The 143,564-nt window shown below is 34.1% G+C and overlaps 12 protein-coding genes and 1 pseudogene across 13 annotated transcripts; 7 read left to right on the top strand and 6 right to left on the bottom strand.

Annotated features, from left to right (window-relative positions):
- The first annotated feature begins 2,673 nt into the window (after positions 1 to 2,673).
- LOC146907583 (protein LATERAL BRANCHING OXIDOREDUCTASE 1-like) lies at positions 2,674 to 5,677 on the top strand (annotated as a pseudogene). Its single transcript, XR_015019919.1, has 4 exons — positions 2,674 to 2,975; positions 3,468 to 3,715; positions 3,815 to 4,139; positions 5,139 to 5,677. The product of XR_015019919.1 is annotated as a protein LATERAL BRANCHING OXIDOREDUCTASE 1-like (transcript).
- A 14,683-nt stretch (positions 5,678 to 20,360) lies between these two features.
- On the bottom strand, positions 20,361 to 22,715 carry LOC146907582 (uncharacterized). Its single transcript, XM_085727635.1, has 2 exons — positions 20,932 to 22,715; positions 20,361 to 20,849 (listed from the first exon to the last, which is right to left on the bottom strand). The coding sequence occupies exons 1-2, from the start codon at positions 22,394 to 22,396 to the stop codon at positions 20,698 to 20,700; spliced, it is 1,617 nt and encodes a 538-aa protein (XP_085583761.1). The 5' UTR covers positions 22,397 to 22,715; the 3' UTR covers positions 20,361 to 20,697.
- A 1,280-nt stretch (positions 22,716 to 23,995) lies between these two features.
- On the bottom strand, positions 23,996 to 24,637 carry LOC146907581 (uncharacterized). Its single transcript, XM_085729128.1, has one exon. The coding sequence runs from the start codon at positions 24,635 to 24,637 to the stop codon at positions 23,996 to 23,998; it is 642 nt and encodes a 213-aa protein (XP_085585254.1).
- An 859-nt stretch (positions 24,638 to 25,496) lies between these two features.
- LOC146907580 (protein LATERAL BRANCHING OXIDOREDUCTASE 1-like) lies at positions 25,497 to 30,430 on the top strand. The gene is made up of 4 exons (XM_085727899.1): positions 25,497 to 25,772; positions 28,785 to 29,032; positions 29,370 to 29,694; positions 29,975 to 30,430. The coding sequence occupies exons 1-4, from the start codon at positions 25,518 to 25,520 to the stop codon at positions 30,236 to 30,238; spliced, it is 1,092 nt and encodes a 363-aa protein (XP_085584025.1). The 5' UTR covers positions 25,497 to 25,517; the 3' UTR covers positions 30,239 to 30,430.
- A 17,206-nt stretch (positions 30,431 to 47,636) lies between these two features.
- On the top strand, positions 47,637 to 50,617 carry LOC146907579 (protein LATERAL BRANCHING OXIDOREDUCTASE 1-like). The gene is made up of 4 exons (XM_085727900.1): positions 47,637 to 48,014; positions 48,104 to 48,351; positions 48,636 to 48,960; positions 50,139 to 50,617. Exons 1-4 carry the CDS (start codon positions 47,760 to 47,762, stop codon positions 50,400 to 50,402), a joined length of 1,092 nt encoding a protein of 363 aa, XP_085584026.1. The 5' UTR covers positions 47,637 to 47,759; the 3' UTR covers positions 50,403 to 50,617.
- Positions 50,618 to 53,594: 2,977 nt separating this feature from the next.
- LOC146907578 (protein LATERAL BRANCHING OXIDOREDUCTASE 1-like) lies at positions 53,595 to 55,721 on the top strand. Its single transcript, XM_085729126.1, has 5 exons — positions 53,595 to 53,804; positions 54,115 to 54,146; positions 54,290 to 54,561; positions 54,650 to 54,974; positions 55,135 to 55,721. The coding sequence occupies exons 1-5, from the start codon at positions 53,600 to 53,602 to the stop codon at positions 55,402 to 55,404; spliced, it is 1,104 nt and encodes a 367-aa protein (XP_085585252.1). The 5' UTR covers positions 53,595 to 53,599; the 3' UTR covers positions 55,405 to 55,721.
- Positions 55,722 to 56,144: 423 nt separating this feature from the next.
- LOC146907577 (protein LATERAL BRANCHING OXIDOREDUCTASE 1-like) lies at positions 56,145 to 62,631 on the top strand. Its single transcript, XM_085727897.1, has 5 exons — positions 56,145 to 56,275; positions 58,977 to 59,300; positions 60,372 to 60,619; positions 60,917 to 61,241; positions 62,107 to 62,631. The coding sequence occupies exons 2-5, from the start codon at positions 59,031 to 59,033 to the stop codon at positions 62,368 to 62,370; spliced, it is 1,107 nt and encodes a 368-aa protein (XP_085584023.1). The 5' UTR covers positions 56,145 to 56,275; positions 58,977 to 59,030; the 3' UTR covers positions 62,371 to 62,631.
- Positions 62,632 to 72,139: 9,508 nt separating this feature from the next.
- Positions 72,140 to 73,995, bottom strand: LOC146907576 (uncharacterized). The gene has a single exon (XM_085725886.1). The coding sequence runs from the start codon at positions 73,239 to 73,241 to the stop codon at positions 72,267 to 72,269; it is 975 nt and encodes a 324-aa protein (XP_085582012.1). The 5' UTR covers positions 73,242 to 73,995; the 3' UTR covers positions 72,140 to 72,266.
- A 768-nt stretch (positions 73,996 to 74,763) lies between these two features.
- LOC146907575 (replication protein A 70 kDa DNA-binding subunit B-like) lies at positions 74,764 to 79,249 on the bottom strand. The gene is made up of 11 exons (XM_085725885.1): positions 78,731 to 79,249; positions 76,928 to 77,192; positions 76,729 to 76,825; positions 76,505 to 76,632; positions 76,328 to 76,412; positions 76,070 to 76,199; positions 75,817 to 75,971; positions 75,587 to 75,707; positions 75,332 to 75,505; positions 75,146 to 75,217; positions 74,764 to 75,059 (listed from the first exon to the last, which is right to left on the bottom strand). Exons 1-11 carry the CDS (start codon positions 78,878 to 78,880, stop codon positions 74,871 to 74,873), a joined length of 1,566 nt encoding a protein of 521 aa, XP_085582011.1. The 5' UTR covers positions 78,881 to 79,249; the 3' UTR covers positions 74,764 to 74,870.
- A 735-nt stretch (positions 79,250 to 79,984) lies between these two features.
- LOC146907574 (uncharacterized) lies at positions 79,985 to 82,147 on the bottom strand. Its single transcript, XM_085726438.1, has 3 exons — positions 82,022 to 82,147; positions 80,476 to 80,910; positions 79,985 to 80,389 (listed from the first exon to the last, which is right to left on the bottom strand). Exons 2-3 carry the CDS (start codon positions 80,887 to 80,889, stop codon positions 80,135 to 80,137), a joined length of 669 nt encoding a protein of 222 aa, XP_085582564.1. The 5' UTR covers positions 80,890 to 80,910; positions 82,022 to 82,147; the 3' UTR covers positions 79,985 to 80,134.
- A 10,153-nt stretch (positions 82,148 to 92,300) lies between these two features.
- Positions 92,301 to 92,786, top strand: LOC146907573 (uncharacterized). The gene has a single exon (XM_085729125.1). It carries the CDS (start codon positions 92,301 to 92,303, stop codon positions 92,784 to 92,786), a length of 486 nt encoding a protein of 161 aa, XP_085585251.1.
- A 2,610-nt stretch (positions 92,787 to 95,396) lies between these two features.
- LOC146907572 (zinc finger BED domain-containing protein RICESLEEPER 2-like) lies at positions 95,397 to 99,857 on the top strand. Its single transcript, XM_085727896.1, has 8 exons — positions 95,397 to 95,863; positions 95,973 to 96,005; positions 96,122 to 96,334; positions 96,447 to 96,472; positions 96,569 to 98,674; positions 98,769 to 99,208; positions 99,305 to 99,386; positions 99,469 to 99,857. Exons 3-6 carry the CDS (start codon positions 96,279 to 96,281, stop codon positions 98,876 to 98,878), a joined length of 2,298 nt encoding a protein of 765 aa, XP_085584022.1. The 5' UTR covers positions 95,397 to 95,863; positions 95,973 to 96,005; positions 96,122 to 96,278; the 3' UTR covers positions 98,879 to 99,208; positions 99,305 to 99,386; positions 99,469 to 99,857.
- Positions 99,858 to 113,673: 13,816 nt separating this feature from the next.
- On the bottom strand, positions 113,674 to 118,565 carry LOC146907571 (auxin response factor 9-like). Its single transcript, XM_085727895.1, has 13 exons — positions 118,113 to 118,565; positions 117,835 to 117,930; positions 117,314 to 117,370; positions 117,057 to 117,209; positions 116,872 to 116,956; positions 116,445 to 116,535; positions 116,153 to 116,317; positions 115,943 to 116,062; positions 115,580 to 115,652; positions 115,328 to 115,478; positions 114,518 to 115,119; positions 114,152 to 114,339; positions 113,674 to 113,926 (listed from the first exon to the last, which is right to left on the bottom strand). Exons 1-13 carry the CDS (start codon positions 118,239 to 118,241, stop codon positions 113,794 to 113,796), a joined length of 2,043 nt encoding a protein of 680 aa, XP_085584021.1. The 5' UTR covers positions 118,242 to 118,565; the 3' UTR covers positions 113,674 to 113,793.
- Positions 118,566 to 143,564: the final 24,999 nt, after the last annotated feature.

Genomic DNA, 143,564 nt, shown 5'->3' with positions numbered 1-143,564 from the left:
TTTATTATATGCAAAACTTTTGGTTTGAGTTGTGGTATCATTGCTTTTAGATAGTTTTATTCCAGAAGCTCAATAGATGCAGTAGGATTTCAATGTTTTGTTATCAAATTTTCTGTCCTCTCCCATGAGAAAGTGATCAAATTGAAGATTCCACAATAGATATGCACTTTTTTTCAATGTAAAATTAGGAAAGAAGGAAAGGAATATCTTCATCATACCAGAGTGAAATATCCAACAATCAATTATGACTCATGAAATTCTAAGAAGTCCCTTCTTAGTGGTTTTGCTATCCCATACACACTCTTATAAAGGGGAAAACAGAGTGTTAAAGTAAAGATTTATTTAACAAAATAAAAAAAGAAGTAAAGATTTATTTAGAAGAGAAAATTCATTACCTTTCTATTTTTGAAGAAGCTAAATTAATACACAATCTTATTTTTGAAGAAAATTCTAAGAAGTCCCCGTGAGCATAGCTCAGTTTGCAGGGACATGCATTGTTATATATAGGGGTCGGGGTTCGAACCCCAGACATCCAACTTATTCATCTTGAAAAAGGTGAATTCTAGCCATTAGACAACTTGACAAAAAAATTAAATTAATCCATCGAAATTAGCATTGAAGAGAATTAAATATCAAATCTTAAGAGGAGCACACTCCAAACTCTTGTGCACTTGAATAATGTATAAACTCTTTGAAAACTTTTTCTTTCAACTTCTAAACCCTATGTATGTAAGGTAAATATCAATAGTGTGTAAGGTTTTTGGTATTTGTGATAGAATTTTCAAAATATATAATTGAAAAGTTACAATGTTTAAATATTGTTCACGTATGTAAACATGAATTACAATAGATGAACTATTAACTGGAGCTGCCTATGAGAAGCTCTAAGAAAACTCTAATATGCCTAAGGTGAAAATACAATGTTAAGGTGACCAATCAGAGGAGTTAAGGTTTTGGATCTTCCAAGATTTTCGATTTAGATTGAGATTGATTAAAGAGTTTGAATGTTTAAGTTTTATATTTTCTGTTTGGGTTTTTTCTAGATTTTTTATAAGGTTGATGATGAAGATGAGATCCAATGGACTTCATGTCCAACAATCACTTTTTTTATAAAAAAGATTTGATGGTTAAAATTAAAAGAATTAATAAAATCTATGGTGGACCAACATGGTTTGTATTCAACTTTAGACATTTGAAGTTAAAAATTAAAATTAACTGTTACGGATCAAACTCTTCCATTCTTTTCATTGAGAGGGTGTGGTATTGGGTCAATTTTTGGTCTGAAATCACCTTTTCATCTTTTTCTCGCTATTTCAATCTAAATAAGTGATTTTTAAATAAATCTAGTTTTTTTCTTTCATGATTTCATTATCGGAGTGCAACGTTGCGTTGTTCGTCATATTGCACGATGTTCTTTAATTTTCCATCTTGATGTGGTTTTAATTTGGTTCTTATTAAAAGATCAGTTATTTAATCAATACTTTGAACATCAATGTTGATTGTTGCATATCTGTACGTTCCTGTCACTTTAATTTTATCATATAGTATTTGTAGACAATAATTATTTTATCATATATTAACTTGGATGTTGTAGGTTTGTTCACAATTTCATTTTTTACGTGTTTAACAATCTTAATTGATGTAATCTATCAATTTAAATGAATAAATATCGTTTTTTTTAAAAAAAAAACCTATACTCCGATATTTTTAAGGGTACCAAACCTTTGAAAGAGGTCATAAATATTTTCTTGAATAAACCAAAACAAGTTGCAATCAAACTATTTTCCTTTGTTTTCATCGGACATCAACTGACTTGTACAACTTGCAGCATATTCTGAACCACCAAAGCATTCACAATAATTTTCACAAGTTTAATTTAATTTAGTATCAATACAAAAGCACCGAAAGAGACAACTAATTTAAATTATTCTTTTGTATAAACTAAAACATGTGGCAATCAAGCTATTTTACTTTTCCTTACATAAGATAAAGTTACAAAAGCACAATACATAATCCAACACAATTTAGACAAAAGGACTCTAAACTAATCTACATTCATGTGGAAATAATTGAATTGGCTAGCTAGAAGGACGCATTTTTTTTTTCTTTGGAAGCTTAAACTTTGATGAGACCTAGGCTTCTCTTGAAAAATTGTGGGTAATTTATGAAATACAATCAAATTTTTTAAGTTGTGTACCAACAAACTATTTGTAACTCCACTTACAAATTTGATTATGTGGCTATCTTTGATTAGTTGACGGATAAATTACCCACACGCTTTTTTAAAGGTAACGTAGAAAAAACCATTCACGTATAAGTTTGACTTTTACATTACCATAGCACGTGAAAAAGGCGTCAAGTCTACGAGATTAATTTGTATAAACTACAAAAATATGTTTGCAAATTGCAATATTTTGCTTTCTTTACATGAGCTGACTTTGTTCATATCCCAGCTTACCTAAGCAATTGAAGTTTATTTAATTTGGAAATTCCAATATACGTTCGATAGATCCAAAACAATATACTAAAGTGATTTGATCGTTGACTAGGTAGAAGGATATTTTATATTTAGACAATCTTAAGATTCCATCAACTAACAAAAAACAACTTTATATATATGTAGTGACTTTTTGTCAAAAAAAAAAATGTAGTGACCCTTTAAAAGTTCTCAAATCTCAAAGCTAACAATCTACACTACCAAACAAATGAAAAATGAGTGTTGACATAGATAATATTGAGATGGAAGAAGCACCCACTTATGCTCCATCTTTGCCAATGTTCAAGAAATGGTGAAGATGAATCCTTTGGAAGTTCCTACAAAATATGTGAGGAATGAAGAAGAAATGGAGAAAGTAAACTACATGCCTCAACTTTCTTTAGAGATTCCTGTCATTGATTTTACACAGCTTTCAAATGGGAGCATGGAAGAGTTGCTGAAACTTGAGATTGCATGCAAGGAGTGGGGTTTCTTTCAGGTAATTCCTCAACCATAATTTTCGCGTTAGTGGAATGTTCGAGGTTCAAACCCCAACCCCTAAACATATTATACATTATCCCTTATCAATTGAGTTAAGATTGCAAATATACATGTTGTCAAAATTCCGACATAAATTCTAAAATCTAGTCATTTACGTATAAGTATTTTGTGGACCTTTTTTTCTATCAATTAATCAGTCTAGTGGCTAGAGCTCTCACATTTTAAATGTGGAGAAGTGGGGTGTCCGGGGATGCATTTTGCAGACTTTAAACTGAGTCATTTATGACTATATGCAATTTATAACATATATTTAATATTATTTTTGTTTTGGTAAAATCTATCGATTCTAATTGCAATTTTACAATTTCTTGTATCGATTCTAAGTAAAATCCTTCAATTTTGATTGCATTTGACGATTTTCGATTTTGTTATTTCCTTTCAACCTGAAGCAAAATCCCGATTTTAACAACCTTGTATATACCTAATGTAGATAGTGAATCATGGTGTGCAAAAAGAACTCATACAGAGAATGAAGGATGCAGTGGATGAGTTTTTCAAACTTCCAATAGAAGAGAAGGAAACATATGCAATGCTCTCAAACGACATACAAGGCTATGGGCAGGCTTATGTAGTTTCTGACGAGCAAACACTTGATTGGGGAGACGCACTAATTTTATTCATTTATCCCTATCGGTACAGGAACCTCCGATTTTGGCCAAAAACACCTCATGGATTCAAGTATGCGTTTTGAAATAAAAATAAATATGTACATATATAAAGTCTTTACACAATATATGCACATTTTGTGATTTTGATGAAATTCATTTTCTAATGCAGTGAAATAATAGAGGCATATTCAAGTGAAGTGAAACGAGTTGGTGAGGAACTTCTAAGTTCTTTGTCTATTATTATGGGGTTGGAGAAGCATGCTCTTGTTGAACTGCATAAAGAATTATTTCAAGCATTATGTGTGAACTATTACCCTCCTTGCAACACACCTGAGCAAGTATTAGGTATGAGTCCACATTCTGACACAGGCACCATTACCTTACTCATGCAAGATGATGATGTGTCTGGGTTAGAAATTCGAAACAAAGGAAATTGGGTACCAGTTAATCCAATATTAGATGCTCTAGTTGTCAATATCGGAGATGTTATAGAGGTATATTTTTTATTTTTTTTATCTTATCCCTCAATGTATCACCCTCATCTTGAAAAAAGTGAAAATTGGAATAATTTATCGAGGGTTAAATATGTTTTTGGTCCCTATAAATATGTCAACTTTTCGTTTTAGTCCCTCTAAAATTTTCCTTCAACTTTTAGTCCTTATAAAATTTTCAATCACTACTTTTGGTCCCTATTTTTAATTTAATTTTTGTATTTTTTTTAATGAAATTGTGCAGAAATGTGTAAAATTCTAAAAAAAATTCCTAAAAAAATTAGAATTTTTTAACAAAACACAAATTAAATATGGATTTTTAACCGTAAAAAATATAAAAATTCATATTAAATTCATGTTTTGTTAAAAAATTCTAAATTTTTTTTGGAGTGATTCTTATAATATTTTGAATTTTTCTAGAAACTTTAATAAAAAAATATGAATTCCACATATGAGATTACTTTAAAAGAGGAATCAAAAGTGAAGATTGAAAATTTGATAGGGATTGAAAGTTGAAGGAAAATTTTATGGGGACTAAAATGAAAAGTTGAAATATTTATAGGGATCAAAAACATATTTAACCCATTTATCAAAGAAGATGATTCAATTGACACACAATTTGAAATACTTTTATCAAATTTTCAATGATTAAAATCAAACATACTAATCTTCAGTGGGAAAGTGGGAAAATTGTAAGTTACTTTGATCAAATTACAATTTTCCCCATACTAATCTTTATAATACCTATGGTGTCCTTTTTCTAAGTTTGGGCCTAAATAGTAGTTGAGCTTGATTAAGTTCCTTTATACATTATCTAGTTTATCATACAAATCACTTAGGTTTAATGCTGAATTAATTCCAATTTCTTTATACAAAAGTTAATTAATTAATTATAAAAAAAATTATTGGTACATTATTCAGTAGTTGAGCATAATTAATTCCTGTTTTTTGTAAAAAAAGTTACTTAATTAATTATATATCTACAATGTTCAATATGAACAGATATTGAGTAACGGAAAATTCAAAAGTGTAGAACACAGAGCAGTGACAAATAAGAACATGAGAAGGACTTCTCATGCATCATTTTTGTTGCCTCAAGATGATGTCGAAGTTCAGCCATTTCAGCATATGATAGATGCTCAACACCCCAAGATGTACCAGAAAGTCAAGTTTGGAGATTATTTGAGGCATTCCTTGAAGAGAAAAATGGAGGGAAAAACACACACTGATGTGGCAAGGATAAAAGAACAAGTATTAGAGAAATAAAAAATCAAAGAAAATGCCCAGTTTGAGAAAATGAGGAAAGTGATGGCGATTATGTGGTTTTCTCCTTTTAATAATGCATATTTTTTGTTTCTTATGTTTGGTATGTCTTGATTTTTCCCCCCTAAAATCTCTACTTGTATTATTTATATTTATACCAGTCTTAGATTGTTGAATAAAGCATAAAAATATTATCCTACAACTTTTCCATATTGTATTGGAGCTATAGGTTATAAGGTTATACTATAAAATGGTTTCACAACCCATTTTTTCCATCACCCTAATGGCACGTCACAATGCATGGAATACAACATAAACCATACAAGATATGAGGGTGAAAATGACACAAACAATGGTGATCCTAGTGATGGATTTAAAGTGGTTGACGACAACACTAGTAGATGCGAACTGTTTGTCACTAGCAACACCATCAGGCCAGGCCGCGACTTGGGCATTTTTCACTGGCCATGGAGGATATTATAATGCTCTCAATGTTGAGGTTTAGCGTCTCATTGGAAAAATTACTTCTAGTAGTTCCAAACCGTAAGATCGATACAAGACGACAAAGGAAATATTATTTTCTTACTGACAATGCTATGGAACCTGCAACAATATATCTAAGTTACATGTTTGAGAAATCTGAATACTCTTTAACTATTGTCTACTTAAAATATTTGATGGAAGTAGGTATTGGAAAACCTTTATGTTTCTTCCTTCAACAAAACAAGTATGGGATGTTGTAGAAGACACCTACTACTCGGATATCCAAAATTCTTCTCTAATTTATGTCAAAAATCGAAATTGTGGAATTCAAAGTAGAATGACAAGGATGCATGTAAGTAGCAACTACATTGAATTGATGAACCTTTGCCAAGAGTTTAATGTGTTTTGAGGATAATTTCACATTTTCTAATACAACCCTATAGACCATCAAAACTAAGTTATGTTATTCACAGCGATGTTTGAGTCCATAACCGACCAAGTACACTTCACTCACAATATTTTTTTTATTAAATTAATAGGTGACACCATATGACTCTATAAATGGTTTTTACCGCATGTCATTTGGGAGAGTTTTGGTTTATCCCACTGTCGAAAAAATTCCAACCTTGACATTTCAAGATTCTTTTGTTTTGGACCTTTATAGCATCTAATTGAAAAAAACTAGATTATGTGGCATATTGAGTGTGTAATTAAATATTTTTCCTTCCACAAATATAATAACGACTAATTAAAAAATAAACTCACTCTGAAACAAACCCATACATAAACTCTCTTTCTCTCAACAAACAAAGCATCGTTAAAACTCTTTGATTCCACCACCTCCCATTTCAACCGCACAACCTCCTCATATTCTTCATACTCCTCCCCGTATTTCTCCAAAGGCTCTACAATCAAATCCTTATCTTCCATCCTCAACAACCCTCTATCTTCTACCACAATCTCCCCTCCCGAATTCACCCCTACCTCTTCCACCAAATCCACTTCCTTCCTCTTCCTCCATTAACTAACCTCCCATTCTCACCTACCACCGCTTCGATGAAATATCTAAATCATGCAAACACCAAGATCTCAATCTCCAACATAGGCACCGATGGTGCTGAAGAACTCTCGCCATCGTTCTTTTGTAGATAACAATGTGTGATTATATGTTTGTTGTCATTGTGCCCTCTCTCTTGTGTTATATTTTGATGGGCGGCTGAGAGTAATAATATGTACTGGGTTTTGAAATGGGTATCGTTCTCCACAGGGAGTGTGTTCAACTCAATAATTAGCAAAACTTATTTTAAACGGAAAAGTAAAGAAAAGATTATTAGAATTGCAAGGTTTTAATTGCCCCACCGAATGCGAGATTAGGTTTTGAGATTCAGATGACTAATGGCGATTAGGGTTGCCTAGAATCCCCCCTTTGTCTTTGAATGGAATTTATCTTTTAAGAAATCAAACAATTTATTTCGTGAATTACTGATTTAATGTGTCATGACGATACTACTCTTTCTATCATTCATAGGTTAACTGGTATTGCACCAATCAGATTCGTGTACTACGCTAACAAAGGACAAGTATACCGAGACAACACAAACTTAACCTAAAAAAGTATTAAGTCATTAAAAAGACCAATGAACTTGGAGATTTCGAGTTTTTTTTTTGTTGACAAATTGGAGATTTCGGGTTGTCAGTGCATACTTTTACCCTACAGATCGTTACCCTACAGATCGTTTTACAAAGTTACTCTCGTAGTTATCCAATTGCAAAAAGCACTAAGAACAGGCAGCAACTTAATTTAAATCTCAACACCACAAAAAAATAAACTAAATGAAAACTTTATTAATAAATTCCAACAAATAAGAATAGGTTCATTATGGAACCTTAATCAAGAAGTTTAGTTGCTCATGGCAATAGACATCATAACAAAACAAAAGAAAAACATACCCTAACAAGAATAAAAGGAGGAGAAATTCCGCCATGAATCTCTGAACCGTCAATGTTTCTTAATGAATAAAACAGTGTGCAAGGGTCTCTATTTATAACATGAGGTTGCTTAGGGTTTAAGTCGATAAAACAGGGGTTTTTTTCGACCGATCCAGCTTGAAAAACAGCAAAAAGAGGGTTTTGACCCACTGCCAGGCGCAGGGCACCTGGGGCAGAAGCAAAATGCTTCCCCTGGCCACTCCCAGGCGGAGAGCGCCTGAGGCATGCCCTCAAGTGCGATTTCTTGCGTTTTATTTCCGTTTTCGATCATTCTTTGGCCTGAAAACTCCTAGGAACTTGAAATCTACTTTCTTCACTTTGTATTGTCTTCAACAACCTTTTAAGAACCCTTAATCTTCATTTCTTCATCCTTGATCCTTCACATGATGTCTTGATTTGATGATTTACACGATTCCTCACTACAAAACACTCAAAACACCTATGAAGTTGCATGATCTTGGATAAAACTAAATTACAACGACTAGATTGAAAACAATACAATATGTTCCTAAAATCATCAACAACTAATCTAACTCTCATCTTATTTATCTTCAAATGCAAAGAAAAAAAAACTAAAAACATAGCAATAATGTCATATGATGCTCTGTCATCGAAAGCAAATGTCTTTGTGAGAAAGAACCATAAATAAGGTAACGAGTTCAGAATTCATAGTTGCTATGAATCTGAGATGGGAGAGAATCAATCTCCTAAAATAAAGAATGACAAGTCTATTTCTATTTATGAGATTCGTGTTATGTATTATGACAAGTCAATTTCATCACATATTCAAATTTTCCTATATATTTTTCTTCTTTCATATCTCGATTGTGTAGTGTAGAGATTCCAAAGAATGTATATGATACTTTTAAAATTTGCAAACTAGAGGAAAACTAGAGAAGAACAAAACTTAGAGTGTTATGACACTGTTGAATGGCAAGAAGATTGTGGGATATAAGTGGGTGTTTAGTTTACTATGAAGAGGGATATAAGTGGGTGTTTACCATGAAGAATAATTTAGATGAGTCTGTTAAAAGGTATGAGTCTCTCTTGGTGGTAAGTGTTTCACTTATGGCATAGGCTATTCGAAGACATTTTTCTCCTGTTTAAAATTGAACCATGTCATAATACATTTATCGCTTGATGTCAACCTATATTGGCCTATGTTGATTCCCTATGCTTCAAGTGATTGACGTTAAGGGAGGAATTTTGTCCCTCAGTTGTAGGTTCCGTAACATTTTCAGTAGTTGTGTCTGGGATTAAAATACATTAAGGAATGCATAAAAGTAAAAGCATAAAGACAAATGGATAAAATGCAATAAAAAAAAAACTCGTTTGATTGATTATATGTGTTAGTTCAATGTATGAACAAAGTATTTACAGTGTAATTATTATGCGTACGAGCTAAACGACATGATCTACAATGCTTAATCCTCCATTTGACTAGTTTCTCAAGAAGTGCATGATAAATCCCATCCTAGTGGGATTGTGGCGCCCCATGTTCAACTTCAATCTCCTCTCCTTGACATGATCTGTTGACAAGGTCCTTGATGCATAGCTCCACTAGAGAGCGTGTAATTCTCCCTCACTCCTCAAAATGGTTAGTGGTGCTAAGATAAAGCGTACATAATCTCATTTGGGTCGTTAAATATTCGTGCGGTGATCAACATATAATCCTTTGATATTCACCATGCATGTGAGGAGTGATTGCAGTGGGTAGTGTGTGTGCTGATGGCGCAACATACATCACATGGACAGTCATAGTAACGTATATCCTGTCGTGTCTATATGTAGGAGGCAGGGACGGATCCACATTGGAGCAATGTGGGACTATAGCTCCACATGCTTTTCCCTATTTTTTAATTTTTTATTTTGAAAGATAAAACACAGTTACACAGCAGACTCACTCATTCACTTTCATTCACTCACTCCCTCACAACAGCGCCTCTTCTCTTCTCACCCTCTCTCTCAAATTTCAATCTCTCTCAACTAAGCAGCTCTCCATTCTCCTCCTTCTCAACTCTCACCTCTCACTCACTTAGGTAAGCCATTGATTCTCCAATTTCTCCTTCATTCTCCAATTGCTTGTTTTAGGGTTTCAAAATTGGGAATTTGAAAATGTAATTGATGTTTTTGTTATGATTCTAAAAATGGGATTTATCATGTTTGAACTGATATACATTTACATTTAGTTATAAAAGGTCATGAATTTTTTGTTATTATTGATTTTTTTTATCTTTAATTTTTATCACAGTTCCTTCATTCATGATTATTATTATTATTGTTTGTTTGTTATGGATTTTATCTCCAATTCCTTCATTCTCAGATTCTATTGTGTTCTCTGTACTGGTTTCTTCCTGTAATTATGTACAGTTTGTTTAATCAGTTGGTGTATTAATTGAATAAAGTTTGGTTGTTAGAAACTAAAATGTTTTGCTTCCTTAATCACTTGATATATGCTTTGCTGCATAATTCTTCATTACTAGTTAAAACTCAATTTGTGAGAATTTTCTCTAGCACAATATCAGTCACAAAATAAGATAATTGATCTGTTGTGTGAATATATTGGTGTGCATTGTTTGGTCTGCCTGTAGTGTCTCACAAGGTTTTGTTGTGGTCTATTTGGCAGATGAATGTGGAATACCATTTCCCTGAAAATTCTAGTTTACCCCCCTCTTCAAAAGCATGATGCTTTTTCTGACCCTCTTGTACATAGTTACATGCTACTGGCCTTTACTTGAGGCCATTGTCCTTGAAAAATAGCACTGACCCTCTTCCTCCTGTAAATACTTCAACAATGTCAATAATTTAATGGGTTAACTATTGTCAATTGCTTCAAAAAAATAGTTTGTATTATTATTTATTTAAAATTTTAGCTCCACATGTAGGATCCGTCCCTGGTAGGAGGGTAGAATTTAAAAGTGAGGATAAAACTGTCATTAAATAATTATAAAGTTGCTTAACTAAAGAATCCATCTCATACCTCCTATCATGGAGGGGAACCAAAATAAAGAATTGTAATGGAATGTAAAATAATTTTTTTTTGAAGAAATGGAATGTGGCTTTTTTACACTGTTACACTTGTTTTGAATATTAAGTACCAAAGTACCATTGTTTTCAAATTAAGTACCAAAATGCCACTCTTTTTTGTGACTTTGACAATCCTTCCACTAAATGCATGACATGTGTACTTGGTAAGTGGGAGAATAATTCCGTTTTGTCTTTTGTGTAGCTATTTCATTCGGTTTTCAAATAGTTTTTTTATTTCTTCTTTCTTCATTCATCTAATTCCATTTTCTTTATACGTTGTTTTTTTTAAATTTTATTAATTGTTTTGTTATAATAAAAAATGTAATTAAAGTTCCTATTTTATGTAATCATTAATTGAAGTTTTTTAATTGATTAATTAATTAAACTAAATTTTAATTAAATAATTAGTTATTTAATTAGTGATATTAAAGAAAAATGTAAAATAAAATTTGACACATAAAATATATTATAGATTACAATAATTTGACCTTCCAATACACTACTTATCAAAAGAAGAAATTGGTATATAACAACAAATCAATTTCTTTGAGGAACATTAGTATTGTTAGGACATTTTTTCTTGCTGTGTCCCTCATTTCGGCAGATACTACATCTCTTTGGGTGTCTACTACTCTCCCTTTGATCCATTTCAGTATGAATTCGAGCCGACTGTGGACGACCTTTCGGATCCCTCCGCATGATTGGATTGTGGCACAATTCAATTCCATCATACTCTGGCCAGTAGGATTGATGAGGAACTAGTTGAAACTCCACTTGGTAAACGTTGTAAACATATTGTAATGTGTAACAGGGAGACACATACATCATGAAGTCATGGTGAATTTTCGAACAAGCAGCTATAACATGTGATAGAAGATTGGCAAGTGCACCAATAACTATCGAAGTAGTAAAAATATCGTTCCCACGAGGACTGTTTTTAACTTCAATTATTCAATTTCGTTATAAAAGTAGGATGTATAAAAGTTTATTTTGTTTTGCCACTAGGAAGTAGATTTGGTTTGATTTTAAGAAATCAAATAAAAAAGTAAAGATTTGATTAAGAAAATAGGAGAGAGATGAGATCAGGTCTTCGAATCCTCTATGTTTCCCCTAATTGGTTACTGCACCTATTATTACTATTGATTCTCTAGTTTCACGATAGTTAACAAATTAGCCCTAATCAATCCCTTGAGTTAGGACCCTCTTTTTAAACTACAGCCCCTAATTCCTTAGGTGGTCTAATAATCATCAAAGGTTTAAGCACGTTAACCTAATATCACTAACAAACGATTATCCATTCCTAGACTAACCATGTTTATTAGAACAATTCAATTTAGGTCTAAGTCGAAAGCTATGGTCAGTAGTCATTCGATCTCACAAAATCATGTTTATATTTGATCAGGATATAAAAAGCAGTAAGAACAATTGAATTGAATGAAAACTAGAATATCATTAATAAGTAATAGAGTTTCACAGCAACATATGATCAATTAGGGTTACATAGGTTCATCTCCGACCTAATCTCTAAGAGATTTAGCTACTCATAATTGAGTTTACAAATAGCATAATCAATGAAAGAATTAAAACATACATAAACTGGGTTAGAGATGATGAAATCCTCTCCGCTGCAGCCTTCTGGGTGTTAAAATCGCACTTTCGTTCTCCAAAATCGTAACCCTTGTTCTTCAGCTTGAGTGCAGTATTTATAGAAGTCATGGGCCTGACCCATCAAAATCGCGCCGCGCCTTGTATTATGGCGTGCCGCGATTTCCTCTTTACAGGAAGTGTGTATTTTTGCTTCAAAAATCGCAGCACGGCTTGAAATTGGCGTGGCGCGATTTCCTTCGAACAGACTTCAAATTTTAAGCTTTTTGCACTCCAGAACAGTATAAATTGCATGAGAACTCTATCAAAATGTCACAATAAGTCCCTAATATTACGTAATGACAGGATGTCATCACAACCCCAAACTTAAACCATTCCTTGTCCTCAAGGAATTTGCTTGCAACAGTGACAAACGACAGTAAAATAACAGTTACCTGACAAAACGATAGTACCCAAAAGTTCATTCTCCTTCTAGCTAAAGATGAGCTAGTTTGACTTGTTCGCATCCACCAATTCACAACTCCTCGCATCAAATTGAAATAGGGTTCTACCAGTCGACATGCAGGTCTACATATTACCATACGCTTGAAAAGTTTCTAAACATCAATCAAAGTCAATATCATTACACACTTTTGAGGTCTTTAGGGTTATAACGGGGCTTAGGTGAAAGGTGGGATATATTTGGATAAGTAGGCTACACAAAATTTGAGTTAGGCATTCCTACGGAAATTAAAGCACAAAATTCAATCCTTCAATCATTCACCTTGTGGAATAACAATCAATGCAAAGGTACTAGAGAATATTTTTAACATTTAGGGACAATCGAGTTTGAAGTTACTCGGATTTTCAATGTTTTGTCCCTTTTTCATCATTCAATTTCTTTTTTTTTTTGATACACCATTTTTGTGTGTATTTTGCATGACAATTTCATATTTCTTTCATTTTTGTTCTCTTATTCTCTAGTACCCCTACCCCAAACTTAGTTGGTTGCAAATTCCAATAGCAACCCCAAACTTAATCTTTAGCAGCATTCTACAATGCCTTAACTCAGAAATTCATTAAGGGACAAGTCCTAAAAGTCTCTAGGCTTGTAATGTAGTTTGTCACCGAACAAAAAGTTCTAATCCTACCGGCTCACAATTGGTTAAGAAAGGATAAATTCAATTAATATCAGGGTAGGCTTCAAAAAGGCTCACAGGACCAAGCACTTTTGCCTCAGTGTGTAATTGACAAAGACCAATCAATAATAGAGAAACAATGCAAGTTCTAGAAATGTAGTTGCATGGAAAACTAATCTAAATATAAGTAAATTGAAAAACAAATTTGGCAATGAACCTTATGGCTGAGATTTTTGGAATACCGTTTCATCAAACAACTGTTACTAAACTGGAATAGGTCACATGAAACAAAACAAATTCATTAATAATAAACAAGTGCAGGAGCAATTACAATAGGGAAATAGTTCAATGGACTTCGACATTAAAAAGAAAATAAAAAAAAAATACATCAAAAGAAAAATAACTGAAAATAAAATACAAAGCAGAAAATGCTGATCCATCAGTAGATCAGCCCATGTCCTGATCATCATCCGAGTGTCCAGCCCCCGGTGTCCTCAATCCTTCAAAGATGCCATCCCCTTGATCTTGCTCGGTGGTATTGAAATCATCAGTGATTTCCCTCCTCATGCGCAGCCCATACTCTTCTTGATGTGTAAAATATTTCTCCATGCGCTCACGGGAGCCTCCAAACCTCTCATAAGACCCACTAATCGGACCCATATGCAATTGAGCCTCCGCAGCAAACGCAGCTGAGAACCTAGGACGGTTCACCCACAGCTGGTCCGAAGTCTCATTCATCCAATTAGCTTTCACATGCATGAATTCCTCAAGCTTTGGATGAAGAGGAGCATAACCCCCTTGGCTACTACTCCCTCCTTGCTCCATTTGTTGTTGCCTTGCTGCCTCCCTCTCTCTCTCCTTCATATAGCCTTCATATTTCTTGACAAACCCATCCATGACCGAGTCGGTGATCGGCTTCATATTGCTTGTGTTGAGATCACTATCATAAGCCGGCACCAACTGTTGCTCACACAACCAATTAATTAAGCTTCCATGTCCCAATTGTGTGGTGTTCCCGGTTGCTAGATCATGAAGACTATTGGCCAAGAGGCGGCCAATATCTATAGGGTGCCCCTTGATGATGGCATAGGCAGCAAGCACCCTCTTGAGAGGAATTTCAGAAGTGCAAGATGCACTCTCAAGAGTCTGGACCACATATGATACCCACGCCTTGGGTACCGGCAGCATCTCCGCATAAGTAAGCATCCGGGACTTTTTCCAAGTCGACCCAGGCCTACACATGGTGGTGATGATCTCATCAAAGGTATCCTCCGTAATGGCAAATCTCTCCCTCCTCAATTTTTCTACCCAACACTCCTCCGGTGCTTGAACATTCAGCCATGCGTTGAGAGCATCCGGGCTGAAATCAATGTACTTTCCTCGAACAAAAGATTGAAAGGGTGTATCGGACACCCTTGCATTTGCAAAGAATTCGACGATCACCGTCTTGTTGTTTGCCTCGTCGATCATCTCATTCAATCTCGTCCACCCCCTCCTTCTTAATTCAGACTCAAAGAAAGGATATTTCACTAGTTTTGTGAAATCAAACTTCCTCTCCCCTATAACTTCGAAACTCTTCATAGATTGATGGAACTCTTGGGCTTGGTCATTGATGAAATGGATGGCGTTTTCGGGTGGTTCGGATGCGGCACGAGGGCGTTTGGATTTGCTTGTGGATGGTTTTGGGTTGGTAGTTTTCTTTGAGCGGGTGTTTCTTTGGTTTGAGGCCATTTGTGGGTTAGGAAGATGGTGAAAGGGAAGTTTTGTGAAGTTTGAGAAGGTTTGGAATGATTGTGGTTTGATGGTGGTTTGGATTGGTGAATTTGTGATAGTAATGTGGTATGATGATGGTTTAGGAAGTGGAAAAGGAGATGAGGATGAGGATAATTCGTGAATGGGGGTTAGGGAAGTTTTGGTAGAGAAAGGTAGGAAGAATGGAATGAAAATGATGATGAACAGTGAAGGTTTTATAGTGCTGTTTGGTCAAAATCGCGGCACGCCAAAAAGCAAGGCGCGACGCGATTTTGTGTTGCAACGGCTAGTAACGGCTAGTTTTTAACGGTTGGGAAGTTTGGTGGGTTTGTAACGGCTAGTTTTTGCAACGGTCATGAATCTTTCAAGCAAAATCGCGCTGCGGCCAATTACATGGCGCGACGCGATTTCTTTGAAACAGGGAAAGTGTTCTCCTGTTCTTAAAAATCGCGGCACGCCAAAAAGCACAGAGCGGCGCGATTTTTATGAAACAGGTAGTGTGTTTTGCTTCCTCAGGCCAAAAAAAATTGTTTTCTTGAAAAAAAATGCCTGAGTTCCTTTCAGTTCTGAAAATTTTTGAGGAGAGAATCATGCAAGACATCAGTACCTTGCATGATTTTCTTGGCAAGAGGTATATTTTGAACAAATTTTTAAACTTTCCTGCCTTGTGTTAAAAGAAAAGAAAAATATTTTTGTGTTTTTATTTTTGAAAGCAATAAAATCATACCTGAAAAATAAATAGTGGGTTGGCTCCCACTCAGCGCTTCTTTACCGTCACTAGCTTGACTGATAACTATCCCTAAGGATCATTTGATGTGGCTCCCTCTTCATTGTTTGGGAGTCCTCCTTTACGGTACCGTTTCAGCTTTTGTTCCTTACCCTTGAAAGTTCCTTGTGCACCAGACTTCCTTAGGTCCACAGCTTCATCAACAGGCTTGTTTCTTGCCAACCCTTCGTCACAGTACCTCCTAATTCTTTCTAAAGTATCAGAGAGAGTTGAAAGCATACACCATTGAAAAGCAGCCGGCCCATTACGCATCCCACAGGGAATCCTCTTATAAGCCAATTTACCACCTGGACCAGTGGTAGTAGTTTTTATTTCATTTTTACCAGTTGTCAATCCCCCATACTTGTTGTCACGGATGTCTCCTGATGATTGTTGTTGCATCTGTTCTTTGCTTACTTCCAGTTGCTTAACACCCTCTATCATTCCAACATCTTCAATCACTTCTTGTCTATCTATAGATTCCACACTTTCCACCTCCTTAGATTGAATAGGTTGAGATTCAAGGGTTTTATCTTCGACTGTTTCTTCCACAACGTCAATCCGGTAACACTTGGGATTCTCATCTTGGTGCTTCATTGCCTCAAAGATATTGAAGACTACCTGCTCCTTATGAAACCTCAACATTAGCTCTCCACGTTCAACATCAATCAAAGCACGACCAGTTGCAAGAAAAGGTCTTCCTAGAATGAGTGGCATGTCTTCATCTTCAGCCATGTCTAGGACCACAAAATCTGCTGGAAATACCAAGTCATTAACCTTGACTAGCACATCTTCAAGTATACCGAAAGGATAAGAGATTGACCGATCAGCTAAAGTAATGGTCATTCTTGTTGGTTTTGGTTCCCCACACTTAAGCTTCTTCATCATTGAAAGAGGCATCAGATTTATACTTGCTCCCAAGTCACATAAAGCTCTTCCAATGTCTACCGGTCCAATGGAACAAGGGATAGTGAAAGCACCAGGATCCTTCAACTTAGGTGGCAGCTTCTTTTGAAGAATAGCACTACAATTTTCAGAAAGTGCTATGTTCTCATCATCCTTAGGCTTCCTTCGTTTAGTCAACAAGTCTTTCATGAACTTAGCATATAACGGCATTTGATCAAGAGCTTCGCCGAAAGGAATATTCACCTGAAGTTGTGAGAAAAGTTGCATGAACTTCTTGAATTGGCCTTCATCCTTTTCTTTCTTCTTTGAAAGGTGAGGGTATGGAAGCTTCACATATGATGGAATAACCTGTGGTTTGTCTCCATCTTTCAAAATTTGACTCTTCGACTTCCTCAAGATTGAATCTTCATCAATTAACTTCTCACTTTTTTCTCCCTCTATTTTTTTCTTCCTTTCGTTTTCAACTACTCCATGATCATTTTCTTTTTCAACTCCACCCTCATCATTTTTTTCAACTACATCATCCTCCTCTACCTCAACTACATCATCAACCTTCTTTGGAGCTTTTGGAACTAAAGGTGTCAAAACCTTTTTGCTCCTCAATTCAATAGCATTACAAGACTCATTCTTAGGGTTATCTTTAGTGTTACCTGAGAATCCGCCTTTACTTTGTTCAGCCAATTGCTTAGCTAATTGCCCCAGTTGAGTTTCAAGCAGCTTCCTAGAAGCTTCATTGTTCTTTCTTTCAGCTTCTTGACTCTTCTTCATCTCTTCAAAGTTGCCTTGAGTCATCTTCATGAAGTTCATCATAGTTTCCTCAAGAGCTGATGGCTTCCTTTGTTGTTGTTGAGGAGGAGTGAGCATCTGAGAGTTCAAAGCATTGTTATTTGAGTAGCTTAGATTGGGATGCTTGTTGATGCCTGAATTGTAGTATTGATTCTGCCTTTGATAACCTCCCATGAAGTTAGCTTCTTCATTTGACCCTTCTGGAACACATTCACCGTTGGGATGTTCTTCACCACATAAGTCACACTTGATTGCAGCTACTTGTTGTTGTTTATGGGCCAGAGTGAAGCCTTGAAACTCCTTAGTTAGAGCTTCGATTTGTTTGTTCATAGCTGCTTGGTTCGCAAGGATAGCAGTTTGTTCACTCACCCCAAACACTCCTCTTTCTTTCTTCTTAGCTTCAGCACGATACTCATTTCCAGCCATGTTTTCTATCAAAGCTTGGACTTCATGATCAGTTTTGCTCTTGAGACTACCTCCCGCGGAAGCATCTAAGAACATTCGAGTGTTTGGTGTTACCCCCTCAGTGAAGATTTGGAGGTATTGCTTCTCGGTGAATTCATGATTTGGGCATCTCTTAAGAAGTAAGTTAAATCGCTCCCAAGCATCATACAATGATTCACCTTCTCCTTGCTTGAAGTTAGAGATCTCCATCTTCTTGTCCCAATACTTAGACATAGGGAAGTATTTCTCCAAGAACTTCAGCTCTAACTCTTCCCATGTTTGGACAGTCCCGTTTGGAATTGTTAGCAACCAATCTTTTGCTCTTCCCGTCAAGGTGAAAGGAAATAGCCTTAGCTTCTTTTGTGCTTCAGTCACGGTGGCTGGTTGCACACAAAACTCGCAGGTTTCAGCAAAACGGCTCAAGTGTTCATGAGGACTCATAGCTTCAGTCCCATCGAATTGCTTGTCACTCAAACCGTTGAGGACAGTTGTCTTGATGTCGAAAGCTACAGGGTTAGCTGGTTGAAAAGTGTGGGTCAGTTGACCGCGATGAGTGGCTAACCCGTAGTCTCCTAGCTTAGGTCTCGGTGGTACAACTCCTTCTCCTTCCATAGTTGCAGATTTAGGAGAAGAGATTGTTTCAGATTCACTTGAGAGTTGCTCCGGTACTTGTTCTCGAACACCAGGTGGAACGGATTGAGCTAACCTTTGCGCTCGGACAGCTTTCCGAAGTGCTCTAGCAGTCCTTTCAATTTCTGGATCGTACTCTAAGTCGTCCGAGCTCTGTTTACCTCGCATAAACAGGAAAATACCTTAGTAGCACTGCACAACGCAAAGTAATCAAGTGAATATGAAAACAGAAAAATAAAAAAATTAAAAACAGAAAAATTAAATTGCAAAAACCCTAAATTATAACGTAATTGCCTTGTTGAAATAATTCAACAGTCCCCGGCAACGGCGCCAAAAACTTGATAGAAGATTGGCAAGTGCACCAATAACTATCGAAGTAGTAAAAATATCGTTCCCACGAGGACTGTTTTTAACTTCAATTATTCAATTTCGTTATAAAAGTAGGATGTATAAAAGTTTATTTTGTTTTGCCACTAGGCAGTAGATTTGGTTTGATTTTAAGAAATCAAATAAAAAAGTAAAGATTTGATTAAGAAAATAGGAGAGAGATGAGATCAGGTCTTCGAATCCTCTATGTTTCCCCTAATTGGTTACTGCACCTATTATTACTAATGATTCTCTAGTTTCACGATAGTTAACAAATTAGCCCTAATCAATCCCTTGAGTTAGGACCCTCTTTTTAAACTACAGCCCCTAATTCCTTAGGTGGTCTAATAATCATCAAAGGTTTAAGCACGTTAACCTAATATCACTAACAAACGATTATCCATTCCTAGACTAACCATGTATATTAGAACAATTCAATTTAGGTCTAAGTCGAAAGCTATGGTCAGTAGTCATTCGATCTCACAAAATCATGTTTATATTTGATCAGGATATAAAAAGCAGTAAGAACAATTGAATTGAATGAAAACTAGAATATCATTAATAAGTAATAGAGTTTCACAGCAACATATGATCAATTAGGGTTACATAGGTTCATCTCCGACCTAATCTCTAAGAGATTTAGCTACTCATAATTGAGTTTACAAATAGCATAATCAATGAAAGAATTAAAACATACATAAACTGGGTTAGAGATGATGAAATCCTCTCCGCTGCAGCCTTCTGGGTGTTAAAATCGCACTTTCGTTCTCCAAAATCGTAACCCTTGTTCTTCAGCTTGAGTGCAGTATTTATAGAAGTCATGGGCCTGACCCATCAAAATCGCGCCGCGCCTTGTATTATGGCGTGCCGCGATTTCCTCTTTACAGGAAGTGTGTATTTTTGCTTCAAAAATCGCAGCACGGCTTGAAATTGGCATGGCGCGATTTCCTTCGAACAGACTTCAAATTTTAAGCTTTTTGCACTCCAGAACAGTATAAATTGCATGAGAACTCTATCAAAATGTCACAATAAGTCCCTAATATTACGTAATGACAGGATGTCATCAACATGTGAGCAAGGATAATGTAATGCCTGAAATTCACCACAATCACACCATTTTTTGTCAAGGTCTACCATGAATGTGCCTGTTGGTCGGCCGCTTGGTGGACGAACTAACTCTAGAACACTAAAAATACTTTGTCCCCGATTGTGAATGTAGACTTGATGAGTGTTTGATATTGCTCGTTCTTTGGCAAGATTATCCATGACTTTATCCGAGTAAATTTTACCAGATGTCATCATTGCTCGGGCCTCACTCCCTCTCTTTACGAAAAGTTCAGTAGACCTGTAATAGGTTGCCTGAACAATTGGACTGATTGGAAGATTGCGCACCCCTCTTAGTACATTGTTCACACACTCAGAAATGTTAGTTGTCATGTGCCCCCCAACGTCTCCCTTCATCATGTGCTTGTAGCCATTGTTTCTTTGGAATATCGTCGACCCATTTCACAGCATCATCAGACCAATCCCTGATTTGATTCCTGTAGTGTGTGATGCTTGGTTGAGTCATTGAGTATCCTAAAGGCACAAAAATTAACGTTGTTTAGGACTTCATAAAATAAATTATATATGCTCGACAATATATAAGAAAAATACTAACCCATATTGGTTACTTTTTTTTTCATCTCCGTGTTCTTGAAAGTCCTCATGAAGTTTTGCGCTATGTGTCGAATGCAGAAGACATGATGCCAATTGCTGTTTAGACGCCTAACAACACTTTTGATTGACTCGTGTCTATCTGAAATTAAGCACAGATCGGGTTGGGGTGTGACCCACAATCGCAAGCGTTGGAGGAAGAAAAACCATGCATCAGATGTCTCACCCTCAACAATGGCGTATGCTAATGGAATGGTATTGTTCCTCCCATCCTGAGCCATTGCAATTAGTAATGTCCCACGATACTTACCATACAACCATGTTCCATCAACTGAAACAACTGGTTTACAGTAAGTAAATCCTTCGATGCATGGTTTGAAACTCCAAAAGAGACGTTTGAAAGTAGCCTTCCCAGGAACAACATATCCATCCTTAATAAAAGGCACCGTTTCAATATCAGTAATAGTTCCTGGAAGATACGTTTGGAAAGCAAGGAGCCACCTTGGAAGTTCCGTGTATGAATCCTCCCAATTCCCGTAAATCATCTCTATAGCCTTTTGTTTTGCAATCCATGCTTTCCTGTAAGTAGTAGTATATGTGTACTTTGATCGTATGTGTGCAATGAGCACTGGAACTGAGATTGTAGAATCCTGCTTTACCATTTGTAAGATGCTTTGGCAAATGAAAGCTGAGGAGAGTTGCTGGTGATCTTGTGAAACCATTGATGATGCACAAGTATGTGGACCATGCAGTTTTGTGATCTTCCAGATATGTGATTTCTTGCTAAGTATAACTCTACATCTCCACATACAATTTTTGATGGGACAATGGAGAATCCATCTAGTGGTATCAGAGTGTTCAACCACAAAGTCTGGGGCCTTATTCATATGGTATTCTTTTACGCACCGTATTGCCATTTCTTTCGTAGGGAATTGCATTCCCTCTTGTAAGTTACCAGGTTCTGGAATAAGGTAAGATTGGTTTCGAGACATAGAGTGGACAAATTCATCTTCAACATGTTCTGTATCGTTGGAGGTCACATTACGAAAGTGTAAGGGTGGGTCAAAGAAACGAATGTCTCTGTCCTGATCGTCATTGACGGCATGCTGGGTAAGAATGTCATCTTCATTCTCATTAAAATCACCAACTTCTTCGTCATGGACACCGGCCACAACACTTACACGAACACCGTCATTTTGGTTGTCTAGAGGGAATGATGAGTTGAGGTCAATGTTGTGGGTGGATTCAGATGGTCGATGTGCTGATGAAGAGGGCATGGAGTTATGACTGGTTTGTGTTTCAATAAAAGGATATGAACTGGGTATGGAGTGAGGGTATGACGAAGGTGTTGGCTCAATATATGGTGGTTCTACATGGGTTTCATCACATGAGGCATCCATCAAACCTGCGTAAACCTCCATTGTTGAAATACCAAGACGCTTACATGTGATGAACATGTCAAACATCATCTAAACATCGCCATCTCCTACAAGATTTAATGACTCATACCAGACAAGTCCTTGTGCAAGAGTTGTAGGGTATCGATAAACAAGATCCACCACCCTCTTGGAGTTGTCTGGTTGAATCTTTTTGTGGATACATTGGATAAGTCCATCCAGTTTGATGTTTTTCTTCACTTTAAACAAGGATGAATTATTGCATGAAAATACAACACCTTCTGTGTCTGTTCTTTGAACATGGGCGTCGTAATATACTTGGACAAAATACTCTGTTGGAGGCATGATTATGGGTTGGATTTCGTAAGATAGTTTCTAGTGTAGATGATGATGATGATGAGTTTAGATGTGTGGTGAATGAGGGAGGATGACATTTATTTATATTGGATTTAATTAAGATAACGCTGACGTCAGCGTAATCAGTAGATGCAATCTGATTGGCTGACTAAAATTTGGATAAGATAATGTTGACGTAAGCGCTTTCGTCAGCGTAATCCGTAATCTGGGTTTGATTGGTTGACTGAAATTTGGATAAGATAATGTTGATGTATGCGATGACGTCAGCGTAATCCGTAATCTGAACTTGATTGGCTGACTGAGATTTAGATAAAATAATGTCAACATCATCATCCGCGTCAGAGGAATTCAAAATATGATTGGTTGATTGATATTTAGATGAGATAACGCTGACAAAGACTTAATAATTTGAGCTTAATTGAAATATAATTAATTAAAGGGTTAATTAAGTTTTTAGTCCCTATAAAATAAAATCACACTTTTTAGTCCCTCTGACATTTTCCTTAAGCATTTTAGGGACCAAAAATCTTGATGGAAATTTTTGATAGGGACTAAAATGCTGATGGAAAATTTTTATAGGGACTAAAAATGCTGACGGAAAATTTTATAAGGACTAAAAAGTGTGATTTTATTTTGTAGGGACTAAAAATAAAATTCTGAATATTTATAGAGACCATTTACTTAATTAACCCTTAATTAAATAATTAATGTTTAATTAAATTTGAATTAACAATTTAATTAATATTTAGTTTAATTAATCAATCATTTATTTATACTTAAATTAAATGAAGAAAAAAGAAAGAAATTAGACGTAATAAACAAAAAAGCAACGAAGGAAGAAAAACTAAAAAACTAAATGTAAACAAAAACAAAAAGAAATTTTACACAAAAAGACAAAACCAACTAATTTTCCTCACTATTTACCTTCTTTCAAGCCAATCACGTGTCCCACCACTTCTCAATTACAAAAAGAGTGGTACTATGGTACTTAATTAGAAAATAGTGGTATTTTAGTACTTATTTTTCAAAACAGGTGTAACAGTGAAAAAAGCCCATGGAATGTGATATTATGAATACCATTATGTTCCATTCCATCCTATTTTAATGCATTCAAACAATTAATAGAACACTATGTCATTCCATTCCATCTTATTCCATCAATCCAAATATAGTCAAAAGGAAGCTCAAAACATCAACTAAATATTTAGATTGAAAATTTTCAAGAGGTACAAGCTAAATGGAATGGAAATAAGTGGAGTGAAATAAATTATAAAATTTTTAGTCTATTTTTACTTTTTTTGAGCAAAGGCAAGATCAATTCATTTCATTAATAATAAGCGGATACAAGTAATCAGGAACATCATGAAAAAGGTAGGGGCTAGGATGAGATAAGGAAGCTCTAGCTATGTTATGAGCTACCCTATTTGCTTGCCTCCTGACATAGAACACAGAATAATTACTGTGGGATGCTAATAAGGTCTTACATCTAGAGATGATATCTCCAAACTCATTAAGAGGAGTAGAGGTGGAAATAATAGCATCAACAACTAGCTTACAATCAGACTCAAATATGACAGACGCCATGCCTTGATTGTCAGCGAAGGTTAAGGCTTCAAGAAGGCTTAGAGCCTCGGCTTCTGAGGGGGAAGAAGAATATAAAGAATACTTAGATAGACCATAACGCAATGCCCCTGAAGAATCGCGAAAACAGATGCCAAGCCCTGTGATGGTATTGTTGTTGAAGAGGGCACAATCCACATTGCATTTTAACATGGAAGGAGGAGGTTTAACCCAGAGCACATCCTGAGGTATAATCTGGTTGGGCTGCCTTGCTCTTTGTAAACACTTCCATTCGTGAAGTGAATTATGCGCTCGTTGAACGATCAAAGATGAGGGAGTGTCAATGCCTTCCCATAATTTAGAGTTACGACTTTTCCACAAACTCCATAGAATCATAGATGTCAATGCCTTCCCATAATTTAGTCTATTTTTACTTTTGCTGAAAAAAAAATCTATACTGTCCATAAATTCTAACTTAATTGATAAAAATGTTGAAATTATTAGACCAAACATCATTATCACTTGTATGTGTGAGTTTTCAATAAATAATTAAGGTAATATATATGACGTAAATCCGACTTTGAATACACACTTTAGATAGAAAGAACTAACTTGGCAAATCCAAGGTTTTCTAGTATGTTCATCACAAAAGATTTTTAGATCCCAATTCCAATAGACCAAATGTTAAATAGCCGCCAAAAAGCATAAGCTCGAAAACACAATATGTGATTGAAATTCCAACCAGCACACGAATTGATTATTCCTAAACGACATGAAGGGTATAACGAACATACCCTATCTTGTTGTATTAACATATTTAAGTTTTTTAATGGATTAACGGATTTAAGTTAAGAGACCTGAATGACACATCTTAAACTTAAAGGAACGGAATATACCTTAAAATTACGTTCGCCGACCAAAAAATATACTTTTAAGCTTATTATTTTATTTGTACTGTATATGAATGGACTAATTCGTATAAATATGTTCGCAAATTGTAATAATTTGACTAGGCAGATGTATATTTATTTCTAAAGACTACGTATGCTAAAGTGATTTTTCTATTTGGATTGCTAGGCAGATGTATATTTATTTCTAGATAATCTCAAGATTCCCTCTTAACTAAAACCAAAATAAAACTACAAAAAAACAACTTTTAAAAAATACAACTAAAGTTATTTTTCTATTTGGATTGACTAGGTAGGGGCGTATGTAAAACCCTATAAAAGTTCTCAAATCTCAAAGCTAACAATCTACACCACCAAGCAAATTAAAGATGAGTGTCAACATAGATGAAGCACCCATTTTTGCTCCATCTTTACCAGTTCCAAATGTTCAAGAAATGGTGAAGACGAATCCTTTGCAAGTTCCAACAAAATATGTGAGGAATGAAGAAGAAATGGAGAAAGTAAACTACATGCCTCAACTTTCTTCTGAGATTCCTATCATTGATTTTGCACAGCTTTCAAATGGGAACGTGGAAGAGTTGCTGAAACTTGAGAGTGCATGCAAGGAGTGGGGTTTCTTTCAGGTAATTCATCAACTATAGAATTGTGAGTTACACAGAAATGTACAAACAAAAGCATATAATATTTGCCTCTTTAATATGTCTATTTTTATATATAATGTTACTAAAATATCTTTTTGTGCATGGAGGTGTCTAAGTCTATATTTCATCTTTTAAAACAAGTAAATAGTATATTTAGAAGAAAAAACAATGAATATAATTAGGGACAAATATAATACAAAGAAAGAATATATTATATCAGTGATGGATCCAGAAATTTTAATAACTGGGGTCAAAGTTATGTCATGAAAATTTATACTCCCTCCATCCCTTAATGTAACCACTCATTTGATTTTATTTTTGTCCCTAAATGTAACCCCCTTTTCAAATTACTAGATGCATTTATTACTTTTTTTCCTAAACATACCCCTAATTAATACTACTAACTTGTCTTCAAATATGAATAGTCAAATTTAATACACATACAAACAAAGAACAATTTGGTAATATTAATACACAAAACAGACACATTAATTACACTGACAACTTTTCTTAAGAAATATGAAAAATGCAAAGGGGGGTTACATTAAGGGACGGAGGGAGTATAAAACTGTATAAACGCGTAAGCGTGCAAAAATTATATAAGTTATGTTTATAATTGTTCTAAAATGTTAATTTTTTAAAAAAAAATTCCATTTATATCAGAGTATAAAAAATATAACCATAATTAATTGTTTTTTCAACCACCAACGTTAGTCATAGAGCTTTTTTCAACAAATATAAGAATAATTTAAAATATAATTGTAGTTTTATGGTCTTGCTAACGATATGCTCTAAGACAATTGGTTAAAGATTTTATCTTAAAAATAAGCGTTATTTTTATCGATATAATAATTACAACTTTTTATAAAAAAAATTACTTCTTTTGATTTCTTAATTAGTGCTCTTAGAACACTCATAACTCATTAGGATTCTTCTTAGTATTGTAATTTTTTTGTAGTGTTATGAATGGAATATATGAAGACAATATAATAATATATAAGTGGGGTCAAGCTGCATAAATATCTAATTTTGAGTTAAAAATACAATAAACAAGTAGGGTCAGACCCCATTGCCCCCACGTTGAATTCGTCCCTGAATTATACACAAAAAATTGATGATAATAATACTATAATAGTAATAAATACTAATAAAAAAATAGTAATAATAATAAAGATTTTAAGTCGCAGTTGCTATGTGATTTTTAATTTTAATATTGTAAGAATAACAGAAAAAACTAGGGATCCAGCTTTGTTGGAAATTAAGAAAGTTCAATATAGAAGGGAACATGGATAACAAAGGTGGTTAAAGTGGTGTAGAGTTTGAGTTTATTTGTTCAAATTTTTGGACAATAGGCTTCCACACTTAAGAACATCAACTAGTCAACTAATATGCCACACTCTAAACGGCTATATGAGCAATAATCCAACTAGTATCAGTCCTCGTGAGCTTAACTCAGTTCGTAGATACAATGCATAATATATGCAAGGTCTAAGGTTCAATCTCTCGCCACCATAGTTTTTAAAACCGGCTCAGACCGGCCGGTCGAACCGGTCCGACCAGGAACCGAAGGGGTGTCTGGTTCGAGCTGTCTTGCGGATCGGGCATGTTGTTGAACCGGTGCGAACCGGTATGGCTCGGCTAAAACCGGTAAAAACCGGCGACTCGGCGGTTTTTATAAACCAGACCGGGTTAATACTTGATTCATTCTTCAAACAAAAATCAGAAGAACATAGACAGATTCAGAACAAAGAAATAAGAAAGGAAGGTAGGATGTGAAGTGAAATTGCAGATTAATCAAGCAATCACATGAATTTTACAACGTTTTGTGTTTGTAATCTTGTATCTAGTTGGTTTCAATTTGCATTTTTGTCTCACGATTGCTAAGAAGATGGAGAACTGAGAAAAAAGAGTCAATGTTGTGAATGAATGATGTTTGGTATGCGGCTGTAAGAGTAGTGAAATTAGGGTTAGTTGCCTTACCCATTTCTTAAAAGATGGGCTTCGGGTTGTCTAAGCCCATTTATTCAAGCCCCATGTTCTTTTCTTTTTATTCTTTAATCTTTTTTCCTTCTTTTTTTTAACGTTTTTTCTTTGACTAAATTGAGTATTAGTTTTTTTTATTAAATTAATGAATCTTAAATAAAGTAAGCTTAGGAAATAATGTTAACTTATATTTTTAGACTTTTTTTATATATTTTTTTAGTGATCGAATCATCATATTTTATCCGGTTATATGTTTATACATGTGTTGTAAGGACCGAGTTATACTCCGAGTCATCCGATTTAAATCGATTCAGTCATGCAGTTCAACCAGTGACCCAATGGTTTGACCAATGAACCAGTGACTCAATGACCTTACCGAGTCGATGGCCGAGCCGAGTTTTAAAACTATGCTCGCCACCACAAAAAAATCCAACTAGTATCAAAAATAGGTCCATTAAAGAAAAGTAATGAATTGGGCGTGAGACTCAACAACCACCTAAAAATAAAAATATCTAGAAGGTACAAGTAGGCAAACGTCTCGGGTCCATTGAAGAGAAACTCAAAAAGAAAAAGATTAGAAAAAATTTACCCTACACCCCTACACTTTTGCTTTCACCCCTACAAATCAATAAAAATGGTATTACCCGTTTTTTAATTGAAATTTTTGCACCTTTATTTTTCACTCACATTTTCACCCCTACACTTTTACGTTCACCCCTACTATGTACTATCCAAGTCACAAACGAGCCAAAAAAAAAAAAAAAAAGAGAAAGAAAGAATCTCGTTTGGACCTGAAGGAGAGGTTGAAAATTAATAAGTTCCAAATCGGAGGGAACAATGATAACTAAAGTGTTTATAAACAGTGAAGAATTTGAGTCCATTAGTTTAAACTTCATACTTATGTGGTTTATAAGATTTCACAATGAAACTTCATACTTAAGAACACTAACTAGTCAGCTACTATATGTCACAATCAAGTGGTTTATAAGATTTCAATATATATCTTTGCAGATGGTGAATCATGGTGTGCAAAAAGACCTTATACAGAGAATGAGGGATGCATCAAATGAGTTTTTTGAACTTCCAATGGAAGAGAAGGAAAAGTATGCAATGCTCCCAAACGACATACAAGGATATGGGCAAAATTATGTTGTTTCTGAGGAGCAAACACTTGATTGGTCAGACGTACTAGTTTTGATCATTTATCCCAACCGGTATAGGAAGCTTCAATTTTGGCCAAAAACCTCTCGTGGATTCAAGTACGCACTTTTTACCTTTTGAATCTAGAATTAAATATGATTTTGGTCTCTATGGTACAAATATAAAGTTTCCTCTATACTCCATTCGATTGCATTTATAAGCAGATTTTTCTTTTTCAGATTCATTAAATAATTTATGTATCTGAATATAGTCAAGATACATTATTTATTTAATGAATGAATCTGAAAAAGTGACCGGGGGGGAGTTGTAAGACCTAAAAACTAACATAAACCACTATTGCTTATCAAAAATAAAAATAAATATATACATGTATTTATGTTTTTAAACAATATATGCACATTTTGTGATTTTGATGAAACTCATTTGCTAATGTAGAGAGATAATAGAGGCATATACAAGTGAAGTGAGACGAGTTGGTGAGGAACTTCTAAGTTTTATGTCTATTATCATGGGGTTGGAGAAGCATGCTCTTGCTGAACTGCATAAAGAATTAATTCAAGGTTTACGTGTGAACTATTACCCTCCTTGCAACAATCCTGAGCAAGTATTGGGTTTGAGTCCACACTCTGACACAACCACCCTTACCTTACTTATTCAAGATGATGACGTGCTTGGATTAGAAATCAGAAACAAAGGAAATTGGGTACCGGTTAAACCGATATCAGATGCTCTTGTTATCAATGTTGGAGATGTTATAGAGGTAATTTTTTTTGTCTTAACCCCTTAGGTTTTCGGCAAAAAAGGGTCAGGGTAATCTAGGGTTCGAATGAAAGGTAAGTAAACTCTAACAAAATTGTTAGAAACTACATCAAACTTGGATACTTCCAAACGGATTCATTCTTAAATGAAACTAGCTAGTTTGAATGTAGTTTTTAAATGAAAAGTCAAACTTACTTTGTCAACCTATGTAGCACCAACACAAAGTGACTTAATTAATTCTTTTAAAATGACTTAATTTATTCCTTTTTGAATGTGAGCAGATATTGAGTAATGGAAAATACAAAAGTGTAGAACACAGAGTAATGACAAATCAGAACAAAAGAAGGATTTCTTATGCATCATTTTTGTTCCCTCGAGATGACGTTGAAATTGAGCCCTTTGATCATATGATAGATGCTCAAAACCCTAAGATGTACCAGAAAGTGAAGTATGGAGATTATTTGAGGCATTCCTTAAAGAGAAAAATGGAGCGAAAAACACACACCGATGTGGCGAAGATAAAGGAACATGTAATCGAGAAATAACAAATCAAAGAAAATGATGAAAAAGATGAAGATTCCGTGATTGTCAGCTTGTTAATAATGCATATTTTCTGTTCTTTTAAGGAATTTTCTGTTTTATTTTACTGTATGTTTTGCTTCTGTTCCCCTAAAATCTCTGTGTGTACTCTCTGTATTTAAATCAGATGAATAAAGCATGACAACATTACCTTAAAACTTTTCTACAAGGTATTACAAGATCTAGGTTTTAAGGTTCTAACATAAAGTGGTCTAAATATAACCAGTTTCGCGAACCGATCTGTTTCACAACCTGTTGTTCACCGCACAAGACCTGCAAGCTGAAGACAGGCATCGACAATGTGATCCTAGTGATGGATTTGAAGTGGTCGATAACAACACCATCGATATGAACTGATTGTTACCAACAAACAATACCATCAGACCAGGTCACGATTGCGGAAATATTATGGCCATGAGGAATCTTATAATTCTCTCAAGGTTGAGGTTCAATGTCTAAGAACATCAAATTGCAGAGTAATTAAAACAAGAGAAAGAAAAAAAATTGGAAATTGTAGTCATGCATCAAGTTGCTATTGTAAATTTGTAACTAAAAAATATGGAACACTAATTATAGTACACCTATCTAGAGGCAAGCGGACAACAACTGTGCCGCTAAGCTTTTATGGAAATCATCTTAGAACACAGAGATATGCCTATGTGGTAAAAAAAATGGAAGAGTGCATTACATATTTGTTGAACAACCCAAAAAAATTGATAAACAAGCCCATAAAATTGTGTCAAAATCATACGACTACCACAATATTGCATTCGTCTCTCAACATTAACATTGTTTTCAATATCCCATCTTCTCCATGATCACATTTGAAGGTGAGAAAAACACAAGAAGGGGGGTTGAATTGTGTTTTGAAAAATTCTTCGTTTCTCCTAAAAACTGAACACACTGATCAGAAGCTAAGTGAGACAGCTTCTGAAGTGATAATCAGAATCTAAATGCAGCGGAATAAAACAGAGAGAGAGAAGAAGAACGACACAAAGCAATTATACTGGTTCCTTCCACAATCCGGAAGTAGTCCAGTCCCCCTTGCACTTCCAAGGAGATTTCACTATGAGTAATATCTGATTACAAATGCTCAAGCACACAAGCAAGAGACTTCCTTTGCTCAAGCACACAAGCTAGAGACTTCCTTTGCTCAAGAACACAATCAAGAGACTTCCTGCTCAAGCACAACTGCAAGAGACTTCCTAACTAAACAAAATTACACAGAAAATTGTTTAAGGTTGAACACTTGATATACAATCAGAGGTGCTCTCAATACAAATCAGATACAGACTCAATGGACTTAAGAATTTCTAAGATATGACTTTTAGACACAGAAATTCTAAGTGAATGCAGAACAATTTCAGCAGAGGTTTGGCACTTGTAAAAATGTTATGAGTCTTTCGTTTAGCGTTCTTGCATTACCAAATCTTTAGGTCTTCACTCCTTTATATAGAGGTGTGAAAGAGACGTTGTGAAATTGCCAGCACACCAAAGAGTCGTTGTTGAAGCTTGATCTTTCACCAATGATCTTTTGCCTGATTTGGTTGTTGTCCTATGAAGAACCAATTTGAAATCCATTCCTTATCCAAAGGAACATATATGCAGGCGAGACCGTATTCTGGAGCTGTTTTCTTGTCTTGAAGCGTGGACACAAAACAGAGTAGTGGAGAACGTGGCTGTACAATTCGTACAATAGTACAATGTCAACGCTCTCGTCCAAATTGCAAGCACATGTCTTCAAACACCTTTGAAATGACTGTTGCAATGTTCCACTGATTTCCTGCTGTGTTTTCGAAACCAATAGACAGCTTTTGCAATGTAGATTCTTCAATCTTTGAATGTTTTGTAAATCCAGTTGATCTTCAGCTTCTGGTGAAATGACTTCTGATGAGGCAGCTTCTGATGATGCAGCTTCTGATGAAGCAGCTTCTGCAGCTTCTGATGGTGCAGCTTCTTCAGCTTCTGATGATGTGGCTTCTGGACCTCTTGTCTTCAGAAGCACTATTCTTCAGGAGCAGCTTTACTTCAGGAGCGGTATTTCGTCAGGAGCAGCTTGACTTCAAGAGCGCTTTGCCTTCAGAATCATCTAAGCTTCATTTCCTTTTGCTCTTTATTTGCTCATTCAGAACCAATGATGATGTAACTTTATAATTATGGTCCTGTACACTTGAACAAATATTAGCTAGTCCAATTTACAATTTTTAATACCTTGTTATCATCAAAACTCTTTAAGGTTCATTGTTAAACACATTTTGTTCCAACAATCTCCCCCTTTTTGATGATGACAAACAATAGTATTTAAAAATTGATCAATTGTTGTTAATCTAATTAACAAGTTGACTTTGGGGTTCTGAGGTTTGTAAGCTCAGAGTCTGAGGTTTGTAAGCTCAAACTCCCCCTGAGTCTGATAGTCTTTAAGGTGAGGTTTGTAAGCTCCCCCTAAATTCTATCCAGGTTAATTAAATTCATTTTTCGCACAATAAAAATATTAGAGCTTTAAAAAAAAAATGAATCATTGAAAGAATTAACTTATAGATAAGAAGAATGGTTCAATTAATTTTACTTGAATTTTGATACTTCTTCGTTCGTTCATAGCTCATACCAATAAGGTAAAAAAAATGATAGAAGTTTTTCAAAAATTTCAAATGCCATTAATGTTAATGGGGCTCAGAGCCTTTAAATACTTGTCACATATACTCCCCCTTTTGTCATTATCAAAAAAAAATTAGATAAAAAATAAGCATAAAAGACAAAAAGATTTTGAGAAAAACTCAAACATGAGAGAGTATACTAAGAAATTAACTAAATAAATCAGACCAAAGTATATGAACATGAATATCCAATTATCAGAAGCAGCTAAGCAGTCAGAATCATTTAAGCATTCAGAAGCATTGAAAAATAAAACAAGATGGTTTCAGAAGCAAGGACTAAAAAATTAAAACACACAACAAACAAAAGATAACACTAAGGTGTGCAACTAATGATTGGTTTGTTGTTGTTTCTTCATCTTCTCCATTTCTTCAGTTTTTGTCGTCAACAATTCTTCAAGGTATTGTTGCCTCTGGAGAAGAGCCTGTTCCCTTTCCTTAACCTCTTGCTGCTGCTGTGCCATCTGTTTCTTCAGAAGCTTACACAACCTTGCTTCTCTGGTCAAGTAGTCCTTTTCTGAGAAGAAAGGCTGGTTTGCCAGGAGCAGTGTAGAACTTCTTACTCTGAGATTCTGCTTCAGATGCTCCATTAATTTCCTGACAGAAGCTTCCTTGCTTCTGATGCACTTAGCCTTTACATTTTCAATAAGCTCAGCTGCCCGGTTCTGAAGAGATGCCCAGGAGTCTTCATATGCGTTGGTGAGATCAATTGACCTTCTTTGATCCACCAGATTATGCATTTGACTAAGGATTGTGAGAAGCTCAGCATTAATATATCCAGATTCCAGGATGTTTGTGGGTGGTTGTTCAAGGGTTTCAAGATCAGAATCACTGATTTCCAGGTCTTGAACAGGGTTAGGAACTGGAATGGTAAAGTGTGTTTGTGTGTTTGAAGATGAGGGCTGGTCAGAAGCAATGTGTGCGGTAGAGGTTAGGTCTTGGACATTGACTTGAGAGTTGTCAATATCCATGGGAGTTGGTTGGGGTTCAATGTGCTCTGGTTGGGTTTCAGTTTCAGTTGGTGGTTGTTGTGGTGAAGTTGATGTTTGAGTGTTGAGTTGGGGGTCAATGGTAGCTATTGGTGATTGTGGGGGTGTTGTGGGTTTATGTGGTTCAGGTGTTTGTTGATGGGGGTTTTCTGAAACAACATTTTCAGAAGCAGCTGCTTCTGGAGTTGTTTCAGAGGCTTTTTCTGAGGTAGATTTGTCTATAGGTAACTCACCTGAGTAGTGGAGAGCAAGACTGTCTAAGACAGAAGTGTCTTCTTCTTGCTCAGTTGCTTGTGGTGAATGGGGTGAAATGGGGGTAGAGGTGACTGGAATCTGACATACCTTGACTGAAGAGCCAGCTACAGAAGTGGTAGCACTAGGTGCTTTCAGAACCGCTTCTGAAGCTTTAACAGCCACTTCCTTGACTTCTTCAGACTTCTTCTTGAAGAATTCATCACAATTCTCCAGTCCTGAAGCCTTGAGCCTTTGATCCCTTTTCAGATTGTGTTGAGCTTCTTTCCTTTTTATCTCAGCAAGCATCTGAACAGCTTGCTCATCAGCTTCTTTCTCCATATCAGAAGTCACTACAACCATTGGAGTGAAGGTTAGTTCAGATGCCTTCTCCTTATGCTCATTTCTCTTTACCCCATCAAGAGCTTTGTTCAGATGCTCTTCTGTGATGATGGACTTTGATTTGTCCTTACTTCTTTTCTCGGGAATAGAAGCAGCCCTAATTCTCTTCTTCTCCTGTAACTCTGCTAACTTAAAAGCAGCAAATTCCTTAGCCATTCTGGCCTTGGCAGGAGTCAGCTCAACCATAGAGCTTTTTATATCAACAGGTGCCTTTTTCTTCTTCAGCTTGGGCTCAGCTTCCTCTTTTTCTACTTCATCCAAAGCTTCATCCAGTTTTTCCTTGTGATAAACTGTTTCAGCTTTCCCCCTCTTTCTTTTAACATCCTTCTTTTGCTTGCCCTTATCAGTAGTTGCTTCTGATGCAGTGGCACTCTTTACCTTCTTCACTATAGCAGGAACAGCTTCCTCCTGAGTGCTTGCATCTTCTTCCAGGACATACTTAGCAACTGATTGAACTAGGAAATCAGAGTCACTTTCCTTAAAGATGGGAGGAAAGTCCCTGATTATCTCAGTTTCAGCAGTTGTCATCTCTAACCACTTCTCATCTTTAGGGGTTGTCTTGAATATGTGCATAGAATGCAATGTCTTGCTACTGATAGTCTTCTCTGCAGTAGATACTTCGAAGCAATTATCAGAAGCACTCCTTGTATTTCTCAAGAAATCCAGCACTCTTCCTTGATGAAAGATCTCAGACAATAATCTTCCATAAGGAACTTGCTTCCTTCCTCTGATAGTGCTTTCATTTATTGCCCAGCAGAGATGATCCATTACATATCTTGGGAAGTTTATCTTTTCCAGAATAGCCATGAAGTAAATTGCTAGCTTCTGTTGGTTGTTAGGTTGATCAGACCCTCCTGCTCTTTGAAAGAAGCAGTCGTTACTGAATTTCACCAACATCCTGTTGTGAATCTCCATTTCAGAAGGCTTGGCATCTTTCTTCCCACCCAGAAGAGTGTTGTAGTAACCTTGTAGCAGAACATCATCCTTCTTGACTATTTCTTGGAACCTACCCTCTGCTTCCATTCTACAAGCTTTAGCTATAACGTCCTCAGTGATGGTTATAGGAATGCCCATCACTTCTGACCTTATTTCTAAGCTATCAAATGATGTAGGATTCATATCCATGGTCATTTTCCCTTTCTTTGACCCAGCTTGTTTGCTTACGACTTTTGCAGGCTTTTCATTGTACACTTCAGCTCTTAACCAAAAGTCCTTGACCAAGTTCACATACGTTGGCCCATTTAGCATCTTGAAATACTCAGACAGCTTCTGAGTTTCTATCAATCCTTCCATTTCCACTTCGTACTTCTTGAGTGAAGCAAAGTCCACCGGTGACTCTACTTGAACTATTAAGGATTCCCATGGAATATCCATAGTCTTTTCTTTGTAGACTGACCCAGATTCTGGTGCGCTTTGCATGTTTGATGTAGATTCTGAAACTTTTGAGCTTGATGATGCCATTTTGATGATTGACGAAGATTTGAAGAAGATGAAGATTTTAGGGTTCTAAGGTTGAGAGAATGCGCTTACTTCGCAAGAAGTTTGAGAGCAAATGTGTTTGTTGTGAGTGAGTAGTGTGTGAATTGACAAAGTGTTAAAAGTAAAACGATTGCAATTCAAAAGAGACAAACAAACATAACATTAATGACAAAATTGGGGGCGCGTGAAAAGTACTTTCAAAGCTAAAATCATCATTGCCCTTTTAGTTATACACCAACACATACAGGCCACGTAAGAAGTTCATAGAGTAACTACCAAGTTAGTGGGCCAGAAGTTACTTTTTAAAAGGTAACTTCCAACGTTTCCACTAATTCAACTATTCAGAAGCAACAAATCCAGCTTCTGGACTTCAGATGCTGACGTCATCATCAGAAGCGAGTTTTCCTCAGAACCTCAATAAAGGGCTTCTGATGGACTACTGCTTCTTGTTTTATCTTGGTTTTCGGGTGTCAAACATTGATTACGTTTGAACCTTTTAACCGGTGATATCTTATTTTTTCTTGGGAAGGGAAAAAGTAAGCAAAACCCTTGAGAATCGAGGTCCGGGAGTTGTTTTCGCTACGGGAAGGTGTTAGGCACCCATAACGACTATAGTATCCTATAGGAACCGTCTTTAATTTCTACGCGCGCGCTTTATTTTTAAATGCTATTTTGAAAGTGTTTATTTAAACCTAAGAGTTTCTAAGTGAAGAATTGGAGGGAGAAGAATGTTTTTGGATTTTTTATTTTAATTGAATTGAAGGAATTTTGTTCCTTGCCTACGTACCCGTTTAAGGGATCAAATCCACCGTAGTTCTCTTCCAAAAAAGTGTTTTTGTTTTTGTTGGTTGATTTTAAGTTTGAAAATTGGAATTTTGAAGAATGGAGATTGAGAGGCCTCAAGGGCATGAGATTTATGAAATTGTGAGGTTGGATTAGTGATTTGCAAAAGAAAGTCAAAGTATGATTAAAGTTCATTGAAATTTGATTAAGAAAAAGAAAAGGAAAATACAATGGGATTTTGATCCCAAGGTTTATTATGAAAAAAAGGTTTGAGTGAAGTTGGTTCATATTTTTTTGGAAAATTGACTTTTTCTAAGTAATAAGCCTAAACATTCATCTAAACATACAATCCTAAACATACATCTAAACATGCATATTCTAACTATATATCTAAAGTGAAGTGTGTGCATGTGTCGGTGCTTGTGTCGGTGTACATTATTAGAGTCCATTGTCCTTATTACATCATTGGCCTAGATACATTCTATGGTCTTGCAAGAATTAAAAATGGCATAAAAGTAAAGTACAAGATTTCCTAGATGTTACATTCTAAGTATTAATATGGGAATTAAAGTGCAAGAAATGAAACTATAATGGAAGAATGAAGTAAGCTTGTGGAGATGCATGAAACATGAAACAAAATGGTTAGTGGCACAAGGAATAATAAGGATTGAAATGGATGCAAGTAAAATAGCATAGGAAAGTAATGAAACTTGACAAAAAAAGTAGAAATCCTAGCACACAAAAGTGGTAAAATATGCCTAAACTTTGTCATAAAATTCCCACAATCATAAGGCCTATAATTTTCATGCCATGACAATCTTCAAAGAGTTTTATTTCAGCTATGACATGAAAATTATAAGACAATATTACACCAAGAATTATGACACATTTTAAGCATATTTTACACTTTATTTCCACAAACAATTATTTACATGCCTTGTAAAACAAGAAATTAACAAATCAAACTCCAAAACAGTAAAGAATAGCACCAAATCAGAGGCATACACATTGCAAATTCTCATATCAAGGGTCAATATACCATAGCAAGATTTTGGGATCAAGAACATGCAAGAATTTCACAAGAAATTAACAAAAAGTAACATAAAATCACAAGAAAACTCCACATATATTTTTATCAATTTTAACATGCAACAATTATCACAAAAATACCACAAAACTATCAAGAAATATGTGTGAAAATTTTTGGAATTTTTAGAGAATTTTTAGACACAAACACATATAAAATTTCACAATTTTTAACAAAAAAATGGTAAACTTTTAACAAGAAAATACTACATATTTTTTAATCAAGATTTAACACATAAAAACACCAAAAAAATGTCAAGAAAATGATCAAGGATACATGAATTTTTTTTAGGAATTTTATCAAAGATTTTGGACAGACAGGGGTGTAATTAGCAATTTTTAGCAAGAAATGCTGGGAAAGGGGGGGTGCACGTAGCATACTGGAAAAAGAAGGCAAAAAAACGTTGGGCTCGGGTTGAGCTGGAGCGGGTTAATGGATCATAGTATAAAAGGACATGGCTGCACAACAAAAACACTACCACAACCTTTCTCTCCAAACCGAAAATTGCTCACTCCCCTTCTAAAAACCTATTCTGGAAAAAACATAAAAGAAGATGAAGATTCATCTTCAACCTCTCTCCGGCGCGGTGGCCGGCCACCCTAAGGTGGCGGCGCCGCCGCCGGAAAAACTCCAGACACCTCCGTTTTTAAAGATGATTACATGAATCCAAAGCTCTTCTTCCCCTCTATACAAATCCAATGCTAAAACTTCGAAAACACACCAAATAAAGCCTAGATCTTATACTCTTATTTCGAAGTTTTTAGAACAAGAATGGACAAGCAAACACAACGACGATTTACCTTTCGTTAGATCGGAGAATCACCAAAGAAGGATGACGAAAAGCTTCAGATCGTTTCCCTCCCTCTGGTTCGAATTGCTCCTGAGCTTCGATTCCGCTTCTCCTTCCTTTCGCTGCTTGATTCGAAACTTGAAGGATTGCTGCGAATTCAAAGGATAGGGACGGTTTTGGTGTCTTGCTTCAGATTCTAGTTCTTTCTTCAGTCCACACTGAGTTCCGATGAAGCTTGTTGAAGCTTTGAAATAGTTTGGCGTCGCCGTATGAAGAAAACGAATTCGAAGCTCGTTGTAGTTCAGTTACCGATCGGAGTATATGTGCGTGTCTCGTTCTTTGAATTTTTGTACTATGAGCCGCAGCTTAACCTTGCTTGTTGGAAGCAGATTCGATCAAAAAAAAAAAAACCAGCAACATGAGAGTGAACTCGTATGAAATTGTGTTGGAATTGTTTGAATGGATGAATGTTGGTGATGAATACTAGTGGTTATGGAAGTTGAGTAGTGAAAATGGTGGTGGTTTGTGGTGGTTTAGGTTGGTTAGGGTGGTAGTTATGGAGGTTGTTGAAGCTTTTGGCTATGGTGGAAGTTAGTTAGAGGAGAGAGAAAATTTGTTAGAAGAGAGGGAAAATAGAGAGAAAATAATTATGAACTTTTTTGTGTATTTTGTGAAAATGATTGAAAAAAAAATTGGTGAAAGAAAAAAAATGATTAGTTGAATGAACCTTGACCAACTTTGACCTATTTATAGGTGATGTGGGAATGCTTGGACCAATGATGTGATGCCACGTGGCACTTGGACTCTAACAAACTTTTGTGGACTAATAGCATTTGGACACGTGGCAATTGGACTCTAACAAACTAAAAAAGGAATTAAAATGCAAATAATAAAAGTGCGAGGACTAAAATGAAAATTAAAACTAAAATTGAATTGAAAAAGTAAATTGAAAATTAACGTAAAGCGAGACGATTAAAAACAACAAAGCAGATTAAAACGAATCAGAAATATTATGTGAAATGACCAAAACGCCCCTAGGGACTAAAATGACTCGAAACAACTCAAATGCAATTTTAAAATGATTTTTAACAAGGGATTAAAGCAAGAGTTCATACAAGCGAATTAAAAGACTCAGAGACAATTTTTAGAATTTAAACAGGGTTCTAACACATGAAAAGACTGAAATGCCCCTAGGGGCAAAACTGACTCAAAATGACTTCAAACGCAATTTTTAAAATGGATTTTGACATGGAATTGCAATGAAGACTTATTCAAACTATTTGAAAGGACTCAAACAAATTTTTAAAAGATTGAAAGAAATTTTGACATAGGAAATGACTAAAATGCCCCCTAGGGGCTAAACTGACTAAAAAATGACTCAACTGATATTTTTGAAATGAATTTTGACATGAGATTGAAACAAGGACCTATACAAACCAATTTAAAAGACTCAAACAATTTTCAAGGATTAAAATGAGTTGAATGCAGGAAATGACTAAAATACCCTTTTATGTAAATTTTGCAAGTAATATTGAAATAAAATGCAGAGAAAGATGTAACTGATCAAAGACATATCAAATGACTTGAAATGCAAGAAAAGAAGAATTAAGCTAGTATTTTTAGGTCCAAAATTAGGGTATGACACTTCTGAACTAACTTCAGAACCTAAAATCCTATTCAGGAGCAAGCAAACATCTAATCAGACACGTAATGCATGTTCAAATTTTTCTTTATAAAATCAAATCTTTCAACAGTTAAAGGCTTAGTAAATATATCAGCCCATTGATTTTCAGTATCAATGAATTGTATATCTAGAATTCCTTTTTGAACATAATCTCTGATAAAATGGTGTTTGATTTCAATGTGCTTAGCTCTTGAATGCAAAATTGGATTTTTAGACAAACAAATAGCAGCAGTATTATCACAATAAATGGGAATACTGTTAGCAGTTATCTGATAATCTTCCAACTGATGTTTCATCCAAAGTAGTTGTGTACAACAACTTGCAGCTGAAATGTATTCTGCTTCTGCTGTAGACATAGCAATAGTTGTTTGTCTTTTGCTGGCCCAGGATATAAGATTATCACCCAGAAATTGACAATTGCCACTGGTTGACTTTCTTTCAATCCTATCACCAGCGTAATCAGCATCACAGAATCCAATTAGCTTATAATCTAAGGATTTCCTATAAAGGAGTCCAAGATTAGTTGTTCCTTTCAAATACCTGAAGATTCTCTTGACAGCAGTCATATGAGATTCTCTAGGATCTGATTGGAATCTTGCACACAAGCATACACTGAATAAAATATCTGGCCTAGATGCAGTGAGGTATAACAAAGAACCAATCATACCTCTATACAGCTTCTGATCTACTTTAGCTCCTTCATCTTCTTTGCTTAAGGTGCACGTAGGGTGCATTGGAGTGTTCATCACTTTACAATCTTCAAGTTTGAACTTCTTCAGAAGCTCCTTTGTGTACTTTGATTGATGAACATAGACTCCATCTTTGCATTGATTGATTTGAATGCCAAGGAAGAACTTCAGCTCTCCCATCATGCTCATTTCAAATTCATCCTGCATTAACTTAGAAAATTCCTTGCAAAGAGATGCATTAGTAGAACCAAATATTATATCATCAACATATATTTGCACAACAAGAATATCTTTCCCAAGGGTCCTTCTGAAGAGTGTAGTATCAACCTGTCCTCTTTTAAAATCATTCTTGATTAAGAAATTACTTAGTCTATCATACCAAGCTCTGGGAGCTTGTTTCAAGCCATATAGTGATTTCTTCAGTTTAAAAACATGGTCAGGATATTTAATATCCTCAAATCCAGGAGGTTGCTTGACATACACTTCTTCTTCTATGACACCATTTAGAAATGCACTCTTGACATCCATTTGATATAATATTATGCCATGATTAACTGCATAGGAAAGAAGTAACCTGATTGCTTCCAATCTTGCAACTGGAGCAAACGTTTCAGTGTAATCAATGCCTTCTTGTTGACTATACCCTTGTGCAACAAGCCTGGCTTTGTTTCTTGTTACTTCACCTTGCTCATTCAGCTTGTTTCTGAATACCCATTTTGTTCCAATAATGTTCTTGTGCTGAGGTTTGGGTACAAGATCCCACACATCATTTCTTTGAAATTGATTAAACTCTTCTTGCATAGCTAGGATCCATCCATCATCTGAAAGTGCTTCATCAACTGTTGTAGATTCAATCATTGAGATTAGTCCAATCATTGACTCTTCTTGTCTGAAATGTGATCTTGTTCTTCTTGGACTATCTTTGTTTCCAATGATTAGCTCCTCAGGATGTGAAGACTTGTGTTTGAATTTGTTTCTGGGAGGATCTTCTTGATGTGAGCCATCTTGTGCTTCATCAGAAGCAGTTTCATCTTGCGCTTCTGATGTGGGTTCAGCTTCTGGACTATCTTCAGACTCAGCTATCTGATTAGGTTCTGGAGTAGCTTCAGGAACCTGTATCTCTGCAAAACTTTCACCTTGCTTTGAAGTTTTATCTTCAAGCTCCTTGTCATCAAATTTAACGTGCATAGATTCTTCAACACAGAGTGTTTCTGAATTATACACTCTGTATGCCTTTGACCTTTCAGAGTAACCTAAAAAAATTCCTCTTTGGGCCTTGGCATCAAATTTCTTTAGGTAGAGCTTGTTGTTCAGAATGTAACATGTACATCCAAATTGATGAAAGTAAGAGATATTGGGTTTTCTTCCTTTAAAGAGTTCATATGCTGTTTTCTCCAAAATAGGTCTAATATAGATCCTGTTTTGAACATAGCATGCTGTATTCACTGCTTCTGCCCAAAAATGTTTTGGTAAATTGTTTTCATGAATCATGGTTCTGGCCATTTCTTGTAAAGTTCTATTCTTTCTCTCTACAACCCCATTTTGTTGTGGTGTTCTAGGAGAAGAGAATTCATGGAAAATTCCATGTTTTTCACAAAAAGCTTCAAATGGCTCATTTTCAAATTCTCCACCATGATCACTTCTGACTTTCAAAATTTTTGATTCTTTTTCAGATTGAATTTGAGTGCAGAAGCTACTGAATACATCACACGCAACATCTTTACTCTTTATGAATTTCACCCAAGTCCATCTGCTGTAATCATCAACAATGACTAATCCATATTTACTTCCATATAAGGATGCAGTACTCACTGGTCCAAATAAATCAATATGGAGTAATTCTAAAGGTCTTGAGGTTGAAACAATGTCTTTGGTTTTAAAAGATGATTTCACAATTTTCCCTCTCTGACATGCACCACAGAGTGCATTTGAATGATAGTCAATGTCTGGTAGCCCTTTCACAAGTTGTAACTTACTAAGCTTAGAGATTAACCTCCAGTTAGCATGTCCCAACCTTCTGTGCCACATCCATTTCTTATCATTCACTGATAGTAGGCACACCACCTTCTGATCAGCCAGTTCAGAAAAATTGATTTTATAGACATTGTCAACTCTCTTTCCCTTGAACACAATGGATTTGTCTTCCTTGTTGATTACTGTACAGTTGGGTTTTTTAAAAAGCACATCATAACCATTATCACAAAATTGACTAATGCTCAAAAGGTTATGTTCAAGACCATCTACCAACCATACATTATTAATTGAGGTAGAGGAATTACCAATAGTTCCTGTACCTATGATCTTGCCTGACTGGTTGCCTCCAAATTTCACATTTCCTCCCTCTTTCATTGTTAGGCTGAGGAACATAGACTTGTCTCTTGTCATGTGTCTTGAGCAACCGCTGTCTAGGTACCATGATCTTTGCTTTGGCACTGCTCTTAGACATACCTGCATCATTGACATTTTTAGATTTAGGTACCCATTGTTCTATGGGTCCTGGAAGGTTAGTACTTAAGGCTTTACTCTTCACTTCTTGTACCTTGTGTTGTGAGTTGGGTTGCTTCTGATTAACCATCACCTTAGGTTTTGGTATTTCAGAAGCAGTAACTGTCTTCTTCTGAAACTTAGACTTCAGAGCCCCAGATTTTGGTTTTACCAGACTCTGAGGAATAGGTTCTGATCTTTTCAGGATCCTAACCTTTGAAGTCTTGGAATCAGATTTGATCATAACCTTTGACTTAGAGTTCTTTGGCTTTGAAGTAATCTTAGCCTTAGAACTAGAAGCTTTAGGTTCTGATTGAACAACAGTTTCCAACTCAGCCCCTTCTGGTACAAAGAAGGTTTTCAGTCCTTCCTTGATGCATTCACAACAAGATTTTAGATTGGTTTTCTCAAGTTTCACTTCTGGAAAACCAATTCCTCTGCCATTGTTCTTGTAAATGCTATAAATCATAGAAGCTACTCCGCTTCTGTCAATGCCAGATATAATAAAATCTTCAAGAGCAATTTCATGGTTACTTAAAGGTTTTTCATTACACTTTTCTTGTAGCTTCTGACATAAGAACCTGAGCTGATCTTCATATGTTTTACACATGAAGTCAAAGCCCCTAAGTCCTTGTTCAGAAGCTTTCAGATCCAATAGAGTTGAATTTTGCTGTTGTACCAAATCAGCATATTTTTCTTTTAAATCCTTCAACTCATTGGTTCTTACTTCAAAATGTGTAAGAAGTTCTTTAAGTGACTCAACAAGTTCATTTCTGGGAATTTTGGAATATACCTCGTTTTCATCTTCTGAATCTGATCCAGCTTCTGAAGTTGCTGTTGCTACCAACCCAACAGCTACCTTTGCATCTTCATCAGCTTCCTCTTTATCAGATCCAGATTCACTACTCAAATCATCCCAGGTTGCCATTAAACTCTGCTTAATCTGCTTCTTGAATTTGCTTGGTTTGAATGTAGACCTCTTTGACTTGTTCTTTGACTTTTCTCTTTGAAGATCAGGGCATTCAGCAATGAAGTGTCCAGGCTTCTTACAGTTGAAGCATCCCTTCTGATCTTCTTTCTTTGAGCTTCTGGAGTTACCTCTTCTGGAGAGAAACTTTCTGTTCTTCTTGGCCAGATATTGAAGTCTGTTTGAGAGCATGGCCATTTCAGCAGCATCTGGTTCAGAATCTGAACTTGACTGTTCTTCCTCTTCAGATTCAACCACTTTGAGAGCTTTTGATGACTTGCCTTTGGATGGAAGAGCTATTGATTTACTCTTCTTAGTAGACTCATGTTCATTAAGACTTAACTCATGAACTTTGAGAGAACTAACAAGATCTTCGACACTTAAAGTGTTTAAATCTTTAGCTTCCTCAATGGCAGTCACTTTTGGTCTCCATCTGGCAGGTAAGCTTCTGAGTATCTTGCTTACATGATCAGAAGCAACATAGCTCTTCTTTAGAATCTGTAGCCCAGAAACTAAGGTTTGAAACCTTGAGTACATCTCCTCAATAGTTTCATCATCCTTCATCTTGAATAACTCATACTGATGTACGAGCAGGAGAGCCTTTGCTTCTTTGACCTTCTTGCTCCCTTCATAATTTGAACAGAGAGAAGCAAACATAGCTTTAGCAGTGGATTTGTCACTCATCTTCATGTATTCTGCTTTGGGTATGGCAGTGATAAGGGCTCCTCTGATAATATGATGCTTCTTGTAAAGTTTCCTCAGTTCTGGAGTATGTTTCTTTCTATCCACAACAGCTCCTTCTTCATCAAGGACTAAATCACCAACACCATCTTCCAGAATATCCCATAATTCTTCATCTAGGCTCATGATGTAACTGTAAAAGTTGGTCTTCCACCAAGAGAACTCTTCAGCATCTCCATTGAATTTTGGAACTTTTCCAACACTGGTTTTCTTACTATCACTATAATCATGTGAGACATTTTTATAGCTAGTATCACCAGAACCAGTAGGAGGAGGAGTAGACATGTTTTTTCTCAGATCTTTGACTGTTGCACGGTTAAGTGTTACACAACAGACCAAGGCTCTAGATACCAATTGAAGGTGAGAAAAACACAAGAAGGGGGGTTGAATTGTGTTTTGAAAAATTCTTCGTTTCTCCTAAAAACTGAACACACTGATCAGAAGCTAAGTGAGACAGCTTCTGAAGTGATAATCAGAATCTAAATGCAGCGGAATAAAACAGAGAGAGAGAAGAAGAACGACACAAAGCAATTATACTGGTTCCTTCCACAATCCGGAAGTAGTCCAGTCCCCCTTGCACTTCCAAGGAGATTTCACTATGAGTAATATCTGATTACAAATGCTCAAGCACACAAGCAAGAGACTTCCTTTGCTCAAGCACACAAGCTAGAGACTTCCTTTGCTCAAGAACACAATCAAGAGACTTCCTGCTCAAGCACAACTGCAAGAGACTTCCTAACTAAACAAAATTACACAGAAAATTGTTTAAGGTTGAACACTTGATATACAATCAGAGGTGCTCTCAATACAAATTAGATACAGACTCAATGGACTTAAGAATTTCTAAGATATGACTTTTAGACACAGAAATTCTAAGTGAATGCAGAACAATTTCAGCAGAGGTTTGGCACTTGTAAAAATGTTATGAGTCTTTCGTTTAGCGTTCTTGCATTACCAAATCTTTAGGTCTTCACTCCTTTATATAGAGGTGTGAAAGAGACGTTGTGAAATTGCCAGCACACCAAAGAGTCGTTGTTGAAGCTTGATCTTTCACCAATGATCTTTTGCCTGATTTGGTTGTTGTCCTATGAAGAACCAATTTGAAATCCATTCCTTATCCAAAGGAACATATATGCAGGCGAGACCGTATTCTGGAGCTGTTTTCTTGTCTTGAAGCGTGGACACAAAACAGAGTAGTGGAGAACGTGGCTGTACAATTCGTACAATAGTACAATGTCAACGCTCTCGTCCAAATTGCAAGCACATGCCTTCAAACACCTTTGAAATGACCGTTGCAATGTTCCACTGATTTTCTGCTGTGTTTTCGAAACCAATAGACAGCTTTTGCAATGTAGATTCCTCAATCTTTGAATGTTTTGCAAATCCAGTTGATCTTCAGCTTCTGGTGAAATGACTTCTGATGAGGCAGCTTCTGATGATGCAGCTTCTGATGAAGCAGCTTCTGCAGCTTCTGATGGTGCAGCTTCTTCAGCTTCTGATGATGTGGCTTCTGGACCTCTTGTCTTCAGAAGCACTATTCTTCAGGAGCAGCTTTACTTCAGGAGCGGTATTTCGTCAGGAGCAGCTTGACTTCAAGAGCGCTTTGCCTTCAGAATCATCTAAGCTTCATTTCCTTTTGCTCTTTATTTGCTCATTCAGAACCAATGATGATGTAACTTTATAATTATGGTCCTGTACACTTGAACAAATATTAGCTAGTCCAATTTACAATTTTTAATACCTTGTTATCATCAAAACTCTTTAAGGTTCATTGTTAAACACATTTTGTTCCAACAACATTATCTCCAACGTGAACTTCTTCGTCTAGCTTCGTTCTTCTCTGTCTTCTTCAGCAAAAGAAGCACTTTGGTTTTGGTTGCTTTATTTTTCACCTTCTATTTTAATGCGTAAACTAAAATATTTACATACATAGATAGCTAAGGTGACACTGCAAATATCAGTTGACTACAGTTTAGACAAAAATAACTAACTTGTATTAACACATTTAAGTTAAGAGATTAAAATGACTCATTTCAAAGTTGAAGAACCAAATTAAACCGTAAAAGTACGATAAGTGACAAAAATATTTACCCCTACTATTTTATTTGTATCGTATACTAAGTATCAATTTTGCAAGTTGCAACACGACAGCAGTACCATCATAGCATGTGAAATGACAACAAGACTATGAGATTGATTTATAAAACCCACAAAATATGTTTGCAAATTGCAATATTTTGCTTTCTTTACATGAGCTGACTTTGTTCATATGCCAGCTTAACTATGCAATTGAAGTCTATTTAATTTGGAAATTCCAATCCAAGGCATGTGTTCTATATATAAAAGTATACACTATAGTGATTTTTCTATTTGGATCGACTAGGCAAAGGTATATTTATTTCTAGAAAAAATCTCAAGATTCCCTCTACTAACAAACAAAAAAAACTTTACACAACCCTTTAAAAGTTCTCAAATCTCAAAGCTAACAATCTACACCAAGAAAATTAAAGATGAGTGTCAACATAGAGGAAGCACCAACTTTTGCTCCATCTTTACCAGTACCAAATGTTCAAGAAATGGTGAAGACGAATCCTTTGCAAGTTCCTAAAAGATACGTGAGGAATGAAGAAGAAATGGAGAAAGTAAATTATACGCCTCACCTTTCATCGGAGATTCCTGTCATTGATTTAACACTGCTTTCAAATGGGAACACGGAGGAGTTATTGAAACTTGAGATAGCATGCAGGGAGTGGGGTTTCTTTCAGGTAACTCTTGAAATTACAGAACCGTGAGTTAATAAGATTTTGTTTGGTTAACCATCAAGTGCTGCTTCAAATTAGAAATACCTTTGCAGATAGTGAATCATGGTGTGCAAAAAGAAATTCTGCAGAATATGAAGGATGCAGCAGATGAGTTTTTCAAACTTCCAATAGAAGAGAAGGAAAAGTATGCAATGCTCTCAAACGATGTGCATGGCTATGGTCATGCTTATGTAGTTTCCGAGGAGCAGACGCTTGATTGGACAGACACATTGTTTTTACTCATTTATCCCACACGGTTCAGGAAGCTTCAATTCTGGCCAAAAACACCGCATGGATTCAAGTATGCATTTTTAACTATTTTAATCTAAAATTAAATATGATTTTGATTCTTTAAATTTTATGTATAAATCTTGCTATGAAGCACCGACACAAACACAAATACCAAATAAAACACAAAGACTGACATGTCACCGTTGATAATAGTTTAATAAAATGAATTAATTGAAGGCAATTTCAAGCATTGCATGTGTCAATGTCTGCGTCAGACACCGGACACCTTCAATTTGAAGTGCCAGAGTTAAAGAGTTATATTGTGATTTAAACGGAATTAATATGGTAATCCAGGGAGATAGTAGATGCATATTCAAGTGAAGTGAAAAGGGTTGGTGAGGAACTTCTAAGTTCTTTGTCTGTTATTATGGGGTTGGAGAAGCATGCTCTTGTTGGACTGCATAAAGAAGTACTTGAAGGTTTACGTGTGAACTATTACCCTCCTTGCAACACACCTGAGAATGTATTAGGTTTGAGTCCTCACTCTGACTCAAGCACCATTACCTTACTTATGCAAGATGATGATGTGCCTGGGTTAGAAATTCGACACAAAGGAAATTGGGTACCAGTTACTCCAATATCAGATGCTCTAGTTGTCAATGTTGGAGATGTTATAGAGGTAATCGAACAATTTCTTCCTTTTGTAAAAAGATATTTAAATTAGTAGAGAAAACAACATATATCGGTGACAGTTTTCGGTGGAAGGTCCAAATTGAAGGCGTGTAAGGTGTCTAAGACATTTTGTGTTTGACACCGACACATACAGTTACATTCAATCACTTTCATTTCCTTAAATTATTACTAATGTCTAAGGGAGGTGAAGTGTTTTTGATTAGGATTTTAAAGGATAATTTTTGTTTAAAAAAGTCTTAAAGATTTTAAAAGACTTTGCAAGATTTTAATGACTTTGATGATTTTAAAAGACACTCGAGATTTACAATTTGGATTTCAATGGACTTAACTCATAAGATTTTAAAGAATTTGAAATGATTTTGTGAATTTCAAAAGATTTCAACAGATTTTATGAATTTTAAAGACGCATTGAAAAAAAAAATGATCATAACACTCTCTTTTACACTATTCTCAATAGAAACTCTTTTATTTATTTTACTTTATTTTTTTATGAAAGAGATAGAGAGAGGAAGAGAGAGAGAGAGAGAGAGAGAGAGAGAGAGAGAGAGAGAGAGAGAGAGAGAGAGAGAGAGAGAGAGAGAGAGAGAGAGAGAGAGAGAGAGAGATGAGAGAAAAGAGAGAGTGAGAGAGAGAAGGGAAGAGAGAGAGTGAGAGAGAAGGGAGGAGAGAGAGGGAGAGAGGAGAGAGATAGTAAAATCTTAAGAGGAAAAAAAATCCTAATAAATCTCATGTTTTTATATATGAAAGACTGTTTCATGATAAAATTTCACTAGAAAATCCCACAAAATCCAACAAAATCCAATTTATTAAACAATCCTTTAAAATTTGAATGATTTTGAATACCACAACACTTTTTTTAAGGGATGAAGAATCTTGATTGAATACCACAAGACTTTTTTTAAGTTGCAAAGAGTCTTGATTGAATACTACAAGACTTTTTCATGATAAAAATGTCTTTTAAAATCTCTTAGAATCCTAATCCAACACACCCCCTTGGTGTTACTATTTGTGTCGTGTCCAAAATCCGTGTTTCTATTTGTGCTTGATAGGTGTCATCTCCAATTGGCATAATTGAACTATTTGTATAGTGACATAATCAACACTAAATAGTCACTTAATTATATATCGACATTTTCAGTTTATTCATTTTTTCAATGTAAGCAGATATGGAGTAATGGAAGATACAAGAGTGTAGAACACAGAGCAATGACAAATAAAAACAAGAGAAGGATATCTCATGCAACATTTGTGTTCCCTCGAGATGATGTTGAAGTTGAGCCCTTTGATCATATGATAGATGCTCAAAACCCTAAGATGTACCAAAAAGTCTTGTATGGAGACTATATGAGGCAATCATTGAAGAGAAAAATGGAGGGAAAAACACACACTGATGTGGCAAGGATAAAGGAATGTGTACTAGAGAAATAACACATCAAAGAAAAGATCCAGTTTGAGAATATAAGGAAATTAAATAAGTCTACCTTTTCATGTTTATAATTGTGCTTGTATAATGCTTAAAAATATATCATTTACATCAAAATAGCATGGTGTCTTTATTTAGAACATATCAAATGGAAAAATTTTAAGAAATCAACTTTGAGTTGTTTGGCTACTAATAAGAGGCTCTACTATGTTACATCATATCAAAATAATTCATGTATAGTTAGTTTCAATTTTGTATTTTTAAACAACTCTAAAAAATGCACTTTCAAACGTTTGTTCAAATGATTGGAGATGATTGCAAATAAAAAAATTTAAATTCATATACAGCCGGAGAAGTGAAAACACGATGGAGGACGGCAGCTACACTGTAATGGGAGTGAGAGGTAATAATAATAGCATGTACCTTTCATCTGAGGTCTTTCTATAGTATAGGTTTCATAGAAAATGAGTGAAAATTCCGTTTAGGTCGTTGAGAGATCTACACATTGATCGTCTGATCACCGTTTGATCTTCACCACATGGTGGTGATTGAATGCATAAGGTAATGTTTATGTGTGCTGATGGTATACCGTACATCGTGTGAACCCTCATGGTAAAGTCTATTCTGGATGGATATCTAAACCAAATTAACCATTGATTGCAGAGTTGTATTTTAATAATGCTAGTTCCATGCTAGCTCTCTAAACAAAACAAATAATCATATAGAATATAAGATTATCAATTTATATTTGGCTTCCAACTTTCATCGAACACCTCATATGCATCCTCAAAATTTAACATATAATGATTATTCGATTACTATTTGATCAGAAAAAATATAGCGATTAATATTAAAGGAATATCCAATATTCAATGGAAAAAACAAATCTTTGAAAATTGAATGGAGAGTACAAACAATAAAATCAAAAAGCATTCACCAATATAGTTGTGTGTTATGAAGTGGCACATGTGCCTCATGACAATTTGAGGGAAAAAATATTTAAAAATATCGCGTAGAACCGTATTAGTTTTGTGTTGATCTCACTTGCGTCATTGACTACGTTGGATTTGGTCGAAGTCAGAGGAACGAACCAAATTTATTACTCCAACATGATTGGGGGTGTGTACACACACAGAAGACAAGCAAGGCACAATTGGATCAGCTTCGCTGAAGAATATTGACGTGGCCCAGAGCCTCCATTTCCCAGGTTCATTCTATACCTCTACCTTCAACATGCATAAGCATATTCTTTCACTTATTGGTCATTTGTATAATCTGTATTTTTTTTTTGTTACTTAAGATATTTAGAGATGGATCATGCATTGTTTGATTTGGAGAAGAACATGGCAAGGAGCGTTTCGATGGAATTGTGGAAAATGAAATTGAAAGAGCGTTAGAGGTTTGTCATCCATACCTCCGACGGTCTTTTTTTTCTTTTTTAAATATCAAAGGGTTAAAATTAAAAAAAATGATAAAATACATGGTGGATCATTTATAATGTTTGTCCATCTTAAACATTCACGATTTAAAACATACAAAAAGGACCAATATGATTAATGACAAAATAGATAGATGATGAAATTGATCATTTTAGTAGTTATGAACCAATTTAAAACACAAAAATTAGCTAAGAGATAAGATGGTAAATTTAACCTATATTAAAAGTATTGTACATACTATCGAGTAAATAACACAATTTGAATAAAATAATTAATTTTACTTAGAAAAATAAATATGACATTCTTTTTAAAATACTTCTGTCTCTAAATATAAACATTTATTTAGCTAAATATTTGTCCTTAGATATAAGCTTTTTTTTTTTTTTTAAATTACTATATACATTTATTCTTTCTTTAAAAAAATAAAACCCTCGATTAATAATACTAAGTCTGTTGAAATATGGAAAGGCAAAATTTGCTACATACAAGGAATACAAGGAGTATTTTAGGTACATTTATACATAAAATGGACAATTAACTAATTACATTATCATTTTTTTATATAGTTTTTTTAAGGATTTTTTTTTGTCAAATTGTCTAGTGATTAGCAATTGACCTTCTAACGTGAATTAGTCGGGTGTTAATTTTTTTTTTTTTAAAATTGTTTTGAAAGAGGATGCCAACTTTTTATTGAGTGAATGGTCACTTTGATCTCTGACTCTTCACCTCGTTGTCTCAAAGGTCCTGACTCATAATAAAATTCAAAATAGTCTCTGAGTGTGCAGTTCCGTTATCAATTTAATCCCTTACGTTAAAAATTTTTGTTAACTGATGAGGTGGCGTGCATGAGGTGTCACTTTGGTCCCTGAATCGAAAATCAATATCCTCAAATCGAATCTCAAATCAATTGTTTGACGGTTACGAAATATGCATATATTTTTACTAAAATCACATTTGACATGAGACATAATATTAACTATAATAGTCAACACCATATAAACTAAACTTCTTTGATTGAGAGAACAAAAGATTTGGAGTTTAGTATGTTTCTTTCTTACCGCATATTTCCACTGATTCACAACCGAAAAAAAAAGAAATCGATTTTGAACAAAGAGAGAATTAGATGAGTTTTATGGATTTAAGGATTTGAGGATTAAATTCGGGATTTAGAGATTTTGGGATTTGATATTCAATTTGGGAAGATATCGATATTTGGTTCAAGGATCAAAGTGACTATTTTCTACTTTCACTTTAGTCCCTATGACAGCTCATGCACGCCACCTCATTATTTAACAGTAACACCAATGACTTTTTTTGGCGGTGTTCGGAATTCGAACCCCAGACTTTGCATATATTATACATTGTCCTTACCAAACACCAATGACTAAACTAATAACGGAAATACACATCCAGAAATTACTATGTATTTATTTAATCATGAGTCAGCGACCTTTACTGCGCGGTTTAAAGTCATGACGAAAGTGACCATTTATTATTTTTGGAAAATGATAAGATATGCCCTAAGGGCACATGTTAAGAAATTTAAAATAGAAACAATTGTCTCAAAATTGTGCATTCAACTTTATTCAATCTTTAAAAGTCAAAATTTTGTTGTTTTCTATATAAAAGTTTCTAAATTTGAATTCCTTAACTTGTGCCCCAAGGCACAAGATAACAAGACCCATTATTTTTTTTATTGTTGGCAGGTGTTAGCGTACAGATGTACCGTATTTAAAAAAACAGTTTTCCTCTTTTCCCAATCAATGTTTTTACACAGATTCCAGACGGGTTTGGTCTTGAGTGGATCTCATGCTCAACACCAACGCAGACCATATCAATCCACACAGCGAACAGTAATCATAGCAAAGATGAGTACTCTCAATGGAGGAGCTGGTCATAAGAAGGAATCACCCACTTTTCCATATATTCAAGAAACTGTGAGAAAGAGTCCATTGAATGTTCCTGAAAGCTAGGGATTAATTTGTTAGTAAGTGATATAATCTAGGGATTAATTTGATAATAAATTAGATACAAGTTAGCTGAATGATTAAGTTGCTAGACATAATTCAAAATTGAGATTTTTTTGTCTATTCATAATATTTGTAAATTTCAGGGGTATAAATGTCCGACCCCTATAATTTTCGGGGTCGAATTGATGATTTACTCAATTTGTATTTGATAATACAATCCTTTTTTAAATTTAAATTTTAAATATATAACATAAATATTGAAATTTCGATAAATTCGGATAACATAAATATGTCTATTTCCCAAAGAGGTCACTTGGTTTTAAGATCACTTTTCATCCTTGTACTCGGTTCGAGAATTGGCACCAGAGAGGATAACATAGATACTATCAAATTTAAATATATATGCAATGAAACACAATAGAAAAAATAGATAGACGTGTACATTAGTGACCTTCTATTCACCAATTGTAATAATACGTTCAGCAAGTTCGCAGTAAAGTATTTATATCTTTGCAATGCAATTACTACTTTTTCCAGGTAGTGAATCATGGCATGCAAATAGATCTGATGCAGCGACTAAAGGATGCAGTAGCTAAGTTTTTCGAATTATCAATAGAAGAGAAGATCAAGTATGCAATGCCCCCAGATGATATGCAAGGTTACGGGCATACTTCAGTTGATTGGTCGGATTATCTAGTCTTACTCGTTTACCCGACCCAGTTCAGGAAGCCTCAGTTTTGGCCCGAGGAATTGAAGTAGGTATTCTTGATATTTTAGTATGTTACAGTATCGTAGTTTATCTCGTAGGATTAATTTCAAGTATCTCTTGTGATGTTAACACAGGGATAAAGTAACGGCATATTCAAGTGAAATTAAACGCATTGGCGAGGAAGTTATCAATTCTCTAGCATTGCTTTTGGGGTTGGAGGAACATGTTCTTCTTGATCTACATAAAGAAGTACATCAAGGTTTCCGTGTGAACTATTACCCTCCTTGTAACACACCTGAGAAAGTACTGGGTGTCAGTCCGCACTCGGATCCAAGGACTATTGCATTAGTTATGCAAGATGATGATGTACCTGGGACAGAAATTCGATACAAAGGAAGTTGGGTACCGATTACTCCAATTCCAGGTGCTTTAGTGGTCAATGTTGGAGATGTAATAGAGGTAAGTACTTATTGATTTCTTTCTTTAGTGAACGAATACAAAAGAGGATACTAAAAATTGAGAAAAACCAAATGTTTAAGAAAGAAAGTAATAGTATAACATGAGACGATAAAGTCGCTGAATTATGAACATTTTTGTTTTCCTTTTGTAATCTTTACAGATACTGAGTAATGGCAAATACAAGAGTGTGGAACATAGAGCAATCACAAATAAGAACAAGAAAATGACTACTTTTATATCATATTTGTTCCCTCAGGGTGATGCTGAAATTGGGCCATTAGATCATATGATGGATGATCAAAATCCCAAGATGTACAAGGACACCATGTATGGAGAGTATTTGAGGCACATGCTGAATAGGAAATTGGAAGGAAAACCACATATCAATGCAACAAAGATAAATGAATGGATAGGGGAATATCAACTTTAAGAATAGAAAATAAACTAGTTCTGCCTCGTGTTACTTTTTCATGTTGTCAATTATTCGTGTTATTTTAGAAAGGCCTAATGAATGAAGTTGTCCCTATTTACTAATATGATCACAAGAAGGCCTAACGAATTGACAAGTCCAAAAGAGAGACTCATGGGGTGACTCGGCTTATTTTAGAAAGGACTCATGACTTGGCTAGTTCTACAAGAAAATATGTTTTGCATTTGGTTACAGTTTGTTGCTTGTTGTGTATCATCCTATATAAACTTTGTATGCTCTCTTGATTTGAATCAATGAAAGTTATAACAGTTTCCTAAGTTTACTCTAGTTTCCCTCTCTAAATTCTGGAGTGTGACTCGAATTGGGTCGTAACAATTGGTACTTTTTTATCTCACTCCCTCTAGCCAAAAATCGGTTTGACTATTTCAAACTTTGACAGCAGTGAAGATGTGTACTGGTGTATTCTTTGCACTGAAAAGTCGTTCATTGCAAGGGGAATATCGGAGGCGGAAAAGATATCGAAACTGCAAAAGCAACGTAATTTAGGTACTGGTGTATTATTTGGAGACATTCACAGTTGCTTTTCTTTGGCGATTTAAGCCAGAATATCGCGACGTGTTGATGATATTAGGGCAGGAGGAGCCGAATACTGATTCCCAGATTCATGACCTGGAACATCCAGAAATTGATCATTCCGGCTCTGAATCATTCACTGCCTCCTCTCTGGTCTTCCCTGGGATGCAGCCGTTAGTTTTTGGCATGCTTCCTTTTCTACCTATGCTGTGTGCACCAAAAGGGATGGCATGGCTGCTGATTTGAGTAGTGATCATGCAGTTGAACAATTACTTACATATTATGTGGCCACATTCAGGTATGGATCCAAGTGTCAACTATTTTAATTCATGCAGAACTTGTAGTTTTGTTTGAATCAGGGATATGCATAATTTGTAATTTGGGCTTAAACTTTTACCAGCTATATTGTCCCTCTAGTAGCCACACTTCCAATACTTGTGAATCATAATGTGACTAATTGAAAAATGTGCCAATTCCTACTCGTGCTAGTTTCCACACATTTAGCGGATTAAGTTTGCTCTCTCTTGATATATTTGCAAATAGGATTTTGTCCATGCTTAACAAAGAGGAGGATTACATGGGGGTGAATGGTTTTTTCTGCCAGTATTTCTAACCTTCTTGAGAAAGCAGATTACTAGAGTGAAACTTCCTTCATCAAAAGTTGACAAGTCATTAGCTATTAAATAAGAGAAATTGAGAGTCATGCTTAATGCAACATTGATTGGCTCCAACTTATTGTAAAGCCTACAAGTGAACCAACTATTTTTCTCCCTGCCAAAGAAAATGAGAAGGCTGAAGAGGTTATCAAGAAAGTGTTGTAGAAGGTTCTTGTTCACTGCAATAATCCGGAATGCATTTTGCTTCTATTTGTATTGGAATCGACCACTTCAATTATTACTGGAGTAGAATATCGAATTGTACTTTCGCAGAAAATTACAGATTATGCTGACCAACTAAAATGGTTTTCTAGCGTGGGTTTCAAAATTTGTTGCACTAACTGTTGTCAGAATGAGATAAACCTCCGGAATTGTCTTTATAGCTATCCACTGAGCTTTACCTCTAATCATCGTTCCAATCATGATGATGATGAAGGGCATAGTGCATGTGATTTCACTTAAATAGGAACATACTGAATATATTTGTGATCTTGGGTTTTCTGTAGACTTGGCTGGAAACTATGTTACTTTAGGTGATATTTGGAATCCAGATGCTTTCATTCATAGTAGCTGCAAACATATTAAAGATTGATGCTGATTCCTTTGCTACTTATTCATTAGCCTTGACACTTGCTAGAGTGGTTGAGGAAATAGAACATTGAGAAACGATTGAGCTTTGCATATGTATGAAATTCTTTGCTACATAGGAATTGTTGTGATGTGTTAAGTGAGTTAAAGTCCCACATTATATGGAAGAGTTGGGTCGAACAACATATAAATGAGAGGACCCATCCTATATACCCAATGCCTTAAAGTTTTGAGTGAATATGTGGTGTCCGCCTTATTTGTGCTGTTATCGTTAACTCAATGTGATGGTAATAATAGGTGAACCAGGTTTGGATGTAGTTGAAAACTGGTTCGGTTGTGCAGATGGTTTGCTCGAGGCCGTCCAATCAAGATCCGATGGTTCATATTTAAACCTCAATTTTATATTAAACAACTAAAAAATTGTCTTGAGATCTAAACCGTCTGATTTTGGTCACACGGTTACAACGTGCTGACTGCATACAATTAAAGACTAAGGCCGTCTCAATTCATCCCCAACGACTAATTTTAGTAATGGAGTCTTCAAATTTCAAGTTTACTGAATAAATCATATTTGTTCCAGTGTTACTTTTCATATAGATTCTATGCTCTTTTTCATATAGATTCTGTGCTCACGTGATTTTGAGAAATCCAGATTGGATTAGAAATCCTTAAATCCTTCATGTTTTTCAGCCATGGATTTGAATGTTTTAAAAGTATCACACAATTCATTCTTTTTTTTTAATCAAATAGACCCACATCTTCCTATAAAATCATCGATAAAGAGAACTAGGTTTATAGTTCAAACTCTACCTACTCATAAAAAACAAAGACCTCCTAAGGAAGATAACATTCCTTTCTAGTGATTATCATCTTGAAGAAGAATTTTGCGAAGCTACGGTGTTCTAAATATTTTTCTCTAGTATCGTTTTTTTTTAAATGTAAAAGTTTTGTTAATTTAAGTTGTAAAAATCAATTTAATAAAAACAATTTCATAAAAGTAAAAATTAGTTTAAAAAATAAAGTAAAAAAATTCATGTTACCTGCTGGTTGAATGCTAAGTCTTCACTTTGATGACATGCCATGTCTAACTCTACCTCACCTTGTCATTGGTTGAAAAAAAAAAATGTAAACATTTCCGTTTAAAAATTGCTTGATGATAGCAGCCCCATTATTATTATTATAATTAATTTTTTTAATAGATAAAATGACAATAAGAATTGAAAATTTGCACACATAAATAGAGAAGCCAGACTGTCTAGAAGTCCTAGCTCAATTGGCTAATGCCGAAATTGCAAGGCCGGACGTTGTGACCCGGGTTCGAACCCGGGACCTCACAGTTGTGTGTGAGTTTAATTTCAGTGGATTACCACTTCATCTAAGACCAAAAAAAAAAAATAGAGAAGCCAGACTTTAAACTCCAGTCATGTGTCCGCTTCACAATTTTGATATTTTTATCGATTGTATCAGGACATTTGGACATAACTAGCAGCCCCATTATTTGTCTTTTATAAACAATAACATGTGGCAATCAATGAGCTGACTTGCACATTCATGCTTGCAGCATACTATTAGGAACCAGCTCACCTTTGCAATTGAAGTTAATTTATTTCATTTGGAACTCCATAGCCATGTAGATATAAAAGTATTAAAATTATCATTTCCATGTGGATTGACTAGGTATAAAGCTATGGTATTTATTTCTAGAGAATCTCAAGATTCCATCTATTAACAAAAAAAAAAATTCACATATGGCAGTGACACTATAAAAGTTCTCAAAGCTAACAATCTACACCACCAAGCACATTGAAAATGAGTGTTGAGAAAGATAATATTGAGATGGAGGAAGCACCAACTTTTGCTCCATCTTTAGCAGTACCAAATGTTCAAGAAATGGTGAAGATGAATCCTTTGCAAGTTCCAACAAAATATGTGAGGAATGAAGAAGAAATGGAGAAAGTGAACTACATGCCTCAACTTTCTTCTGAGATTCCTGTCATTGATTTTACACTGCTTTCAAATGGGAGCATGGAAGAGTTGCTGAAACTTGAGATTGCATGCAAGGAGTGGGGTTTCTTTCAGGTAATTCATCAACTACAGAATTGTGAGTTACACGTAAATGTACAAACAAAAATATACAATTTTAACATGTTTAATGCGTCTATTTTTTAATAATCTACTAATTGATATGTGTCATTTTGAAGAAAAAAAAATCTAATAAATATACATTAAAAGTAACTTTATATGATAAGAGCATCCATAAAGAATAGTTATGTCAATTTACATCAGATTCGTGGAATCCTTAAAAAAGTTAATAAATACAAATGTTACTAAAATATTCTTTTGTGCACATATGTGTCTAACTCAATTTTTCATTTTCCAAAACATATTCTTTCAAAAAAATAAATCTTCCAAAACATATTAATGCCAAATAGTATATCTAAAAAATATATTCTAAGTAGATATCTTTTTTTTCTTGGTGGTAGCCGGGGTTTCAACCCCGGACTTTGCATATATTATCCATTGTCCTTACCAACTGAGCTTAGCTCACACGGACATTTTTTTAAGGACACTTTTTTTTCTAAGTATATCTAGTCATTTAAAATGAAATTTATACTGAAGGACACTTTTTTTTTCTTCATAAAAATGTTTTTAATTAGGGACCGATATATAGTAGAAACAAACAATATATTCTACACGCGAAAAGGGTAGGTTTGATTTGGTTTTTGCAATCAATTCTTCCAAACTGAACCAAACCAAGTTTTGAGTTGGTTTGGTTCATCGGGTTGCCAATTTTTAAATTTATGAATTTTACTTTAAAATATCTGAAAATAATAATTTTTATTCATATACTATTTATTTATACTATTAAAACATATTATAGTCAACTACTAGAAAAAATGTGTTTTCAAACGGTTAAGTTTTCATCTGAACTATTTTTAATTTTTCAGACAAATTTAGAACAATTTTAAACAAACAAAATTTCCATCCCAAAATTATGAAAATGTTTTGAGACCTTGTTCTATATCTAGAACCTTTTCAAAGATTTTGTAGTACCTGATTAAATATAAGTATTTTTCCTAAGATTGAATGGTTCAAAAGAACTCGAATTTGATTCTTAAGAATTTCGATTGCAAATATATATCTTTGCAGATAGTGAATCATGGTCTGCAAAAAGAACTTGTACAGAGAATGAAGGATGTAGCAGATGAGTTTTTCAACCTTCCAATAGAAGAGAAGGAAAAGTATGCAATGCCCTCAAACGACATACAAGGCTATGGGCATGCCTATGTAGTTTCTGAGGAGCAAACACTTGATTGGTCAGACTCACTAATTTTAATGATTTATCCCAACAGATACAGGAAGCTTCAATTTTGGCCAAAAACCCCACAAGGATTCAAGTATGCATTTTTTTACCTTTTAAATCTAGAATTAAATATGATTTTAGTTTACCCTGTTTGTCTTTAAATTATTATATTTAAAACTTTTTTTCGGAAATAATTATATTTAAATCTTAAAACATTATATTATATATACATATTTAAGGACGTCCAAGCTAAATACTTTGAGGTCCATAGTTCAAACTCTAAACTAACATAAAATCGTATAATGAAATAAAAATAAACATAAACACATTTGAGTTCTTATACAACATATGTACATTTTGTGATTTTGATGAAATTCATTTGTTAATGCAGTGAAATAATTGAGGCATATTCATATGAAGTGAAACGAGTTGGTGAGGAACTTCTAAGTTCTTTGTCTATTATTATGGGGTTGAAGAAGCATGCTCTTGTTGGATTGCATAAAGAATTACTTCAATGTTCACGTGCAAACTATTACCCTCCATGCAACACACCTGAGCAAGTATTGGGTTTGAGTCCACACTCGGACACAGGCACCATTACCATTCTTATGCAAGATGATGATGTTCCTGGGTTAGAAATTCGAAACAAAGGAAATTGGGTTCCAGTTACTCCAATACCAGATGCCCTTGTTGCCAATGTTGGAGATGTTATAGAGGTATTTTTTTTCTTTCTAAATACTCATGTTTTCAAGGAAAAGGGTCCAAGGGAATACGGAGTTCGAATTAGAGGAAAGTAAAACCTAGTAAAAAATTGTTTCAAAAAATATTTGAAGTCAAGTATTCCCAAATGATTCATCATTAACTAAAGCTAATTAAACTCATCAACCACTTATGTCCATCTACTTAGTTTTAAAAACAAAAAAAATAATATTGTAAACATGATATTTAATTAGGAGAAACACATCATCCAATAGTCGGAGAAAACTACAAATTTCCGGTGGAAAGTCAAACGAAATATGTCAACCTATGTAGCACTGACACATCAAAAATAAGTTGTGGGAGGTGCTGCCATGTGTGTTTGTATCAAAAACGCACATATGTATGGGGGTGATAATATTCAATAATCATCATCTTTAAAAGGTATTATCGGTGTCTAAGTGTTAATGCTATCATGTCATGTGTAGTTTCAATATATTTATGACCAGTGCTTCATAGGTGTTAATCTCAATTGGCATAATTGACTTTTTCAATGTTTTCTTTTTAATGGAAAATGTTATTTTTAGGGAATTAATGGAAAATGTTGGCAATTTGTTGTTAAATTAATTTTTTTTTCTCCTTCGACCGAGTTTGAACTCAGGACCTCCAACTTCTTATCTCTTATCCTTTAGCACAAACTAGTTGAGCTAGCCAACACCTAACTAATTTCTGTATTGAACACAACTAACACATGAAGCATATATTTCTAAAATAAAGCTTGGCACGAAAGTAATACCAACAGATAAAGTGACCAATTTTTTTTTTAAATGACAATTAATTTATATACCTACAATTTTCAGTTTATTCCTTTTTCAATGTGAACAGATATTGAGTAATGGAAAATACAAAAGTGTAGAACACAGAGCAGTGACAAATAAGAACAAAAGAAGGACTTCTCATGCATCATTTTTGTTCCCTCGAGATGATGTTGAAGTTGAGCCATTTGATCATATGATAGATGCTCAAAACACCAAAATGTACCAGAAAGTCAAGTTTGGAGATTATTTAAGGCAATCCATGAAGAGAAAAATGGAGGGAAAAGCACATATTGATGTGGCAAGGATAAAGGAACAATTAATTGAGGAATAACAAATTAAAGAAAATGCCTAGTTGAGAAAATTATGAAAGTGTTCTACTTTGAAGATTGTGTGATTCTCTCTCTCTTTTTTGCTTTACGCATTTTTTCTCTCCTTTTTAACGTGCATATTTCTGATTTTTTTTTTTTTTAATATTTTGCTTATGTTTCCTAAAATCTCTTCTTGATTGAAGGAAGAGTTAGAGAATTACATGTACTCTCTCTATGTAAACCAATGTTCGACGGATGAATAAAACATAACAATGTTACCCTATTAATTTTCTACATGGTATGATATTTTTTGAAACATCTGGTTTTAGGTTTATATAAATATAATAAAGTGGCCAATAACATGACATGTTTTACTGCACGTCCTGTTCTCACCTCACCCGTCCGTGACCTGCCTTTTTCGTTACCCTAATGGCACGTAACAACGTGTGGAATATGATAATCTTAGCGGTATCAAAATATTTTTAATTATCGCATCCTCAAAGACTTATGTATTTCTTTTTCTCAACAATTAATATGATTTTAAGTGAGGGTTTCCAAAGTTTGTTTGTGCATAATAAAAGCGAGAAAGATGATAAAAATAATAGATAAGTAAAATTATTGGGACTAGGTTTCATTTGTTAGAATCAAGTTTGTTTGAAGAACAATGACATCTAATTTTGGTTTTAATGATATAACAAATAATAGAGAATTTTTTTTACTGTGTGCGTGATGCGCATAATGATAGAAACAGATGAAACGAACCAAAGGTATATCATATAAAAGTAAGTATCAGAATCCAGATCATTATATTCATAGCAATTCCTCTTGACTAAAGAAATGGAATGCTACATCACCTTTTCAAGAAAGTGCATCCTGAAATACTTGGTCGACACATTGAACGTAATCCAATGAAAAAGTGAAGAGTGAATGTTAAAGAGAGTGTTAAAAAGTGAGTGTTTCTATCATTTTTCTTTAAATCAACTCGAAGATGATCTCCTCAACGAATCTTCTAGTCACTACGTACATGTATCATCTTGTCAACACTTCATTACAGATCATTTGCTCCAACTGTAGTGTATGGAAGCAGAAATGCCTTTGAAGAAGTTAAGGCTATTTTCACTTAAGACGTGAATGATGTTAAAGAAAAGATTTCATGTTTTGCTCGAAAAGTATCTTTTTGAAATCACTCGAGTTGTCTCACCTCGTAGATTGAAGCTTTGTTGAAACCAAAGGCTTTTAGTACGAAAATACTTATTTGTGTTAGATCTTTGCAGTAAAAATCTACGGTATATATACTAGAATCTATGGTATAAGAGATATCTTAGTAAGTATAATCAATTGATTATAGTGGATTAAGTCCTTCTTGTGGAGAAGGCAAAATCACTCTATTAAAGGTGGACTGGACTAGCTATCGATAGATAGTGAACCAGTATAAATATATCGTGTCACTCTTTTGGGACAAGATCATAACGTGGTTCACTTCCCCATTTCATAAGCTCCCTCTGATGTTGACATAAATTTTGAGTTTAAAGAGCAATTTCCATCATTTTATGTATGCTTCTGTTGTGTATGTAAAGAGAATCTAAATATAGAGGCTCACAGTTTAAGTAAAGCTTCTAAGGTTGTTGGAACCAAAATCTAGTCTAGGGTTATTACAAACTTTGGTGTAGTTTGTAATTCCTATTTGGTATCTTTCTTTAATATCTGAGGTATTTTCAACCAAAAAAAAAAACTAGAAACTTCTCTTTCTTCAATGTCCCTATATGGAGACAATGTAAAATGGAATTATGACAGTGATTTCGTCGTTTGTAATCCTCTAAATTGTTACGATTAAATAACTTAAATAACTTAATTGATACAAAAAAAAACACTTAAGTACCAACTTGTTACAATTAATTAACTTAACATAAGTGATACAAAAAAAACTTAGGACGATTTTATTACAATTAAATAAATTAAATGACTTATGATGTAATATAGCCTAAATAAAATAATTTAACATACCTAGCAAATCAATCCGTCTTACAGAGAACTAATTTGCAATTGTTTAAATTATCATTAATTATTTTTATTAGGGGTCATTTTTAATATTAGAGCCGAGCCTCCAATTTTATTGGAACGGCCTATGTACATTAACTTCTTCATAGTTGCAGACTCGCAGACTCCTGAAGTTATTTCATGATCAATTCATGGAAGCAAAGCAACACCATCAAAACTTTGACAATAATTTCCCTCATAAATTTTTCAGGTGCTGCACCAAAAGAAAGGGAATAAATCTGCTTTAGAAACTCCTAACTAGATATTTAACATGAAAAATAAATTTTATGAAGTTACTACTATTACACTCGAATCAATAAACCAAGTACATATATCAAATTTAAAAGAGTGAATTAATATATATCAAGTCTGTGAAGAGATTGAACTGAGCAACAACTTGCCTTAGAGCATCCACAATGGTAGTACACTAATAGGGACTCCTTAAACCGACCCCACTGGTAAATATCACATTTACATAACACATATTCTAGAGATCTAAGAAGTTTACTTATCACAGTTAAATTTGTTAAAGAAACTTCACATGCTATATATACCAAAGATTATTTGCAATGTGGCCCATTAAATGGCTCAGAAGACACCATCATTTCTCAATTTATTTGTCAATAAAATGCTATATACAGGTATGAAGTGTATAGCAGTCATGGTAGATAATTATTTTTGTAGATGGAAAGCAGTCTTGGTTTTGCATTTATCAATTCAAAACCACTGCTAGATTACTCTCATGAATGAATCAACTTTGATTAGAGAAATTAGCAAAGGTAAAGAACTAAGATACTTATAATAAATTCATTCTCATGACCACACTATCAAATAAACTTTTAAATAATTTATGATAACATGCATAGACATGAGAGAATTACTACACAGTAATACAATTCCACAAAAATTCAGCATTATTAGTCATGAATTCAACTTTAGCCTAAAAATTATGCCTATAAAATTTCTTTAATCAAGTAGCATTAAAATCATAAGGGATACTCATCTTATACCAAAAAACACTTTTGATTATGCCTTTATTCACATCCCTTTATTCACATCGGTTTTTATAACTCTATTTTATTTAAATAAGTATTAGCACGTAGAAAGAAACTCTCTACAATTTAACTCCAAATTCCAAACTAAATACATAAATAAATTTGAGTCCTAAAACAAGTCATTACTGGTACCACAAGTAACATGAAGACAAAAATGGAAGTAATAAAGTCACACCATATTACCAAAATATGGCAGCATATAGAACTTCAAATTATAAACATTATCGTATTTGGCCTAAAACAAAATTGAAATGTATAGTGATAATTCAGAGTACTCCTTGAACCTAAGCAAGAGTCATAATTAATTCAAATTCATATATTAACACACGCCAAATTCATATATAAGCACAGCGGAACTGAAAATATGTGATTCAAACTGACAAAGCATATGTCTCTATATAATTGATATTATTCAATATCATTGTATAAATTAAGTGGTAAGTGTGTAAATGATGAACACACATGATAACACAAATAGATGCTTTTGTGACCGGTATCAATCATTAAATTTTCTAACACCGTGTTATCAAATGCATAATCAAAATGCCCACTTAGCCATAATCACATAAAGAAAGTTAAGGACGGAAAAAACCTCATTATCAAAGCATTTGTACGTAACACCATAGCACTCCGAACCTGGCACTAGAATTTTCTTTTTCTTTTCACAGCTTCAGTAGTGAATGGTTGCAACATTTCCAAGTTAAGTAATTTCATAGCCATCTTTCACATAACTCTTCTAAATTTTCGCTTCACTCATCAATATTGAATTGTGCAGATTGATTCTGAAAATAGGGTACAAATAATTCCATTATTAAAATCCTCAAGATTGTTGTAGAATAATAACATAGAACCATCTCAAATAATAATAACAAGGAAAATGCTATTTATCTAGAAAAATAGCATCAAGAATTTTTCAAGACACATGAGGCAAGTTTTAATTGCATGATTTATTTGTCCACTTCCTATTTTTCAGCCACACCTCCTTGAATTGTGGCAAATAGTGCATTGTGATTGGTTGCTTTTTATTCTTGAAGAATTCTTGATGTTTTTTTTTTCTAGAGATATAGCAATGCTCTAATAACAAACAATTACAACTAAAATTAAATAAGAGAACAAGAGAAACTTATCGAATTTGGTTGTAGACACAGCTCCATTAAAATCTTCACAAATCAACTTAGAACAACCATGCAAAACAACACACTGTTAAGTAACCTGAGGCGTGACATAGTCACTGTCCTTGAGGATTTTATCCGCCTCATAAGCGCATATCCTCCCAGGATACAACAGTTCTTCTCCATTATGAATCATAACCGGAGGTGACAGAACAGCTCAAATTTATCTCAAAGATGTCAGGAGATGTAACCCAGAAATATTTTGGATGAGAGAAAATAATTGTGCACAGAAAAAAAATGAAGTGAGACAGTTTTTTCGTGTATAGTATGTGTAGGTTTATATATATCTGTAGCAAGTAAGCTTTGTCTTATGTATATAGAAGTGATGGCTGAGTTACGTGAGTAAAAACAAAGTAGATTAACCACCCATTATGGACAAAGTCAAAGGCATAAAATTAGTGCCACATATTCCATAAAAATAGCAACATGAAAAAACCATTTTTCAGTTGAGAAATATATGCAAGGTTTTTGAATAAGTAGCTAATTTTGGAATTGATAAAAACGTGAAAACAATATTTTGGAGAGACTTGGTTATATTTAACTTTTGAAATATAATAATTAAAAATATACAGCAATCCCCCACATATTTCAAAAGTTAAAATAAAAAGTTAAAAAGAGTTTTTTCTGGGTAAACATCGTAGATGTAATGCATCGGAACGGTATAGCAAGCTATGGAACCCGTCCTAAACTAATAAGACTTAACACACAGTGAATTGGTTTAGCAAGCTATGGAACCCAAGACACTTGTTGTATGTCAGAGGTCTCATAATCGCACTACACCCCCACAATTCTTGCTGTTACGCGGTTGTGCGCTAATAGGTCGTGCGTGTGCCTGGTATTCATGAGTGCTCTAGAGATTTTGCCAAGATCTCATGCAAGCGGCCCCACTCGACACTCATATAGGCGATTTCATCAAGTGTATGCTGCAAGTCATACACCACCCATAAAGGGATATGATAATCGTTGAAAGCGATATTATAGCTTATCCTCTCAATATTGCAGTGTCTAGCACTTACTCAAATACACCATAGGAAAGAGACTAGGATTAAATTTAGTGCTAGCAGAACTAACATGTGACTTGTTCTTACCACATTGAACCTTCTTCATGGGATCTCCAATCACAAAGGTTGGGTTCCTATCACATGTCAATTTCGATTGGCTTAAGTCTCAATCCCCTCGATGCTCATAATTTTATTTCATCCCAGGGGCTTTATTAGTACGTACTTTACACACATTGATGAAGACAAAAATTTCTTTCATCAAAGAATATTGACTAAGACGTCTCTCAGTCAATTAATCTCATATTTACCAAGTTAACAATTATAAACTTGTTCTTCATAATAAATTCATACAGGTCTGCTTAGTTGTCTATTAAGCGACAACATATTCATCAATAAGCTAAATCTACTTATTGATTTATTCTCATTGGATTCATATATATTTGACATCTTTGTATTATTTTAATACAAAGGTTTATCCACTCTATAAACAATATTTCATATATCATCAACATACCTTCTATAGTATACTCTTCAGGTCTACTTAGATAACTTCTAAGCGACAACATCTCTACAAAGGAAAAATTGATTATATTTATCACACAGGTCCACCTAAAAGACTTTCAAGCGACAACACTCCCACATTGGGTAACATAAGTGAATATTTATTCATTTACATGAATAATTTCCAAGTAACAATGTTAACTCAATTAATTTCTAAGAGCATAAGCATAATAGTTCACAATAGAATAAACTTCTCACAACATCAGTACATCTTATATCAGAAGAAAACCACTGCTAGATTACCTCATGAATGAATCAACTTTGATTAGAGAAATTAGCAAAGGTAAAGAACTAAGATACTTATAATAAATTCATTCTCATGACCACACTATCAAATAAACTTTTAAATAATTTATGATAACATGCATAGACATGAGAGAATTACTACACAGTAATACAATTCCACAAAAATTCAGCATTATTAGTCATGAATTCAACTTTGGCCAAAAAATTATGCCTATAAAATTTCTTTAATCAAGTAGCATTAAAATCATAAGGGATACTCATCTTATACCAAAAAACACTTTTGATTATGCCTTTATTCACATCCCTTTATTCACATCGGTTTTTATAACTCTATTTTATTTAAATAAGTGTTAGCACGTAGAAAGAAACTCTCTACAATTTAACTCCAAATTCCAAACTAAATACATAAATAAATTTGAGTCCTAAAACAAGTCATTACTGGTACCACAAGTAACATGAAGACAAAAATGGAAGTAATAAAGTCACACCATATTACCAAAATATGGCAGCATATAGAACTTCAAATTATAAACATTATCGTATTTGGCCTAAAACAAAATTGAAATGTATAGTGATAATTCAGAGTACTCCTTGAACCTAAGCAAGAGTCATAATTAATTCAAATTCATATATTAACACACACCAAATTCATATATAAGCACAGCGGAACTGAAAATATGTGATTCAAACTGACAAAGCATATGTCTCTATATAATTGATATTATTCAATATCATTGTATAAATTAAGTGGTAAGTGTGTAAATGATGAACACACATGATAACACAAATAGATGCTTTTGTGACCGGTATCAATCATTAAATTTTCTAACACCGTGTTATCAAATGCATAATCAAAATGCCCGCTTAGCCATAATCACATAAAGAAAGTTAAGGACGGAAAAAACCTCATTATCAAAGCATTTGTACGTAACACCATAGCACTCCGCACCTGGCACTAGAATTTTCTTTTTCTTTTCACAGCTTCAGTAGTGAATGGTTGCAACATTTCCAAGTTAAGTAATTTCATAGCCATCTTTCACATAACTCTTCTAAATTTTCGCTTCACTCATCAATATTGAATTGTGCAGATTGATTCTGAAATTAGGGTACAAATAATTCCATTATTAAAATCCTCAAGATTGTTGTAGAATAATAACATAGAACCATCTCAAGTAATAATAACAAGGAAAATGCTATTTGTCTAGAAAAATAGCATCAAGAATTTTTCAAGACACATGTGGCAAATTTTAATTGCATGATTTATTTGTCCACTTCCTATTTTTCAGCCACACCTCCTTGAATTGTGGCAAATAGTGCATTGTGATTGGTTGCTTTTTATTCTTGAAGAATTCTTGATGTTTTTTTTCTCTAGAGATATAGCATTGCTCTAATAACAAACAATTACAACTAAAATTAAATAAGAGAACAAGAGAAACTTATCGAATTTGGTTGTAGACACAGCTCCATTAAAATCTTCACAAATCAACTTAGAACAACCATGCAAAACAACACACTGTTAAGTAACCTGAGGCGTGACATAGTCACTGTCCTTGAGGATTTTATCCGCCTCATAAGCGCATATCCTCCCAGGATACAACAGTTCTTCTCCGTTATGAATCATAACCGGAGGTGACAGAACAACTCAAATTTATCTCAAAGATGTCAGGAGATGTAACCCAGAAATATTTTGGATGAGAGAAAATAATTGTGCACAGGAAGAAAAATGAAGTGAGACAGTTTTTTCGTGTGTATAGTATGTGTAGGTTTATATATATCTGCCGCAACTTAACCTAATTTTTTTCCGCTCATTTGCTTTATTAGGTTTGCAATTATTTAACCTAACAAATTTCATCTAAAAAAATGCATTGCACACCAATTTCATTCCTATCCGCTTGCCTTTTTTTTTTTTTTTGAAGAAAAAATTTTCTACCATATCAATGATCACGTATGATCCTTCTATTTTATATTTTCTTTTTTTTTGTCAAGAATTTTACACTTTTTTTTTGGATTTTTTTTTAATTTCATGCCTTTTTTTTTTACATCGTTTATCCTTATTTATTATTATTTATTAATTTTGTTAAGTCTGCAGCAATTTAACCTAATTTTTTTCCCGCTCATTTGCAAATTAGGTTTGCAATTATTTATCCTAACAAATTCCATCTAAAAAAATGCATCGCACCAATTTCATTCCTATCCTCTTGCCTTTTTTTTTTTGAAGCAAATATTTTCTACACTTTTAGGTTTGCAATTATCCTTATTTATTAATTTTGTTAAGTCTGCAACAACTTAACCTAATTTTTTTTCCGCTCATTTGCAAATTAGGTTTGCAATTATTTAACCTAACAAATTCCTTATAAAAAAATGCATCGCACCAATTTCATTCCTATCCTCTTGCCTTTTTTTTTTGAAGCAAATATTTTCTACACTTTTAGGTTTGCAATTATTTAACCTAACAAATCCTTATTTATTAATTTTGTTAAGTGTGCAGCAACTTAACCTGTATTTTCTCACGGACAGTTGTTGTATGTTGTTGTTTTAAGAGTTACATCCAGAGAAGGACTAAAGATATTGATCACTGATGAAGATGGTGAAGATACCAATGTGACGTCTAATGTCGTATATGAGGAAGTATTTCGCAATGTGTGATGAAACTACATGTCAATGTACTAAAAATTTCATATTTCTTTTACCAAATTATTGATAGGATTACAGAATTTTCTTTTATATTATTTTCAGATTTCATACATTTTATGAAGTGTTTTATTTTGTCTACTATAGATTATCACGTGTTATTTTTTCCACCGTTACCAATTATATATTGCATTTTATTATTCGTATGTCAATTTCTTTACAGTAAACCCGAGCGGAGCACATGTCAAAAATTTAGTTATTTATTAATTTTGTAACATCTGCAGCAACTTAACCTAATTTTTTCTTGCTCATTTGCTTTATTAGGTTTGCAATTATTTAACCTAACAAATTCTATCTAAAAAAATGCATTGCACACCAATTTCATTCTTATCCGCTTGCCTTTTTTTTTTGAAGAAAATATTTTCTACCATATCAATGATCACGTATGATCCTTCTATTTTATACTTTTTTTTGGTCAAGAATTTTGCACTTTTTTCTTGGATTTATTTTTAATTTCATGCCTTTTTTTTACATCCTTATTTATTAATTTTGTTACGTCTGCAACAACTTAACCTAATTTGTTCCCGCTCATTTGCTTTATTAGGTTTGCAATTATTTAACCTAACAAATTCAATCTAAAAAAATGCATTGCACACCAATTTCATTCCTATCTACTTGCCTTTTTTTTTTTAAAGAAAATATTTTCTACCATATCAATGATCACGATCCTTCTATTTTATACTTTTTTTTTGGTCAAAAATTTCACACTTTTTTTTTTTTTGGATTTTTTTCATTTCATGCCTTGTTTTTTAACATCCTTATTTATTAATTTTGTTACATCTACCAACTTAACCTAACTTTTTTCCCGCTCATTTTCTTTATTAGGTTTGCAATTATTTAACCTAACAAATTTCATCTAAAAAAACTAGACCATTGACCCGTGCTTCCGCACGGGTCATACAAAAAAAAATTATAGCGCAGATGTAAAAGGGATCATTTTACTTGAAACCAAAAAACAGTATAATTTAATTTATAAAATAAATTGTCAGAAACCTTTGTAACGCACCATATTAAACAATCTCCACGACATCAACCCTGTTACAGTAACATGACATATAAATTTAATGACATAGTTTATTGAAAAAAGAAAATCCAACGTCTGTAAACATAAAAATAGTACCCAAATGCAATAAAATCATTACTACAAAACCAAGTGCTACACATTACGGAAAACTTCTTTGTAGACCACATTTGATGTCACATCAGTATCCTGACCGTCCTCGTCATTGATCAACATCTTTAAACCATCCCTCGAAGTAACCCTCGATACTGCGACGTACAATTGTCCATGTGAAAAAACAGGAGACGGTAGATAGACACCAACATTTTTCAAAGACTGACCCTGACTCTTGTTAATAGTCATTGCAAATGAGACGGACAACGGAAATTGCCTTCGTTTAAACTTGAATGGAATTCTAGTATCAGACGGTTGTAACGATAACCTTGGAATAAACACCTTTTCACCTATATTAGACCCAGATATTATTTCTGCCTCGAGCACAAATTTACCCATTTTTGTAATAATCAATCTTGTACCGTTACATAAACCCAAATTTTGATCTATGGTCCTCAATAACATCACAGGTACTCCTACTTTCAATCGAATCCTATGGTTTGGCAATCCGGAGGCAACAATGGTGTTGAGAAATTCAGGTGTGTGGATGTCGTCCAGTGCGTCACCGCCTAGGTTTTTATGATAAGGTGTATCATAACTCAAATAAATTTTCTCCTCACCAGGAATCAAGTCTAACACATAATCATTAACCTGATCAACAATTGTATTCTTTGGTGCCAATATTGCTCTACTTTGAAAATATTCTGCTTTACCAATGTTTTCTAACAAATTTGGGTAAGTGCTTTCAACAATAGATGCAATAGGATTACCTGAACTTGGAATAAGCAAGTCGGACGGGATTTTGACGGATATGTCGACATCATTGATTAGCCCAGTTGTACCATCCCCAATGCTTAAAACCCAGTCAGAAAACAACTTCCTCTCTTCAATGTCTGCTTCAGATGCTCCGCTTAGAACCCTCATATTTTTTGTAAGCGTAAGAACTTCACAGTACCTCCATAAATTAGATGAGTTAACTGTACCATAGACAATCTCTGGCCTGGTAGCTTTGGGCATGACCGGTAATATCTGCCTGAAATCTCCACCTAAGACAACAACCTTACCACCAAACGGTAAGTCCTTGTTTCTCTCATCTACGGTCTTTAGAACATCTCTCAAGGATCGATCAAGTGCTTCGATCCTTGAGGGAAGTAAGGAATAGGTGGCTTAATTGCATGAAATTCTCCAAAGGAATGCATTTTGCAGTGACTCATATCCTTAGTGAAGGAAATGTCTGTGCAGATGGATTGGATAACATAGGATTATACAATACTGGTTTTAGATGGTGGTATGATGCCCCAAATAGCATTAGACATGATGTTATTAGGAATACGATTGGTTTGCCCAATTACAGGTAACTACCTTCTGAAAAGGTTTGGCTAAAACAGAAATCACACTTAGTAACAACATCTCATTGTTTCGAGTATAGATTGGTTTGGGATCTAACTTTGATTTTTCATTTTGAATAGCTTTGTCGCATTTAGCAGCTCATATACTGGCAGCTTGTGCATCAGCTACTGAAGTTTGAAGTATAGGTGTACTGAGAGCATTCCTTCTTGATTGTTGCCTATGACATCATCATCATTGTTGACTTACATTAATTCATGTATAACTATTATTGTTTAGGATCAACTGTGATTAGTCTGTACAGTTGACTTACCTTATTCATGCGCAATTGTTTTCCTCTACTGTAATTCCAATTCAATGCATTTAATTATCATGTAAATGCATTTGATTACTTGTAAAGTTTGGACAGCTATAAAGCCTTGTACAGCCGTGTGTAAAACATATAGCAGAAATATATTAGGCTTTGTTTTTTTATATGGTATCATAGCTTGGAATCAATATTATCATTATCCAAGTCACTGGATGCACTTACATAAGCTGCAACAGTAGTTGTTACGATTTACGAATTACGACAGGCCTATAGTTGGTTTCTTTCACAACCGTTTGATAATATATCTCACGCCAGCGAGTTCCGATGTACTAAATTTTAGTTTACAGGCGTATAATAAATGAACCAATTAAACTCCTAAGAGATTAAACTAATAGCCACTATTATTGTACTTTTCTTTTACATATCCATCCAAAGTGAATGATCTCACATATTCTGTTCCATCATCAAATTGAATAGGATCATGGACATTTTCAAACTAAACCAAATTAAACCCCTCACAGTCGCATTCCTAGTGAGGTTTTTAAGAACACGTTGAGTAGTGCATTTTACTTATATCCTAAAATGAATAATAATTAACACAGAAAAATGTATAATAATTGATTGATCTGGATATACAGGTAAACATTAAGTATGGTCTATGAATGCCAAAACACATTTAGCGTGCTATTTGCAAACAAACTCCTATTAACACTATAAGAGTGTGTCAAAGAAACCAAAATCAAATAGATATATAATAAATAACACACTAATTAAAGCACTTAATGCTTAAACCAAAACTTTATTTAGGTGTACTGCTGAAAGTTTGTAGAGCTAAGCAAGTACAACCAACACAATAATACGATGAAAATTATTGACCAAATTGTATAAACAGAAAGGGAAAACACGGATTCTTAAAGGTCTGATTCATGAACATTGAAGACAGTAAATAACAAAGCAGGTAGTTCCAACATTCGAGCAAGTCAAACAGCTTAAGTGTCCTTAGGCTCAATCTTGACACGAACAGACCTGTTAGGTTTTGTAACTGATGCCTGACCAGCTTCACCATGTTCAACAGCCACAGAGTCAATGCTGTCAGAGGACCTCTTAAGACTTGTCTTGCTGGTTGGTGTGCCAATCATGGAGGTATTGCTGCATGAGTCTTGAACCTCCTGCACATCCTGTAGACATTTGCATAAAAAATTTTGTTTAAATTTATTACAGATTAAATTTTATGCATTTCATTAGTAAGTGATCAATCAAGTACCATCTGGACATTATCATTGTTTGGAGCAACACCATCCACACTTGGCTCCTCACCAGATCCATCGTTGGGTTTCTATCATACATACACCAACAAAAGAACAAATCAGTCATAGAATGTCATAGGATGATTTCCTTATAAACATTAATTTAAAAAAATTATTAGATTGTAATATCAATTATGAACTACCTCTAAATTATACTTAGACATGAATTGTTCAATGACACCAACATCATCAGATGCCTTTTTAACGGTATAATTCCTATACTTCTTCATGATATTTCCTTCACCAACCTCAACCTTGAAAAGTATTTGCTTGTCAAGGAGCACATCAAAATCAGTAGGATAATCACTGGCACCTCCCTGTCGAAAGATCAGAAGATGTGAGTTGAGAATTACGTGGAAAACAAATGCTCATATGTAGTACATGGATCTATCCAATACCTTATCATGTTCTTTGATTAAGTCTTCCACTGTACGCCCTATAAATTGTGTTACCTGGCGATCAAAAAGGACAAAGGTAGTGGACCCTGTATCGTCCATCACAATGACATGCAGCTTGTACCTAACAAATTATTAACGGTATCAATAGACTACCATGAAATTATTAACGGTATCAATAGACTACCATGTATAATAAAATCAAAAATTATATTCGGATAAGACTCAGATACCTAGGCACAGCGCCCTTGCATTTTTTGCACCTACGACAACGGAGCATTCCATTCTCAACAGTGACCAGTGAAGCACACTCGGTGCATGACCGAAAGTACCACTCAACTCCAGTTTCGATCTCACATATAGTGGCAAGTACCGAACCTTGACACACCTGTAAAAATTTCACCGCCTTTTACATATAAATCTCGAACATAAATGTGAATGAGTAATCCAAACCAATATTTATAATTTACTAAAACAGACAACTACCTGAGTTGACTCGATCATACTTTCGATTGTCATTCTCTCGGTGTTGAGCAACTCATCTGACAGAGATGCAGAGCCGCTTGAGGAAATTTGGCTAACACTTTGGGTCAATTGGACCGATGCATTTTTCATGCTGATAAAAGTACAACAACGTCATTAAAAGAATTTTACTCAACCAGCAAAAGGTTTCATTGATACAACAACGTTCATACGAATCATAAATTTTTAGTTTATATCCTATTTAAAAACTTAAATGCTTACGCTTCCATGTAAGCAGCAACTTCAGGTAAATCGCCATTAACTATGAGCTTAGTCCCAAAAAATGCATTAGCAATTCCCATTGCACCTAATTTTACCAAATTGACCAGCAAGTGAACATTATCTTCCATTTCATGTGTGGATATTAGTAGAAAGCAGAAACCAAAAACTATCAAATACCCTTATATTTGCGTGTCCTGCAAAACTGAACTATCAATATAACAGGCGAAGAGTTGTCATGGTTAACAAAAAAGCTGACAATTTTGTCAGCATGTTCAGCCCAAAGAGAGCAATGCAAACGGTTGTTTCTACAATCAAATATTAGGTAATAGTCAATTCATCCACACAATGTTTATCAAAATTGTATTACATGAAAGAGGTATGAATAAAAAGATAAAGCTCACTCCTGATCTTGCAAAGTGAGATCTATCACTTTGCTCTTCCTGCCCTCGAATTCAGTTTCCCTTAGATCACCCTTTTCAATTACATGACCAATAACATCTGATTTAACGTATAGAAAAGAAAAACAAATGTTAGTGTTGTCTTAAGGAGTCCAGAAAGTCATAAGTAATGAACAACACACATTCATAATCGAAGTCTCACCAGCAGATGTGTCCTGGACATTTGAAGAGAGAATTTCATTGAATGACACGAACTCAAAAACATTGTTAGGAATAGTAGGCAAGTCTTTTTTGATAAAATTTGAGTTGTGCAGCATACTAAGTTTGTGTTTGTGGGAAGTTAGCTTATATGGACCTTCATTAAAACCGACGATTGCATTGTGAAGCTCATATGTACCCCCTACCTCAACCAATGACCTGAACTTTGCCACCAATTCCTTTCTGACTGTGGCGTGGATACGTCCACCCTATAGATGGCAACAAAAGTATTAAGTAGGTGGTTAATTAAAATAATAAACTAATTTAAAATAGGCACGTTGACAATTCCTTCTTAAATAGGATAACAAATAAATAACCAACTAATTGGTGCTAATTTGTGTTAGATAATAAGGATAATTTACATAAAGAAACTTACTGCGCTATTGCACAATTTCCTGGCCTGGTGTTAGTATCTCTATTTTTTTTCTTCCTATTTGTGTGACAATTGCGTGGCAATCTAACATGTTGGTATTTGAGAAAGTGTTTGCAGATAAAATGAGGTACACAAAGGTATTTTTAATTTTACAATTAAGGATGCATGCAAAATTGAGGTAAACAAAGGTTTAGTAAACAAATGTTTGACATCACAAAACTGTCTTGGCTTGCAATGAATTGTGGTATACTATTGGATTGCAACTAAACATAAAGAAGGATAATTTGTGTGACAATTTCCTGGCCTGGCGTTATTGGCTTTCTCTTTTCATAAGTCTGAACCCTAAGACCACAGGTTAATTCACATAAGAACCTTATTGCATTATTACACAACCTTATATTCTACTATTAGCTATATATCTATTCTATGAAGCATGGTATTTTAATACTCTCTTCATCTGTTCAATGACACCAAAGCAGAACAAAACAGTAAGGATATCGACCTTATTGCATTATTACACAACCTTATACTCTTCTTTCAACCTATACATGATCGAATTTTTTTTTTCTGCTGTGTTTAACATCCGAACCACGGTCTTTTAATACTTTCTTCAGGTATTTTTTTCCATTTCATTATTTTCTGCTGTTAATTAAGAATTCTACTATTACCTATATATCTATTCTACGAAGCATGGTCTTTTAATACTCTCTTCATCTGTTCAATGACACCAAAGCAGAACAAAACAGCAAGGACATCGACCTTATTGCATTATTAGTAATTAACCTTATACTCTTCTTTCAACCTATACATTATCGAATTTTTTTTCTGTTGTGTTTAACATCGGAAGCATGCTCTTTTAATACTCTATTCAGGTATTTTTTTTCCATTTCATTATTTTTTGCTGTTAATTAAGAGACCAGAAGTTCATTATAATCAATGTCTTTATAATCAAGTATTCAACACTTCTAATCCTTTCCAAAATCGTTGACTACCAAACTTGATAATATAAATTTTGTTTCTGTATATTGACAGGTAGGCATAATTTACTTTTAATTAAAAGTAAGCAAGGGAAACCAGAAATAATGACAACATCATAAATTTAAGTAGGAAAACATCAACAAATCCATATATTTATATGCAGGTAGGCATAATATACTTATGCTTTTAATTATACGCACGTATGCAAAGATATAAATTTAAGGGCAACAAATTTATAAATCCATGTTTTAGAGACTTTTACCTAGCCTGAGAACGCATACTTACTATGCAAGCTTTTTTCAAAGTAATCAACAGATATTTTGAGAATTGAAAGGTAAACCAGAAATAAATATATGTGGTTAATTCTAAAAAGTAACATTGAAAAATTGCACAAACCTTTGCATCAACCAGCAGCATGTTCATGAAAATGATGTTAGTCGGATTTTTCTTCTCTGGAATTAACCAAATATGAGCAACACGAACACACATCTTCAGGTTCTTCTTTCCTCCAGCAATAGCAGACACTGGGGTGTATATGCTAGACATTGTTACTTGGTATTTGTCAAGAAAGGAGTTGGTTGTTTATAATGAGATTATATCTGTGTTAGGTGGAGAAGTATTTAAAGAACAAAAGGATGATAAGCTCGTAGGAGACTATAATGACTGTGGAAAACGATTTGTGAATTGATGTTGCAGTCAAAATAGCTTATTCTGTTAGGTACGTGCTGTTCAGTTCTTTGCAGAAAAAATAGGATAATCTGTTCAGGAAATATTGACATGTTGATAAGCACTATAAAAATAGGGCAGTCTGTTCATTAAAGATTGAGATATTGATAATCATGAAAAATAGAACAATCTGTTTGATAAAGGTTGACATTGGATCCTGGTATTGATAAGCATGGAAAATAGTTTTTTTTTTTTTTCACCATGTTTAACAGAAAGCACACACATAAGAATGGATTATTCAACTATACTAAACAAATCAAATATATAGAAGAAATAATGGATTGTTATACAGAAAGTGCGTAAATAATATTAAGGTACGGATTATTCAGAGATTATGATTTCCTTTTTTTTTCACCATGTTTAACAGAAAGCATGGAAAATAGTTGTACAAATCAAATGCTAAATTAGAAGTGTTTCTCTTACCTATTTACTGTCATCCATTCTTATACCACTTAACTTTGAAGTTTGTTGGACTTAGCCTCTCATGTTCAGAGATCATTTTTATAACTTTCAGTTTCTCCATAATATCAATGCATTAATGTATATTAACATAACCAAGGGTATTTTGTGATTAAAGGGAACGCGATGTGGTGTGATATTCACTCGCGTAGTAGCGTCCAAAATGTTTTTTAAAGAAACAAAATGTGTTCCATAATATAAAGGCAAACTCTCCATAACAGTTATTTTATTTGGTAAAGAATCATATATTTCCCACTATTACAATGACTCATTACTCAATCAAAAACGATATTTTAATCTATTTGAAATATTAATTGAATGTGCCTATGTATAAGGAGTAGGACCAGAATCTTCAATGACTCCTCCTAGTATAGCAATTGATTTTGTGACAACATCTAAAAAAACACATTGTGTTGTGACAACATTACTCCATGCAACATAATACAGTGGCAACAATCAAAATTATGAGAAAAAGACTTCAAAAATTTAAATCTAAAAAATAGAAGGATCTGATTGAAGCAAATGATTGCAAGGTTCCGAAGAAATTAAAATAACATGGTGGATCTGCTAAAAGAAATAGTTTGCAAGGTTCTCAAGAAATTAAATAAACGTTCTCTAATTGTAAACAACATCGAGATAAATGCACTCATTCATTCCTGCCTTCAGAGCTCCCAATCTGATCTTGACACCTTCACGCAGCCTGCGAGCCTCCACAAACCTCTTCCAATGCCCACCAATCCTGCAGTGTTCGCAAGGAAGAGTACCAAAAATCAAGTCAAAGTCCCATATGTTACCGCAGTCATCCACAATCCTCACATTGGTTTGAGAAGTATCCAGCATCTGAGCAATAGTTTCAGTGTAAATGAGTATCTGCAAAAACCAAGATGGAAGCAATTTACACATAGTTCATGAAAAACTAACGACAAAATTAAGTTTATAGGAAAAGTGCATCGTACCAAATCACCCTTTCTCACATCATGGTGGGATAATTTTTTTTCGAAACTTATAGTCATATTACTAATATTGTGACTATAACAGAGAAGAGATGTTCTTGGTTGCAGATGGGGGTTGAAAGTTGGTTGGACATTAGTTTTGTCAATAAGGAAATTCATGGGGGGATCAAAAACGGGATAGGTGATAGTCTTGTGAAACCTATCAGTCAGCTTTATATCAAATCGTCCACCACCAAGAAAAATCAGTTTAACCCACGCACCTAGACCAAGACCATAAAAATCGCGAATTGCTTTCCATCCCTTTGTTAGAAAAAAGTTACCATTGATGGCATCGACCAAGACCTCAAATTGATTTCCCTTTGGATCAGTTAATGTTGCAAAGCGTCCAATCTGATCTCCAAAATCACCGCCAAACATTCTCGGCAAGCATACGACAGCCTGATGAAAACAACAAAATCATAAGGAAGCAGGCAGATGGTAGTCTTAAATTAGGAAGACAAATATACATATGTAAGGAAGCACAAAAATAATAAGCAAAATCGAAAATTAGAATATTATATAGAAGTGCAAACAAAAAAAATAATAAGCAAATAAAAATGAGCAAAAATAATGAGTGAATAACATTATGCACTCGGTCATGATGATCTCACAGAAATATTGCAAAGATTAATTAGAGGGTCAAGTTCTGCATGCAACAAAACCAAAAATGAAAGTCTAAAAACAAAATGGTATAACAAAAAAAAAAAAAAAAGTTTTTATATAGGTATCCATTAAAACAAAAACAACAAATAGTGTATGGAACATATACTTATAGGGCGAAATTGTTTTCTTTTTGTTTGCTTGGCAGAACATTATATAGAAGTGCAAACAAACAAATAATAATGATGGAAGCACAAAAATATATATGTACGGAAGCACAAAAATAATAAGGAAAATCATCAAATAGAACATTGTATAGAAGTGCAAAATTGTTTATATTATAATGATGGAACATTATAGGGCGAAATTGTTTAAATTAGGAAGACAAATATATATATGTACGGAAGCACAAAAATAATAAGGAAAATCATCAAATAGAACATTATATAGAAGTGCAAACAAACAAATAATAAGCAAATAATGATGGAAAATAATAAGTGAAGAACACTATGAATTAGAGGGTCAAGTTTTGCATGAAACAAAACCAAAAATGAAAGTGTAAAATCAAAATGGTACAATGACAAAAAAAAAAGTTTTTATATAGGTATCCATTAAAATTAAAACAAAAACAACAAATAGTGTATTTGAGGTGACTAAAATTAGAGTTACATATACTTATATGTATATTATAATGAAGCACAGAAAAAATTAAATAAGAGACCAAAAACACAGAAGCACAAAAGTTTAATTAAAATTAGAGTTACATATACTTATATGTATATTATAATGAAGCACAGAAAAAATTAAATAAGAGACCAAAAACACAGAAGTACAAAAGTTTAATTATAAGCACAGAACATTATAAAAATCAAGGAAAAGGATAGTTGAACAATGAGGAAAGTATACTCACAGTTTCAACGTCATAGTCGACGATGTATGTTCTATATTTGAGTTGTAGCTTGTTGATTGCCTTGTCATAATCTGAAATTGGGTTTGTTAATAGAGGACCTGTCAATGAAGGAGAGTGAAATATTGGTTATGCATAAATTGCAAGGAAACAAAAATAATATAAACATTAGCAAAAAATCGTTACATAAAACAGCAAAAATAATACCAGTTAGGCAGTGATAGGAGAGGAGAGTTTCCATGTTTCTTCCAGCCATAGGTGAAGAAAAGGAGAACGAATTTATGTTAGGGTTGGAAACAATATAGGAAGCAAGTCTTTTGTTTGATTTGCGGTTTATGTGTGATAGGAAACAACTTTGAGCCAGAACAACAATTAAGCAAGTCTATTTGCGTGTTTATCTGTTTATCTGTTTTATATTTTCCCATGTTTATCTGTTTATCTGTTTATCTGTTTTCTATTTTCTCATGTTTATCTGTTGTGATTTTGGAAGTATTGTGCACAGATGAAAATCTCACACGAAGACAGAATTAAAATTTGGATTAGGTGGAAACAGTTAGGGTTTTGTGGAAACACCCATGTTTGTAGCGCAAACAGATGAAAAGCCCATGTTTGTAGCGCAACAACTTTGAGCCAGAACAACAATTAAGCAAGTCTATTTGCGTGTTTATCTGTTTATGTGTTTTTATATTTTCCCATGTTTATCTGTTTATCTGTTTATCTGTTTTCTATTTTCTCATGTTTATCTGTTGTGATTTTGGAAGAATTGTGCACCAAGTTTACTTGCAAGAAAATAGAAAATTGTGAACCTCTAATGTTTATCCGTATTTTTCTTTTAATTTTTCTTTTTATTTTCCATAATCAAAGTTTGGAATAGGGTAAAACAGTAATTAATATCATTAGGGCATCACAAAAATTAGGGCGACAACAGAAGCTTGGGGCAACTTTTATATATAGTACTAGACCACCGACCCGTGCTCCGCACGGGTCTTACCGACTAAAAAGACACCAATTCGTCTGTTTTTAATACTTGTCAAGAAAAACATATTATTCCAAAATAAAAGAAAGTTCACACATAAGTCGTACCATTTTTTAAGTTTAAAAATCTTTAAGAACGACTAAAAGTGAGTATTTTTGAATGGGGGATCATTTCCGCATTTGAGTAAAAATAGAGAGACAAAAACGCTCCTAACTAAGATGTTTGAACACATCATATCCTCTTTGATTGGAGCAAGTTGAGACCAATTCCTTCAAAAGAGAGTCCTGTTATACCATAGGTGAACAATGATTACACTTTATCTTATATGTCGTAATAGAATCAAGTTATATCAATGCAAGTTTTGCAACCGTTTTGCTGGCTGGATTTTTTCTGTCTGCATTTTTTCAGTTTTGACAGCATTTTTGCTGCTGTTTCTGTGTAGCAGAGTCATGCTTTTGTTAGGATCGGATGATTTTGTGTTTTTGTGGGTGTGTGGATTAGTTGTTGTCACTTTGTTTTTCGGCCAACCATCAGAGCACCCAACTTGATCTGTGCAGCTTCACAAATTCTGCGCATAACTATCTTCCGTTTCCAGTTGCCGGCAATTTTCCTGCGATTGTACGATATAGATCCAAAAAAAAAGAGTGCAGTTATGGCAGTTAGGGAAGAAGCGGAGGAGTAAGGGGTAATAGATTGAAAAACGTGGTTGGGAAATTCAATCAGCTTATACAACATGTATATCAAAATGTCTGCTACTCAAGTCATCATCAAAAATTGGTATTTGATATTGAAAGTAGCGGCAACGCAAATCGGACACAAACAATTGCAGAACTCTTAAAAACTTGGTGTTTATTCCTATTCAACTTGGTACCAATTTTATGGTGATTCTAATCATTTTTAATAAGAATGCAAAATATGCTGAATTTCAGTTCAAAACAATCAAATTATGATACAATAAATTCAAGAACAATGATCACAAAACTACCACAAATGAATGAATCCAAGTTATCAAATTCATACCATTATTTTCAACCTCTTGCTTGGATGAACGGTGTTCTTGATCAGCATCAACAGATTCCTCAATTTTAGCTTCTTTGACCTTCCTATCCTTCTCCTTCTCTTTCACCACGTTCTCCTTCCTCCCAGAGCAATATGAAAAGGAACTTCAGTCCCACTAATAAACTCAACAACAAACAGCCACCTGCGTTACCATGAAAAAGTACATCAACCAAAAATCATGATTAAGATATAACAAAACACAAAATCTCTACCTGATAGATATCAGCATAGCTTAGAGTAAGGAATTGCAGAGAAAATCAATTAAGAAAAATTGAAAATACAAAAGGAATGAGAAAGATGAGGCAAATAGAATAACACAAAAATGATCGAGGTCGAAAGATTAATAGATAGAGATTAAAATTTGATGAAAGGCATCACATTAAGAAAAATAACGTGATTTTCTGCGTATCTGATTTGTTGCATATCTGATTTGTTGGGTTTTGGGATTAGTATTAGCGGATTAGAGGAGGGAAAATACAGAAAAAATTGTTAGGCTTTTGGAGTGAACTTTGGTTCATTGTATGGGGTCTCAAAATAGGTCAGGGGTAATACAGTAAAAGTTAGCTTAGGTTTTAGGTTAAAATTAAGGCTAAAATAATCACTCGTGTTAACTTTTATATATAAGAAGAAAATTTGATGAAAGGCATCACATTAAGAAAAATAACGTGATTTTCTGCGTATCTGATTTGTTGCATATCTGATTTGTTGGGTTTTGGGATTAGTATTAGCGAATTAGAGGAGGAAAAATAGGGAAAAATTGATAGGCTTTTGGAGTGAACTTTGGTTCATTGTATGGGGTCTCAAAATAGGTCAGGGGTAATACAGTAAAAGTTAGCTTAGGTTTTAGGTTAAAATTAGGGCTAAAATAATCACCCGAGTTAACTTTTATATATAAAAAGAAAATTTGATGAAAGGCATATCATTAAGAAAAATAACATGATTTTCTGCGTATCTGATTTGTTGCATATCTGATTTGTTGGGTTTTGGGATTAGTATTAGCGGATTAGAGGAGGGAAAATAGGGAAAAATTGTTAGGCTTTTGGAGTGAACTTTGGTTCATTGTATGTGGTCTCAAAATAGGTCAGGGGTAATACAGTAAAAGTTAGCTTTGGTTTTAGGTTAAAATTAGGGTTAAAATAATCACCCGGGTTAACTTTTATATATAAGAAGAAAATTTGATGAAAGGCATCACATTAAGAAAAATAACGTGATTTTCTGCGTATCTGATTTGTTGCATATCTAATTTGTTGGGTTTTGGGATTAGTATTAGCGGATTAGAGGAGGGAAAATAGGGAAAAATTGTTTGGCTTTTGGAGTGAACTTTGGTTCATTGTATGGGGTCTCAAAATAGGTCAGAGGTAATACAGTAAAAGTTAGCTTTGGTTTTAGGTTAAAATTAGGGCTAAAATAATCACCTGGGTTAACTTTTATATATAAGAAGATTGTATGGGGTCTCCAAATAGGTCAGGGGTAATACAGTAAAAGTTAGCTTAGGTTTTAGGTTAAAATTAGGGCTAAAATAATCACCCGAGTTAACTCTTATGTATAAGAAGATTGTATGGGGTCTCAAAATAGGTCAGAGGTAATACTGTAAAAGTTAGCTTAGGTTTTAGGTTAAAATTAGGGCTAAAATAATCACCCGGGTTAAGTTTTATATATAAGAAGATTGTATGGGGTCTCAAAATAGGTCAGGGGTAATACAGTAAAAGTTAGCTTAGGTTTTAGGTTAAAATTAGGGCTAAAATAATCACTCGGGTTAACTTTTATATATAAGAAGAAAATTTGATGAAAGGCATCACATTAAGAAAAAATAACGTGATTTTCTGCGTATCTGATTTGTTGCATATCTAATTTGTTGGGTTTTGGGATTAGTATTAGCAGATTAGAGGAGGGAAAATAGGGAAAAATTGTTTGGCTTTTGGAGTGAACTTTGGTTCATTGTATGGGGTCTCAAAATAGGTCAGAGGTAATACAGTAAAAGTTAGCTTTGGTTTTAGGTTAAAATTCGGGCTAAAATAATCATCTGGGTTAACTTTTATATATAAGAAGATTGTATGGGGTCTCCAAATAGGTCAGGGGTAATACAGTAAAAGTTAGCTTAGGTTTTAGGTTAAAATTAGGGCTAAAATAATCACCCGAGTTAACTTTTATGTATAAGAAGATTGTATGGGGTCTCAAAATAGGTCAGGGGTAATACTGTAAAAGTTAGCTTAGGTTTTAGGTTAAAATTAGGGCTAAAATAATCACCCGGGTTAAGTTTTATATATAAGAAGATTGTATGGGGTCTCAAAATAGGTCAGGGGTAATACAGTAAAAGTTAGCTTAGGTTTTAGGTTAAAATTAGGGCTAAAATAATCACCCGGGTTAACTTTTATATATAAGAAGATTGTATGGGGTCTCAAAATAGGTCAGGGGTAATACAGTAAAAGTTAGCTTAGGTTTTAGGTTAAAATTAGGGCTAAAATAATCACCCGGGTTGACTTTTATATATAAGAAGATGATGCATTGCACACCAACTTTATTCCTATCCGCTTGCCTTTTTTTTTGTTGAAGGAAATATTTTCTATCATATCAATGATCTTACAAGTTAAAGATTATTTATTGGTCTCTATTATAGTCGAGAAAACCTGTGCGATGCACGGGTCAAAAGTCTAGTGAATTATAAATGTAGGATACCTTTCAGGCTTTCACCTACCACTTAGCTTGCAATTTAGGTTGCTTAGAGTTTTTTAGATTTAGTTGGTGGTGGTCGGGGTTTGAACTACGGATCTTATAGGAAAATACGAATTATAAATGTAGGATACCTTTTTAGGCTTTCACCCACCACTTAGCTTGTAGTTTAGGTTGTTTCGAGTTTCTGAATATTCTCTTTTCATTTTTTTTTCGTGGTTGAGGTTTGAACATCGGACCTTGCATATATTATGCATTGTCCTTCCACTGAGCCACGAGAACATTCACTTTTTAGATTTATTCAATTATTATACATTCTGAGTCAATTATAATTTAAATATAACATTTTAAAAAAATCAAATATAACATTAATTTTTATTTTTGAAAAATCTAAACTAGCACATCATAATCGTAGTTCATGGTGAGGACAGTCAAATATGAGATGTTAAGAGCATCCATAATGGTGGGTATTTCACCTATTTAACATCGGAATTAATAAGTACCCTCATTGTGGAGAGAAAATGTTTGATGCTTATAGAGAATGGTGGCTATATAAGCACTCTCTCTCTTTAATTTTCATGGGCCATATGTAATAAATTGTGCACAAATCAATAAACTTTGTTGAAATACAATGACATTGAGTTATTAATAGGATCTATTTTCTGAGGTGTTGGGTTGGAGAGATTGAGTGCTCATTAAGTAATATGATTGAAAATTAAAAAATAGATGATATGTACATACATGGCCCACTTAAACATCCAAAATGAAGTGATATTGTAGATGGTATAAGAGGCGTACAATCTGATTCATTCAATGAACTTGAAAATACATTTAATAATTTATTAAATACACATATCATTACCCATCCAGCACAACAATCTTGAGGACAAGGATGTAATTAGGACGGATAAAACATCTATTGGAGTTATATGATGTTGTATTCCACAAATGTGGTGTCACTCATTGCTCAGACCATTGATCAATTTGTGCTTTTAAGCTGATCCAAATCGTATTTCACCAAATATGTGATAAAGTGGTATAACAGTGACTAATTTTATATAAAAAAAACTACATGATAATGAAGTCTTTAGAACTTAAAAAAATATTAGTCAAATAATGAATTTATTAAATTTAATGACGATTAAAAATATTAATAAAGATTAGGATTTAGGTGGTCTAGGGGTCCATTAGAGTCGGAAAAGACATCAAACTTCGTATAGAGACTAAATCACGCTGATCTTGAGATTTTTGGCACTCGGGAGACTTAAACAACGGTCCCCTCATATTCATATCATTAGAATTGATTCCTCCATGCATTATTTGTTGGGAAATCATCAATGATATATTTATAATCAATGTTTTTTAAAGTCATTTTGCTAGAAATCAAAGCAAGAGCAAATCAAAGCAAGATTGTTTAATTTATCTTCTGACACACTAGATTGCAGATTAAATTTTGAACATTAGATAAATGATAAATCATGCACAATTCAATTTCATCCATTTTCATATATCAAATATGACTTTTGAAGTCATGCATATCAATCACCAAGAGAAATCCATTCTCATATATCATATATGACTTTTGAATCCAAACATATCAATGACCAAGAGAACCACCGATCAACTACATGCATGACACCACCCATATGTTTTTTAAAATAATATATTATTCTTGGTTCATCGTGTGTTAAATACAATTCTTGAAGTCATACATGTCACGTGATAAAAAATATTATATATGTTAGAAATACCAAATTATTGTATATTATAACCTATATTACATTCATGTATTATGTATCTCTTATATATTCAATAACTAATTTTTTTTAAATAATTGCATAAAATATTGTAACATTAAATTGCTTTGTTGATAAATTATAAATTCAAGCAGATTCTACTTTGAACTTAGATTTTTAACATTATAAATATTTATCATTTTCTTGATCTTTTATTTCTCTTCATCTGTTCTTTTATAAATTATACTTTCCTCTTTTCATTTCTTTCATCCTTTTTAATATGTGCATAAAAATAAAAGACATTTATGTAAACCCACGGCTGCCTACTACTACTACTAGTATTAAAACAAAAATTGGCACCCTTCTAAATATTTTCAAATCTACTACTACTACTACTACTATATTAAAGTTAATAGTCACCAATTATTGTTTACCCCAATAGTCACAAAATTTGCTTATTTAACATCGGTCAAACTCATAATATTCCTAACTTTGAGGGTTTAAAGGGGTACTAGAGCTAAATCATTATTGATCTAAAAATTAAATAAAAATAAAAAACTAGCTTCATATCTTTTAATCTCACTAATTGGAAAAAAAATTATTTAATAGAAACACTATATTATTGTTGAAATTTTAAAAATAGTTACGGGTTTTCAAAATTATATCATATTAACTTTCTCACACCAATACATAAAAATTTGTTTTCGCATATATAAACACATAAAATTTGCAACAATTGCAGTGCAAATATTAAATGGTGTTTTGCATATAAAATAAAAAAATATTTAATAGAAACATTACACTAATGTTTATATGCTTAAAATAGTCAATAGTTTTCAAAATTGTATCATATCGACTTTCTAATATCGGTGCATAAAAATTTGTTTTCATATACATAAACCCCAAAAATCCGCATGAGTGAGGTGTAAGTTTGCTATAGTGCTGAAAAAAATAAAAAATAGTCATGATTTTGAAAATATTTTGAAAATAGTCTGAAAAAATATTTAATATCCCCTGAAACACTAGATTAATGTTGTTATTTTGAAAATAGTCATGATTTTTTAAAATTTCATTATATCAACTTTCTCATGCCGTTAAATAATTTTTTTCCCCGAAAGATACAAGCATATAAAATCCACAACGGGCATGATACGAATATTTAACGGTGTTTAGCATTTAAAATAGCAAATATTTAATTGAAACACTAAAAAAGATTGATTTTTTTTAATAGAAGCGCTAAATTATTGTTAATATTTTGAAAGTAATCATGAGTTTTCAAAATTTTATCCAATCGACTATTTTATATCACTACAAGAAAAAAAAATCGCAGATATAAACTAATAAAATATACAACGGACGTGGTGCAAGTATTTAAAGGATTTTTTCATATAAAATATTTTTTTAATATAAACATTATACTAATGCTGATAAATTAAATTTGATATCTGAATATTTTACAATATTACTAATGTTTATTTTTTATATAATTATCAAAATGTTATGCGACCCATGTGAATGCATGGGTCTTTTACTAGTTAGACATCATCTCAGATAGATATCAAGTATAATTAAAGACAACATACATACCTAATTTGACCACCCGATCCTCTTGCCACGACATTAGCGATAACATATCCAGCCTCCTTCATGACACGTTTTTCTTTTGTAAGTTCAACGAGGCACTCAATCATCCCCGCATCAATCACAGTCTGCAGTCGTTATATTGTTACATTACCATCAAAGTTAAAATAATGCAGAGAAAGAGATCCCGAGAAAGAGATCCCCAATTACCTGTATGTGACAAGTGCTCCCAACTATGATGTCGGAAATATTCCGACAAACATTCTTTCGGATACCTTGATCACAATGGTTAAAAAGTATTGAAAGAAACCTAAGAAGGAGAGACATGTTTTCTATTATTTTTTTTACAGTTTCGTCCAATGCTGCAGAATAAGTCAAAAAACAACCCTTTAGAAATCAGAAAATATTATCATAATATAAGAATGATAAATTTAAAGTGACATAACCTGACAATCATTATACTATGTATTAAGTTAACATAAAGCAGAAGTGAGATATAATACCTGGGGAAGGCTGTTTATGTTGCATTTTATAAATCATATCCATAATGCTTTCTAGGTAACACTTTTTTTCATTGGCCAATCTCTTTCTAGTGGCCTCCGTCGTTAGCTTTTCCCATCGCCCTTCTTCTACTTCTTCCACTTTTCTCTCTTCAACCATATTATCCATTAATTTTAAAGATTGAACTGTTTCATCCACCTTTCTGATTCTTTCCAATGTTTCTTTACGTTTCGCTGCGAACTTGGCTTGTGCAGCCTGTGACTCCTTAATAAATCTCTGATGATCATATACAACTTCCTCTAAGTTTTTCTCTATTCTAGAAGTCTCTACATGATCAGTGTCATGGGCTTTGTGTAAATTCTTCTCCCGAGCCTCCTTGAATTGCTCCATTGTTTTTTTACGTTGTGAAGTTTTTTTCTTTCCATGAAGCACTTTGTCTTGATTATACAACTTCTTTATCACTTTATCCTGTAATCATTTAAGAAAATAAAAAACCATAATAAGCAATTACTTTGGCTCGAAAAGTTAACTATCGATTAACGTAATATTAACTAAACTTACTGTGTTGATGTCTCGCTCCTTTCTTAACTCTTCTTCTATCCTATGTAAATAAATTTTGTAGTTCGCAAGTAAAGCTTCGTAATGTTGCATCATCGGTGTGGATAATTGGATTTCTTCAATAATTCGTTGCTCCTTCTCCACTGTTTCACTATGAGCTGCTTCTAATTTTTGATACAACGACACTAAAACCTTCGAAGCTTTCCCCAAAAATAATTGTGTCGCCTCAATAATGTCTATCGAAGAAACAAGTTGTTCAACTGGCCAATCTTCATGTTCAGTCTTACTGTTAGCCCAGTTACACAATGTTTTCAGCTCATTGTCGCAAGAAAAATTACAGACCAAATTATTAATAAACCATAATCCCAACTCAAGTATCAAATATTTTCTACACTCCAAGGGACACAAACAAAACAGTATATACAACTACATGCCCTTCTTTTTAATGTATTTGTTTATACTGATCACCCCGCAAGAATGATAATGGCGAAAAAAATCATGATAAAGGAAATTAAAATGGTAGAACTTACCTGTTCTTGAGCTTTTTTTTATGTATTTTTTTCCCCTTTTTTTTTAAATAATATATGAGCATTTGGCAAAAGATTAGAGTTGGGTACCAACTTAATTGGGAACCACTCTTTTTGATGTCATTTGTTGTTGCCTTATAAAAAAATGTATATATTTTTGTTTATAGTCCTTTTTAAGATTTGCTATGATTTGTTTCTTATATTAAAGACATGGTTTAGAAATATATTTTATATTACAATTTTTTATACATATTATAAATTAGCTCCCTAATTTTCTTTTAATTAAGTTATATGCAAAGAGCGATGAATAAACGTTTAGAAGGAATTAAGTTATTAAGTTATGTACTTCAACTTCAGATGAGCGGTTGAACATGCATCCCCTAGTTGGGCAAGCCCGGTTCTCCCTATAATGCAATTGTAGAGAGAAGGGCAGTCGATTACCAAGAATGGGATCTTTATTGTTTTCTTGGCCTCCTTTTCGCCGAAGGTGACCAGTAGTTCTACGTACCCCCATGGCTGAGTAGACGAGCCGTTGAAGCCGTAGAGTTCATTTCCAACATAGGGAGAAAGGTTTTTCTCCGTCAGTTGGAGAGTTTTGAAGAGGCTGGTGTACATGATGTCGCACGAGGCCCCTGTGTCGATCAGGACTCGTCGAACGTCTGCTTTGGCCATCGATGGCGTGGGACATATTGAAACTGTCGCATAAAGGAGTGGAGAAAGCTCAGAAATCGAAGCTGCAGTCTCTGCGTAGAGAATATGAAAGGTACGAAATGTCCGGTTCTGAAATAGTGGAACAATATTTTACACGTGTTATAAATCTTGTCAACAAGATGAGGGTGTATGGAGAAGATATTCCGGATAGCAAGGTGGTGGAGAAAATTCTACGCACCATGCCGATGAAGTTTCATCATGTGGTGACTACAATATTAGAGTCCCACGATACCGATACCTTGTCGGTAGCAGAGTTGCAGGGAAGTATTGAAAGCCACGTCAACCGAATATTAGAGAAGACTGAAAAAGTGAAGGAGGAAGCCTTGAAAAGCCAGGTGAACCTCAACAACGTTGCTGAATCAAGCCACATGGGTGAAGCAGAGCTCGTGAAAAATTTCAACAATAGGAGTGAAGTGGGTGTACAAGACAAAGTACAAACCCAGTGGTGAGATTGATCGCTATAAAGCGAGGCTGGTGACTAAAGGCTACAAACAAAAACCAGGTATTCTTCAAGGATGATTTTCTCACTTTGTGTAAGAAGAGCTTTAAAACAACGGAGAGCTCCACTGTTAATTAGAACCTGAAAAGACGTAGTAAAATTAGTATAAATATGTTTGTTTTAGAATGCCATAAAAGAGGAATGTGACAACAAAATTATGCTCTCTCAGTAGTCTATATAACTCTCATTTTACACCAGTGTGACATGTTCATATTTGTGAAATGGACATTGTTGATTCTTTCCTTTCCTTTGTTCAACTCACTATGTTCCTTTCGGTTCCCTTTTATTTCTCCTTATCTTTTTATGTATTTCAAATTAATAGATGTTCAATTTTAAATTGGTATATGAACCTCCCTTCCTTAGAGATTAGTTTGCTACCTGACTTTTATCATAACATTCTCTCGTATGCCATGCTTTACTAATCATGTTAAATACTTGCTTCATTCTCATGAAAACCCTTTAAAAGATTATCAAAGAGGACCTTGGTTTGAGGGGTTTACTTTTATAAAAACGTCACAGGAAAAAAAACCTCGCACGAAACTGCCAAAACCCACCTGAAACGAGCCAACAGCAAGTTTTACTGCTGTCAGCTCGCCATGGCGAGTTGGTGGCGAGCAGACCATGTGTTCTGTGGTCTAGCTCGCCCCGGCGAGTGGTGACAGTCCAGAACTTGCAAAAATGACATTTTTGGCTCAAAAACCTCAAAACCAAGTGACCCAAAGCATATTTGAACTTTAATGATCATAGAATACTTGTAAAACATTCATTTGGCAAGTATTTACATGTTTAGCAAGCATGACATGAAAAGGGGCAACTAATCACAATACATAAACCCTTTCTTTCAAAAAAAAAAAAATCACAATACATAAACCCTAAAAATTCATATTTTCCTTACAAGATCAAACACATAATCCCACTTTATGATAGCAAGCAAGACTATAAGTGTGGTAAAACTAAGAGAGAAAGTAAAACACCAGGATGGTTAAAGAGTTTTTACCGCTACTAGGGGGCGCAGTTAGTAATTAAGTGTTTGTATTTTTTTTTTATCATTCAACATTTGTAGAAAATGCACAAGCCAATTGGTGGCATCAGCTTAACCTAGCTATATAAAGATCACTGTATGCCAATGATTGAATAAGAAGAATATTGAATGCAATTTATTTATGTTGTTTATCTTCCTTGCAACTTAGATCTAGTTTTCCTGAACAATTATCTGAGCGGAGAGACAGACGTGGGAGAGAGATATATAGAAATTATGAGAAATGTAACATTTATTCTTTAGCAAAAAGACGGGCACTCACATGTCCGTCTTTCCACTTACTTTTTTATTGCGCTAACGTTTGAAAATTATGAGTGGTGTTTTTTTATGAAATTTTGATTAAAACTAAAAATATTAATGTTTGTTGCTTTCAAGTTATAACAAACCAAACTAACCATGATTATTTATTACAATAACACCAACAATATAACAAAAAATATAAAATAATTTCTTTTTTTTTACATGACATCAACAACAATCTTTATTATAGAAAAAATTGTTTAAGGGTATAATTGGGATAATGAAAAAGTAAGTATAAATATACTCATCTAGTTTGTTACACTTTTTAAATGATAAAGGAAAAAAACAAACATATATATATATATATATATATTTGTTTTAATATTTAAATTTATTCTTATCTATTTATTACATGTGTTGTTTGTATTGAAAATCGAGGGTATTTTTGGAAGAAAAAAAACCAACCCAAAAGTGTTGAAAGATGTTGTTTTCTTTATATATGGTATAGATAATTTATAAATAAACCAACATGCATATATGTAGTTTATTCTTTTTTGGTGGTGGTCGGGGTTTGAACCTCGGACCTTGCATATATTATGCATTGTCCCTACCAACTCAATTAAACTCGCGAGGACATATATGTAGTTTATTCAAGCTAATAGTCAAACTAGTTGGAAATAAAATAACAATATAAACGTCTTTCACACAACGCGACAATTAAACGATTATCAACGTTGTATTTGTTTAACTTAGTAAAGTCCCACAATCCGGCTGACCTTAAGCTATCTTCAATGGTTGGGGGCGCCGGGGAAATCTTACAATGACAGCGAACTCGAAGGTAATGTTGGTCTTCGTTCTACAAATAAATAAATACAATGAAAAATTAATCAACACTTTCTAGGTGGACCTACAAGCGGGGTGGTGTGATTGTGGGAAATTTCAAGCTTTACATTTGCCTTGTTCCCATGTCATAGCCGCGTGTTCTTCATTTCGCTATGACTACACAACCCTTATTCCAGCTGTGTTCAAAAATGAGAGTGTTTACTCCATCTACAACACAGCTTTCAAAGTAGTCCAGGATAAGAGTTATTGGCCCCCATACGACGGTCCCGTGCTTTGCCATAATCCAAACATGCGAAGACTAAAGAAAGGTCGACCCAATAGTACCCGCATAAGGACTGAAATGGACGAGGAGGTGGTAGAGAAGACTCCGACACCGAGACAGTGTGGGTTGTGTCGGCATACCGGTCATTAGGGGTGGACAACAATAGTCGACCCGACCCGAACCCGACAAATCCGTTGGAAAATTGAAAGTTTGGGTGGGTTGCGGGTCGGTTTCCGGGTTGGGCGGATTGAAGGAATGGTTTCAGATGGGTTTAGATGGGCGGGCTCGGATTGAATTTTCAGGCCCATCGGAATCCAAATCCGACCGAGCCCAACTAATATTCAATCAATATTTTTTTACCCCTAAGGCCCTATTCTTGTTAAGTTACTGGACTTTTTGCTTGGATCAAATTTAAGCCCAATTCTTTAGATCCATTGACAACAAACTATGGTTATATCAAAACACACACTCATTCATACTTATCCATTCCATTCGTTGAGAGAAAGAGAGAGAACGAGTTCTGGAAGTTGAAGGAAACCCTAGTTTCCCTGCGCCGCCGCTGTAAACGTATTGACCACCACTTCCTCTCTCTCTCCATCGATTTCATTTTGAAACCCAAAGAAGATGTCTGTCTCAAAGTTGTGTAAGTGTTCATTTTCGTTTTCGTTTTAGTTTTCGTTTTCTTCACTTAATCTCTTGATTTTTCTGCTATCCATCTAATTAAGTTCATCTTTTGCGGATGTGTTTGACAGTTGTTTGGTTCTAGTAGATCGATTTTCACAAAGGTATGTGTTGTTCATCTTTTGCGGATGGGTTTGTGTTTTTTCATCATAGAAGAAATCGAAGTTTACTAATCCATCTAAACAAACTTTACTAACAATTGTCCTTTTTCTTTTTGAAGGTTATTGGCTTACTGGTGGTGTTTAAGTTTGGAGTTGTAGCTTACTGGTGGTACCAGTAGATCGATTTCCACAAAGGTACTGTATTCACTTTTTGTTGGCTAAGGTTTGAGTTTTTCCATCATAGATTATTTAACCAAGTTTTCTTTTAAATTTTGTATGTTCATTTTCTCTTATCTGAAGAAGACTTCGAAGCTCAACTTAAAGAACATAAGGTATATGGCTATATGGTTGTGATCATTATTTATTTTCGGGTTTGTTTTTACTCTATTCCTAATAGATTTTTAACTGTTTTTTTTTGTTCATTGTTTTTAATGTTATATGAAGAAGAGAAACAAGTTACATTCCAAGAGGTATAAGTGTTTTCATTATTATATCATTTCTGGATTCGTATTTTGTTTAGAGAAACTAGCTTTACTAACAGTTTCTTTTCTTCTTCATGTTTTCAGTAATGGAGAGTATAAGCCAAAATCTGTCTTATACCTTAACATCTGGAAGTGCTAATGTTGCTGAGCCTACTGAACAAGTAGCAGTTGCTGCTCAAGTTCCTGTTGTCGGGCTTCCCCCTCTCCCTTGTCTTGCGAAAAGGAGGAAGCCTAATGCTGGTGGTCCTAGGAGATCCTCTCCTGCCTGGGACCACTTCATTAAGTTGCCTAATGAACCAGAACCTACTGCTGCATGCAAACACTATCATAAAAGGTATTTATGTGATCCAAAAACTCATGGTACTTCTAACTTGCTTGCCCACTCAAAAGTATGCTTTAAAAATCCACAAAATGATCCTACACAAACTGCTCTTATGTTTTCTAATGGGGAGGGTGGTGCTTTAGTTGCTGCTAGCCAAAGATTTAATCCTGAAGCTTGTAGGAAGGCTATAGCTCTATTTGTAATGCTGGATGAACATGCTTTTAGGGTAGTTGAAGGGGAAGGTTTTAAGCTCTTATGTAGACAGTTGCAACCTCTCTTAACCATTCCATCTAGGAGGACTATAGCTAGGGACTGTTTCCAGCTCTATCTTGATGAAAAACTTCAATTAAAATCGTATTTCAAATCAGACTGTGTTAGGGTAGCTTTAACCACTGATTGTTGGACATCTGGTCAAAATTTTAGCTATATGACCCTCACTGCCCATTTCATTAACAATGACTGGAACTATGAAAAAAGAATCCTGAGTTTTTGCGATGTCCTCAATCACAAGGGTGACACAATAGGTAGGAAAGTGGAAGAGATCTTGAAAGAGTGGGGGATAAGGAATGTGTCTACAATAACAGTGGACAATGCATCTTCTAATGATGTAGCTGTTGCTTACTTGAAGAAAAGAATTAATAACATGGGTGGTTTAATGGGTGATGGATCTTTCTTTCATCTTCGTTGTTGTGCTCACATCCTAAACCTTGTGGTGGGTGATGGTTTAAAACAAAATGAGCTTTCTATTTCTTCAGTTAGAAATGCTGTTAGGTTTGTGAGATCCTCTCCCCAAAGAGCTGCAAAATTCAAAGAGTGTATTGAGTTTGCTAGAATTAAGTGTAAGAAGATGTTGTGTCTTGATGTCCAAACAAGGTGGAACACGGCATATATAATGCTAGATGGTGCTGAGAAATTCCAACCAGCCTTTGAGAAGTTGGAGGGTGAAGATTCTGGGTATTTGGAGTTTTTTGGGGAAGCTGGTCCTCCTAGTATTACTGACTGGGAGAATGTTAGGTGTTTTGTTAGGTTTCTAAGAATTTTCTATGATGCTACCAAAGAGTTTTCCTCGTCTCAGCAAGTGTCTTTGCACAAGGCATTCCACCAACTAGCTTCTGTTCATTGTGAGTTGAAAAGAGCAGCCATGAACTTGAACACAGTTTTAGCCTCAATGGGGTCTGAAATGAAGCAAAAATACAACAAGTATTGGGGTAAAATTGAAAACATCATCAAGCTTATTTACTTTGGTGTGATTCTTGACCCTCGATACAAGTTTAGCTATGTGGAGTGGTGCTTCAATGACATGTATGGTGACCAACCTACATTTTTTACTGATCTGATTGCTGTGATCCATACTCAGCTGTTCAAACTATTCAATTGGTACAAGGATGCCCATGACCAGCAACATAATTCTGGGCATCCATCTGCAAGTCCATCTGAGTCTAGTTCTGTTAGTGAGAATGTGATTCCAGCTGAAGTCCCATCTCATTTGGCAAGGGCTGAAGCTTTTAAGGAGCATCTTAAACTGAAGGAATCAATAGTTAAAAAAAATGAGCTTGAAAGGTACCTAGACGAGGAGCGTGCAGAGGATGTCAACTTTGACATCCTTGTTTGGTGGAAACAAAACTCTTGTCGTTATCCTGTTTTGTCATCCATGGTGAGGGATGTTTTAGCTACACCAGTTTCAACTGTGGCTTCTGAAAGTGCCTTCAGTACTGGAGGAAGAGTTATAGATACATATAGAAGCTCATTGAACCCACAAATGGCTGAGGCATTGATCCGTGCACAAAATTGGTTGAAACCCACTCTGAGTCAATTCAAAGACCTCAACATAAATGAGGAATTTGAGTTATCTGCCACTGTTGTATCAGGTATTTAATATGTTTATTTTAACTTTTCAATGTGTGGAGTTTATTCTTGTTTAAATTACATTGTTTAATCATATTGCTTGATCCTTGTATATAGAATTTGATGGATCATCAGCTAATGGATCAACATCATGTGGTGTTAGAGCAGCTGCTGTTGTACCAGGAGATGCATCATCATCTCAATCACAGCCAATGAGCTGTGATTGAAGAAACTAGTGTTAGTGATTATAGTATTTTGCCATTGATTGTGTTTATGTTATTGTTTATTTTATTAATTTATGCCAATGTTTATTTTATTAATTTAGTTATTGTTTATATTTACAGGTTCTTAACCCCTTTTTTGGTGTCATTAATCATAATGATTAATGACTTTGCTTAGTGCATTTTTTGGAGAATCTACTTCTTTTTGTGGAATTTGTCCGGTATACACAACAACTCTTTTTGGAAGCATCTGGAGGATGGTGATGGATTTTAATCCAACTTATGATGGAGGTGAAGTTGGTGAATGAAGCAAGCTATATTGTGGATAGTTATTGGGTAAATTTTATTATACACAAATATTTGTAAATTATAAAAGATTTCAGCAGCTAGGTTTGATTAATATTAATCTAAATGAAATATTCATGTATACAGTTGAAGGATAAGTAAAAGTCAAGGTGATGGAAGTGAAAGGCAGGAAGTTGGAAGCATTTGGAGGGATTTACAACTTATGATGGTGAGGGATTTTAATCCATTTTTTAATAGAGTCAAATTCTAAAAAATGCACACATCTGATTTTGTTTTTTTAACATATGTAGATCATTTTGATGTTGTGTTGTGATGATGATATCTAATGATGCATGGATGGTGATCGACTGTGCTATGGTGGTGCTTCACGGTTTGTGAACTGTTGATAATGAGCTTGTTCTGGACTGGACTTGAACATTTCCAAGTTTGATTTGTAATATTTATTTGAAGTAGATTCTTATCAACTCTAAACAACTTAAAGCAATGCATAAGTGTACTTTTATTTATTTTAAGTCTGTAATATTATGATACATATCACATGGATGATGAATGATCATGAATGATGTAGTTGGGCTTCTTTCAGCCAACTAAATTCATGTTTATTTACTATTACAGGGCTGAATCATGAATGATCAAATGATGTAATTAGGCTTTTCTAAGCCAACTAAACTCTTGTATGATTTGGCAAGAAAATAGGCCTAATTTGTTTGTATTTCATTGGTAACTTAGATTTACAGGGGATAAAATTCGTATGAAACCGCAACTGGCACGATGTTGGCCTCATCCGACATAACCCACCCATAACATCCGCTGAAACCGATTAACCGAGACCCGCCATAACCGTTGCTTCATTTGGGTGAAATTGGGCCTTGATTTCTCAACCGTGGATTGTTTCGGATTGAGCTTTCTGAGCCCGAACCCACCCATACCCGACCGCTGTCCACCCCTACCGGTCATATTAGGAGAAATTGTCCAAGTATAAATAACTGATAGTTAATAACGTTATGTATTATGTGTTCAAATAAATTAATATGTTTTTATTTATTATTATTATTATTTATGTTTTTATTTATTATTATTATTTCTTGCAAAAAGAAAATTATTATTATTATTTTGTGTTTTTAATAAACAAATAATGCCCAAAAAATAAAAAAAACGAAAAAAAAATTCATTCCCGCCATTTGAAATGGCGATACCGAAAAAAAAAATAAAAAAAAGGGACAAAACCTGCAGCAGCCTGTCACGACGTGACATGCGTCAGGTTGACGGCTCATTCCTGCAGAAAACGACAAAAAAAAAACCACCAAAAATTGAAAGTGGATCATTTCTGTATATTTTTCTCATAGGGGGTCAACTTTGGAATTTTTTTGGGAAACAGGGTCGGAAAAAAAATTCGAGTTTTATTATGTTAACATAAAAAATAATTATCTTATTTAAATTATCTTTAACTCTTGAACAAAAAATAAAAATATATTATATTTAACTAGTCAATTAAATTAATTTAGGCCAGTTAAGTTAAATTAAGTATACTATTTCTCTTAGCTCTCTAATTATAATAGTACACAATTATATAAGAGTTCTCTAGAGTTTAGCTCAGTTGATATGAACAATGCATAATTTTGACATTTCAAAAATAATTGTATTTCTCCCTCTCTCTCTCTCTCTCTCTCTCTCTCTCTCTCTCTCTCTCTCTCTCTCTCTCTCTCCCCTTATCTTCTCTATTTCTCGCTTATTTCTCTCTTCTCTTACTCCCTCTAAAATATTTCTCTCTTCGCAACTTCCCTTCCAAACCCAAACACACCCTCTAATCTCAATGTTTAACGATCGTATCAAGTATGACCCTTTGTCCACATATGGAGGAATTACTTTTAGAAAAGAGCTTTCAACAACCCATCAATATCTCTTTTCTCTTATTAAAGAGATTAACCCTTTGTTTATTTATGCCTATAGTTGCATCTCCCATTGGTCCAATGCAAATTAATGCCCCAGCACTTGAAGTTCTTTTTGTTACTAAGTATTCATCTTCTCTCATAATATTATGAGGTTGTCAAATTGTACAGTCTTGATGGTGCTAACTCTTTTCATTTAATAGCTTTCGGATTTTTACAGTTTGTATACACTCATGAAAGGAATTTCTAATGTCAAATCGTTGACTCTCGGTTCTAAAACTTTTGATGTAAGTTTCATAATTTTTTTTTCTTTTTTAATGATAAGTTCCATATTTTTCTACTCATATGCAGATCTCTTTTCATTTTTTTTAATCTTGTTGTGCAGTTTCTCATCATGGAGGACAAACTTGAAAAAGTACATCTTCTCACTTTTCACAATTTATTATCTTTATCGGTTGAAATATCCGAGAATTGCAGTTGGAGTATGCTTGTTTGCTTTCTACATAATGCTCCAAAACTTAAGGATCTTGCCATTTAGGTATGTATGATGTTTTTTTTAACTATATTTGCACAAATTTAACTATATTTGCACAAATTTTTAAAAAGGTAAAATATATTAATAAGCTCAAAATCTAGCACAAGAAATGCAAAGACCAAGTAAAAGATATAGGGAGTTTGGAAGATTTTAACGATAATTTTTGGTATTGTTTACATGTAGAAAGAAATTGAAAAAAAATCTCAAAGAAAGGAGGTTGGAAACTCGAGTTGGGTGGAACTCCGACATGTCTTTCAACCAGTCTCATTGCATTTGAATTTAAAGGAATTCAAAACATAAAAACTAAGTTGGACTTTGCGCTGTATATTATAAATCACTAAAGGAAGTTAGAGAAGGTAAGGATTTTCACACCCGATTCAGAGAAAGTAGTAGAAAGAAGTTTACTCAAGGGGTCAAAGAAACCCTCGGTACTAGTATGGGTATGAAGTATACTTTCTTTTTTCAATAGTGAGTTTATACTCTCTTTTTTTAATGAAACAAGTGAGTATGTTCATTTTGTTTTTCTAACAAGTGGTATGTTAGTATCTCTTGGTACGATGTTATGGAGCGGTGATAGAACTTGGGGAAATTGCATTGACCCCCTTAAAGTTACATTAAACAACACAAACACCCCTTTTAATTTTGAAAAAAGACTTGCCTCCCTTAAATTAACAATGTTAGCACCGTTAATGGGAAAAACACACCTCTACGTTTTTCCTCGAAGTTCTTAGTTTTGTATGGCCACTTTGTCGACAAGTTTTTTATTCTTGCTGGTTTGTGTAATTTTTATGAGTTGATGGTAGTTTTGAGCAAAGATGAATCTATTTTCTTTTGATTAGATCATTAATACAGGTGTTGTCATTTTTTGAGCATCACCAATAGCTTTGCCATCATGTTCTTGTTTTGACGACAACAACTTGCTTAAGATGCATTCCAAAACATTTTTACATATACCAATTTAATTAAAATTGAACATCTATTGATATGAATATACATAAAAGCATAAGGAGAAATAAAAGGGAACCGAAAGGAGCATAGTGAGTAGAAGAAAGGAAAGGAAAGAATCAACAATGGCCATTTCACAAATATGGAGGAGGCCTAGGTCATAATTTTTTGTGAGTGGAACAAACAATTTGTGTTCTAACAGAGCATTGAGAGTGTTACCCTATAGAGAGTAGGTTCATGAGTTGAATCCAAATGTGATTTATGATAAAACATTATGGTGTAATTTGATCCATGTAACTGACCTCACTTAATGGAATAAGCCTTGGTTAATGTTACCCTATAGAGGGTAGGTGTTAATCACATTGAAAATTAAGGGAGGTTTGTGTCAGGTTAGTAAATAGAGGGGTGTGTGACATTTTAACAAATCTTGAAGGAGGTCAATGTAAATTCTCCATAGAACTTTCATCCTCCCTTATCGTTCTAGGCATTTACTCCAACCATCAACACAACTATATATAAATAATCTATAAAGTAAAGTTTGAAAATCATACCAGATATGTATAAATTTATAAAGATATATAATATTTATGCTTATCATCTTACAATTAATTATTCAATATGTGTTCCAGGATATTAATTTAGTTTGAAGATCATTTGGATGCCTTCATGGATTCAATCAATACTACTCAACACTCTTGATCTAGTTATCAAAACTTATATTGGTTTGTTTCATAGAATTCTCTAACGATGAAGAACAAGTTAGACGTTAGATTTTTGTTTTTTGAACGGGAGTTAGATGTTTCACATAAACCATTTTCGTTGTTCTTTTATTAATATGACTTAGTTGGTTGGGTTTTTTTTTCCCTATATTGGTCTATTTTGATAGAATTGTGAAAGAGAAATTACAAAATAATTTTGATGTTTGGGAAAACTACATGTATACATCAAAATAGGCTTTATCTGTTTGCTTTTCCCATAGTTTATTTTTAAAAAAAAAATGGGGAAAGGAAAAATTTGTATTTATTAAAGTGACAATAATGGTTACTAGGCTTAGGCTTAGCATGAGTACCAATAAGGAGAAACAAAGTCACAATAAGGGAGTGTGCACCACGTTCACAAGACAAGCACAAGATTAGTACATAATTATATGTGAACTCATTTTCCTGTATAAAACATGACACAAAGCACTTTGATGTGAACCTTGGAGCATAACTCACACTTCATAGAATAATATAAAGGCTCTCCATTTCCCAAATAGTTCACATAGTCTAATAACCAAGTTCCTAAAATTGATTTTGCCGTCATTCATCTCTACCCTGAACAATGGTAAATAAATCCTACATATAGTAATTTTTCTTATACAAATAAACTTCCAGAAACAATCTTGGTCCAAGGATATCTTTTCAGATAAGAAAATTGATGTTTTGACATTCAATACTTCACAACACCACATGGAAATTACCTAAAAGCCCCTAGCGGTAGTTAACTACCGTTGAGCAAACCGGCAACAGTTAACTGGCGCTGCGTGAGTTACATATTCAAGTCAAAAGCCAAAATCCAGTCACTCTATCATCACCATCTCTCTCTATAAAATTTCACTCTCTCTCTCAAAAAACTCTACCAAATCATCCAAAAATCTGTCCACTCAATCTTAAGTAAGTTATCACTTATGCTATTGTCATAAATTTTAGTTAGTATATATGTTTATATGTTTATAATTTTAGTTGTAGTTTAATTTTTAAATTTTGATTTTTTTTTAATATAGTTATGTTGTAAATCTGAAATGCTATTAACAAATATTATGAATACTTGTTATAATGGAGTTATATTGCTTAAATTTAAATTATTTTTGAATTTTATAAATTTTTTAGGGTTTGATTTATTTACTTTTAGTATAGTTATGTTGTAGATCTGAAATGCTATTAACAAATATTATGAATACTTGTTATAATGGAGTTATATTGCTTAAATATATATTTTTTCGAATTTTATAAATTTTTGCTGACCTCCCGCCGCCGTAACCCTTGCTGTCCCCAATCTCCTCTCTTTGAGATGTAGCGCCCCTCCCTGGTGGTGCGATGAGCGGCGCTGGCCCTCCGCACCACCCCTCTTCCTGACCTGGCGTTGATGTCGCTGACGGTTTCGGAGGAGTTTGCGCAGTTTGCGGTTTACTTGGTATCTGCGATCTGCTCATGAAACCCTTAGGGGTCTGTTTCATAAACTTCTGCTCCCTAATGGTGGTGGTCGTTGGTTTTGTTGGTGTTCAAGGAATGGGTGTTGTTGCTGCGATTTTGTGGTGGTGGTGGTTACACCGCCGCAATTCCAATCAAAGCTTCAATCCCCACGGTGGTGCCGTCGTCGCCGTCAAGGTGATGGAGAGAGGCAATGGAAATTGATGGAAAGAGCTCGACGGTGAAGGAGTTATCGGTGATGAAATTGACTCTTTGCCACACACAACAGTGGTGCTGACGTCACAGGAATGCTGGTGCAAGCATCACGCCTGTCTCCATCTGTTTGGATGGACACAAAGTACTGGTGTGCGGGGTCTGTTGGGCTCGAAAGGGCTGATAATGCCTGCTGTGTTATGTTGCAGGGGCTGTTGGTACATGAATCTTGTCCGTGTTGGCGGTCGATTCAAACACCATTCCTAAAAAAGATAGGCTCATGCTTATCTCTGATTAATTGGTTCGTTCAATTCATTTTGTGGAGTAGATGTGTCAGATAAGACGTTTTCCTCTCCGGCGGCAAGCTTCAGCTCGGATTCCCAACCTACCGTCGTCGTCATCCTAAAGGTTGTCGTCGTTCTTCAAGGTCTGATAAGGGACACACTGTAGTGTTGATCCGGATGTTTCTGGATGGTGGTTGCGATTCTAGGCTATAGCTTTCAGTATCCTCCCCACGCCGTAAGGAGAGTTTTATTTGGCATGTACTTTGGGGCTCGAAAGAGTGTTTATCTTGCTGTGCTTTGCAGGGAGAGGATGGTACGTGGATATGCTCCGTGTTGACGGTTGGTCCATTCACCGCGGTCTAGACCTCTACTTAAGAGGATGTTATAATCCACTTGTGTCGTTTTTAATTTTCATATTCCCCTTTTGGGTTGACCTCCATTTGTGGATTAACTGGTCAGGTTTATGTTCCCCAGTTTTTTATGTATTTTTTTCACTTTTTTTTAATAATATATTTATGAGCATCTGACAGATTGAAGTTGGGTACCAACTTAGTTGGGAGCCACTTTTTTATGTCATTTGCTCTGGCCTTATCAAAAAAAAAAAAAAATTTATAAATTTTTTAGGGTTTATTTAGGATTTTTAGGGTTTATGTAAAATTTCCACTACAAGTGTTTGATGAAATGTTTGAATGAGTTTTTCATTGATTATTTTTAATTTCTCATTGTGCAGATTTGAAACAATGGTCGGGTGGATCGACGTTCATCCACAATTCAACGGTGGATAACCTCAGAGGTTGAAGGTTCGGTGCCTTGGTGTAACTTTAAGAGGTCTCAAGGATGAACTGACTGAATTCAACCAAGGAGTCAACCCGGAGACACAAGGAGGGTGGAATACGTTCGGTATAAACGTCCAACGCTCGACGAGGGGAGAATATCATTTAGTTGGGTGGAATTGATGAACGATGAAAACGTGATGAGCATGTTTTGGGAGCACAACATGTTCCAATGGATCGATATGCGGGTAACATTGCTGAGATCAACTGAAGATATTATCAACAGTATGATTCCGCCAGAAGATCGTGATTAGGTAGGGAATGCACCTTCCAACTACAACAATTGTCTTACACTGAAATGGAAATTTAAACTTGTTAAACGCCAGGTCCCAAGCATTCACCCGGAAGTTCTATTGTTCCACCCAAAAGATTAAATTCATGTTAGGCTGGTTTAGATAAAGGTATTGAAGTGTCAAAGAATGCATCTCATTCTTTTGACACTTGAATACCATTATTTAAACCAAGTCTAACAAGAATTTAATCTTTTGAATGAAACAATAGAACTTCCGGGTGAATGCTTGAGTCCTGATGTTTAGCAAGTTTGAATTTACCATTTCAAGGGCAAGACAATTGTTGTAGTTTGAAGGTGCAACCCAAATGTAATGTAATGTAATGTAATGATAAGACATATTTAAGAACATGTATTATTTCTGAATCAACTATATAAGTTATGATATCGAATTCCTTCATATAAGATGAGTGTCACGGAATGCACCTCATTCTTTATGTGATGACTCGTCTTATATGAAGGAATTTGATGTGATAACATATATAGTTGGTTATGCATAATACATGTTGTTTTGAATGGAACAATAGTTATCTTATTTATTCACTTTTCAAATTTATTTATTCATTACACAATTTTAATTATTCGAATTCACGTTAGATTTAATTAGTCTTTATTCGAATAGGAAATTATTCAAAACGCGACTTTAATCGAAATTATTCAAACCACGATTTTTATTCAAAGCAAAGCACCATAATGTCAAGGAAAATGTAACAAAATGCGCGCGACATATAAAAAAACATAAAAAAAAGATCCAAAACAATTAGGCATTACAAGCCACTACATTCAAGCATCTTCCTCGTCACACAAGTCATTTGGGTTGTCCTCGCCAGTCCCTGGGGCACCTGCTTTTGGTTGAAGACCAAAATAGCATGTCCTCCCGCTCCTCCTCAACCTAGACTGATTGTACACCAGCACCTTCGAATCCTTCTTTTTTACGAAACCATCACATGTGATTCCGTGCCATGTCATAGACGATTTTTCTTTCTTCTTGTCATTACCCTCCTTTTTGTTCAACTCAACGTTTGCCTGATTCTGAGACATATCTACATAAACAAATTGGCGATCAAAACCTACGTCATGTCGTAACAATTCTACAATATTTCATCAAAACCTAAACTAATCATAAAAATTATACCATAACTAATCGTAACAATTCTATCACAAATTCATAACAACAAAAATTCATAACAAACCTATACTAATCGAAACGATTCTACAACAATTCATCAAAACATAAACTAATCCTAAAAATTCTACCATAATTTCCTAACAACTCTACAGCAATATGTCAATCTTATTTGAAATATCCATTAAACCTAAACCTAAACCTAAACAATTCTAACCTTAACCTAAACCTAAAACTTAATTATCATAAAATCAATACAATTTCTAATTTCTAACAATTTCAAATACCTAGCAATTTCTAACAATTCCTAACATTTTCTAACACAATTCTATTCTAAACAACATATAACAAATCAATATAAAATCATCATCAAATCAAAACAATTTCTAAAACCTAAACATGTCAAAAAAATTCCAAAAAATCTAACAATTCAATAACAAAAAACCAATGCAATAGGATTCAGAACACTTACTTGATTTTGTGATTGAAATTGGCTTGGAATGGCTGAAATTCGCACCTAGGAATATCAAAAAAACAAACAATGGAGTTTTGGAAACTCCTATGTCTGTTCTGTTCTTATAAACAGATCAACGACAGTTAACAACCGCTGGCACCAATGGCAGTTAAATGCTGCCGAATTGCCAAACGGTAGTTAACTACCGCTGGAGGCTTTTTAGTAAATTACATATGTTATTGTGAAGTTATGTAGGTCAAAAAAACAATCTTCTTCGGATAAAGGCCAGGGCCGGCCCAAGCATAAGGCAGCCCAAACCCTTGTTTTAGACCTCTCAAAAAAAAATTTAAAGGCCCATCAGCCCTTGTTTTGATGGTATTGAAGGTGAAAACCGGAGAGGATGTATTTATAGAGGTCCTTGGGTGTTGTGGACCACACAAATTCTTGGTGCAATGTGGTCCATACAAAAGAATCGAGTAAATAGTCAAAGACCCCCCCCCCCCCCCCCGAAATTGCAAGGTTCATCAAATACCCCCCTGTAGTTAACGAAACATCAATTACCCCCCCGAAATTGCTTAACAATGATCAATTTCGTCCAGCCGTCCATTTCTGCCGTTTGAATGGTGACGTGGCCGTTATAGGGGGTAATTGACTATTTTTGTCATAGGGGGGTAATTGACTATTTTTGTTAAAAAAAAATTTTGCTTTCTTCTTCTTCTTCCTTCCACATCTTCATCTTCTTCAACATCACCTTCATCATTATTCATAAAAAAATCCAGATTTTTTTTTAGAAAACAACAACAAGTAACACCATCACCTAGAAAACAACATTCATATTTCAACTCATAAAAAAAAAGGTTGGAGCAGTGGTTTGATCTCTAAGGATGCTTTAGACAAAGGTTTGATTATTGATTCAATTTCTGTGTTGGGATTAGATGGAAGTGTTGGAGCAGTGGCTTCACTTGAGTTAGATGGAAAACCACTAATTGGCTTGTCAAGTGTGAATGTTACTACTTCTGAACATGTGCATTTGGAAGGTGAAGGAAATGGTGAAAGTAAGATTGTGATGGTAACTTTGAGAGGGTTGAGCATTCCTCTTGGTAAAAACTTTGCTATGACATGGAAAATGGGATGATTTAGATTGTCTCATCTTAGTTTGTTTCTTTTCAATTTTAGCATGCCAAGACAACAACAAAGGCTTTTTTTATGAGTTGAAATATGAATGTTGTTTTCTAGGTGATGGTGTTACTTGTTGTTGTTTTCTAAAAATAAATCTGGATTTTTTTATGAATAATGATGAAAGTGATGTTGAAGAAGATGAAGATGTGGAAGGAAGAAGAAGAAGAAAGCAAAAAAATTTTTTAACAAAAATAGTCAATTACCCCCCTATGACAAAAATAGTCAATTACCCCCCTATAACGGCCACGCCACCATTCAAACGGCAGAAATGAACGGCTGGACGAAATTGATCATTGTTAAGCAATTTCGGGGGGGGGGGGGGGGGGGGGGGTCTTTGACTATTTACTCCAAAAGAATCCTATGCTGAGGCATTCCGGATTTCGTTTTCCGCAATACACTTACGCCCTATGTGAATCCAGATTTCATAATCCGGAATGCATATCTTTGGTTATTTTATCGATTAAATGAACATCTTTGACGTAAATTAAAACATAATGAAAGTTTAAATTTTATATATATATATATATATATATATATATATATATTATTAAAAACATAATGCAACAACTTGTTTCAACAACACATAACTAACACGCAGTTAAAACAACATAAAACACGCAATTAAATAAAACATAATACATTATCACGGATCATCTAAACTAACTTCTTCCTCCTCTGGTCCCTCTAGCAGAGCCCTGATCTCTTCATAGTTCCTGGGCCGGTGCAAACTTTTCAGAATTTGTTCAGCAGATCTAACCAACGAAGCGTCCAACTCGATCAGTCCTCTAGTGTTATGCTGACCAAAGACAGAGAACATGGTTCTCACGTCGCCGTCGTTTGTGAGTTTCATCCGGCTGAAGCGAAGAGATCTGGCTGAGTCGGACAATAGACATCGATATTCAACACCGACCACCCTCCTCGTGTCTGTGTGGTTGAGTTAACGGTTGATTTGATCCAGCTCATCCTTCAGCCCGGAGAGGGTGACATCGTCGCGAATCCTAAACAGATGGGGTGGTGTTCCACCGTTGTAGTAGACTGCCGCTAGCTTGGTGTTCGGATCAAAGCCAGGGAATTCCATGATATTTTTTTCCTGGTGTAGTTTACTTGTAATGAAATCAGGGACCCCTATTTATAGAGGTATTTGGGCGCTGTGGACCACAAAAATTGTCGGTGCAATGTGGGCCACATAGAAGAATCCAATGCTGAATCAATTCGGATTCTAAAATCCGAACCAACCCTCACCATACACAAAGGCCGAAGTTTCCCTTTGGTACACCCCATTATCGTCTTTTTCTGGAATATATAGTCCGGAATATATGTGCATTCCGGATTATATATTCCGGATTGCACCAGAAGCTTTTGGCAGGTGGTCTGCACCATAAAGAAAACGTTTTTCAAACGTTTTGGGCGGTGGTCAATGTGTAAAAACGTGTTTTTACACGTTTTTTGACCAGTTTTTACCACCTTCCCACCTTCTTTTCATCCCCCCTCCCCTATAAATAGGCTACATTTTCTCAAAAAATTTCACACCTTCTTCTTTCTTCTCTTCTCCGCTTCTACAACGATGTGTTTCCATCGTTGGCCTTTCATAGAAAGAGGCCTCTTTGGAAGTCCATCAGGGGTCATATGATCGGTCAATAGGGTAGGGGTTAGTCTGGGTGTGAGGTTGGTTTGCCTGGGTGTCATGTTGATCATCATGGTCTCTTGTTCCCTAGAGGCCCCTGTGCCCCCTCTGTCTCCCCACCAACACCAATGCTACTGGTATGTCCCTTCAGGAAGCATTGGTTTCTTCTTCCCCGCCATCTTCTTTCCTCCCACCCTCTTTCCTCTCCACCAGTGGCTGGAGCCACTGGTATAGAAATAGTTTTAGGATCTTATGTAATAAGATTAGAAATAGTTTTAGAATCTTATGTAATAAGCTTAAAAAGCTTGAAAATTATTGTAATGTATTGTTCATATATTAATAAAATGACTTCTTTTTATTCTTATGTCTTTTTATTTCTATTTATTATTTTTATTCGCATTTTATTTTACGAACTGTAAAGCTTAAAATTGCAAAAGTTCTGCTAAAATACTATTCCGGATTTTAAAATCCGGAAACATCTGAAAAATACTAACAATCCATTCCGGAATACGAAATCCGGACTAGGGGTAAAATTGGAAAAAAAATAGGGCGCGCCAGGAAAGGCATAGGGTGGGAAAAGTAATACTCCAAATAATATGAGGTTAGTATATATAGACCTCAATTCTTCATAAAATCTTTAGATTCTTACAGCTCTGTTGGTAAGCGTACGTAAATTTTTGGTATAGGTCGCAGGTTCGAAACAGATTGACAGAAATTATAGACATTTTTTTTTTCCTTTTGTCAAACTTTATTAAATGTTGCGGAGGCCTTTATAAATGACTTTTGTTTTTCTTTAAAAAAAACAAAGATGCTTAAGCCAAATCAAGCAAGAAAATGTAGGAAATTGCTCTATGAACCCTTCGGTTTTGCTAAAAAAAATCCTCAATTTATTAGACCGTAACTTCCGATCACATAATTCCTATCAGAAGGCTTTTTTTTTTTTTTCCCATCGGATTCTATCTCCTAATCAACTTATTTCATGGATTGAGCAATCTAATGAAGGCTTTTTTTTTTTTTTTCCCATCGGATTCTATCTCCTAATCAACTTATTTCATGGATTGAGCAATCTAATGGGTGCATATAGCAAAAATTGAATTTCTATTCAATCTATCATAATATATCTAAGCATTGTCCAACAATTTTTTCTGGTTAATGAGCCGACCCATTTGGATTGATTTTTTTTTATGAAAATCGTTGTTGACACTTCACCGTTGGCTGAAAAACACCAAAAAATTACTTAAATACCCTGATCGACAGTTAACTAACACGGAAGTTAACCGGCGGTAGTTAATTGCCGATCCACAACCTTTTTTTTTGTAGATAGAAGAGATCTCACACACACAAAGTGGAGGTACCGGGGTTCGAACCTCGATCATGACGTCCGGCCTAACGATTTCGGCATTTTTGCCAGTTGAGCTAGGACTTATGAGACAATTAAGTGTCGTGGAGCTATATCTCTGAATTTCATAATTAGCAAACAAATGACTTGGTTTCTTTTTTTCCAGCAACCATAGTAAATTGTTGGGTTAATTAAGTTTTTAGTCCCTATAAATATTCACAGTTTTGTTTTTAGTCCCTACAAAATAAAATCACACTTTTTAGTCCCTGTGACATTTTTCTTAAGCATTTAAGGAACTAAAAATGCTAATGGAAAAATTTTATAGGGACTAAAAATGCTGGTTGAAAATTTTATAGGGACTAAAAATACTGATGAAAAATTTTATAAGGACTAAAAAGTGTGATTTTATTTTGTAGGGACTAAAAACAAAATTCTGAATATTTATAGGGACCATTTACTTAATTAACCCTAAATTGTTTCAAAAATTTATTTATATTAAAAGACAATACTAATAAACAAAGTCATGGAGAGATGAAAAGCTACAAATTGAAGGCAAGGTGACCCCAAATAGCATGCAAGAACTGAGGTGTTACTTACAGTGCTAATTATGTTTATAATCCAAACCTGACATGTAATAAAGAGGTGAAAATGAAGAAAGGGAAAAACTCATCAAAGAGTTGGAGCTTCATGAATGATCCTGAATTGCAGAGGAAGAAGAGAATTGCTGGCTACAAATTGTATGGTGCTGAAGAGAATAGCTCCACGGCAAATTAAGTGCCGATGGAGGTTTTTTTTCTTTTTCTTTTCATGTATATGTTAAAATGGTTGTGGATCGACAGTTAACTACCACTAGTTAACTTCCGTGATAGTTAACTGCCGATGGAGGCATTTGAATAATTTTCTCGTATTTTTCAACCAGCAGTGAAGTGTCAACAGCAACTTTCGTATTTTATCCTTCAAAATTTTCTATCTTAACTTACCTTGCAATTTATTTATCTATTTTATCAAGAATTCTGGGTCATGATAGGTAGGTCACATGAATCAAATATGTGACACAATATGATACGTATGGGTCTTAAAGCTGCAGCTAGAAATTACCCCCACCCTGTCAGACTTAACCCATTACCCACATGTCAGGAGAACCAGTGATGCAGTGGACCATGATACCTCTTACAGATAAATTCCAAACATTTGATCTAGTCCATATTCAAATACACAAACGGAAAAAAAAATTAACACCGTTAAAATTCTTCTAAGTAGCATTTTCATGTCTTCGTGGCTCCTATTCTCACTCAAGATTAATCACCATAGTTACGCGCAATGATACTTATTTCTGTTATTCTTATAAATTGAATTCGGTACGCATCAACCACTTATGTTGGACTCGATCACTATGATTGAAATTTGTAGTTGACATTTATACTAAAAGATTCAAATACACAAATGGCAATGAAGATTCTTGGGACTAGCACACTAAGCATTATTATTCACACATGCATCAACACAAATGTGTTCACATATCCACAATCTCAATATTTTCCTCTCTCACCTACTTAATTTATTAAAACATTTTTTTTTTTTCAAACTTTGGAGTCTCTAGATGGAGCTACAATAAGTCAATGTTTCACATCTAACAACAAGAAACTTGTCTAGCCAAAATGGACTAGCTTCATTAACTCAAACAAGAAATAACAACATTAAAGACTAACAACAATGAAAAAGACAGTAATTGTTTCATATCTCAGCTGTGTCTGAGCTTATTACAGTTTCTTCCAGTGATGAGATAGGTAATTTGGTCCCTGAGCTCATTTTGTGCACATCTTGGCTGGAACAAATGAAGATTCTTCTCACCATATTGCAAAATTCCCTACAAAATAATAATACCAATGCACATAGTATTCAAATTAATAGTGAGGAGCTGTTATGTGAGTAATTGTGAAATTAAGTTGCAATTAGTCCACTCAAACTGGCACCGGGAGAATCGAACCTGAGACCTTGAGGAGGAGCACACTCCCAGGTCCCAAGTCAATACCACCAGGCCAACCCAAGTGGGTTAATTGTGTGTAAAATTAAAGATTAAAGAGATACTCACGGCCATGGATCATCGCCAACAAGCATCATATCCCCTTCATCATCAGTGAAGACAATTTCCCATTTATTCCTAGGATGGATCTGTCCCTTCATGTCAAACAGCTTCTCTAATTCATCGATAAGTTGATCATAACCATCCAATGCGGTCAAGTCCACCGCACGACCCACTGCAACACCCTGCATTTGAACCTTTTGACAGGTTTTGAACACAATGAACAATTCAGAGTAGGCCATAGAGTTAAATAGTGGATTGATAAAGAGAACGATGGTTCAATTTCTATACCTAACATATTACTAACTATACTAATATTTGTCGTTAAAAAATATATTAACGCTACCATGTAAATAAACAATATACGACAAGTACCTTAGTGCAACTTCTGCTGTTGGTTTGCTTGCTTTGTGTTTCGTTTGGAGATATCGGTAGCTGTTCTTGTTTCCTTTCTTTTGAAGCCTTTGAGATATCAAACTTATTTTGGTCTGCATCAGTTCTTGAGAAGGGAGTGGCAACACATCCCTCAGAGGCGACTCCAAATACATTTGCTGCATACTCAGACACCTTCTGAGTGTTCGTGCGAGGATCATTAAGATCAATCCCGAACAATCTACAGCTTGTAGCAGCCTCCGTTTTGTTCTCCTTGACAACCTGATCAGTCAAATGATCATTGTTGTTCAATATTTCTGAGTGAGTTTTTGAAATAGGCCAAGCCGAGACTGCGACACTCTTGCTATCGTCGGTCGTGTCCTGACACAAATGAGAAGGACCACTTGAATGAGGAGAAGATAGCCAACTTCCGTCAGTCAGATTCCTCGATAAACCATTGCTGCTGCTATTATCAGTTTGCTTATGATGCCACAAATGCATACCGTCATTCCTTATGTTTTCAGACATAACATTATTAACTTGTGTTACATCGGATTGTGTCAGCCCATTTTCCCAGTAAGTAGAGTCACCTACTGTTGTGTCTCCTTTGAAAAGCAAAATGAAAACGTCAGCAAAACAATCACCAAGTATAACGCCACTAAGTCTAACCCTACTAAGGGAGGTCAGCTACATGGATTCGACGACTACAAAGTGTAAAATTTTGGAAGAGCATTTAAAATAGAGCCTTAACTAAAGCAGGAATCGATTTGAAATGAAAACGATTATAGGATACCAAATATTCCGCTTCCTTACCAAAATCTGGAACGTCACTAGGTAGCCTAGGCCTTTTATATTTTGCAGCAGGAGGTTGAATAGTCGTAGGAGCAGAAGCCAGAAGGGGTTCTATCTCCCATGGTGAAATTCTATCAGGTCTTGGAATCGATGCAGCGTCATCCCATTGAACCTGATGAGAATATATGAGAAGAGTGGATGAATAATGAATACTAACCATCATTTGAAATTTGAAACAAAGTGGACTATTGAAGATATCAAAAGTGAGAATACCTTGAGTGATCTCCATTTTGAATTCAACCAGTGTGAAGAAATATCCTCTTGTCCAATTATTGTGCCAGAAAATCTGATGAATCATGTATTAGAATTAGGGTTATTTTTTAATTGACTTATTTGAGCTTATCTACTGGCATAAGCACTGGCGAGACAGTTCGGGAGAGCTTATGAAATCAGCTTTTAGCTTATACGAAAACAATTTGCCTTTATTTTATCCTTTGTTATACAAATTGCTTAAACATAAATGCTTATATGATAAATGTTTATACTATAAGTGTTTAATTAAGTTGTTTATCCAAACAGTCTTCGAATATATAATGAAAAGGCCATGTTGCAAACTACAGAAATAAAATTTGGTACCTTTTGTCAGTCTCAGGAGAATCATCCCCATCAAAACTCATCTTAAACCTCATGCCAACACTAAATTTTTGGTTGATAGCTTCCATATACTTATTCACACTTATAATGAACTGGCTCATCCTAAGCAAACAAAAAAAAAAAAAAGCCCTTGTCAAGATTTATCCACGAAAGACGATCTATAGTTATTTTTACAACTAGTAAAAGTTTTACCTGGGCTTGTAGTATACTACAAAAAGAGTTTGAGTTGCAACAGCATGAGACGCGGTTGCAAGGACTCCAAGGTGCATGCTCTGACCAGAAATCACAGATGAAGGCATGCAGCTTTGTGGAGAAGCAAGATGCCTCACGCCAACGCGTAATTCTCCATTGTGCCCTCTATAAACAGCATCTTGCTTAGTTTAATGTTTTCATAGTCGAACAGAAAACTTGTATGATTTTACAGTATATGATTTTCTGAGCCATATGAAGGAAACTAAGAAAAAGAGAAACATCAAATGTATACCTCAGAAACACAAACGTATCTCCAGCAACTAATCTTTTTGAAGTCACGAAAGTACTCCATCCAGTTGTGAGCAAGTGTCGACGTGGTTGACCTGAATAGAAAGGAATATCTTAGAATTTGGTCTGAGCCTGACTCGACCCTACAAAACCGACTTATCTAATGTGGGACTTCTCAACAAGATCATGTTCAAGAGAAAACATTAGACCACTAGTAGTAGTTTAACACAAAGACAAGTGAAAACTTTTGATGTCAATTTTTGTTGGTTTCCAAGAGTATTCTTCCATCAAGGAAGCAAAAGACAAATCTCTTGAGTCTTTTTAATGGTCAAGCATCATCAATCATTGAACTCAAGACCACGTATACTTGAGAAATCTGAGTTCCTTCTACTTGAATCGACAGATGTTTGTAAATTTCAAAACTCTTTTACCTCGAAATATATGCTTAAAGTGCCATTCATAATTGTGAAGATCCTTAGCAACCAATTCCTGAGTTGGAGTAGATTGGGACATATCCTAAACAAAATCCAGACATAGTTTTAGTAAACATTCTTAAAAGAAAATTGGAATTGTTGACACAAATTCAGTACAAAAACCAAAAAGATGGTGTTATTACCAGTGAGGGAAGGCATTCAGTGGCATGCTTCCGAAGAACAGAAAAGCCACCATGAGTACTTGTATCAGAGTTAGTTAAGACTTTGCTGAAGGAGTGAGTTCTTGGTCTTGGAGGTTCAGCAGGACAAGGATCAAGGCTTGTAGGCTCAGTTTGCTAAGCAAATTCGGTCCATTAGAAATCCAAACAAATTGGAGAAAAGAATTAAGGTTGACCAAGAAAAAAAATTGTGAATCAAAAAGTGGTAGCTACATCCTTACATTAGATTCTGGTACCAGAGTTATCTGTGCATAAACCTCATCTGTTTCTTGTTCAGCCTATAAACGTGTCAAAATTCAAGTCAATTTTTTGTTTTTCTCCACCCCAATTCATATAATCAAGTAAGAAAGCCGAAGTAATTAAGAGTACTCGAGTTCAAAGCCTGACTCGAACACTCGCAAATTCTAAGCATAATTTTCATTAGACTTTACTTATCTCTCGATCAAACTCTAAATTATCAGGACCCCTTTACCCCGGGGACCAAAGAGTAAGACAAAAAGAAACTAAACCCCAAATCGTAATAAAAACAACCTCATAACCCAGATGAACATTAGTGGGAGAAAATTACCGAAAATTGGGAACTTAACCCCAAATTAAAACATAAACACAATAACTACAAAACCCAGATGAACATTTGATCCTTTGAATTTTTACAAAAACCAAAGAATTATACTTTTTGGGTTCTCAAAATCACCCTAAAAAATAAAAAGAGAAAAGAAAATAGAATGAAGGAGAAAATTACCAGTAAATGAACATTGACAACACGACAAAGGATCTTGTTGGGAAGTTTGAACAATGGAATCCTCTGATTTAGTTCCTGATTTGTTGATACTTCTAACTACATCCACAAAAAACATATAAAGCAAAAACATTAAAACAAATTCCTTAACCAAAACAAAAAATAGATTCAAGCATATATCCAAATTCCAAGTATCATAGCACAACACATTTTCAAACAACCTAAGACTCAACAAAAAGAACAGAAACAAATATAGCAAAAGAACGAAAACAAAAACAAACTTGTTCCATATGTCCTTGAGGAAAATAGAAAACTCTTTGTCCAGCACGAGGAACTTCAACATGAGGACCAGCACAAGCTTTCCATAACTGTTCATAGAGTTCATCTTCTTCACCATTATTCATCATCATTGTGCTTGCAAGTCAAAAACCTTTTCACTTTTCACTTTTCACCACTTTGATCAAATATAACTCTTCATTATCATCATTACTATTACTATATAGTACTTGTCATCATCATCATGTACTGGTTTCACAATTGAATGATGAATGATTAAGCTTTATGATGAGAGACAATATAAGCAGCTTTTGAAATCATGTCTGTTATGAAAGCTGCTGCAAAACGTTACAGAACCTTACAGACAAAAACACACCCTCTCTCTCTCTCTCTCTCTCTCTCTCTCTCTCTTGTAAGGAAACGGCGTTTGTTGGAATCTGTGAATCACAATACATGATAACAGCTTCTTTGGTTTGTGTCCATTTTATAATACAAAAGACTATGTCTTCTTTCTTCTTTTGTTTTTCAATATTTTATTCTTAGTGTTGTGTCACAACTATGTGTTTCTGTCCTCTACTCAAACCAGATACTGTTTGTTTACTATTTCATTTCATTAGAAAGTATTATAGTGTAAGGTGAATTAATGCTTTCTTTCTATAAAGGGTGAGTTTCTAATGGTTATAATGGGAGGTAAGGTAAAGTGTTACCTTATGAGTGAGTGTATGTGCTGAGTCAAACTATATTATGAACTAAAGATATCCAATCATATCATATATGAGCAATGAATATATTCTAAGAATTAGTTTTTGCAATATACTTTTTAACACATATTCTTTACTACACTTTTTTTATTGGTTAACATTTATATGGATGTACCAATTTATGTTGGTCCAACATAAAATTCATGCGACCTACGAGAAATTTTAACGATAAAAAAGAATGCATTGAAAAATGTGTGTTAAAGAATATTTTGTTAGTAATTAAAAAAAAAATACAATAGTCTTTAAAGATTTTAAGTTAAGTAGATGATGTATTTATCATTCTACAAACGAGCAGACATATCACGAAGACACACATCAATCCTATACGAGGAAAATGACTAATTACTCTTAGGGCATCATTATTGTTTGTATCCCGACACTTTCATAGACTCCCTAACAAATGATATCAGAGTCATGGTTTAGCTTTATGGGAGAGCATGAGTGAAATCCTAGTGTTGGATTATTGTATCAAAAGTCGCCATGGTAGTGTTTGTGGGAGGTGTGTTCACTTGCTTAGAACGAGGGTGTAAGTATAGGATGTAACAAACTCGCACTTGAGGGTAGAATATGTTTTTAGTCGCTATAAATATTTCGAGACCCTGCAACAAGAATCAACTATAACAAAATTGAATGAGTATTTATTTTGCCATTAAATATGTTTTAGGTCCCCATAAATTCTGCTTCAACTTTCAGTCCCCAAAAATTTTCAATCATCACTTTTAATCTATGCTTTTTCAATCAACTCATGTGTACCATTCAAAATTTTGAATGGTTTTTTACATAAATGTTTATAATATAATATTATAAGAATCTCTCGTAAAAAAAAAAACATGAATTAAATTTGAATTTTTATGTTTTTGGCGATTAAAAATTCATATTTAATTAATGTTTGGTTAAAAATTTCTTTTCGTAGGGATCCATATAATATTTTAAACATTTATACAAAAACTCATTAAAAAATTTAAAAGGTATATAACCTGACTTAAAACAAAGACCAAAAGTATGAACGGAAAACTTTTAAGAGGTTAAAAGTCGAAGAACATTTTTAGAGGACTAAAATAAAAATTTGAATATTTACAGGAACCAAAAATATATTTATAAAACAAAAAAGAGAAAACGAGAGAGTGATAACATACAAAGAAACGAAGAGAGAGCTGAAAGAGAAAGAAACGAAGAGAGAGCTGAAAGAGAAGAGTGATTAATAAGGTTTCGTTTGCAAGATAAAAGAGAAAACAAACGTAGAAATGTGCGGGGTTTTTTTTGTGGTGGCTAGGGTTTGAACACTGAACCTAGCATATATTACGCATTGTCCTTGCCAACTGAGCTAAGCTCACGAGGACGTAGAAATGTGCGGGTTGTTAACACGTGTAACCATTTTTAAGTTGGTTATCACACACACACCACACAAAGATTAGTGTTTTCGATCTAAATTCAAATACACTATTGTGTATACATTTTCGACCGGATTTCAAAAAGTTATTAAACAATAAATTTAAAAATAAGAGTAAAAAGTACTTAGAATTTTAAAAAAGTTATTTCTATTGTCATTCTTTTCACTTTTTACATTGGTTTTCGTTGTCAGACTGCGCAAAAAAAGCCTAATTTAATATATTAAACAATAAATTCATGTTCATTTTCCTTCAAAAAAATAAAATAAATTCATGTTCAAAATAAAATAAATTCATGTTCATTTTGTGCTTTTCACTCTCCTTCCTTCTATTCTCATGTTTTTTTATTGTAAAATAAATGATATTATTAAGTACATCAGTGCAATACAATTTTAATGTCGCTAAATTAAACTTTACGGTGTTAAAGTTATTAATTGAATCTGCACTAGATCAAAATTAATCTTTCAGCCCGGATGAAATGAACATCGCATGATGAAAATTTAAAACAATCAACGCCGCACTAAAACAGGAAATCACAAACAACAACAAAAATGAAAGAATATCACTTATTTAAATAAAAGGAAGGAAAACAATTAAAAGGGGCGAATTGTAATGTTTTCAATGTCAAAGTAGTAATAAAAGGTACCCATTCTTGTCATCGTATATTTGTTGTTCCTCATCATTATTGAGGTGAATAGTAATAATTTCTCGTTTTAAAAAATCATGTTGATATCTATTGTTGTTTAAGGCAGTCATTTGTTGTCATTTCAAGTTGTTGTTTGTCTTTGTTGTTAGTGTATACCTCTCTTAGGATGGAACATAGCTTCTTTTGAATGATGTTACAACTAGATTTCGATTAGAGTAATGATATTTTGACATCCATTTGATGACAATTTTGTTGACAACCTTGTTTTTCTCATTTCTTATTGGTCAAAAACAATGGAGAGAGAAAAAGGAAGAGAGAGGATAACAACATCATGTGAGTATGAGAGAGAAAGTTGTCCAAAAGTTGTCAAAAAGTGGTTGTCAAAATATCATTTCTCTTTCGATTATATGATGTAAAATTTTTTAGAGCAAATAGTCACTTTAGTCCCTGACTCTGCCCCTCGCTGTCACATAGGTCCCTGACTCAGGATTAAATACAAACAAGTCCCTGACTCTACACTTCCGTTATCACTTTAGTCTCTGCCGTTTAAAAAATCTGTTAAGTGATGATGTGGCATGCTGACAAGGAGTATGACGTGTCACATGGACTAAAGTGAGAGTAAAAAATGGTCACTTTGGTCCCTGAATCGAAAATCAATACTCCCTCCGTCCCGGAATATCTGATCCATTTTCTAAAAAAAAGTGTCCCAAAATAACTGAGTCATTTCAATTTTCAATACAACTTTCATCATTCCCAATACAATATAACTCTAATTAATACTACTTTCATCATTTCCAATACAATATATTCCACTTTCCCCTTTATTTATACATTTTTCTTAATTTGTGTGAAAAACCAAACTGGCTCAGATATACCGGGACGGAGGGAGTATCCTCAATTTACTGTTAAATCCCTGACTGAGTATACTTATTGTCAGTTAGGTCCCTGAATCGAAAATCAATATCCTCAACTTTATATTAGGTCCTTGACTGTGTATACTTACTGTCAGTTAGGTCCCTGACAGTAAACACGAAATTTCATTAAGATCCTTAGCAAGTTGTTAGTTTAACATGCTACTTACTGACAACACTAAGGTATCTGTATATATCAGAAATAGTTTTATGGTTTGTTTTCATAGTCTAATAAAAATATACACAGAGATGGTGTTCTTGTTTTTTAGCATATCATTCATAGAAATATCAAACATAAATGTCCAAATATGGTGCAATCTTTTGATTACTCTGCGGTTGTCATTAATGACTTAATAGTTATGTTATGGAAACATTTTTTATTAAACTATGGAATCATTTTTATAAGTGTTATAATAATATTTTGGTATTTAGCATAGATACCTTAGTGTTGTCAGTAAGTAGCATGTTAAACTAACAACTTGCCAAGGATCTTAGTGAAATTTCGTGCTTACTGTCAGGGACCTCACTGACAGTAAATATACACAGTCAATGACCTAACAGTAAGTTGAGGATATTGATTTTCGATTCAGGGACCTAACTGACAGTAAGTATACACAGTTAGGGATCTAATAGTAAATTGAGGATATTGATTTTCGATTCAGGGACCAAAGTGACCATTTTTTACTTTCACTTTAGTCCCTGTGACACGTCATACTCCTTGTCAGCGTGCCACATCATCACTTAACAGATTTTTTTAACGGCATGGACTAAAGTGATAACGGAAGTGTAGAGTCAGGGACTTGTTTGTATTTAATCCTGAGTCAGGGACCTATGTGACAGCGAGGTGCAAAGTCAGGGACTAAAGTGACTATTTGCTCAAAAATTTATTTCTCTCTCTCTCTCATCTTAATGTTTTAGGATCAGAGAAATTCTATTTTAAAAACACGCATTCGTTTGAAACTCATGCAAATGCATTAAAAACAAGTCTGAACGAAATTTATTCAAATTATTCAAATCAGGACTTATGGTGATTCCAATAATGCATTCTAGGATTCAAATAACTAGTCTTCAAACCACATGATTTGAATCATCTTGGTGAAAATGATGATTTGAATTATGCTTTGAGTGAGTTGAATCACCTGAGCGGAATTGTATCCTATGTGTACTTTTGAGTGGTGTAATTTGAATCAACTTGGTGAAAATGTTGATTCAATCATTGCTTATGTGAGCTGAATGACACATGTTGATTTTTAAGTTTCAATTGATCATAACTGATTTTCTCATTCATTCTTATATAATTCATGTTCACTCCTTCATTGATGTTTAATATTCATTTCACCCTGAAATTCATTTATCACAAATTTTTTGAAAACCCCTTTGATTGTAGTGGTTGTTGTGAGAGATTTAGACGGGATTATAAGTTCACGGAGTATCAAAATTTTATGTAAATTGATGGGTGTTCAATCACACATAGATAGAAGGAAAAAACATATTCTTTTCACCTTATGATTTGAAATTCAAGGTTGTGATCAATTGGAGATTGAAGATTCAAGGATGAAGACTAATGTTGTAACACCCATACCAGACGTATCTAGAAAGTCTAGCACGTGCGCTAAGTTTAGTATTGGATACATTAAGATATATAACAAGAAAATTTTGAATGAATATTATTTACAACAACATGCGTTCGTACAAAGATATACTACTCAACTTTTCTAAAGTATAATAAAATACACCCTTGAAGTCCATAACATCCTGCTGCGGGTACGAACGATCACTTGTTGAAACATCCATTCGGCTACTAGCTTGCCATCCAACCTATTTATCTGAAACAAATAAGGATTGGGATGAGACATAATGTCTCAGTGAGTTCCCCTAAATCCTAGGCTATAGGTAACCTCAGGGGAAACCTACGGTCACCACGTGTCTACAATACAACCTGACGGCTGATTATACGTGTGTGGTCATATTTCCTAGACGGTAGTGCATGCTAAACCCGTCATAGGCTTGTTTCACTTGTTATAGGCTTCTCTTCCTATACGTGTCATGGCGGTCGAGGGGGAATTCTAGGACCGCATAGCCAAGAATACGCTCTACGTATTGAGGCCTAAACATATCATAATCATGGCACGATTCCAAACCGGACAATTAGGGGGAAACCTAAGATCGTCATCGGTATCATGTTCTTTACTTGCTCTATTCCATGTCTTAAACTTGTCTTGTCGCATCTAGTGCTCTAGTTCTTGAGCATAATCGTGCATGGAATCATTCTTGAATAATCATGAACATAGTCATAAACATAACATGCATGGTCGTACATAAGTTCATTCATTATTATGTTAGCGTTGAACAAACAATTATTATCTTGGTTCATTTTACGGGAAGCCCCGGGTGGAGTAACCCCGAGAACAATCCCATCATGACCGATGTACGTACATCGGACTCCCTCGGTGTCGTGCGGGTCCCTTACGGCTTGAATCGTTCCCCTTGAGTCGAGAACATCTTGTATCCATACCTTCATGGATAACAAGAGACACGAACACCGACATGCGGTTATAATCTTAGTCTTGCGTTTTCGGTGACATGCGGGTCCCTTACGGCTTGAATCGTTCTCATAATAAGAACCCCTTGAATCCATACCTTCATGGATTGCAAGAGACATGCCACCTACTTAATACTTGCCATGTTCTTGTCTTAGATATAGGATAAACCTAATCATGCTTACATGTTTACCTCGGAACCTTGACCGGTCCGATTAGCGGTAAAGTCTTACTTGTTCATGCTTCTATTTCTTAATCATGGTGGAGTGATTAACTAATCAAACAACGACTTAACATGCTTGTTAAACACTCATAAACATATGCGAAGAGTTTTTACTTCGCGTCTTGTCATTCTAAGAATTCATGCTAACTAGCTAGTTCTCGACTACTATGTCGAGGCTCTAGTTTTCCCCTTGCTTAATGTATATCTTGTTACCCGATTCATGACATGTTTCTCTTGAGTGTTATGCTTTACTACATTAACAAATACTTGCTTCATCTTACAAAGATTTACTTGGAAAACCTATGCCTTGGGATTTAGTTATGAAGGGTTTACATTTATAAAAGTTTATGTGAGTGAAAGCCGCACCGGAGCATGACAGAAAGGCAAGACGAGAAAACAGGGCAGCAACCACTGTTCACTCGCCTTGAACTCGCAGTGGCGAGCAGCCACCCCTTCCTGCCTTTCTTGCTCGTAGTGGCGAGCTCCATACTCGCCGTGGCGAGTTGGTGCAGTCCAGCACCTGCATAATGGTCATTTTGAGCCAAAAAAATCATCACCACTAAGTGTACCAAGGCGTATGGCATCTCTAATGATCATAGGGAACCTGAAAAACAGTCTGGAAGCAAGCATTCACAAGTATAGAAAGCATAACAATGAAAAGGGCAACAACTTTCATACATAACCCTAGAATTATTCATAGTTTTCATATAGAGCTAACATGGCATAAACATAATCCCAAAGGGTGGGAAACTATCTATGGAACTCACCTAATGATTTGCACGTGATCTTTAAGTTTTCAAGCATTAACACCTCACATCCTCAAACTCCAATTCTTGATCTTGTTCAACAATTCCTTGATACATGCTTCAACACAAGCTTCATGCTAAAACAACCAAAACCCTAGCTTCTTGATCAAACACCTTTGAGAATCAAAGAGAAGGAAGAGTTCAATCCAAACCCTAATTGCTTCTTGCTTGTTAAGTTCCTAACAATCCTTGCTTGGTTCACTTCTAACAAACTTGGAAGAATTTCTTCAAAGGAGAAGAGATGGGATGAACTTCATATGAGGTGGACAAGAGAAATCAAACCTTAACCAAGCTTCTACAAGTTCAAGAGACCATGAGGAAGCAATACCATTTCACTTGCCATGGAGAGGAAGAGGAAAGGGGGCGTGAGAAAGAAGAGAGAAGGGAGAGCAAAAACCAACCCAAAACCTAGAGAGAGAAAGAGAATGAAGAATGAGATATTTTTGGTCCAAATCCAAATAAATATCCTTTCCACGTGCAATTACAATTTTGCCCTTGCCTTGAACGTGTTTAAAACGACTCTGATTCTTTTCCTGTAAAAAAGCTGACATGTCATAAATTATTTCCCTTAACTTACTTTTCCATGAATTTAATTCCTCTGGCACGATCACGGGTAATATACCGATGCTGACAGGCGGGATATTACAAATGTTGAATTAGCTGACAGTTGAATCGACTATTGGTTGACGACTGAGAATGGCTACCATGTTAAAATGGTATTCCCGGCTATAATTTGGTCTTATTAGGATCTTCGAAATTTTTAATTGGAGTCCAAGAGACTGAAATATAGATTTGATCAAGTCCAAAGGCTAAACAATCACTCTTCTACATATGTGGCATGATAGATGAAGTGGTGTGTGTGGGGGGATAGACCTAACCCCGAGTTTAGTTTGAATGGCAAAACAAATTGGAATGTGGAGAACATTGGTAAAATGCTACCCGAGCACTAAGTCCTACAACCATAATTTTGCCCTCAACTCACCTGTATGAGCAAGATATTAGCCGACTAGGTCAAAAACATGCATGAAGACTTACTCTATTAATAATAACTCTGCCAACAAGACGATTTAGTTTTGTAACTCGGTGCATAGGGTACTTACTTACATTAATGATTTTAAGCATGACTTTACATGATGCAATATGGTAGATAGTAGGCCAAAAATTTGGAAAGCAATGTTAGTGTAGGTTGTTTAGTTATTTTAAATCTATAAATACTCCTCTGCAAAGATCATTCAACACACACATGTCAAATAAGAATCATTTTATATATTACTACATTTTAAACTTATTTTTAGTTTTCCTTAATTTGTATGGAAAAAACATATGATGTTAGTTATTTTGAAAGAGATGGATATTGCAGTACGAAAGAATCACTGATCTTCAATTATTTTTTGTTTACATTACAAATCTTATACTAATTGTAAGAAATTATTTTTTTTTGAAGAAATTGTAAGAAATTATTATTAGCCAAAAACATGCCCTTTATAATTTTTTATTTAGAATTATTATGTAAGACAATTAAACTTTAATGAACTCTAAAATTAATCCCACTATATGCACTATTTTTATTATATGACCACTATATATCCATGCACTATTATTTGTGCAGAGCTGCTTTACTGTGTCAGTGTGAGAACTTTCTTCGAAGATATCAATAAAAGATGGCAATTAAAGGAAGCTGATTAATTTATAATCAAATTTTAATCCCTTGATTTAATTAATGATTCTGTGTTATCCTTCAGTCGTCACTCTCACGACCTTTATGACCCTTTTCAATCAGCTGTTTAAACTTCGTTATTAAAATTTTTAAGTGGTTCCTTTTAATTTACAATTCGTACAACAAATTGGTAGCACCATTGACTTTGTTCTGAGAAATACTTAATAGCACATACCCAATAGCACAATATATGCTTAAATTAGTAAAAATCGTATAAAAAAAAATTTTTTGAAAGAAAAAATCGTATAAATATAAAAATCGTATAAATGTTAGATCTCAGTATATGTATAAATCTGTATATATAAAAAATATGGCATTATTTTTGTACCAAAAAAAAAATGACATTGTTTTGTTAGTGGTCCGAGTTATTTTGTATTATAACTAGTAAAAAAACCCGTGCTAACGCACGGGTACATGAAAATATTAATCATATAATTTTTTATGAATATATTAATTAGGATATATGGAATATGTAATTTATATATACATCGTTCACAAATATTGGTTCAATATTTTTTTTATATTTATCATTCATAGATATTGATCCTGTATTTTTATATTTTCCATTCACAAATCTTAGTCCCGTGTTTTTAATATTTATCATTCACAAATATTGGTCCCATGTTTTTTATATTTATCATTTACAAATCTTGCTCCCGTGTTTTTTTAATTTATAAGTCAAAAATTTTGGTCTCATGCTTTTTGTAAATTTATCATTCGAAAATTTTGGTTCCGTTTTTTTTTTTTTTTATATTTATCATTCACAAAGTTTGGTTTTGTATTTTTTATATTTATCATTCACAAATCTTAGTCCCGTGTTTTTTTATATTTACCATTCACAAATCTTGATCCCTTGTTTTTTTTTTTTTTTTATGTTTATCATTCACAAATCTTGGTCCCGTGTTTTTTTTTTAATTTATAAGTCACAAATTTTGGTCTCATGCTTTTTGTAAATTTATCATTCGGAAATTTTGGTTCCGTTTTTTTTTTTATATTTATCATTCATAAATTTTGTATTTTTTATATTTATCATTCACAAAGTTTGGTTTTGTATTTTTTATATTTATCATTCACAAATCTTTGTCCCGTGTTTTTTATATTTATCATTCACAAATCTAGATCCCGTGTGTTTTTTATATTTGTCATTCACAAATCTTGGTCCCATGTTTTTTTAAAATTTATAAGTCACAAATTTTGTTTTCATGCTTTTTGTAAATTTATCATTCGGAAATTTTGGTTTGTATTTTTTATATTTATCATTCAAAAAGTTTGGTTCTGAATTTTTTATATTTATCATTCACAAATCTTTGTCCCGTGTTTTTTATATTTACCATTCACAAATCTTGATCCCGTGTGTTTTTTTATTTTTATCATTCAAAAATCCTGATCCCGTGTTTTTTTTTTAAATTTATAAGTCATAAATTTTGGTCTCATGCTTTTTGTAAATTTCTCATTCGGAAATTTTTGTTCCGTTTTTTTTTATTTATCATTCATAAATTTTGGTTTGTGTTGTTTATATTTATCATTCACAAATGTTTGTTTCGTGTTTTTTATATTTATCATTCACAAATCTTAATCTCGTGTGTTTTTTTATATTTAACATTCACAAATCTTGATCTCATGTTTTTTTTTTAAAAAAAAATTATAACTCACAAATTTTGGTCTCATGCTTTTTATAAATTTATCATTCGGAAATTTTGGTTCTGTTTTATTTATTTATTTTATCATTCATAAATTTTGGTCTGTATTTTTTATATTTATCATTCACAAAGTTTGGTTCTGTATTTTTTATATTTATTATTCACAAATCTTTGTCCTGTGTTTTTTTAAATTTATAAGTCACAAATTCTGATCTCATGCTTTTTGTAAATTTATCATTTGGAAATTTTGGTTCCGTTTTTTTTTTTTATATTTATCATTCAGAAATTTTGGTCTGTATTTTTTATATTAACCATTCACAAAGTTTGGTTTTGTATTTTTTATATTTATCATTCACAAATCTTTGTCCCGTGTTTTTTATATTTACCATTCACAAAGTTTTGATAAAAGTTTTCCATATATAAATATTTTTAACATTGTTTTCCAAAAGAATAATAGTTTTTGGCATTCCTCCAGCCACCTCATGCACTATTCTACTATCACCATTTTCATCAAAGGACCTTTTTTACTTATATTTTGTAGAGTTTTTTTGCATGTAGATGGATTTTTAAATATTATAATAAGTATTTTAAATATTTTATAGATAGACGGTTCTTAAAAATCATATTTTGGAAGGAAAAAAGTTATGAACATCTGTAGTTAAACATACACACATTTTGGTTTCCACTTTTTACAAATTATATATTGAATATATATAAAACCATTTTTTTAAGCTTAATTGTACATATATGTATATATCAATGATTTTTATTTGTTGAAGTAGTATAACTTACGTGATGCTAGCTAACACTCCATATTATTTCCTTCAATTTTTAAGTTCTTGTATAATGTTAAAACACAATGAAATAAATTCTTAAATTCAATTTTAAATTTGACTTTACAGTGTATCAATGACAAATGTTTTTCTAATTTTGATGTATTAGTGAAAAAAAATATCTATTTTTTTAATTTTATATTTATAAGTGACAAATCTGTTAAAAACATTCTCCGAAAAATCTCCTTCAATATATATTTTTTATTAGTGAAATATATTGTCCCTAGTTTTTATAGATTATTAAAAAAAAATTAAGTGCAACAATCAAAAAATATATTCCTTTTTATAAAATTGAAGAGAATTTTTTCTCAACTTTTTTCTTCAAGAAATATTTTATTATACATTTATTAATAGAAAAAAATGAAAACAAAAAATGAAGATATTTTATTATCCTTTGTCAAAAAAGAAGATATTTTGTTATCCATTTTACACAATGATTTTACATACATTCAAAAATATATGTTAATGGGCTCAAAAGCCAAACCAGAATCCAGTAACCCACAAAAGCCCAAACCAGTAACCCAGTAACCCACATATAAAAACCTATCAGCAACACAATTCCACTTCCTCTAACCCTAGCCGCCACCCTCCCTTCCTTTCTCATATCTACGGTTCTTCCTCCTCTCTCTAACAACCATCACATTCTCTCTAATTTTCAACAAAATCCAACCATCACCTTCAGAAAATAAAACCACCATTCTTTTTCTCTCATTCTCCTCAAGAAAACCCATTGATTTATTTAAAGTTTTGAGGAGATAAAATTTTGAGGCTGCATTTCTCTTATATTTTTCGGCCAGCGTTACATATATGTGCAAAAATGAAGCTTGTCATCTGCTTACCCCGAGCATCAACAACAAAATCTTCATTACAGTTGGAGTAACTTCACCGGAGACAACACCAACGCATTTGCCTCTGTCTTGCCATCCTACATGCAACAACAACAACAACAATAATCAAAACATGAAATTAGATGTGATTTTCTTGGATTTTCAAGAAATGTAAGGTTCTGTTTGAGCTTTGTTAGATCTGATACCAATGATATTCTTTATTTGATCTCAGAAAAAAATTCTTTTCATTTTTGGTCCTGCAAAAATCATTTAAGAAAATGAAGATTTCATACTATTACACTATTTTTTAATATAAAATGAAGACTTTTCTTCTTATAAAATAAGAATATTATTTTTACTACAGATTAATGATATTTTTGTTGGCAAATCTTTTTTTTTTCTCAATATTCACTGGCTGTTTTATTTTTTATTTTTTATGAATTAACAAAAGTAAATTAAACTTGTATATAAAAAATTAAACAAATGATGAAAAGAAGAGAATAAGATAAAATAAAGATGACATATTTCTCTTCCACTTTTTCTTTTCAAAGATGATTTCACGGTACAGTAAATCGTTTTGGTAATTTTTTTTTTTATAAATATAGAAGAGAATCAAAAAAAGATATTTTTTTAAGAATTTAAAAGAGAATTGATATTTAAAAGAAAAACAATAATGAACTACAATAGTTTAGTACACTGCTCATTGATTATGGTAATTTCTCTGCTGTAGTGACCAACCATGTGGCATGACCTCACAATTTTTTAATCAAGTTGTATTTGTTTTTCTTGAATAAATCATAAGTTTATTTCTTTGATGTCCAAAAATACTCATCTTCCTCTTTCTTATTGTACATGACCATTATGAATGTAAAGGGGTTTATTGTTCACCCCAAACAAAGAACAAAGACACTCAAAAAAATATTTGTTTATGTTATTGATTATGTTATAACAACATAGTTTTCTTCCTTTTGGTTTTTTCTTTTCTTCATCACCTGCAAAAACAACTGGACTAAAGCAACGTTATGTTATGATTATTATGATATTTGAAATGTATAAAATTTTTCTGTTATGATTATTATGATATTTGAAATGTCATGTTTTATGAGTTAAATAGTCTTAAAGTAACGATAAAATCAGGGGAAAATGATTAACAATATTTCCTTTTGCTACAATCCGAACAGAGACTGTTGAAATCTGCAGACCAAAAAGAAGCAAGCAAGTATTATTAGATACACAATCATTGAAACTGATGGAAAAAACATAATGGGTAAAAAAAATGAGAGAGAAGATGAATGGAGAATGAGATAGAATGAAAAATGAGATCAGAAATTAAAGTTGAGAAAGAAATGAATGATAAAGTAGAGAGAGATAAGGTTATAAAGAAAAAAAAATGGTAAGATTCAAATTTCAAAATGTTGTTTGGTGGGAAAAAAGACTTGGAGAAGAATGAGACTTGTATGACACATTGCTTCAGACATTGAGAAGTGTGAAAATTGAAATAATGACTAAATACAACAACTTTAGTTGGATTGTAACATTGAGAACAAAAAATAAGGTGTAAAACGTGTAACTATGAGCAGCTATCATGTAACAATGTAGTTAATAGGTGACTTAGTTAGCAAAAGTAAATTTTAGACATCATTTACCCTTAATTTCATTAGGTGTCATTTTAAGAGGCAAGGTTATATGTGTGTTTTCCACATCATATTCTTTTCTTATATTAAAGGAGATATGTCTAATCATTTTTGTGAAACTGATACGTAGGGTTACCATTATCACTTTACATGTGAGGTTTTACTCGCTAATAAATAATTTAGTGGGTGTGGTCCAAATAGATAAACTCTAATGTGATAATAAGTTTTTATATTGGGGAATTAGTCACTTTAGTCCCTGAATAGGAAATTATTAATCACTTTAGTCCCTGAATGCAGATAAATTGTAAAACAGTCCCTGAATGTAAACTTTGTTGGTCAATTTCAGGGACTAAAGTGACTAACAATGTCTACATTCAGGAATTAAATTGACTAACGAAATATGCATTCAGGGATTAAATTGACTAACAGAGTCTACATTCAAGGACTATTTTGCATTTATCTGTATTCTGGGACTAAAGTGACGACTCCTTTCCTGATTAGAGACTAAAGTGACTAATCTCCCTTTTTATATTTTGTCAAATTTAAACTTACAACCGGTTTTATCGCTTTTCAATGTGAGCAATATTGTGTTTTTTTCTCAGTATATTATATCAAGATCAATAATAATTATTGAGTTTGGTTCATAGATACCTTAGTAGATGACCTAAATGGACAGAATCTAATAAGATTTTAAATTTTTATTTTTATGAATCTAACTCATCTTTAAGATGAATGAATATCGTTTATTTTTGTCAAAAAAAAAAACTCATCTTTAAGATAAATGGGAGTAGGATCCCTCTTATTTTAAATTATCTCTACTTCTTTCATTTGGACGGATAAAAACATAAAAAATTGAAAAAATATATACAATAATTAATGATGATTAAATCCACTTATTGATATAACTTACTATCTATAATTTTGTGTGTGTATATCTAAATGACACCCTCCATTTATTTTGATCAACCCGCAATGATCATGGTGCCTCTCTTAATAAAATATTGGCAAAATCATGTCATTAAAAAAAAACCTGGTGGTTGTTAGCCATTGACGGACCTTTGATGTTGTGACAAATGTGAGTTAAAAGTGTATTAGATAGAAAAATGAATATTTAGCAATATATAAATGAGATCATCTTTAAACACAATATCTTAATACGGTTTTAGATAAAGATGTAGTATCCACCTTATTTATCAGATTGATCTTAACTTAGTGTAAATGTTCCTCCGAACTTTCCTCATGATCCAATTAAAAAAGAGTGATTAGGACCGATACTAGTTAACATTCTCCTCTTAACAAAGTCGAATGAAAATTACAAAATGATAAAAATACTAAAACGTGCATTTTGGATACTTAAAGGTCCTATTAAAAAAAATTGATAATTAAATGATCAATTTGGTAAATGAGTCAAACTTAAAGTACTACAAATGTAATTTTGTATAAAATATATAACCAACTTTCCCCCTTTCCATCAAACATATCATCATACTAATAAATCAAAACTGTATTTTACATTTTTCAATCAAACCTGAATGAATCTTAACCGCGCCCTTCCTCACTCTTTTCTTTGTTCATATTTTTAATGGGTTAAAGTAACTAGTGCACCTAATCATTGTCCTAAATGTCCTCCCATTTTATAAGTTTAGCTTGGGTGCATAATATTTAAAGAGTAATGATATTTTGACATCTATTTAATGACAACTTTGTTGACAACCTTGGTTTTCTCACTTCTTATTGGTCAAAAACAATGGAGAGAGAAAAAGGAAGAGAGAGGATAACAACATCATGTGAGTATGAGAGAGAAAGTTGTCAAAAAGTTGTCAAAAAGTGGTTGTCAAAATATCATTTCTCATATTTAAACTATATAATAGCACTCTTAAGGCAACATGGAAAAATGGTAAATAAACAAAGGTTTAAATGTGTAATTGGTCCCTGTACTTTTAACAGATTTTGGCATTGGTCCCTGCACGTTTTTTTGTTTGGCATTGGTCTCTGCACTTTGTAAAAATATTGGCATTGGTCCCTGCACTTTTTTTTGTTTGGCATTGGTCCCTGCACTTTGTAAAAATATTGGTATTGGTCCCTGCACTTTGAAAAAATATTGGTATTGGTGCCACGTGGCATGAAATGATTGGGACCAATACCAATATTTTTCCAAAGTGCAGGGACCAATACCAATATTTTTACAAAGTGCAGGGACCAATGGCAAACAAAAAAAAGTACAGGGACGAATGCCAATATTTTTACAAAGTGCAGGGACCAATGCCAAACAAAAAAAAGTGCAGGGACCAATGCCAAAATCTGTTGAAAGTGCAGGGACCAATTACACATTTAAACCATAAACAAATGACTAAAAGCCTATCATAATTTACTTATGTGTGTGTGTTTTCGGCTGTACTTGTGTATGATTAGTGTACTAAAATAGAGTACTTTATGCATAACCTTTTGTTTTACAGAACTTTATGCTTAACCTAACTATGTGACACTTGTCTCTGTGACAATCATTATCAAACGGACTTATGTTTGCTCTAAAATAATGACCAATTGTTCTATTTTGTTGTGCAAAAAAAGAAAAGCAGCTTGTGCTATATCAATGTCCTTTCCTTTATTCCAAGACTTGCCTAGTTCCATCGCATTGTTAATGGGAAAAAAAAAAAATTATGTGGGCTAGCTGCGGAAACACTAGATAGTGGTGAGAAACTGTCGTAGACTATCTATTCCTTTTTTTTTTTTAACTAATACAACAATTATAACATTTCATTACTTAAAATGTGTTGAATACAATTTGATATATTTATCAATATTTGAAAAGTGGTTGATAACGTGGTCGTCTTTGCTTAATTATAGATAACCTCATTTGTTTATCTTCATATAAATTCAACACTAGAGTTTTTATAGAAATTAGAGAAGATAGATTTACAATGGGATATGGTAGCACCAAATTAGGTAATATCATGCTTAGACTTGATAAAACTATCACCCTCTTGGAATCTAATTCAAAACCCAACCTGCCCCAAGTTCATTTCATACACCCAAGTAAGAGATGAGTGTAAGGTCGGAGCTTCATCAACATGTATATCGCAAATGGGGGAAAACCTTTTCTTATAACCAAAACAAAAACTCTTCATTCATCCCTAATACAAACACCAACTACCAGTGGCAGAGCTAGATTTTTTTTTTTTTTGGGTGGACTACTAAAATAAACTTTAACATATAAACATAAAATTAAAATGGTAATAGGCATTAAACACGAAGTTGAAGTGATGGAGTTTGACTAACAAGCTCATGTGAGTACTTTAAAAAATGAATTATATATATTACTATGCTATAAATTATGAAACTGTCGTTTTTAGTACAATCGTTAATCGAGAGAATTTTTAATTGACAAGACAATATAAGTGAGGTTTGAAACCTCCGCAAATTAGAAGGTCGGTAAACTTCCGTTAACCAGGCAAGTATAAACCCCACAAAAATCATGTATATCAATTCTAACAGCCCGATTTTCGTTAGAATTATTTTAATTATTTATTATGTGTGTGATTATTTGTCTCTATGTGTATTTTATTCGGTATTAGTGATTTTTTTGCCTAGAAGGGTATTTTAGTCGTTTTTTAGACTTAGGGGTATTTTGGTCATTTTGTGAGCAAGGTTAAATTAGTTATTTTATTAAGAAGGTTATTTTTTGTGTTTGGTGAGAATAGTTATTTTTACTAAGTTAATAGTGAGTTGGGGTAATTATTTAGAGACGGTAATTATTCGTTATTTTGACGGTTTAAGTGAGTAGTAACTTTTGAAAATTAGTTGGTAAGAATGTTAAGCCCATTAAGACAATCACAAACCTAACTCAATTAAGTGGTGACTATATAAGCATAACTCTTGTGAGAAATTAGGTTAAGCCTTCATTATTTCATTTCAGAGAAACATAAGAGGTAGAGAGAGAAAGTGGATCAAGAGGATAGAAGAGGAAGCTAGAGAGAGCTTGTGATTTGAAGAGCTAGGAGCTAAAGTGAAGCCAAAGTTAGGATTCTTGAAGACTAGAGGTAAGGGGGGTGGTTTCCTTTTCATAATTAAGCTATAATCTCTTATTTTCAATTATGAGTTTAAGTGCTTTTATGTTAATTTTGACTTTTGTGATTTTTGAATGATGAAATCCGTGCTCCTAATTCAAGTGAATTTGTGGGTATGATAAACTTCATGAAATTGTTGTGTTATGTGCTTAAACTTCATAGTTGTTGTTGTTGATAAGTTGTTTTGATGATTTTTGATTAAATGAGTGTAAATCATGAATTGGTGAGTGATTGTTGTTGAAACATGTTTGAATTCACTTCATGAATGTTTGTTTATGTTCATATGTTGATGGGTTTTGAATTGGTGTGGTTGTTTGTGAAGTTTGAATGTAAATTGAGAAAAGTGTGGCTGTTAGTGAAATATGAATATAATGATGATTTTGGTGAAAACTGATGTTATGATTCCATGTTTGTTGTTGTTTTGATTGTCTTTTGATGTATATAAACTAATGTACAAGTATTAGGGACGAATTTGGGTCAAAGGGGATCAAAAACGGGGATTTTGGATGAAAATTTGATGAGTTCCCGAGAGGAAACCCAAAATCTGGGTTCCCCTGTGCTGGTGAACTCGCTGTAGCGAGTGATTACTTGCTGTGGCGAGTTGCTCAGTACATCAACCCATGATTTTGGCATTCCGGGTACTTCGGGGCCGATCTGGACTATCCTAAATGATTATTTTGATATATTTAACTATTGTCAAGCTTTGTAGACCTTTGGAAACATCAAATGAATTGGATTGAAGTTGATTTTGTGAATCGAATTGAAATTATTTGAAAAATGTTCAAGAATACGGATTTTTCCGAAAATTGTTCTTCTCAAAGGAAAAGGATAGGGTTAGGGTTGTTTATTGTAACCTTGATTTATAAAAATGTTTTGGATGGTATTCATGAGTTTTAACATGGTTTTGCTTTGAAAATGGAATTCTTTTGAAAAGTGACAAAATGAGACGAACTTTGTGAACCTTTCAAATTAATCGGAATTGACCTATGATGCTTATATTTATTTTTTAGGCGAAAAGGAGAAATATAATAAATAAAAATGCAAAGATACAGAGACTGGGGGACATTGGACCTGACCCAGGTACAACCCTATCGGGAATACAATGAGATAAAACAAACCAAGTGGATCAACCTAATCAATCCTAACAAAATAAACACTTCTCACGAGCGCAACCCAGCGAGTCTGCATACGGGCCCGAAACCAGATTATAAAAAAATATGAGTAGTGAGCATTTGTAAGAATAAAAAAGGTTATAAGTTGGCGAATGGATCGACCTATGATGCTTATATGCATAAGCTACTATGATCATATGTGAGTAGTGTATATGCTTGGTTGAGGTGTTTGATGTGTTTTACCTTGTTTTGTGGAATTACATAGAAAATGTAGAAAGTGGTGAAAATATACAAACTTTGTTAAACTGTGATTTCTTGACCGGATCACTTGCAAATGGTTTTAGCTTCTTGATAATATGATAGTATAAGATTGAGTCAATGATGATTGGGTGTCAAAAATGATAAATGGCATAATGTGGTTAGTTGTCCGTCTTTTATGTAAAATGTGATTGTTAAAAGGTGATGTTTCCTTGAAGTGATAGTTGTTGATGATTATTCTTTAGTGATTTTAATTTGATGAATTGATGATGATTCTTGTTGAACTATAACTTGTGAATTATGAGGTGAAGATGTATCTTTTGGTGATGACCAATTGATGAATGTTTGGTGATAAATATGATTACGTTTTGATGTTTGATTATGATGATGTTGATGATGATTTGCTATGTATGGATTGTAATTACTTGACAATGCAAATGAGGTGTTAATGGTGAGAATCACGAAGATGGGATATATATTATACAATGGTGTAAATTATATAATGATGATGAGTTTTTAGTCATGCATTGTCGAGTCATTACTTGAAGTCCATGCATTCATTGAGTATGTAATCACAAAGATGGGAAAATCAGGAAGATGGGGGAATGAATCGGTATATCCGGTTTTATCTAAATAATCATGAAGATGGGAATCATGATGATGGGTGGATTATTCGGTAACATTACCTCCGATGTCCAAAATTTGGTACCACATGCATCTAGAGAAGAGTCTAGAACATTGCATGCATTTTATAATTGGTGGAGTTTGTCATACTTGACTATGTGACTTGGTGAATTTGTGCATTGGTGAAATTTGGTGAATGTTGTGATTATGTGAATTGTTTGAAAATGTGTACATGTCGATGTAGTTATTTCTGGTGATGCTTGTACACTTGGCGATTTTAATTGTTGATGACTTCTTTGCCTAAACTTTCGATGTGTTTTTCAGAAGAAAAACACATGTTAGAAAAGAAATTTTCAAGTATTTAAGGCTCAAGCCATTCAATTAACCGAGTTTGGCGGACATGCCCATACAGACTAGCCTATTTTGACATCTGTAGTCCAATGCAATATTAGTCATGTTCAGACATTTTTAGAAAACCAGCTCTCAATAATCTTTTACTCTCTTCCTTCTCTCTAAGAAACCTCTCCACCGCCTTTCCCATTTCATTCAAATCCCTACCAACAACATGTAGATACTGTCCACGGTGGTGCTATGAGAACCTATCTTCTCCGCACCACCCCTTTTCGGTCTGTTGGTCTTGCGAAAAACTCTCCCTTTGGTTCCTTTGTGCAACGTCGTTTGCAAGGAGGTGTTCTCCTTCCCCAGACCAGGGTCCGATCGCCTTTTGTTCGATCCTCACCACCGTTCACAAGGTTGTTTCGGTTGTGTTTGATCATGTTTTCACCATTGATTGGATTTTGTTCGTTGATGGCGCTGCTACAGTGGTGAGTTGCGTGGCGGAGCTGTCACTGTTTAACCCGAAAGGGTTGTTTGGGTTCTTTGAAATCGGTTGAATTGGTGCTCCTGTGCTTGACTCTCTAATTTTCCAGGTCTGTTGAGATCTGCAGGCCTTAAGTCTTCAGGGTTACCTTCCCTGGTACTGTCCTCTAATCCATCTCAGTCATTGTGACTGTTATCAGACTGTAAAGGTCGAAAGAGCTATTATACCTGATGCTTCGTTCAGGGGGTTGCTAGTACGTAGATCTGGATACTGTGTTAGCGATCGACCCATTCGGCAATTCAAAACCTTTTTTGATTCTATGGTTGTCCACTCTTCATATTTTTTTGTAATCTGGTTTTGTGCTCGTATGCGGGCACGTTGGGTTGCGTTCATGAGGAGTGCTCATTCTGTTAGGATTAATTAGGGTAGGCTACCTGGTTTGTATTGTATTGTGTTATTCCCATATAGGTTGTGTCATACCCCAAATTTTGACCAAAAAAAAATCATGCATTCCTACACCGACACGTGTCCTTTAACCCCGCCCGGTCCCAGTCTTTTCAATAATGTTTTTTTTAAGAATGGTCTACCAGAACATTCTCCAGAACATTCTGGTCGTACTACAAAGTGAAACAAAGTGACCTCATTATGTCCCATCAAGTATGCTACTAGATTACAGCTGCACAACACCACACGTTTTGCTTCAAAAGTGCATGGAACTAAAAGAATGTTCTTGAGAACATTCTGATGGAACTTCAAAGGGATAAGAATGACATCATCATGTCCTCGCATGTTGCCACAAGATCACAGCTGTTTTCATCACGTGTGTTTGTCTCAAAAAGGAAAGGAACAACAAGAACGTTCTTAAGAACATTCTTCATGTGAAAATTTTACAACTTGGACATTCTTGCTCTCCAAGCAACAAAGGACAGCACTTGTAGCTTTCAAAAGAAGTACCAAACAGCTGTAAACAAGTGGCCTCCAAACTTCTACAACTTGCATTCACGTGTTAACCTTTTCTCTTTGCAAATTGGAAATTCCAGAACGTTCTGGAGAACGTTCTGCATGAACAAAAGCCACATTTTTCTCATTCTTGCACACCAAGTAACAAAAACATAAGCACATGGGCTGTTTTTTTAAGCAAAGGAAAACACAGCTGTACTACAACCTCACGTGAGCTGTCTCAAATGGCTAGAAAGAAGAGAATGTTCTTCAGAACATTCTTCACTTGGAATAACACATTTTTTTGCAACACTTGTGCATCAAACAACAAAGACATAAGCACATGGGCTGTTTTTAGCAAGGATAACACAGCTGTTTTTGTCTGTGAAGCTTCAAGACATAAGGTTCTATAAATACAAGCATATAACAAGGCAAAAGGAAGAGCTTACACACACAAGAATTCTATTCTTTCTCTCACGTGAATACTCAAAGAAATATTCATCAAGCTCTTCAAAAATAACAACCTTCACAAACAACCCTAGTCAATTTTTGAACCAACATCACCACCCAACAAAACCAATCTCAAATCCACAACTAAACATTACACATATTCCATCAAACCAAAGTCCAACACATAACCAACAACAATCGGCCAGCAACACAAATCCAAGGCCACTACCACACTCACGACACAAAACATAGTTACAATCCAGATCCAACCCACACACGCACAACAACATCCAAACATCAAACCTCAAACAAAAACTGCCCAAATCCAAATCGAACCGTAACTGGACCAAACCGTTACCAACGATCAAACCCAAACCGTTCAAACATCCGTCAAAAATACAAATCCACTTCAAAAGGTAGTTAGATCTAGGATTTTTATATTTTTTGTTTGTTTTGTTTTTATAAAAAAATGAAAAAAAAAGATATAGAAAGAAGAAGCTTTAACGAGAGAAAGAAGGGAGTCTGTGAAGAAGAAATGTGTGGGGAAATGAATGAAGAAGCTTGCAAAAACAATTTGTATAGGTCTCCAAAATCTAGTGCTCGCTTGCCCATTCTTTTACCACGCACCTGCGAGCTTTGATCCCCTAGATTTCAATCTAGCAGCCTATGATGATGATCATTGAGATTAGATTAGGGCCATTGATTTGATCAATGGCCCAGATTCGATCTGTTAGATCCTTGCACCCCCCACCTTTTTTTTAGTCTTTCATGCATTTTTAGTCCTCTTTAGCATTTTATCTTTTATTTCTCATGCATTTTTATTAATTTATTATTCTGCATCTTTATTAGTTATTCATGCATATTTATTTGTTTCTTCGTCATTTATTTTTATTGCATTTGATATAGAATGTATCTTAGGTCAAATGTAACACATAAATAAGGAAAAAGTGTGCGTGTGTGTGTTTTTATTTATCGCTTTATATATTATTATTAGGGACTTTGTGGTGATCCAATGTCACCACAGAAGTCCACGCGCATTTATCTTTTATCGCTCCGTTAGTTTAATTTTCATTTATTATCCAAAAATAACAGAAACATTCAAATAATCAAAAAATCACAAAAATATTTTCATAACAAACCTTGATCTCAAATCAAGCGATCGTCATTTTATTTTTATTTTCTTAAATCAAACTTTAATCAATTTAATTCTACTTTGAGTCATCTTTCTTTCAATATAAAAAAAATACAAACAAATTCCAATTTGCCATTTGGCTTTTCATTTTAAAACCTTTCCCAAAAACTATTAAAAAACACAAAAACAAATCAAACGTCAATTTCTACCCCGAACTACGAGGTTTTGATCCCTCACGGGTACGTAGGCAAAGGACATGCGTCCTTCCAAATCAATAAAAATGTAGATAAATTAGGTCTTTATTTTTCTTTTATCATTGCAAATTCCATTTTTTAAAGCAAGCAAGTTTATAGCACAAAAGTTAAATAAAATCAAGAGGTTCTCGTAGAGTACTACGAATATTTAGGGTGCTTAACACCTTCCCTAAATATAACCAACCCCCGAACCCGTAATCCCTAAAAATGTGGTATTTGAACCTTTTTCCACTTTCTTTTTGAAAAGAATTAAATGTTCAGTCGTGAAATCAAAAGTGGGTCGAACGCCAGATTAAAATGGCATTTGACCGTCCGAAAAATGACGCGACAGGTTGTACCTGGGTCAGGTCAAATGTCCCCCCCATTCTCTGTATCTCTTGATTTTTATTTATTATATTTTTGTTTCTTGCATAAAAAAAAAATTAGTCATGTTCGGGAGAAGAAGGACAAACACAACACATGTATCAAGCCAATCACAACACTTTTGGAAGATCTCATCACCACTTAGTTTTTTGTTTTTATTTTATAAATTAAAAAACACTATATATGTAGCGCATTACACATAGGGGTGTAACGGTTTGGTTTGGATTGGTTTTCAGTCAAAAAAATGTCTGAATCAAGGAAACCTTCATCGGTTTGGATTGGTTCGGTTTTCACTGTTTTTCAAAAAAACGAACCAAACTAATCTGTTTAGTTCGGTTTGGATTGGTTCAGTTGATCGGGGTGCCGCCTTAACAGGCTTCTAGAAGTTTCTAGAGCGCTGTAAAATGACTTAAGTCCCATGTTGCTTGGGGCTTAAGTCATGAGAAAACAAGCCCAAGAAGGACTATAAATACCCCTCTAGAGAGCATTCTCAAGTCATCACTTTAACAGACTAAACCCTAGTTTTAGATATTATACTTACTGCAAGTACAAAACATAATAGGAGCAGTAGTGGGGGTAGTTGCCCCCAATCTACTGTACATGGATTTGTGACTGCTTATCCCTATTGATTCTTCGAATTGATTGCACTTCCCGATATTGATTCTTCTAATCGATTGCTTCTCTCTCCATTAGCTCTTCTGTTTTGATGCTTCTCTTTCTGTTTGGTTTAATTTGAATTGGTTTTCCAGCTTGGCTGGTTTCTTCATTTGTTGGATGGTTTCTCTCTTTGGCTTGGTGATGGTTCTTGCTGCTCACTATACGATGATAACTCACTTTGGTTGCTGCTTTACATTGGTTATGCTATTAGCTGGTTTGGTTTATTTTCTGGGTTAATTTGTAACAAGCTTAAAGCTTAGAAAGCTTTAGCTTGAGGGGTAGTGTCATACCCCAAATTTTGACCACTTTTCTCTATTTTTACCCATTTTATTCGTATTTTTAAAACGGTTCAAATTCTCTTTTATTCATTTTAACCAGTTAAAGTCTTTGTTAGTCGTTGTTTAATCATTTAGAACCTTTTATCTTGTATTTTAAAGCAAGTAAAGTTTTGTTCGTGTTTTATATAGTTAAAATCACTTTATTAGTATTTTTAGGCATTTAAAATTTTTACTCGTCCTTTTAAATAATTAAAGTCTTTTTATCCGTATTTTTTTTAATAAATAAACTTTTTTTTTAGTTAAAACCTTTCTTTGTTCGTATGCTTAAAATTTAAAGGTTTTTGTTCGCGTTTTAAAAACACAGCAAATTTTAGTCGTCTCAGACGAAAATTCGGCAGAGAGGTAAAATACTTCATTTACCGAAAGGGACAATTTTAAATATTTTATTTTTTATCTTTAATTATTTGTTCTTTTTAATGTTTACTTTTATTTTACTTTAGTTTTTAAGTCTTTTTAATTAATTTTTGTCTTTTATTATTTTTATTAATATTTCTTTACTTTTTTTATTTTTTTATCA

This window comes from Medicago sativa, chromosome 7 (assembly GCF_051527215.1).
Source record: "Medicago sativa cultivar Bolivia chromosome 7, Bolivia_mono, whole genome shotgun sequence".
Classification (NCBI taxonomy): Eukaryota; Viridiplantae; Streptophyta; class Magnoliopsida; order Fabales; family Fabaceae; genus Medicago; species Medicago sativa.
The sequence above is the reverse complement of the archived record's forward strand: the minus strand, read 5'-3'. Positions and strand labels throughout refer to the sequence as shown.

Excerpts from the sequence above, each read along its gene's own strand:
- LOC146907571 (XM_085727895.1), bottom strand. The coding sequence starts at position 118,241 with ATGATGATGAATAATGGTGAAGAAGATGAACTCTATGAACAGTTATGG. Across the intron at positions 116,318-116,444 it reads GATACGTTTGTGTTTCTGAG|AGGGCACAATGGAGAATTAC; the intron begins GTATACATTTGA and ends TGCTGTTTATAG. Across the intron at positions 113,927-114,151 it reads GTTGGCGATGATCCATGGCC|GGAATTTTGCAATATGGTGA; the intron begins GTGAGTATCTCT and ends ATTATTTTGTAG.
- LOC146907573 (XM_085729125.1), top strand. The coding sequence starts at position 92,301 with ATGGCGTGGGACATATTGAAACTGTCGCATAAAGGAGTGGAGAAAGCT.
- LOC146907577 (XM_085727897.1), top strand. The coding sequence starts at position 59,031 with ATGAGTGTTGAGAAAGATAATATTGAGATGGAGGAAGCACCAACTTTT. Across the intron at positions 59,301-60,371 it reads AGGAGTGGGGTTTCTTTCAG|ATAGTGAATCATGGTCTGCA; the intron begins GTAATTCATCAA and ends ATATCTTTGCAG. Across the intron at positions 61,242-62,106 it reads ATGTTGGAGATGTTATAGAG|ATATTGAGTAATGGAAAATA; the intron begins GTATTTTTTTTC and ends CAATGTGAACAG.
- LOC146907574 (XM_085726438.1), bottom strand. The coding sequence starts at position 80,889 with ATGTTTGGCGGTGATTTTGGAGATCAGATTGGACGCTTTGCAACATTA. Across the intron at positions 80,390-80,475 it reads ATGTGAGAAAGGGTGATTTG|ATACTCATTTACACTGAAAC; the intron begins GTACGATGCACT and ends TGGTTTTTGCAG.
- LOC146907572 (XM_085727896.1), top strand. The coding sequence starts at position 96,279 with ATGTTCATTTTCTCTTATCTGAAGAAGACTTCGAAGCTCAACTTAAAG. Across the intron at positions 96,473-96,568 it reads AACAAGTTACATTCCAAGAG|TAATGGAGAGTATAAGCCAA; the intron begins GTATAAGTGTTT and ends TCATGTTTTCAG. Across the intron at positions 98,675-98,768 it reads ATCTGCCACTGTTGTATCAG|AATTTGATGGATCATCAGCT; the intron begins GTATTTAATATG and ends CCTTGTATATAG.
- LOC146907582 (XM_085727635.1), bottom strand. The coding sequence starts at position 22,396 with ATGATGTTTGACATGTTCATCACATGTAAGCGTCTTGGTATTTCAACA. Across the intron at positions 20,850-20,931 it reads AAAAAAAGTAACCAATATGG|GATACTCAATGACTCAACCA; the intron begins GTTAGTATTTTT and ends TTGTGCCTTTAG.
- LOC146907581 (XM_085729128.1), bottom strand. The coding sequence starts at position 24,637 with ATGATTCTATGGAGTTTGTGGAAAAGTCGTAACTCTAAATTATGGGAA.
- LOC146907580 (XM_085727899.1), top strand. The coding sequence starts at position 25,518 with ATGAGTGTCAACATAGATGAAGCACCCATTTTTGCTCCATCTTTACCA. Across the intron at positions 29,033-29,369 it reads AAAACCTCTCGTGGATTCAA|AGAGATAATAGAGGCATATA; the intron begins GTACGCACTTTT and ends TTGCTAATGTAG. Across the intron at positions 29,695-29,974 it reads ATGTTGGAGATGTTATAGAG|ATATTGAGTAATGGAAAATA; the intron begins GTAATTTTTTTT and ends GAATGTGAGCAG.
- LOC146907579 (XM_085727900.1), top strand. The coding sequence starts at position 47,760 with ATGAGTGTCAACATAGAGGAAGCACCAACTTTTGCTCCATCTTTACCA. Across the intron at positions 48,015-48,103 it reads GGGAGTGGGGTTTCTTTCAG|ATAGTGAATCATGGTGTGCA; the intron begins GTAACTCTTGAA and ends ATACCTTTGCAG. Across the intron at positions 48,352-48,635 it reads AAAACACCGCATGGATTCAA|GGAGATAGTAGATGCATATT; the intron begins GTATGCATTTTT and ends ATGGTAATCCAG.
- LOC146907578 (XM_085729126.1), top strand. The coding sequence starts at position 53,600 with ATGTTTTTACACAGATTCCAGACGGGTTTGGTCTTGAGTGGATCTCAT. Across the intron at positions 53,805-54,114 it reads TCCATTGAATGTTCCTGAAA|GTCACTTGGTTTTAAGATCA; the intron begins GCTAGGGATTAA and ends TTTCCCAAAGAG. Across the intron at positions 54,975-55,134 it reads ATGTTGGAGATGTAATAGAG|ATACTGAGTAATGGCAAATA; the intron begins GTAAGTACTTAT and ends TAATCTTTACAG.
- LOC146907576 (XM_085725886.1), bottom strand. The coding sequence starts at position 73,241 with ATGCCCAAAGCTACCAGGCCAGAGATTGTCTATGGTACAGTTAACTCA.
- LOC146907575 (XM_085725885.1), bottom strand. The coding sequence starts at position 78,880 with ATGTCTAGCATATACACCCCAGTGTCTGCTATTGCTGGAGGAAAGAAG. Across the intron at positions 76,826-76,927 it reads TGTCCAGGACACATCTGCTG|ATGTTATTGGTCATGTAATT; the intron begins GTGAGACTTCGA and ends ACGTTAAATCAG. Across the intron at positions 75,218-75,331 it reads TGTCTAAGTATAATTTAGAG|AAACCCAACGATGGATCTGG; the intron begins GTAGTTCATAAT and ends TATGTATGATAG.